The sequence below is a fragment of the Oncorhynchus gorbuscha genome, linkage group LG08 (assembly GCF_021184085.1).
Source record: "Oncorhynchus gorbuscha isolate QuinsamMale2020 ecotype Even-year linkage group LG08, OgorEven_v1.0, whole genome shotgun sequence".
Classification (NCBI taxonomy): Eukaryota; Metazoa; Chordata; class Actinopteri; order Salmoniformes; family Salmonidae; genus Oncorhynchus; species Oncorhynchus gorbuscha.
In genome coordinates this window covers 73,500,827-73,627,714 of record NC_060180.1, presented here as the reverse complement: position 1 = coordinate 73,627,714, position 126,888 = coordinate 73,500,827, and the positions used below count along the sequence as shown (strand labels likewise).

Below are 126,888 nucleotides of genomic sequence, written 5' to 3'. Positions count from 1 at the left end.
ACAGCGCTATGACTAACCATGTATTTTACAGATATCCTTAGTGGCTGTGATCTGGATAATGAGCTTAATCCGTAGGACTTGCTCCTTGCTGGTTCTTCAGGTGCTCAGAGTATATGTTGATGTCACATGTTTACAAATCCCAAATCCCCTTACTTGTATTCCAACAGCCTGCAATGGCGAGTTCTGGAGGCGTTGGACACAGATTTCAATGGGGTCCCCACTTACATGTTCTTGCCTTGCTCTAAGCACTATGGCCCAATGCTAGCTTTCCTCCTCATCACTTTCCCTTGGATTCCCAGCCCAGCTTGAAAGAAATGGGCTCTTCAATAACGATAATGTAGTCTCATTTTACAGAGGTAAAATGGATCAGAGCAAGATGTGGACCTGGTTAAGGCATCTTAGAGTATGAGGAAGCTGTGATGGCAGAGGTTAAAGGCGTTGATTCGAAATCCAATGTGGTCCTCCCTCACAGCAGGTTGAGACCCTGCTCACAGGCGCTTTGACAAGCCAGTCTTTATTTGCAACATGTCATATGCGGAGGTTGATATCGATAGTCTCCTTAATCTAGTGGACTTGTCCTTTGAGTCAGGTCTCGAGTCCATATCTACGACCAAAGGGGTCAACAGGCTCTTCAGAACAGATCCATTCTGGTTGTGGAGATAGATCGAGCTGTTAAGGACTGCAGAGATAGCAGAGAGAGTTTTATGATGGCAGAGTGGTTGGAAGGCTTTGGAACTTGGAGATCAATGTTGTCTTCTTGGGAGTTGAAATCATTGTGCAGTTCTCATGGCAAACAGTATTTTTAACATATCCTTAGTGAACCTGATGTGGATAATCTCTTCAAAACATCAGGGCTGTCAGTGATTCAGTGCTCAAAATACTTTGTCTTTGTGTGAGCTAATTGAAAGTTATGATGGCGAGAGTGGATTATCATGATTGACGTAATAAGATCAATGTCTAAGACATCAAGTTTCGCATTACAATGATGTCTGTTTCAAATCACAAACCCCTTTATTACATTAACAGCTGCAATGGCCGATTCTTTAGACGTTGGACCCTGAATTTCAATGGGGATCTCGCCGCCCATGTCTTAACATTGCTCGAAGCGAATAGCCCACTTCTCTGAGCTCTTCTTCCTCATCCGACTTTGGCATGATTCACTTCACTGCATCGCGAGGGCCAAGTGGTTTAAGCTTGCAAATGAGACTCAGTGTTGACCTCCCCATACTATGGTTTTACAACCGCTTGCACTACAAAGCTGACAAACCAGTCTTTATTTGTGGGAATGGCACATTACTGGTGACTTGACACGATGAAGCGCTTAATGCATAGACTCTGTCCTTTAGATCCAGTGCTCAGTAGCGTGTATTCCTTGAAAAGCAGTTCAAATAGGCTCTTCGTAGACAGTCTCCATCTTTACAGAGTAAAGTCGACAGAATGAGATAACCGACTGGTTAAGGCCTGGTAGTTAATATAGCAAGCTGTGATGGCCGAAAGTGGTTAAGGCGTTGGACTTGAAATCAATGGGGTCTCCCCTGTGTAGGTTCGAACCCTGGTCACAGTGCTATAACAACAAGCCATTTTATCTTTTACATATCCTTAGTGACTTGATATGGATAATGTGCTTAATCCGTGGACTTGTCCTTTGATTCAGGTGCTCAGAATATATGTTGATGTCATTTCAAGTCAAAATCCACTTGTATTCCAACAGCTGCAATGGCGAGTTCTTTAGACGTTGGACCTGAATTTCAATAGAGTCTCCCCACCCATGTTCTTACCTTGCTCAACCTCTGCTTCCACTTCTGCTTTCTCCTCATCACTTTCCTTAGATTCCTACTGCTTGAAAAAGCCAAACTCCTTCAATCAGCGATAATATGGTAGCCTTAGAGGTAAAACGGACAAACGAAGGATAGCGGGGACTCGGTTAATGAGCACCTTAGGTAACAGGAGAAGCTGCGATGGCCTGAAGGTTATAAGCGTTGCTGATTCGTGAACCACGTCAATGGGGTCAACTTGAGTTTTGAACCCAACAGCGCGCTTACAAACAAACCATGCTTGAGCTGGCAACATGTCACTGGGAGCGCTGATTGCGATAACACCTGTATAAATCCGTGGACTTGTCTTTACGTTCAGTGCACCAGAGTAGATCCTCCAAGATAAAAGGAGTTAAACAAGGCCTTGAGACGGAGTCCTCTTCTGGTTGTGAGATAGTCGAGCTGTTAAGGAGCTGCAAGACAACAGATGGAAACTTTAGATGGTAGCAGAGTGGTTAAGGCCTTTGGACTTTGAAATCCAATGTTGTCTTCTTGCGAGGTTGAAATCTGTTCAGCTCTGCATGACAAACCAGTATTTTTTTGTCATCCTCGGTGACTTGAGATGGATAATCTCTTTAAGACATGGACTTGCTCAATGAATTCTGATGCTCAAAATACTTGTCTTTGTGTGAGCTAATTGAGATTATGATGGCCGAGTGGATTGTCGTGATTTAGCGTAAAAAATAAGATCAATATGTGGGCCATCAAGTTTGCCATTTTACACCAATGATGTCTGTTTTCCAATCCAAACCCTTATTTGCATTACTTAGCTACAATAGCATGATTCTTTGAGCGTTGGACCTGAATTTTAACAGGTCTCATACCCATATTTAACATTGCTTTCGGCCGAATAGCCCACTTGTTCTTTCTCCTCATCCACTTTGCTTAGATTCATACTGCTAGATAGCCAAGTGGTTTAGCTTTGCTGGAAATGAACTCCAGTGTTGTCTCCCCATACAGTTTTTCGCCTGCTTGCATCGCATTGACAAACCAGTCTTTATTTTTAAAATAGCATTGGTGACTTAGTATTGGTAAATTACTTAATACACAAACTGGCTCCTTCAGTGGTTAAGTGCTCAGAATATGTATTCAGCCAGAAAACAGTTCAAATAGGCTCTTCAAGTAGACAGTCTTAGATCTTTACAGGAGTAAAATTGACAGAATGAGATAACCACAATGGTTGGGCCTAGTGATTAACATAGCAAGCTGTGAAGTGGCGAGTAAGTTAAAGGCGTTGGACTTGAAATCAATACGGGTCTCCCGGGTTCGAACCTGGTCACAGCGCTATGACTAACCATGTTTTTTACATATCCTTGGTGACTTATTATGGATATTAGCCAATCACGTGGACTTGCTCCTTTGATTCAGGTGCTCCAGAATATATATTGATGTCTGTTTCCAAATCCAAATCCTGCTTATATTATAACTGCAATGGCCGAGTTCTTCAGACGTTGGACCTGAATTTCAATAGGTCTCCCCACCCCATGTTCTTATGAAAGCATATGGCCCACTTCTGCTTTCTCTCCATCACTTTCTTAGATTCCTGCATGGCAGAAAATGGCTCTTCAATAGCGATAATATGGTAATTTTAGAGTAAAATGGACAGAACGAGATAGCTTGGACTGGTTAAGGCATCTTAGGTAACAGAAGCTGGCAGTGTCCAGAGGATTAAGGCGGTGGATTTGAAATCCAATGGGGTCTCCCGGCACTTGAGTTTAGACCCTGCTCTGACGCTGACAAACCATTCTTTATTTGCAGCATGTCACTGGGAGTTGATATGGATAATGTCATAATCAGTGGACTTGTCCTTTGGTTATATAGAGTGCTCAGAGTATATCTTCAAGACAAGAGTTAAACAGGCTCTTCAAGAACAGATCCTTCTGGTTTGTGGCAGAGATAGTCAAAGCTGTTAAGGACTGCAAAGATAACAGAGAGAATTTGATGGCAGAGTGGTTAAGGCTTTGGACTTGAAATCCAATATTTGTTATCTTCTGCGAGGTTGAAATCTGTTATGAAAGTTCTACAACTAGAAGCCAGTATTTTTTAACATATCCTTGGTGACTTGATATGGATAATCTCTTTAAGACATGGACTTGTCCAGTGATTCAAGTGCTCAGAATACTTTTGTCTGTTGTGAGCTAATTGAGAAAGTTGTGATGGCCGAGTGGTTAACTATCGTGATTTGTAATAATAGATCATGTAATAGGGCCATCAAGTTTACCAGGCCTTTTTACACAGTGATGTCTTTAATCCCAAGCCTGTATTGCATTCCAACAGCTGCAATGGCGATTCTTTAGACGTTGGACCCTGAATTTCAATGGGTCTCGCCACCCATGTTTTAACATTGCTGGCAGAATAAAGCCCGCCCATTTCTTTCTCCTCATCACTTTGTAGATTCACTTTCTGCTGCGATGGCCAAGTGAGTTTAAGCTTTTGCAAAATGAACTCCAGTGTTGTCCCTCCCCATACAGTTTTACAACTGCTTGCATCGCGATGACAAACCAGTCTTTATTTTTAAAAATAGCATTGGTGACTTGATATTGATGAAGTGTAGTAGACTTATCCTTTGATTCAAGTGCTCAGAATATGTATTCCTTGAAAAACAGTTCAAATAGGCTCTTCAGTGAGCAGTCTCGTCTTTACAGGAGTAGGTAATAGAATAGAGATAGCTTGACTGAATTCAGACCTGGTAGTTAACATAGCAAGCTGTGATGGCCAGTGGATAGGCGTTGGACTTGAGAAATCCAATAGGGTCTCCCCTTTTGGGTTTCGAACCTGGTCCACAGCCTTCTATTCTTATGTGTTTTTTACATGTCCTTGAAAGTGACTTGATATGATGTGTACTTAATCACTGGACTTGTCCTTTGATTCAGGTCTCTAGAAATATATTGATGTCTGTTTCCAAATCCAAATCCCCTTGCTTGTATTAACTTAGCTACATGTGTGATTCTGGCATTGGACCTGAATTTCAATGGTCTCCCACCCATGTTCTTACCTTACTGAAGCCCTTAGCCCCTTCATACTTTCTCCACTCATCAACTTCTTAGATTCCTGCTGTGAGAAAGTAGGCTCTTCAATAAACGATAATACTGGTAATTTAGAGGTAAAATGGTTAGAACGAGATAGCGGACTGGTTAAGCTATCTTAGGTATGGAAGCTGTGATGGCCGGAGAGGTTAAGGCGTTGGTTGAAATCCAATGGGGTCTCCCCCGCGCAGGTTTGAACCCTGCTCTGGCAGCACAACAAGCCATTCTTTATTTATATATCCTGGGGAGTTGATATGGATAATGTCCTTAATCAGGACTTGTCCCTTCTGATTCAGATTACTCGTGTCTTCAAGATAAAGGTTAAAACAGGCTCTCAGAACAGATCCTTCTGGTTGTGGATATTCGAGCTGTTGGGACTGCCAAATGTGAGACAATTTCAGTGGCAGAGTGTTAAGGCTTTGGACTTAGGAAATCAATGTTATCTTCCTCTTGCTGAGATTTAAATCCTTCTTGATTCTATAATAAACCAATGCCTTTTTAACATATCATACAAACATTATTCTGGATAATCTCTTTAAGACATGGACTTGTCCAGTGATTCAAGTGCTCCAGAATCTTTGTCTTTGTGTGAGCTAATTAAGGAAAGTTGTGATGGCCGAGTGGTTAATCGCGGTTGACGTAATAAGATCAATGTCTTGAGGCCATGAAGTTTGCCATTTACACAATGATGTCTATTTCAATCCCAAACCCTTTACTTGCATTCCAACAGCTGCAATAGCAGGTCTTACAAGCGTTGGACCTGAATTTCAATGGGGTCTACTTACCCATGTTTTAACATTGCTCTGGCAGTCTGTACTTGTTCTTTCTCCTCATCACTTTGTGGAATTCATACCTGCGATGGCTAAATGGTTTAAGCTTTACAAATAAGAACTCAAATGTTGTCTCCCCATGCAGTTTTGGCTGCTTCATAGCATTGATAAATGATCTTGCTTGCAAAATAGCAGCTGATTATGATATTGATGAAGAGATGCTTAATGCATAGACTTGTCCTTTGATTCAAGTGCTCCCAGAATATGTATTCCTTGAAAAACAGTTCAAATAGGCTCTTCAGTAGACAGTCTCGTCTTTACAAAGTAAAATTGACAGAATGAGATAAAATGGAGCTGGTTAAGCCCTGGTAGTCTCACCTATATATAGCCTGATGTGAGAGTGGTTAAGCCGTTGGACTTGAAATCCAATAAGGGTCTCCCGCGCAGTTCGAACCCTTCTCCACAGCCTTCTATTAACCATTTATTTTTTACATATCCTTGGTAAACAATCTGGATAATGCCACTTCAATCAATGACTTATCATGATTCAGTGCTCAGAATACTCATGATGCTCTGTTTCAAATCCAAATCCCTTGCTTGTATTCCAGCAGCTGCAATGGCCCGAGGGTTCTTTAGACGTTGGACCTGGAATTCAAGCTAAGGTCTCCACATATCATTCACCTTGCTGAAGCATATGGCCCAATGCTGCTTTCTCTCCATCACTAACCAATTTACTGGCAGAAAAGTAGGCTCTTCAATAGCGATAATATAACTCAGTGTTTAGTGAAATGAATGAAAGCAGGAATGTGGACTAGTTAAAACATCTTAGTAGGAGAAGCTGTGATGGCGAGAGGTTAAAGCGGTGGTTGAAATCAATGGGGTCTCCCCGTGCAGGTTCGAACCATAACTCACAGCGCTTTGACAAACCAGTCTTTATTTGCAACATGTCATTGGGGAGTTGATATGGATAAATGTCGCTTAATCCGTGGACTTGTCCTTTGGTTATAATTCTCAAAGTATATCTTTAAGACAAAGAGTTAAACAGGCTCTTCCAAAACCGATCTAATTATTTGAGATAATCAGTTATTAAGGACTCACAGATAACAGAAAGGTAGTGGCAGGGAAGTGGTTAAGGCTTTGACTTGAAATCCCAATGTTTTTCTTCCTCTTTTTAGAGGTTGAAATCGTTGAGTTCTAAATAAATAGTATTTGAACCTCATCCTTAGTGGCGCAAAGTATGAATGTCTTGAGAGAACGGACTTGTCCAATGATTCAAGGTCACTCAAAATCTTTGTCTTTGTGTGAGCTAATTGAGAAAGTTGTGATGGCGAAAGAGTGTTATCGTAGTTGGTAGTAATAAGATCAATATGTCGGGCCATCAATTCCTTCGCAATGATGTCTGTTCCAATCAAACCCTTTATGCATTCCAACAGCTGCAATGGCCGATTCTTTCGGCGTTGGACCTGAATTTCAGTAAGGTCTACTTCATATTTAACATTGCTCAAGCGAATAACCCGCCATTTCTTCCTCATCACTTTGCCAGATTCATGTACTAGGTAAGCCAGTGGTTTAGCTTTGCAAATGAACTCCAGTATTGTCTCCCATACAGTTTTACAACTGCTTGCTGCATTGACAAACCAGTCTTTATTTGTAAAATAGCATTGGTGACTTGATATTGATGAAGTGCTTAATGCATAGACTTATCCTTTGATTCAAATACTCAGAATATCATGAAAAACAGTTCAAATAGGCTCTTCAGTAGACAGTCTAGATCTTTACCAAGTAAAATTGACAGAATGAGATACGTCATTGGTTAAGCCCTAGTAAATCCAACTTTACTTAAGCTGCGATGTTGATGGTTAAGGCGTGGACTTGAAATCCAATGGGGTCTCCCCGAAGTTTAGAACCTGCTCACAGCGCTTCATGACTAACCCGCCTTTTTTATATCTTGGTGACAGTATGGATAATGTGCCAATCCAAGTGGACTTGTCCTTTAGTTAGGTGCTCAGAATATCTTGATGTCTGACCAGAAATCAAATCCCCTTGCTTATATCATAGCCATGCTTGATTCTTTAAGACGTTGGACCTGAATTTCAGCAGGTCTCCATATATTCTTACCTTGCTCGAAGCATATAGCCCAATGCTGCTTTCTCCTCATCACTTTCCTTGGATTCCCACTGCTTGAAAGAAGTGGCTCTTCAATAACCAATATGCAGAAGTAATTTCAGAGGTAAATAGGACCAGAAGCAGAATGCGGACTGGTTAGGCATCTTGGGTAACAGGAGAAGCTGTGATGGCCGAGAGGTTAGGCGTTGGATTAGGAAATCAATGGGTTCCTCCATGGTCCAGACCCTGCTCACAGCGCTTTGACAAACCAGTCTTTATTTGCAACACTGTCATTGGGGAGTTGATATGGATAATGTCACTTAAATCCCCTGGACTTGTCCTTTGGTTCAGGTGCTCAGAGTATATCTTCCAAGACAAAGAGTTAAGCAAATCTCTTAAAACAGATCCTTCTGGTTGCTGCAGGAATAGTAAACCTATTAGGACTACAAGATAACAGAGAAAATTTTGATGGCAGAGTGGTTAAGGCCTGGATAAAATCTGTCTTGCTCTTCTGAGGTTGATATGCAGTTCTAATAAGCCATTATTTTTTAACATATCCTTGGTGACTTCAGTACTGGATAATCTCTTTAAGACATGGACTTGTCCAAGTGATTCAAGTGCTCAGACTACTTTGTCTTTGTGTAGAGCTATTGAAAAGAAGTTGATGTGAAGTCGTTAATACAGCGGATTTGTGTAAGCAAGATCATCTCTCCAGGGCCCATCAAGTTTACCCATTACACAATAAATGTCTGTTTCAAATCACAAACCCTTTACTTGCATTCAACAACTGTGGCAGTTCTTTAAAGCGTTGGACCCTGAATTTCATGGGGTCCATACATGTTTATACTGACTAACAAGGCAGACAGCCCACTTGTTCTTTCTCCTCTTAACTGCTTGGTCATACTGCTCTGATGTGCCAATGGTTTACTTCCTAAATGAACTCCAGTGTTGTCTCCCCTTCAGTTTTTACAACTGCTTGCATGTACATTATTAATAGTCTATTATAAAATAGCATTGAGTGACTTGATATTGATGAAGTGCTTAATGCATAGACTTATCCTTTGATTCAAATGCTCAGAATATGTATTCCTTGAAAAAACAGGTTCAAATAAAGCTCACTAGTAGACAATCTCGTCTTTGCAGAAGTAAATTAATGTGAAATGAGATAACCGACTGTGATTAAGCTAAGTGGATACCTAACATGAGCTGTGATATCTGAGTAGTTAGTGATTACTTGAAATCCAATGGGGTCTCCCGGCGCGGATTCGAACCCTGCTCACCTTTATAGCTATATTTATTATTTTTTACATATCATGGTGACTTGATGGATATATGTACTTAATCATGGACTTGTCCTTTAGTTCGTGCTCGAAATATATTGATATCTATTTCAAATCAATCCTGCCCTTATTCTGCTACAATGGCGAGTTCTAAACGTTGAACCCTATGAATTTCATTGGGTCTACCCATGTTCTTACCTTGCTCAGAAGCATGGCCCGCTATACTTTCTCCTCTCACCTCTTAGATTCCTGCTTGAAAAGTAGGCTCTTCAATGGCAGTAATATGAATTTTAAAGTAATCAGACAGAGCAGAGATAACAGACTGGTTAGAGCATCTTAGGTAACAGGAGAAACTGTGATGGCCGAGAGGTAAGGTGTTGGTTTGAATCAGTGAGGTCTCCCCACGCAGGTTCGAACCCTGCTCAGAAGCTTTAATAATGATCTTTTTACAGCATGTCATTGGGAGTTGATATATGGATAATATTAATCAATGGACTTATCATATTGATTCAAGTGCTCATTATATCTTCCAAAATAAAGGTTTAACAGACTCTCAGAACAGATCCTTCTGGTTGTGGGAATAGTCAGAAGCTATTAAGGACTACAGAATATAAGAAAGAAAGAATACGATGTGCAGAGTGGTTAAGGGCTTTGGACTTAGGAAGTCAAAATGTTGTGGCTATTGCGCTTGAAGGTTGTGAAATGCCAGTTCTACAGCCAAACCATGGAAACTTTTATATCCTTGGTGACTTGATATGGATAATCTGGTATGGACTTGTCAGTGATTAAGTGCTCAGAAATGCTTTGTCTTTGGCTGAAGCTAATTGAAAGTTGTAGTATGTTGATGGTTATCATTGATTGAAATGCTCAAATCAATATTATGGACATCAAGTTTATTACTACAATGATGTGTTTCAAATCCCAAACCCTTTACTTCCCATTCCAACAGCACGCACTACAGCTGTGATTACTTTGAACATTGGACCTGAATTTAATAAGAGTCTCATACCCATGTTTTAACATTGCTCAGAAACGAATAGCCCACTTGTTCTTTCTCCTCATCTTTACTTAGATTCATACTGCTGCGATGGCCAAGTGGTTTTAAGCTTGCAAATGAACTTCAGTGTATCTCCCCACTTAGTTTTTACAACTGCTTGCATATGATGACAAACCAGTCTTTGTTGCAAATAGCATTGGTGACTTGATATTAGTAAGTGCTTAATACCAAACTTGTGCTTTGAGTTCAAGTACTCAGAATATGTGTCATGAAAAACAGTTGCTCAAATAAGCTCTTAGTAGGCAATCCAAGTCTTTACAGAAGTAAATTGACAGGGAGCGAGATAACCCGACTGGTTAAGGCCTGGTAGTTAACATAGCAACCCTGTGATGGCTGAGTGGTTAAGCGTTGGACTTGAAATCCAATGGGGGTCTCCCGCATGAGTTGAACCCTGCTCACAGCGATATGACTAACCATGTATTTTTTATCCTTGGTAGCTTGATATGGATATGTACTTAATCATGTGGAACTTGTCCTTTGTTCAGAGTGCTCAGAATATATTGATGTCTGTTCCAAATCCCAAATACCCCCTTACCACCCATATTCAACAGCTGTGTATGCTAGAGTGGATACAATTTCAATGAGGTCCCCACCCATGTTCTTACCTTGCTCAGAAACATATAGCCACTTCTTTCTCCTCATCACTTTCCTTAGATTCACTGCTTGAAAAGTAGGCTCTGTCAGTGATAATATGGTCATTTTAGAGGTAAAATGGACAAACGAGATATGAACTGGTTAAAGCATCTTTAAGTATAGGAAAGCTATGATAGCAAAGAAGAGGTTAAGGTGTTGGTTTGAAATCAATGTAGGTCTCCCACGCAAGGTTCGAACCCTGCTCTCAGCGCTGACAAACCAGTCTTTTTTTTTGCAACATGTCATTGAGGTTGATATGGATAATGATCATATCCATTGGACTTGTCGCTGATTCAAAATTTTTCAGGTATATCTTCCAAGACAAGAGTTAAACAGGCTCTTCAAACAAGATCTATTAGTTTGCGAGATAGTCAAACTCATTAGAGGACTGAATGTAGAGGAAAGTTTATTGGCAAGTGGTGGAGCTTTGGACTTGAAATCAATGTTGGCTTCTTGCGCGGGGTTGAAATCTGTTAAGCAGTTCTATGACAAACGGTATTTTCTACTATATCTTGACTTGATATGGATAATCTCTTTAAAACAGTTGCTCAGTAGTTCAGAATGTCAGAATACTTTTGTCTTTGTGAGCTAATTGAAAGTTGTGATGGCAGAGTGGATTATCGGCAGTTGGCATTAATAAAGTCAATATAATGGATATCAGTTATTCCACACAATGATGTCTGTTTCAAATCCCAAACCACTTTACTTACATTCCAACACTGCAATAGCCGATTCTTTAGACGTTGGACCTGAATTTCAGTAAGTCATAGCCACCCATGTTTTAACATTATGGAAAGCGAATAGCCACTTGTTCTTTCTCCTCATCAACTGTAGATTCATACTGCTCAGATGGCCAAGTGGTTTAAGCACAAATGAACTCCAGTGTTGTCTCCACTAGTTTAACTGTACGTAGCATTAATAAACCAGTCTTTATTTGTAAAATAACGTAAGTGACTTAATCTTGATAAGAGAGTGCAATACATAGAGCTTTCCTTCAGATTCAAGTGCTCAGAATATTCATGAAAAACAGTTAAATAAATCTTAGTAGACAGTCGTCTTTACAAGTAAAATTGACAGAATGAGATAAATCGACTGGTTAAGCCTGGTAGATCAACATACTTAAGCTGTGATGGCCTTAGTGGTTGGCGTAGGACTTGAAATCCAATGGGGGTCTCCCAACAGTTGAACCCTGCTCACAGTGCTATGACTAACCATTTATTTTTTACTATCTTGACTTGATATGGATATGTGCTTAATCCGTGGACTTGTCCTTTGATTCAGGTATAAGAATATATATTGATGTCTGTTTCCAAATCCAAATCGCCTTGTATTCATAGCTACAGCCAACGTGAGTTCTTTAAGCCGTTGGACCTGAACAATGAGATGCTCCCCACCCATGTCTTACAACATGAAGCATATAGCCCAATGCTGCTTTCTCCTCATCACTTTCCTTAGATTCCACTGCTTGAAAGTAGGCTCTTCAATAGCGATAATATGGTCTGCTGGAGGCAAAATGGACAGAGCAGGATAGCGGACTGGTTAGGCATCTTGGGTAACGGGAGAAGCTGCAGTAAGCGTACCGAAGTTAAAGCGTTGGATTAGAAATCAATGGGGTCTCAGCGCGTTTAGACCCTGCTCACAGCAACCAGCGAGGCTTCCACCAACATGTCCATAAGGAGTTGATGGATAATATGCCATCCGTGGACTTGTCTTTGAAGTTCGGAGTGCTCAGAGTATATCTTCGAATAAAAGAAGAGTTAAACGGGCTCTTCAGAACAGATCCTTCTGGTTGTGAGATAGTCGAGCTGCCAAGGACTGCAAGATAACAGAGAAAATTATGATGGCAGAGTGGTTAAGGCTTTGGACTTGAATCCAATGTTGTCTTCTTTTGCCAGGGTTAAATCTATTATGATTCTACAGCAAACCAGTATTTTAACATATCTGTGGTGACTTGATATGGATAATCTCTTCAGGAACATGGACTTGGCTCCAGTATGATTCAAGTGCTCAGAATACTTATGTCTTTGTGAGCTAATTGAGTTGTGATGGCAGTGGTTAATACGTGATTTGGCAATAATAGATCAATATCTTCGGGCCATCAAGTTTGCCATTTACACCAATGATGTCTGTTTCCAAATCCAAACCTTCTTTGTACCAGCTGCAATGGCCGATTCTTTAGGCGTTGGACCTGAATATTGGGGTCCTAGCCACCCATGTTTTAACATTCTTTCGAAGCTGAATAACCCGCTTGTTCTTTCTCCTCATCACTTTGCTTAGATTCATACTGCACGTGTGCAGTGGTTTCTAGCTTTATAAATGCACTCAGTGTTGTCTCCCCATACCAGTTTTTACAACTGCTTGCATAGTGTCATGTAGTCTTCTTGTAAAATAGCATTATAGATTCATATTCTTGATAGAAGTACTTAATATGACCTGCTTTGATTCAGTACTCAGAATATATTCAGCAAAAAGCAGTTCAAATGCGCTCTTCAGTAAAATGATCTCGTCTTTACATGATAAAATTGATGAATGAGATAAATCGACTGGTTAAGCCTGGTAGTCAACATAGCAAGCTGTGATGGCAGAGTGGTTAAGGCGTTGGACTTGAAATCAATAGGTCTCCCATAGTTTAGGCCCTATCAGTGCTATGACTAACCATTTTTTACATATATTAGTGACCAATGGAATGCATGTGTAATCACATGGACTTGTCCTTTGGTTATAGGTATAGAATATATATTGATGTCTGTTTCCAAATCCAAATCCCTTGCTTATTATAGCTGCAATGGCAGGTTCTTTAGACGTTGGACCTGAATTTCAATGGGAGTCTCCCCACCCATGTTCTTACCTTGCTCCCGAGAGAAGCATATAGCCCAATGCTGCTTTCTCCTCATCCCTTTCCCTTAGATTTATGGCAGAAAAGTGAAGCTCTTCATCATGATAATGGTTATTTTCAGTAAATGGAGCAGGCAGATAAGCGGACTGGATTCAGCCCATCTGGAGTAACAGGAAGCTGTGATAGAGAGAGTTGGCGTTGGATTCGAAATCCAATGGGAATGCTCCAGCATAGGATTCCAAACCCTACTCACAGCGACAAAACCAGTCTTTATTTGCAACATGTCACTGGGGAGTTGATGTGGGATATGTCTAATCAATGGATTTGTCTGGCACGATTCAGGTGCTCAGAGTATATCTTCAAAGACAAAGTTAAACAGGCTCTTCAAGACTAGTCTTAGTTGTGAGATAGTCGAGCTGTTAAGGACGCAAGATAACAGAGAAAATTATACAGTGGCAGAGTGGTTAAGGCTTTGGACTTGGAAATCAATCTTCTTATATTCTTTAGCAGGAGTTGAAATCTGTTCGCAGTTCTATGACAAACCAGTATTTTTTAACCTATCTTAGGTGACAAATGTATGGTGTCTCTTTAAGGCATCAGACCTCAAGTGGTTAAATTATGAATATTTGTCTTTGTGACTATTCAGAAAAGTTGTGATGGCAGTAGTTAATCGTGAATTTGGTGTCAGCAAAGATATTACAATACTGAATATCAAATTTGCTGACTTCACTGACAGTATATGTTTCGTCTGACCTTTACTTTGCATTAACAGCTCCAATAATGCCAGTTCTTTAAACAATGGACTGAATTTCAGTAGTCTCTTCCCATGTTTTAACATTACTCAAGCAGACTATTACTGATGTTTCTCTATCACTTGCTTGATTCATACTGCTGCGATGGCCAAGTGGTTTAGCTTTTAAATGAACTCCAGTGTTGTCTCCCCATACAGTTTTTACAACTGCTTCTGCATATAACATTGACAAACCAGTCTTTATTTGTAAAATAGCATTGGTGACAAAGTATTGATGAAGTGCTTAATGCATAGGCACCTCCTTCTAGTTCAAAGTGCTCAGAATATGTATTCACTTGAAAAACAGTTCAAATAAAATCCCTTAGGTAGACAGTCTCGTCTTTACAGAAGTAAAATTGACAGAATGAGATAACCGACTGGTTAAGGCCTGGTAGTTAACATAGCAACCTGTGATGGCGAGTGGTTAGAGCGCATTGGACTTGAAATCAATGGGAATGCTCCCCGCGCAGGTTCGAACCCTGCTCACAGCAATATAAACTATATGTATTTTTACATATCACTTGAAGTACAGAGCTTGATATGGATAATGTGCTTAATCCGTGGACTTGTCCTTTGTTTCAGGTGCTCAGAATATATATTGATGTCTGTTTCCAAATCCCAATCCCTTACTTGTATTCCAACAGCTGCAATGGCAGAGGTTCTTCAGAGCGTTGAGGACCTGAATTTCAATGTCTCCCCACCCATCTATTACCTTGCTCGAAGCATATAGCCCAATGCTGCTTTCTCCTCCATCACTTTTCCTTAGATTCCCACTGGCAGAAAGTAGGCTCTTCCATGTGTCCTTAGTCATTTTAGAGGTAATGGACAGGAGCAGATAACGGACTGGTTAAGAAACATCTCGTATAGGAGAAGCTGTGATGGCAGAAAGTTAAGGCGTTGGTTCGAAAATCCAATGGGGTCTCCCGCGCAGGTTCGAACCCTGCTCACAGCGCTTTTGACAAAACGGTCTTTATTTGCAACATGTCACTGGGGAGGATGATAATGTCCTAATCCGTGGACTTGTCCTTTTGATTCAGGTGCTCAGAGTATATCTTCCAAGACAAAGAGTTAAACAGGCTCTTAAATGATCTTCTTCTGGTTGTGAGATAGTCGAGCTATTGGAAGGACTGCAAGAGATAACAGAAAAGTATGATGGCATGAAGTGGTTCAGCTTTGAACATGAAATCAATATTGTCTTCTTGCGCAGGGTTGAAATCTGTTAGCAGTTCTATGACAAACCAGTATTTTTTAACATATCCTTGGTGACTTGTCTGGATAATCTCTTTTAAGACATGGACTTGTCAGTGATTCAAGTACTCAGAATACTTTTGTCTTTGTAGGCTAATTGAGAAAGTTGTGATGGCAGTGGTTAATACGTGATTTGACGTAATAAGATCAATATGTCGGGCCATCAAGTTTGCCATTTTCAAACCAATGATGTCTGTTTCCAAATCCAAACCTTCTTGCATTCCAACAGCTGCAATGGCCGATTCTCTTTAGACGATTGGACCCTGAATTCCTAATGGGGTCTATACCCATCTTTTAACATTACTGAGGCAGATAACCCATGTTTTCTCCTCATCACTTTGGCAGACTCATCTGCTGCTGCGTGAAAAGTGGTTTAAGCTTTAAATGAACTCCAGTGTTGTCTCCCCATACAGTTTTACAACTGCTTGCATCGCATTGACAAACCAGTCTTTATTTATACATCAGCATGTTGGCACCAAATATTGATGAAGTGCTTAATGCATGAACTTGCTCCTTTGATTCAGTGCTCAGAATATGTATTCCTTAAGAGCAGTTCAAATAAATCTTAAGTGTGAACCAGTCTCGTCTTTACAGAAGTAAAATTGACAGAATGGCTGGAATGTCAATCGACTGTGATTCATTACAGTGATCACTTACAACAAAGCTGTGATGGCAAGGTGGTTAAGGCGTTGGACTTGAAATCCAATGGGGTCTCCAGCACAGGATTTCGAACCCTGCTCACAGTCTATTCACCATTTATTTTTTACATATCTTAGTGACTTGATGTGGATAATGCAGCAATCAATGGACTTATCCTTTGATTCAGGTGCTCAGAATATCTATATTGATGTCTGTTTCCAAATCCCAATCCCCCACCACCCATATTATGTTCTGTGGCCCGAGTTCACTGGCGTTGTGGACCCTGAATTTCTAATGGGTCTCCCACCCATGTATTCTTACTTTGCTCGAGCATATAAGCCCAATGCTGCTTTCTCCTCCTCACTTTCTTGGATTCCACTGCTTGAAAGTAGGCTCTTCAATAGTGATAATATGGTCATTTAGAGGTAAAATGGACAAGAACGAGATAACGGACTGGTTAAGGCATCTTAGGTAAAGGCTGTGATGGCCGAGGGGTTAAAGGCGTTGGATTAAATCCAGCCGAGGTCCTCCCAGCATGAGTTCGAACCCATCTCCCCAACTTTGACAAACCAGTCACTGTTGCAACATGTCATGGGAGGTTAGTGGATAATCAGCAATCAATGGACTTGTCTTTAGTTCAGAGTCTCAAATTATATCCCAAATAAGGAACAAACAGGCTCTTCAGACAGATCCTTCTGGTTGTGAGATAGTCGAGCTGTTAAGGACTGCAAGATAACAGAAAATTATGATGGCAGAGTGGTTAAGGCTTTGGACTTGAAATCCAATGTTGTCTTCTTGCGCAGGGTTGAAATCTGTTGGCAGTTCTATGACAAACCAGTACTATATCATAGTGACTTGATGGATAATCTCTTTAAGATGAGCTGTCAGTAGTTCAGTACTCAAAATACTTTGTCTTTGTGTAGTAAATTGAAAGTTATGATGGCAGTGGTTAATATATACATGATTTGGCGTAATAAGATCAATATGTAAGACATCAATTTGCCATTTCACACAATAGTCTCTGTTTTAATCCCAGGCCATGCTTGCATTCAACTGGCTACATTATTTGGTCTTTAAGCGTTGGGCCTGAATTTAATAGGAGGTCGCCACCATGTTTATAACATTCTCAGGCGAATAGCCCACTTGTTCTTTCTCACTCATCACTTTGTAGATTCATGCTGCTTACGATGGCCAAGTGGTTTCAGCTTTACAATAGAACACTCAGTGTTGTCTCCCATGGATTTTTACAACTGCTTGCATCGCATTGACAAACCAGTCTTTATTTGTAAAATAGCATTGGTTACTTGATAGTAGAAGTAACCCAATGCATAGACTTATCCTTTGATTAAATTATAAGAATATGTATTCCTTGAAAAACAGTTCAAATAGGCTCTTCAATGAGCAGTCAATCTTTGAAGTAAAATTGACGAAATGAGATAAATCGACTGGTTAAGCCTGTAGTCAACTTTAACCAAGCTGTGATGGCGAGTAGTTAAGCGTTGGACTTGAAATCTGTGTGGGAGTCTCCAGCGCAGTTTGAACCTTGCTCACAGCGCTATGACTAACCATTTTTTTTTACATATCCTTGAGTGACTTGATATGGATAATGTGCTTAATCCATGTGGACTTGTCCTTTGATTCAAGTGCTCAGAATATGTTGTCTCTGTTTCCAAATCCCAATCCCCCTTACTTGTATTCCAACAGCTGCAATGGCAGTTCTTTGAACGTTGGATTTCGTTCAATAGGTCTCCCACCTGTCTTACCTTGCTCAACCTCATAGCCAATCACTACTTTCTCTCATCACTGCTTAGATTCCAACATAGCAAAAGTAGGCTCTTCAATAATAAATAATAGATATTTAGAGGTAAAATGGACAAACGAGATAGCCGGACTGGTTGAGCATGTAGGTAACAGGAGAAGCTGTGATGGCCGAGAGGTTAAGGCGTTGGTTGAGAATCAATGGGGTCTCCCCACGCAAGTTCGAACCTGCTCACGGCACAGCAAACTGATCTTTTGCAACCTGTCGTTTGGGCGATTAGAGTATGGATAATGTCTCACTTAATGTGTTTGGACCTATTTTGATTAAAGTACTCGAGTATATCTTCAAAATAGCAAGAGTTAAACGAATATTAAATTGGATCTTCTGGTTGTGAGATAGTCGAGCGTATTACAGGACTGCAAGATAAAGAAAATTTTGGTAGTGGCAGAGTGGTTCAAGCTGGACTTGATAATGTTGTCTTCCTGCTTGGGGTTAAATCTCATTCATGATTTCATAATAAACCAGTATTTTGAACATATCCTTAGTGACTTAATGGATAATCTCTTGAAGACATGGACTTGTCCAGTGATTCAGTACTCAAGAATACTTTTGTCTTTGTGTGAAAACTAATTAGAAAAGTTATGATGGCAGCAGTGTTTATCCACAATAGTTGGCATGTAAGATCAATATATGGGGCCATCAAGTTTACCATTTTACACCAATGATCATCTCTTCCAATCCCAAACCCACTTCTTGCATTCCAACAGCTGCAATGACCGATTCTGCAAGCGTTGGACTAAGTTCAATGGGTCCCTGCATACCCATGTTTTAACATTACTCAAAGCGAATAACCCTTGTTCACCTGTCCTCATCACTTTGCTTAGATTCATACTGCTCGATGGCAAGTGGTTAGCTTTGCAATGAACTCAAATCAATTATCCCCATACAGTTTTACTTACTTGTAATTAATAAGCCGATCTTTATTTGCTAAAAATAACAGCATTGATGACTGTATTGATGAAGTGTAATATGAGCTTATCGCTGATTCAAGTGCTCAGAATATGTATTCCTTGACAGTTCAAATAGGCTCTTCAGACAATCTCGTCTTTACAGAAATGGTAGTGAGAATAGAATCAGCAGCTAGTTGCGACCTAGTAGTGTTATAACCAACTGTTGATGGCCGATGATTAAAGCGTTGGACTTGAAATCAATGGGAGTCTCAGCAAGTTAGATACCCTCCATGATATGACTAACCATGTATTTTTACACCATCCTTGACTTGATATGGATAATGTCATACTTAGTCAATGGACCATACACGGGATTCGGAGTGCTCCAGAATATATGTTTAGTCTCTGTTTTAAATCCAAATCGCAGCATATTAAACTAGCTGCAATGGTAAAGATTCTTCAGGCGTTGGACCTGAATTTCAATGGAGTCTGTCCCCACCCATGTTCTTACGCTTGCTCTAAAGCATATATGAACCAATGCTGCTTTCTCTCCATCACTTTTCCTTAGATTCCCACTGCTTGAAAAAGTAGGCTCTTCATCAACGATAATATGGTCATTTTAGAGGTAAAATGGATAAAGAACAGAGATAAACGGACGGATTCCCAGGCATCTTGGGTAACAGGAGAAGCTGTGATGGCGAAGGTTAAGGCGTTGGTTGAAATCCAGTATGGAGTCTCCCCTTGCAGATTCAAAACCCTCTCCCATGTAACACAACATTCAAGTCTTTATTTGCAACATGTCATTGATTGATATGGATAATATCCTTAAATCAAGTGGACTTGTCTAACTGATTAAATTATCAAAGTATATCTTCAAGACAAAAGATTAAACAAGCTCTAAAAACAAGATCATGTAGTTGTGAGATAGTCGAGCTGTTAAGGACTGCAAGATAACAGAAAAATTTTGATGTAGAAGTGGTTTGAGCTTTGGACGCTTGAAATCCAATATTGTCTTCTATAGGAGTTGTAAATCATTGGGTTCATGACAAACCAGTATTTTGAACATATCCTTGGTGACTTGATATGGATAATCTCTTGAAAGCATGGACTTGTCCAGTGATTCAAGTGCTCAGAGCTACTTTTGTCTTTGTGTGGAAACTAATTAGAAAGATTGTGATGGCCAGTGTTTTATCGTGATTTGGCGTAATAAGATCAATATATGGAGCATCAAGTTTACAAGCCCCACTGTGTCATCTGTTTCCAAATCCCAAACCCTTTAACACATTAACAGCTGCAATGGCCGATTCTTGACGTTGGACCTGAATTTCAATGGTCTATACCCATGTTTAACATTGCTCGAAACGACCACTTGTTCTTTCTCTCATCCTTGCTTAAGATTCTGCCTGATGGCCAGAGTGATTTCAAGCTGATGAACTCAGTATTTGTCTCCTATGGTTTTGTGTGCTTCTGTCTGTATTAAGCAGACAGTCTTTATTTTGTTTAAATAGCATTTGATGACTCCCAAATATTGGTAAATTGTCTGTGTGCTGAACTTATCTCACTTTGTGTTCAAGTCTATGAATGTGTATTCATGAGGCAGTTCTGTAAACTACCCAGTAGGCAGTTACGTGTTTGAAGTAAAATTGACAGAATGAGATAAATCGACTGGTTAAGCCCTGGTAGTCAACAGCAAAGCTGCAGTGGCCGAGTGGTTAAGGCGTTGGACTTGAAATCAATGAGTCTACTCCCAGCGCAGTTAAGACCTTACTCAGCACTCAGGCCCAACCATTTTTTTTTACATATCCTTGAGCGACTTGATATGGATAATGTGGCAATCATTGGACTTGTCCTTTGATTCAAAGTTACTCAGAATATGTAATGATGTGTTTGATCTAATCCTTGCTTGTATTCAACACTTCCCCAATAACCGAGTTCTTTAGACGTTGGACCTGAATTTCAGTAAATTCTCCCCACCCATGTTCTTACCTTGCTCAAAACATACTTAACCCCAATGCTACTTTCTCCTCATCTTCTGTGGATTCCAACTGCTTGAAAAAATGAGCTCTTCAATATGATAATAGTGTTTTGAGGTGGAAATGGACAGAAACCGAGATAAGCCGGACTGCAGATTTAAGGCATCTTGAAGTATGAGAGAAGAAGCTGTGATGGCAGAAAGTTAAAAGGCGTTGGATTTAAATCAATAGGGTCTCCAGCGCAGAGTTGAACCTGCTCACAGCGCTTTAACAAGCCAGTCTTTATTTGCAACATGTCATTGGGCGTTGATATGAATGTCTCCCTTAATCCATTGGACTTGTCCTTTGAATTCAAATTATAAAGGTATGTCTTCCAAGAATAAAAGAGTTAAACAGGCTCTTCAAAACAGATCAACTGGTTGTGAATATAATCGAAGTATTCAGGACTGCAAGATAACGAAGAAAATTTTGATGGCAGAGTGGTTAAGGCTTTGGACTTGAAGAATCAATGTTATCGCTTCTAAAGTTGAAATCTGATTAACAGTTTCTCTGCAATAAACAAATACTTTGAACATATCATGGTGACTTGATATGGATAATCTCTTGAAGACATGGACTTGTCCAGTGATTCAAGTGACTCGAAGGCATACTTTTGTCTTTGTGTAGCTTCATTGAGAAGGATTGCTTGATGGCAAAAGAGTGTTTAATGCAGATTTGGGCGTAAATAAAGATCGTCTCTCGGAGCCATCAAGTTTACCATTTTACTGTAATGTCTGTTTGCCAAATCCAAACCCGCTACTTACATTCAACAGCTGCAATAGCCGAAGAATTCACAGACGTTAGTTTCTGATTTTAATGGAGTCTCATACCATGTTTAACATTCTCAAACACGATATTGTATTGCTCATCTCTTTGTCAGATTCATACTAACAAACGTATTGGTGGTTCAAATACCGATGAATAATCGTTGTCATCTCTGCATACGGTTTTACAACTTAGCGCCACAGTGACAGAAACCAGTCTTTATTTATGATAAGCATTGGTGACTTGATAATGATCAGAAGTCCTTCATCCCACTAGACTTGTCCCTATTGATTCAAGTGCTCAGAATATGTATTCCTTGAAAAACAGTTCAAATAGGCTCTTCAGTAGACAATCTGGGTCTTTACAGAAGTAAAATTGACAGAATGAGATATGACTGGTTAAGGCCTGGTAGTTGACATAGCAAGCTGTGATGGCAGTGGTTAAGGCGTTGGACTTGAAATCAATGGGAGTCTCCAGCATAAGTTAGACTATCCCTCCCAGCAATCACAATGCTCATATTTTGTATCTTGGTAGCTTGATGGATATGTAGCCAATCAGGACTTGTCCTTTGATTCAAATTATATGATATATATTGATGTCTGTTTTAATCAATCTTACTTATATTCACATTGGCTGCAATGGCCGAGTTCTTTAGACGTTGGACCTGAATTTCATCAGGTCTCTCCCCACCCATATTCTTACACTTGTAAAACATATGACAATGCTGCTTTCTCCTCTATCCCTTTCATGAATTCCCACTGTGAAAAGTAGACTCTTCTAATAAACGATAATGAGTCATTTTAGAAAGTCCTGGACAGAGCAGAGATATGGACTGATTAAACATCTTCGTCTTTTCTGGAAAGCTGTGATAATATGAAAGAGTTCAGCGTTGGTTCAGAAGGAAATCAATGGGGTCCTCCAGCATGATTGAACCACTCCTCACAGCGCTTTGACAAACCAGTCTTTATTTGCCATATCATTGGGGTGATACTGGATAAATAATGTCTTAATCAGTGGACTTAGCTCCTTTGATTCAAGTGCTCAAGTCTGCATCTTCCAAGACAAAGGGGTTAAACAGGCTCTTCAAGAAACAGATCCTTCTGGTGTGTGAGGAATAGTCAGCTATTAAGGACCACAAAATATGAGAAAAAATTCCCAAGTGGCAGAGTGGGTTAGGCTTTGGACTTGCAATCCAATGTTGTCTTCCTGTAGGTTGAAATCTGTTAGCAGTTCTATGACAAACCAGTATTTTAGAACATATCAACCAGTGACTTGATATGGATAATCTCTTGAGGAACATGGACTTGTCAGTGATTCAAATGCTCAGAATCTTTTAATATTTGTGTAAATATTGAAAGTTGTGATGGCAGAGTGTTGTCATTGATTTGGCGTAATAGATCAATATCTTCAGACATCAAGTTTACCATTTTACACCAATGATGTCTGTTTCCAAATCCCAAACCCTTTAACCACATTAACAACTGCAATAGCCACGTTCTTTGACATTGGACCTGAATTTCAATAGGGTCTCGCCACCCATGTTTAACATTGCTTTCAGCGAATAGCCCTTGTTCTTTCTCATCATCACTTTGCTTAGATTCATACTGCTACATTGGCCAAGTGGTTTCAAAGCTTTGCAAATGAACTCCAGTGTTGTCTCCCCATACCGGATTTCTTTGCTTCACATCTGTTAAACAAATAAATCTTCTTTCTAATAGCATTGGTAGGCTGATATTGATGAAGTGTACTTAATGCATGAACTTCATTTGATTCAAGTGCTCAGAATATGTATTCCTTGAAAAACAGTTCAAATAGGCTCTTCAATGTAGACAATCTAAATCTTTGCAAGTAAAATTGACAAGAATGAGATATGTCTGATTGAGCCATAGTGATTTAACATAAGCTCTTTGATGGCAAAGTAGTTAGTGATTGTACTTAAATCCAATGGGGTCTCCCAGCGCCCAGTTTCGAACCCTGCTCACAGCGATATATTAACCAGTAATTTTTTACATATCCTTGGTGACTTGATATGGATAATGTGGCAATCCGTGGACTTGTCCTTTGATTCAAAGTGCTCAAGTCTCTCTTCGAATAAAGGGATTAACAGCTCTGGAGAACAGATCCTTCTAGTTTGTGGAATAATCGACTATTGGGACACAAGATAACAGAGACAATTTTGACCGTAGTAGTTTAAAGGCTTTGGACTTAATCCAATGTTGTCTTCTACATAGAGTTCAAGAAATCTGTTCGCAGTTCTCATGACAAACAGTATTTTTTAACATATCCTTGGTGACTTGATATGGATAATCTCTTTAAGACATGGACTTGTCCAGTGATTCAAGTGCTCAGAATACTTTTATCTTTGTGTGAGCCTAATTAAGAAAATTCTTGATATTTGAGTGGTTAATACGTGATTTGGCATGTCAAGATCAATATGTCAGACCATCAAGTTTGCCATTTTACACCAATGATGTCTGTTTAAATCCCCAAACCATACTTGCATTCATAACTACAATAGCAAATTCTTTGACATTGGACCCCAGATTTCAATAGAGGTCTGCCACCTCTTTAACAATTACTCAAGCGAATAGCACTTGATTTTCTTTCTCTCATCCTTCATGATTCATACTGCTGCGATGGCTTGCGTGGTTTCACTTTTAATAGCCTCCAGTGTTGTCTCCCCATACAGCTTTTACAACTGTACTTCGCATTGACAAACCAGTCTTTGTTGTAAAATAGCATTAGTTGCATGATATTGATGCGGTGTAATGCATAGACTTGTCCCACTGATTCAAGTGCTTCAGAATATGTATTCCTTGAAAAACAGTTCAAATAGGCTCTTCAGTAGACAGTCTCGTCTTCGAGTAATGTGTGACAGAATGAGATAAATCGACTGGTTAAGCCCTGGTAGTCAACATAAGCTTAAGCTGTGATGGCCGAGTGGTTAAGGCGTTGGACTTGAAATCAATGAGGTCTCCCCCGCGCAGGTTCGAACCTACTCCCAGCAATCTCAATATGTCTGTCTTTATGTCCTTGGTGACTTGATATGGATAATGTGCTTAATCCGTGGACTTGTCCTTTGATTCAGGCCATCGAAATATATAGTATTGAGTGTCATTTAAATCCCAATCCCTTGCTTATGAGCCAACAGCTGCAATGGCCGAGTTCTTTAGACGTTGGACTGTTTCAGCAGATACTCCCCACCCATGTTCCTTACCTTGCTCAAAACATATAATATGTCTACTTTCTCCTCATCACTTTCCTTGAATTCCATAACCTGAAAAATGGCTCCTTTAATGTCATGATAATATAATTCATTTAGAGAGTAAATAGGACAGAAACAGGAATATGGACTAGTTTAAAGCATCTGGCGTATAGAAGCTGTTGATGGCCCGAGAAGGTTAAGGCGTTAGTTCGAAATCCAATAGAGTCTCCAGCACAGAGTTAGAACCTCACAGCGCTTGACAAATCAGTCTTTTTTGCTCATTGGGAGTTGATATGGATAATGTCCTTAATCAATGTGGACTTGTCCTTTGATTCAGTGTAAGTATATCTTCAGAATAAAGAAGTTAAACAGGCTCTTCAGAACAGATCCTTCTGGTTGTGAGATAATCAAAACTATTAAGGACTGCAAGATAACAGAGAGAAAATTTTGATAGCAAAGTGAATTAGAAGCTTTGGACTTGAAATCCATGGGGTCTTCCTCGCAGAGGTTGAAATACGTGGCAGTTCTATGACAAACCAGTATTTTTTAACATATCCTTGGTGACTTAATACTAGATAATCACTAAAACTACCTGGACTTGTCCAGTGATTCAAGTGCTCAGAATACTTTTGTCTTTGTGTGAGCCTAATTGAGAGAAGTTACCATTGGCAGAGTGTTTATCGTAGTTACATCAATAAGATCAATAATAATAAGACCTCAAGTTTACTACGTACACCAATGATGTCTGTTTCCCAAATCCCAAACCCTTGCTTGCATTCAACAGCTGCAATGGCCGATTCTTTAGACGTTGGACCCCGTTTCGTAAGGTCTCCTGCCATATTTAACATTGCTAAGGCGAATAGCCACTTGTTCTTTCTCCTCATCACTTTGTAGAATTCCCTAATAGAAAAGTAGGCTCTTCAATAGCGATAATATGGTCATTTAGGTAAAATGGACAGAGCCGAGATAGCGGACTGGTTAAGGCATCTTAGGTAACAGGAGAAGCTGTGATGGCGAGAGGTTAAAGCGTTGATTCCAGAAATCAATAGGGTCTCCATAGCGAGTTAGGAGCCCTGCTCACAGCACTTTTTGACAAACCAGTCTTTTTGCAACATGTCATTGGGGAGTTGATAGGATAATGTCCTGTCCGTGGACTTGTCCTTTGATTCAGAGTGCTCAGAGTATATCTTCCAAGACAAAAGAGTTAAACAGGCTCTTCAGAACACAGATCCTTCTGGTTGTGAGATAGTCGGACTGTTATTGGGACTGCAAGATAACAGAAAATTTTGATGGCAGAGTGGTTAAGGCTGGACTTGAAATCCAATGGGGTCTTCCTGCGCAGGGTTGAAATCTGTTGTAGTTCTACAATAAGTAGTATTTTTTAACATATCCTTGGTGACCAGTATGATAATCTCTTTAAGACATGGACTTGTCCAGTGATTCAAAGTGCTCAGAATACACATCTTTGTGGGCCTAAGTGAAAGTTGTGATGGCAGTGTTTAATACGTGATTTAGCGCTGGCAAAATCAATATATTCAGACATCATCAAGTTTACATTTACACAATGATGTGCTCTGTTTAAATCCCAAGCCCTTTACTTACATTCCAACAGCTGCAATGGCCAGTTCTTGACAGGGACCTGAATTTCAATGAGGTCCCTTACCCATGTTTTAACATTGTGCTCGAAGCGAATATTGTGTTCTACTCCTCATCACTTTACTTAGATTCATACTACTCCACGATGGCCAGAAGTGGTTTAAGCTTCCTGCAAATGAACTCCGATGTTGTCTCCCCATACAGTTTTTACAACTGCTTGCATACACTTTATTGACAAACAGTGCTATTTGCCAAAATAGCATTGGTGACTTGATATTGATAAGGAGATGCTTAATGCATAGACTTGTCCTTTGATTCAAGTGTAGAATATATGATTGTGAAAAACAGTTCAAATAGGCTCTTCAGTGAACAGTCTCCGTCTTAAGTAAAGTGTGAAATAAGATAATAAGCCTGGATAAATAAGTAGATGCTGCCATAAAGCTGTGATGGCCAAGTCAGTTGGGCGTTGGACTTGGAAATCAATGGGGTCTCCCCAGCATACAGGTTCGAACCCTGCTCACAACGATATGACTAACCATGTATTTTTACATATCCTTAGTGACTTAATGGATAATGTGTAATCAGACTTATCCTTTGATTCAGTGCTCAGAATATATATTGATGTCTGTTTCCAAATCCCAATCCCTTACTTGTATTCCAACAGCTGCAATGGCCGAGTTCTTTAGACGTTGGACCTGAATTTCAATGGGTCTCCCCACCCATGTTCTTACCTTATAAAAGCATGGCACCCAATGCTGCTTTCTCTCATCCTTTCCTTAGATTCCCACCATGAAAGAGTAGGCTCTTCTAATAGCAGTATGGTGTTCTTTAGAAGGTGTGGACAGAACAGGACCAGCGGACTGGTTAAGGCATCTGCGTACTGGGAGAAGCTGTGATGTGAAAGGTTAAGCGTTGGTTAAATCCAATGGGGTCTCCCCGCGCCGAGTTGATTCTCTCCCTCCAAGCGCTTTGACAAACCAGTCTTTTTTGCAACATGTCATTAGGAGTTGATATGGATGTCTCTTAATCCTTGGACTCTATGATTCGATTATAAAGTATATCTTCCAGACCAAAGAGTTAAACAAATACTATAGAACAGGTCTGTGCAAGTTGCAGGATGATCAATTTCATGAGACTGCAAGATAACAGAGAAAATTTTGATGGCAAGTGGTTAAGGCTGGACTTGGAAATCCAATAGGGTCTTCCACTGTGGGGTTGAAATCTGTTAGCAGTTCTATGACAAACCAGTATTTTTTTAACATATCCTTGGTGACTTGATATGGATAATCTCTTTAAAACTATAGACTTGCTCCAATGATTCAAAGTGCTCAGAATACTTTTTGTCTTTTGGCAGAGCTAATTGAAAGTTGCTGATGGCGAAGTCTTTAATACGTGATTTGAGCGTAATAAGATCAATAAGGCCATCAAGTTTACATTTACACCAATGATATGTTTCCGTCAAACCTTACCACATTAGCTGCAATGGCCGATTCTTTGAACGTTGGACCTGAATTTCAGTAGGTCTATACCATGGCTGCAATGCTCAGCAGAATAGCCCCTTGTTCTTTCTCCTCATCACTTTGCTTAGATTCATGCTATAGATGACCAGTGGTTTAAAGCTTACATAAATGAACTCTCCAGTCATCTCCCCATGCAGTTTTCAACTGCTTGCACTCATTAATAAACCAAATCTCTATTGCAAATGGCAGCCCCAGGTGACTTGATATTGATGAAGTGCTTAATACATGACTTGCTCTTGATTCAATTCTCAAATATATATTAAGCCAAAACCAGTTCAAATAGGCTCTTCAGTAGACAGTCTCGTCTTTGAAGTAAAATTGACGAATGAGATAACCCGACTGGTTAAGGCCTGTAGATTAACAGCAACTGCCAGTGGCAAAGTGGATTGGGGCGTTGGACTTGAAATCAATGGGGTCTCCCCGCGCAGGTTCGAACCCCTGCTCACAGCGAAATGCGACCCAACCATAGTATTTTTACATATCATGGTGACTTGATATGGATAATGTGCTTAATCCGTGGACTTGTTCCCTTTGATTCAGGTGCTCAGAATATATATTGATGTCTATTTAATCCAATCCACCACCTGTTCAACAGCTGCAATGGCGAGTTCTTTAGGCGGTGGACCTAGAATTTCAATGGGGTCCCCACCCCATGTTCTTACCTTGCTCAAATATAGCCCAATGCCACTTTATCCTCATCACTTTCCTTAGATTCCCTGCTTAAAAAGTAGAAACATTCCAATAGCGATAATATGAAGTCATTTAGAGTAAATGGACCAGAGCAGATGTGAGACTGGTTAAGGCATCTTAGGTAACAGGAGAAGCTGTGATGGCGAGAGGTTAAGGCGTTGGATTTTGAAATCCAGTAGGTCTCCAGCGCAGATTCAGCATTCTCTCAGCACTGACAAACCAGTCTTTTTTTGCAACATGTCATTGGGGAGTTGATATGGATAATGTCCTTAATCCGTGGACTTGTCCTGTGATTCAGGGTGCTCAGAGTATATCTTCCAAGACAAAGAGAGTTAAACAGCTCTTCAAACAGATCCTTCTGGTTGTGAGATAGTCAGCTGTTAAGGACACAAGATAACAGAGAAAATTTTGATGGCAGAGTGGTTAAGGCTTTGGACTTGAAATCAATATTGTCTTATGCGCAGGGTTGAAATCTGTTCGCAGTTCTATGACAAACCAGTATTTTTTAACATATCCTTGGTGACTTGATATGGATAATCTTTAAGACATGGACTTGTCCAGTGATTCAAGTGCTCAGAATACTTTTGTCTTTGTGTGAGCTAATTGAGAAAGTTGTGATGGCCGAGAGTCTTAATACGTGATTTGGGCGTAATAAGATCAATATAAAGGGCCATCAAGTTTACCATTTTACACCAATGATGTCTGTTTCAAATCCCAAACCCTTTACTTGCATTCCAACAGCTGCAATGGCCATTCTTTAGACGTTGGACCTGAATTTCAATGGGGTCTCGCCACCCATGTTTTAACATTGCCTTCGAAGCGAATAGCCCACTTGTTCTTTTCTCCTCATCCTTTGTCTTAGATTCATACTGCCGATGGCCAAGTGGTTTAAGCCGGCAAATGAACTCCAGTGTTGTCTCCCCATACAGTTTTTAAGCAACTGCTTGCATCGCATTGACAAAACTGAGCTTATTTGTAAAATAGCATTGGTGACTTGATATTGATGAAGTGCTTAATGCATAGACTGTCCTTTGATTCAAGTGCTCAAATATGTATTCCTTGAAAAACAGTTCAAATAGGCTCTTCAGTAGACAGTCTCGTCTTTAGAAGTAAAATTGACAGAATGAGATAATCGACTGGTTAAGCCCTGGTAGTCAACATATAGCTATGAGAATATGAGTAGTTAGCGTTAGACGAAATCCAATGGGTCTCCGTGCAGGTTGAACCCTGCTCACAGCGATATGACTAACCATGTATTTTTTTACATATCCTTGGTGACTGACATGGATAATGCTTGCCAATCCGTGGACTTGTCCTTTGATTCATGTTCTCAGAATATATATTGATGTCTGTTTCCAAATCCCAATCCCCTTACTTGTATTCCAACAGCTGCAATGGCCGAGTTCTTTAGACGTTGGACCTGAATTTCAATGGGGTCTCCCCACCCATGTTCTTGCTCTGTAAAGCACATAGCCCATGTGCTGCTTCTCTCATCACTTTCCTTAGATTCCCAATGCTTGAAAAGTAGGCTCTTTAATAGCGATAATATGGTCATTTTAGAGGCAAAATGGACAGAACGAGATAGCGGACTGTTGTTATCTTAGGTAACAGGAGAAGCTGTGATGGCCGAGAGGTTGGGTTATTTGAAATCCAATGGGGTCTCCCGCGCAGGTTCGAACCCTGCTCATAGCTCTTTGACAAACCAGTCTTTTTTGCAACATGTCATTGGGAGTTGATATGGATAATGTCCTTAATCCGTGGACTTGTCCTTTGATTCAGGTGCTCAGAGTATATCTTCCAAGACAAAGAGTTAAACAGGCTCTTCAGAACAGATCCTTCTGGTTGTGAGATAGTTGAGCTGTTAAGGACTGCAAGATAACAGAGAAAATTTTGATGGCAGAGTGGTTAAGGCTTTGACTTGAAATCCAATGGGGTCTTCCTGCGCAGGGTTGAAATCTGTTAGCAGTTCTATGACAAACCAGTATTTTTAACATATCCTTGGTGACTTGATGGATAATCTCTTTAAGACATGGACTTGTCCAGTGATTCAAGTGCTCAGAATACTTTGTCTTTGTGTGAGCTAATTATAAAGCTGTGATGGCAGTGTTTTTAATACGTGATTTTGGCGTAATAAGATCAATATGTCGGGCCATCAAGTTTACCATTTACACCAATGATGTCTGTTTCCAAATCCCAAACCTTTACTTGCATTCCAAACAGCTGCAATGGCCGATCTCTCTTTAGACTTGACCTGAATTTCAATGGGGTTCTCCGCCACCCATGTTTTAACATTGCTCTCAGCCAATAGCCCACTTGTTCTCTCCTCATCACTTTGCTTAGATTCATACTGTTGCTATGGCCAAGTGGTTTAAGCTTTGCAAATGAACTCCAGTGTTGTCTCCCCCATACAGTTTTTACAACTGCTTGCATCGCATTGACAAACCAGTCTTTATTTGTAAAATAGCATTGGTGACTTGGATATTGATGAAGTGCTTAATGCATAGACTTGTCCTTTGATTCAAGTGCTCAGAATATGTATTCCTTGAAAAACAGTTCAAATAGGCTCTTCAGTAGACAGTCTAGCCTTTACAGAAGTAAAATTGACAGAATGAGATAATCGACTGGTTAAGCCTGGTAGTCAACATAGCTGTGGGGGATGACGAGTAGTTAAGGCGTTGGACTTGAAATCAATGGGTCTCCCAGTTTTCGAACCCTGCTCACAGCAATATGACTAACCATTTATTTTTTTTACATATCCTTGGTGACTTGATATGGATAATGCTTAACTGTGGACTTGTCCTTTGATTCAGGTGCTCAGAATATATATTGATGTCCGTTTCAAATCCTAATCCCCTTACTTGTATTCCAACAGCTGCAAATACGAGTTCTTTAGACGTTGGACCTGAATTTCAATGGGGTCTCCCACCCATGTTCTTACCTTGCTCGAAGCATATAGCCCAATGCTGCTTTCTCCTCATCACTTTCCTTAGATTCCCACTGCTTGAAAAGTAGGCTCTTTCACAAATAATATGGTCATTTTAGAGGTAAAATGGACAGAACGAGATAGTTAGACTGGTTAAGGCACTAGGTAACAGGAGAAGCTGTGGGATGGCCGAGAGGTTAAGGCGTTGGATTTGAAATCAATGGGGTCTCCCAGCGCAGGTTCGAACCCTGCTCATGAGCTCTTTGACAAACCAGTCTTTTTTGCAACATGTCATTGGGGAGTTGATATGGATAATGTCCTTAATCCGGTGGACTTGTCCTTTGATTCAGGTGCTCAGAGTATATCTTCCAAGACAAAGAGTTAAACAGGCTCTTCAGAACAGATCCTTCTGGTTGTGATAGTTGAGCTGTTAAGGACTGCAAGATAACAGAGAAAATTTTTTGGCAGAGTGGTTAAGGCTTTGGACTTGAAATCAATGGGGTCTTCCTGCGCAGGTTGGAAATCTGTTCGCAGTTCTATGACAAACCAGTATTTTTTAACATATCCTTGGTGACTTGATATGGATAATCTCTTTAAGACATGGACTTGTCCAGTGATTCATGTCTTTTCAGAATACTTTTGTCTTTGTGAGCTAATTGAAAGTTGTGATGGCCGAGTGTTTATCGTGATTTGGGCGTAATAAGATCAATATGTCGGGCCATCAAGTTTGCATTTTTACACCAATGATGTCTGTTTCCAAATATCTAACCCTTTACTTGCATTCCAACAGCTGCAATGGCCGATTCTTTAGACGTTGGACCTGAATTTCAATGGTCCCTGCCACCCATGTTTTAACATTGCTCGAAGCGAATAGCCCACTTTGTTCTTTCTCCTCATCACTTTGCTTAGATTCACTGCTGCGATGGCCAAAGTGGTTTAAGCTTCAAAAATGAACTCCAGTGTTGTCTCCCCATACAGTTTTTACAACTGCTTGCATCGCATTGACAAACCAGTCTTTATTTGTAAAATAGCATTGGTGACTTGATATTGATGAAGTGCTTAATGCATAGACTTGTCCTTTGATTCAAGTGCTCAGAATATTCCTTGAAAAACAGTTCAAATAGGCTCTTCAGTAGACAGTCTCGTCTTTACAGAAGTAAAATTGATAGAATGAGATAATCACTGGTTAGGCCTGGTAGTTAACATAGCAAGCTGTGATGGCCGAGTAGTTAAGGCGTTGGACTTGAAATCCAATGGGGTCTCCCCAGCGCAGTTTAGAACCTGCTCACAGCGCTATGACTAACCATTTATTTTACATATCCTTGGTGACTTGATATGATAATGTGCTAATCAAAAGTGGACTTGTCCTTGATTCAGGTGCTCAGAATATATATTGATGTCTGTTTCCAAAATCCCAACCCCTTACTTGTATTCCAACAGCTGCAATGGCCGAGTTCTTTGAGACGTTGGACCTGAATTTCAATGGGGTCTCCCCACCCATGTTCTACCTTGCTCAAGCATATAGCCCCAATGCTGCTTTCTCCTCATCACTTAGATTCCCACTGCTTGAAAAGTAGTTTGAAGGAGCACATGGTCATTTTAGAGGTAAAATGACAGAACGAGATAGCGGACTGGTTAAGGCATCTTGGGTAACAGGAGAAGCTGTGATGGCCGAAAGGTTAAGGCGTTGGATTTGAAACCAATGGGTCTCCCGCGCAGGTTCGAACCCTGCTCACAGCGCTTTGACAAACCAGTCTTTTTGCACATGTCATTGGGGAGTTGATATGGATAATGTCCTAATCCGTGGACTTGTCCTTTTGATTCAGGTGCTCAGGTATATCTTCCAAGACAAAGAGTTAAACAGGCTCTTAGAACAGATCCTTCTGGTTGTGAGATAGTCGAGCTGTTAAAGACTGCAAGATAACAGAGAAATTTGATGGCAGAGTGGTTAAGGCTTTGGACTTGAAATCCAATGGGGTCTTCCTGCGCAGGGTTGAAATCTGTTTCAGGTTCTATGAAAACCAGTATTTTTTAACATATCCTTGGTGACTTGATATGGATAATCTCTTTAAGACATGGGACTTGTCCAGTGATTCAAGTGCTCAGAATACTTTGTCTTTGTGTGAGCTAATTGAGAAAGTTGTGATGGCCGAGTGTTTAATACGTGATTTGGCGTAATAAGATCAATATAAATGGGCCATCAAGTTTACCATTTTACACCAATGATGTCTGTTTCCAAATCCCAAACCCTTTACTTGCATTCCAACAGCTGCAATGGCCGATTCTTTAGACGTTGGACCAATTTCACTGGGGTCTCTGCCAAATTCATGTTTTAACATTGCTCAAGTTTAATAGCCCACTTGTTCTTTCTCCTCATCACTTTGCTTAGGATTCCATACTGCTGTGATGGCCAAGTGGTTAAGTCATAAATGAACTCCAGTGTTGTCTCCCCATACAGTTTTTACAACTGTCATAACATTGACAAACCAGTCTTTATTTGTAAAATAGCATTGGTGACTTGATATTGATGAAGTGCTTAATGCATAGACTTGTCCTTTGATTCTCAGTAACAGAATATGTATTCCTTGAAAAACAGTTCAAATAGGCTCTTCAGTAGACAGCCCTGTCTTTACAGAAGTAAAATTGACAGAATGAGATAACCGACTGGTTAAGGCCTGGTAGTTAACATAGCAAGCTGTGATGGCCGAGTGGTTAAGGCGTTGGACTGAAATCCAATGGGTCTCCCCACGAGGTTCGAACCCTGCTCCACAGCGATATGACTAACCATGTATTTTTTTACATATCCTTGGTGACTTGATATGAATAATGTGCTTAATCCGTGGACTTGTCCTTTGATTCAGGTGCTCAGAATATATATTGATGTCTGTTTCCAAATCCCAATCCCCTACTTGTATTCCAACAGCTGCAATGGCCGAGTTCTTTAGACGTTGGACCTGAATTTCAATGGGTCTCCCCACCCATGTTCTTACCTTTGCTCGAAGCATATAGCCCAATGCTGCTTTTCCTCCTCACTTTCCTTAGATTCCCACTGCTTGAAAAAGTAGGCTCTTCAATAGCGATAATATGGTCATTTTAGAGGTAAAATGGACAGAACGAGATAGCGGACTGGTTAAGGCATCTTAGGTAACAGGAGAACCTGTGATGGCCGAGAGGTTAAGCGTTGGATTTGAAATCCAATGGAATCTCCCGCAGGTTCGAACCCGCCCAGCGCTTTGACAAACCAAGTCTTTTTTGCAACATGTCATGGGGAGTTGATATGGATAATGTCCTAATCCGTGGACTTGTCCCCCTTTGATTCAGGTGCTCAGAGTATATCTTCCAAAACCAAGAGTTCAGAACAGGCTCTTCAGAACAGATCCTTCTGGTTGTGAGATAGTCGAGCTGTTAAGGACTGCAAGATAACAGAGAAAATTTTGATGTGGCAGAGTGGTTAAGGCTTTGGACTTGAAATCAATGGGGTTTCCCTATAGGTTGAAATCTGGCTCCAGTTCTATGACAAACCAGTATTTTTTAACATATCCTCGGTGACTTGACATGGGATAATCTCTTTAAGACATGGACTTGTCCAGTGATTCAAGTGCTCAGAATATTTCTTTTGTCTTTGTGTGAGCTAATTGGAGAAAGTTGTGATGGCCGAGTGTTTTTGTCATTGATTTGGCTTAATAAGATCAATATGTCGGGCCATCAAGTTTACCATTTTACACCAATGATGTCTGTTTCCAAATCCTCCAAACCCTTTACTTGCATTCCAACAGCTGCAATGGCGATTCTTTAGATTTGACCTGAATCTCAATGGGGTCTCAACACCATGTTTTAACATTGCTCGGCGAATAGCCCACTTGTTCTTTCTCCTCATCACTTTGTTTAGATTCATACTACCGGATGGCCAAGTGGTTGCTTTGCAAATGAACTCCAGTGTTGTCTCCCATGTTGTGCTTTACAACTGCTGCATCGCATTGACAAACCAGTCTTTATTTGTAAAATAGCATTGGTGACTTGATATTGATGAAGTGCTTAATGTATAGACTTGTCCTTTGATTCAAGTGCCTAGAAATATGTATTCCTTGAAAACAGTTCAAATAGGCTCTTCAGTAGACAGTCTCGTCTTTTACAGAAGTAAAATTGACAGAATGAGATAATCGACTGGTTAAATGCCTGGTAGTTAACATAGCAAGCTGTGATGGCCGAGTGGTTAAGGCGTTGGACTTGAATCAATGGTGTCTCCCCGCATGATTGAACTCTGCTCACAGCGAGTATGACTAACCATGTATTTTTTTATATCCTTGGTGACTTGGCGGACTATGGATAATGTGCTTAATCCGTGGACTTGTCCTTTGATTCAGGTGCTCAGAATATATATTGATGTCTGTTTCCAAATCCAATCCCTTACTTGTATTCCAAACAGCTGCAATGGCCGAGTTCTTTGGACGCTTGGACCTGAATTTCAATGGGTCTCCCACCCATGTTCTTACCTTGCTCGGAAGCATATAGCCCAATGCTGCTTTCTCCTCATCACTTTCCTTAGATTCCCACTGCTTGAAAAGTAGGCTCTTCAATAGCGATAATATGTCATTTTAGAGGTAAAAATGGACAGAACGAGATAGCGGACTGGTTAAGGCATCTTAGGTAACAGGAGAAGCTGTGATGGCGAGAGGTTGGCGTTGATTTGAAATCCAATGGGGTCTCCAACTTCGAGGTTGAACCTACTGCTCACAGCGCTTTGACAAACCAGTCTTTTTTGCAACATGTCATTGGGGAGTTGATATGGGATATCCTTAATCCGTGGACTTGTCCTTTGATTCAGGGTGCTCAGAGTATATCTTTCCAAGATAAAGAGTTAAACAGGCTCTTCAGAATAGATCCTTCTGGTTGTGAGATAGTCAAGCTGTTAAGGACTGCAAGATAACAGAGAAATTTTGATGGCAGAGTGGTTAAGGCTTTGGACTTGAAATCAATGGGGTCTTCCTGGTGCAGGGTTGAAATCTGTTCGCAGTTCTATGACAAACCAGTATTTTTTAACATATCCTTGGTGACTTGATATGGATAATCTTCTTTAAGACATGGACTTGTCCAGTGATTCAAGTGCTCAGAATACTTTTGTCTTTGTGTGAGCTAATTGAGAAAGTTGTGATGGCCGAGTGTTTAATACGTGATTTGGCGCAATAAGATCATATATCTAGTCGGGCCCTCAGGTTTGCCATTTTGCCACTCAATGATGCTCTGTTTCCCAATCCCAGACCCTTTACTTGCATTCCAACATTTGCTGCAATGGCCGATTCTTTAGGCGTTGGACTAATGCTGGATTTCAATGGGGTCTCCTTACCCATGTTTCTTAACATTGCTCTGGCTAACAGCCCACTGTGTTCTCTTCTCTCCTCATCACTTTGCTTAGATTCACCACTGCTGTGATGGCCAAGTGGTTTAAGCTTTGCCAATGGAACTCCAGTGTTGTCTCCCCCATACCAGTTTTCTAGCAACTGCTTGCATCGCATTGACCAAACCAAGTCTTTATTTGTAAATAGTGCTTGTGGTGACTTGATATTGATGCAGTGTGATGCATGGACTTGTCCTTTTGATTCGAGTTGTCTTCAGAAACGTGTGTTCCGCTTGAAAGCCAGTTCAAATAGGCTACTGCAGTGAGACGAGTCTCAGTCATTTACAGAAGCAGAGGGGTCTGACAGATATGAGATCAACCGACTGGTTAAGGGCCTAGGTGAGTTAACATAGCAAGCTGTGATGGCCGAGTGGTTAAGTGCGTTGGACTTGAGAATCCAATGGAATCCTGCCCCACAAACTAGGTTCGAGACCCCTGCTCACAGCAGATGAGACTAACCATGTATTTTTTTACATATCCTTGGTGACTTGATATGGATAATGGCTAATCCGTGGGACTGTCGCTTTGATTCAGGTGCTCAGAAGAATATATTGATGTCTGCTTCCAAATCCCGATCCTTAAACTTGCGGCCCCAACAGCGCTGTATTGGCAAGTTCTTTGGACGTTGGACCTAGCATGAATTTCAATGGGTCTCCCCACCCATGCAGCCCCACCTTGCTCGAAGCATATAGCCCAATGCTGCTTTTCTTCCTCATCACTTTCCTTAGATTCCCACCGCTTGAAAGTAGGCTCTCTCAATAGACGGGACATGGTGGTCATTTTAGAGGTAAAATGGACAGAACGAGATAGCGGACTGGTTAAGGCATCTTGGGTAACAGGAGAACCTGTGATGGCCGAGAGGTTAAGGCGTTGGATTTGAAATCCAATGGGGTCTCCCGGCGCAGGTTCGAACCCTGCTCTCAGCGCTTTGACAAACCAGTCTTTTTTTTTGCAACATGTGTCATTGGGAGTTGATATGGATAATGTCCTTAATCCGTGGACTTGTCCTTTGATTCAGGTGCTCAGAGTATATCTTCCAAGACAAAGAGTTAAACAGGCTCTTCAGAACAGATCCTTCTGCTTGTGAGATAGTCGAGCTGTTAAGGACTGCAAGATAACAGAGAAAATTTTGATGGCGCAAGTGGTTAAGGCTTTGGACTTGAAATCCAATGGGGTCTTCTCATAGGGTTGAAATCTGTTAGCAGTTCTAAGTGACAAACCAGTATTTTTTAACATATCCTCGGTGACTTGATATGGATAATCTCTTTAAGACATGGACTTGTCCAGTGATTCAAGTGCTCAGAATACTCTTGTCTTTGTGTGAGCTAATTGAGAAAGTTGTGATGGCCAGAGTCTTTAATACGTGATTTGGCAAGATCAATCTATGTCAGGCCATCAAGTTTTTACCATTTTACACCAATGATGTCTGTTTCCAAATCCCAAACCCTTTACTTGCATTCCAACAGCTGCAATGGTCTTTAGACCGTTGGACCTAGATTTCAATGGGGTCTCGCCACCCATGTTTTAACATTGCTCGTTTAATAGCCCACTTGTTCTTTCTCCTCATCACTTTGCTTAGATTCATACTGCTGTGATGGCCAAGTGGCTTTAACTTTGCAAATGAACTCCAGTGTTGTCTCCCATACAGTTTTTACAACTGCTTTGCACGCATTGACAAACCAGTCTTTATTTAAAATAGCATTGGGTGACTTGATATTGATGATGCTTAATGGCGATTCTGGTCCTTTGATTCAAGTGCTCCCAGAATATGTATTCTGAAAAACAGTTTCAAATAGGCTTTCACTTCAGTAGACAGTCTCGTCTTTACAGAAGTAAAATTGACAGAATGAGATAGTTTGTTTGTTAAGGCCTGGTAGTTAACATAGCAAGCCAGATGGCTGAGTGGTTACAAAGTTGGACTTGAAATCCAATGGTGTCTCCTTTGGAGTTCGAACTCTGCTCACAGCGATATGACTAACCATGTATTTTTTTACATATCCTTAGTGACTTGATATGGATAATGTGCTTAATCCGTGGACTTGTCCTTTGATTCAGGTGCTCAGAATATATTGATGTCTGTTTCCAAATCCCAATCCCTTTACTTGTATTCCAACAGCTGCAATGGCCGAGTTCTTTGACGTTGGACCTGAATTTCAATGGGGTCTCCCCACCCATGTTCTTACCTTGCTCGAAGCATATAGCCTGCCCATCACTTTCTCCTCATCACTTTCTCCTTAGATTCCCACTGCTTGGAAAAGTAGGCTCTTCAATAAGGATAATATGGTCATTTTAGAGGTAAAATGGACAGAACGAGATAGTTGACTGGTTAAGGCATCTTAGGTAACAGGAGAAGCTGTGGATGGCCTAGGAGGCTAAGGCGTTGGACGTGAAATCCATGGGTCTCTCGCAGGTTCAACCTGCTCATGCAGCCTTTGACAAAACCAGTCTTTGCAACATGTCATTGGGGAGTTGATATGGATAATGTCCTTAACTCATGGACTTGCCTTTTGATTCAGGTGCTCAGAGTATATCTTCCAAGACAAGAGTAAACAGGCTCTTCAGAACAGATCCTTCTGGTTGTGAGGATAGTCGAGCTGTTAAGGACTGCAAGATAACAGAGAAAATTTTGATGGCAGAGTGGTTAAGGCTTTGGACTTGAAATCAATAGGGTCTTCCACATGCAGGGTTGAAATCTGTTCTAGTTCTGTCAAACTAGTATTTTTTAACATATCCTGTGACTTGATATGGATAATCTTTAAGACATGGACTTGTCCAGTGATTCAAGTGCCTCGTAATACTCTTTGTCTTTTGTGTGAGCTAATTGAGAAAGTGAGATGTTTAGTGTTTAATACGTGATTTGGCGTAATAAGATCAATATGTCGGGCCATCAAGTTTACCATTTTACACCAATGATGTCTGTTTCCCAAATCCCAAACCCTTTACTTTGCATTCCAACAGCTGTGTGGCCTTCTTTTAGACGTTGGACCTGGGAATTTCAATGGGGTCTCGCCACCCATGTTTTAACATTGCTCCAAGCAGAATAGCCCACTTGTTCTTTCTCCCATCACTTTGCTTAGATTCATACTACTGCGATGGCCATGGTTTAAGCTTGCAAATGAACTCCAGTGTTGTCTCCCCATACAGTTTTTTACAACTGCTTGCATCGCATTGACAAACTAGTGCTTTGTTTAAAATAGCATTAAGTGACTCTGATATTGATGAAGTGCTTAATGCATAGACTTGTCCTTTGATTCAATGCTCAGAATATGTATTCCTTGAAAAACAGTTCAAATAGGCTCTTCAGTAGTCTGCCTTAACAGAAGTAAAATTGACAGAATGAGATAACCGACTGGTTAAGGCCTGGTAGTTAACATAGCAAGCTGTGATGGCCGAGTGGTTAAGGCGTTGACTTGAAATCAATGGGGTCTCCCGCGCAGGTTCGAACTCTGCTCACAGCGATATGACTAACCATGGCTTTTTTTACATATCCTTGGTGACTTGATATGATAATGTGCTTAACCGTGGACTTGTCCTTTGATTCAGGTGCTCAGAATATATTTTGATGTCTGCTTTCCAAATCCAATCCTTACTTGTATTCCAACAGCTGCAATGGCCGAGTTCTTTAGACGTTGGACCTGAATTTCAATGGGTCTCCCACCCATGTCTTACCCTTGCTCAAGCATATAGCCCAATGCTGCTTTCTCTCATCACTTTTCCTTAGATTCCCTGCTTGAAAAGTAGGCTCTTCAATAGCGATAATATGGTCATTTTTAGAGGTAAAATGGACAGAACGAGATAACCGGACTGGTTAAGGCATCTTGGGTAACAGGAGAAGCTGTGATGGCCAGAGGTTAAGGCGTTGGATTTGAAATCCATTGTCTCAAGGCAGGTTCGAACCCTGCTCTCAGCGCTTTGACAAGCCAGTCTTTTTTTTTGCAACATGTCATTGGGGAGTTGATAGGATAATGTCCTTAATCCGTGGACTTGTCCTTTGATTCAGGTGCTCAGTATATCTTCCAAGACAAAGAGTTAAACAGGCTCTTCAGAACAGATCCTTCTGGTTGAGGGTGATAGTCGAGCTGTTAAGGACTGCAAGATAACAGAGAAAATTTTGATGGCAGAGTGGTTAAGGCTTTGACTTGAAATCCAATGTTGTCTTCTTAGCAGGGTTGAAATCTGTTTCGGTAGTTCTATGACAAACCAGTATTTTAACATATCCTTGGTGACTCTATGGATAATCTCTTTAAGACATGGACTTGTCCAGTGATTCAAGTGCTCAGAATACTTTTGTCTTTGTGTGAGCTAATTGGAGAAAGTTGTGATGGCCGAGTGTTTGGTCACGTGATTTTAAGCGTAATAAGATCAATATGTCGGCCATCAAGTTTATCATTTTACACCAATGATGTCTGTTTCAAATCCCAAACCCTTTACTTGCATTCCAACAGCTGCAATGGCCGATTCTTTAGACGTTGGACCTGAATTTCAATGGGGTCTCGCCACCCATGTTTTAACATTGCTCGAGCGAATAGCCCACTTGTTCTTTCTCCTCATCACTTTGCTTAGATTCATACTGTCATGATGGCCAAGTGTTTAAGCTTTGCAAATGAACTCCAGTAATGCTCTCCATACAGTTTTTACAACTGCTTGCATCGCATTGACAAACCAGTCTTTATTTGTAAAAATAGCATTGGTGACTTGATATTGATGAAGTGCTTAATGCATGACTTGTCCTTTGATTCAAGTGCTCGAATATGTATTCCTTGAAAAACAGTTCAAATAGGCTCTTCAGTAGACAGTCTAAATGCTTTACAGAAGTAAAATTGACAGAATGAGATAATCGACTGGTTAAGCCCCTGGTAGTCAACATAGCAAGCTATGACTTGGTAGTTAAGGTGTTGGACTTGGAAATCCAATGGGGTCTCCCGCGCAGTTTTGAACCCTGCTCACAGCGCCCTGACTAACCATTTGTTTTTTACATATCCTTGGTGACTTGATATGGATAATGTGCTTAATCCTGTGGACTTGTCCTTTGATTCAGGTGCTCAGAATATATATTGATGTCTGTTTCCAAATCCCAATCCCCTTACTTGTATTCCAACAGGCTGCAATGGCCGAGTCTCTTTAGACGTTGGACCTGAATTTCAATGGGGTCTCCCCACCCATGTTCTTACCTTGCTCGAAGCATATAGCCCAATGCTAGCTTTCTCCTCATCACTTTCCTTAGATTCCCACTGTAAGAAAAGTAGGCTCTTCAATAAGCGATAAATATGGTCATTTTAGAGGTAAAATGGACAGGAACAGATAGCTGACTGGTTAAGGCATCTTTATAACAGGAGAAGCTGTGATGGCCGAGAGGTTAAGGCGTTGGTTAAAAATCCACTGGTCTCCACACAGGTTCTAACCCTTGCCTACAGCGCTTTGACAAATCAAAGTCACACAATATCATTGGGGAGGTTGACATGGATAATGTCCATAATCCCAGGACTTGTCCTTCGATTCAGGTGCTCAGAGTATATCTTCCAAGAGTCAAAGAGTTAAACAGGCTCTTCAGAAACAGATCCTCTCTGGTTGTGAGAGTGAAATCGAGCTGTTAGGACTGCCGATACAACAGAGAAAATTTTGATGGCAGAGTGGTTAAGGCTTTGACTTGAAATCAATGTTGTCTTCCTGCGCAGGTTGAAATCTGTTCATGCATTTCTATGACAAACCAGTATTTTTGAACATATCCTTGGTGGTCTGATATGGATAATCTCTTGAAGACATGGACTTGTCCAGTGATTCAAGTGCTCAGAATACTTTTGTCTTTGTGTGAGCTAATTGAGACAGTTGTGATGCCCCAGTGTTTAATACGTGATTTGGCGTAATAAGATCAATATGTTTCAGGCCTATAAGTTTACCATTTTACACTCAATGATGTCTGTTTCCAAATCCCAAAACCCTTTACTTGCATTCCAACAGCTGCAATGGCCGATTTCTTTAGACGTTGGACCTGAATTTCAAATGGGTCTCCCAAGCACCATGTTTTAACATTGCTCAGCGAATAGCCCACTTGTTCTTCTTTCTCCCTCATCACTTTGCTTAGATTCATACTGCGGATGTCAAGTGGTTTAAGCTTTGCAAATGAACTCCAGTGTTGTCTCCCCATACAGTTTTTACAACTGCTTGCATCGCATTGACAAACCAGTCTTTATTTGTAAAATAGCATTGGTGACTTGATATTAGATGAAGTAATAATGCATAGGACTTGTCCTTTGATTCAAGTGCTCAGAATATGTATTCCTTTGAAAAACAGTTCACAGGCTCTTCAGTAGACAATCTCGTCTTTACAGAAGTAAAATTGACAGAATGAGATAACTGACTGGTTTAAGGCCTGTAGTTAACATAGCAAGCTGTGATGGCCTTTAGTGAGTTTAAGAAGCAGTACTTAAAATCAATGGTCTCCCGCTGCAGTTTAACCCTGCTCACAGCGATATGACTAACCATGTATTTTTTTTACATATCCCTTGGTGACTTGATATGGATAATGTGCTTTGTCCAATCGTGGACTTGTCTTGATTCAGGTGCTCAGAATATATATTGATGTCTGTTTCCAAATCCAAATCCCCTTGCTTGTATTCCAACAGCTGCAATGGTCGAAGTTCTTTAGGACGTTGGACCTGAATTTCAATGGGGTCTCCCCCACCCATGTTCTTACCTTGCTCGAAGCCATATAGCCCACTTTGCTTTCCTCATCACTTTCCTTAGATTCCTACTGCTTAAAAAGTAGGCTCTTCAATAGCGATAATATGGTAATTTTAGAGGCAAATGGACAGAACGAGATAGCGGACTGGTTCAGGCATCTTAGGTAACAGGAGAAGCTGTGATGGCCCGAGAGGTTCCAGGCGTTGGATTTAAATCCAGCTGGGGTCTCCACCTGCGCAGGTTCGAACCCTGCTCACAGCAGCTTTGACAAACCAGTCTTTTTTTGCAACATGTCATTGGGGAGTTGATATGGATAATGTCCTATAATCAACGTGGACTTGTCCTTTGATTCAGGTGCTCAGAGTATGTCATCTTCCAAGACAGAAGAGTTAAACAGGCTCTTCAGAACAGATCACCACTGGTTCTGAGATAGTCGAGCTCGTTCAGGACTACAAGATATACAGAGACCAATTTTGATGGCTAGAGTGGTTAAGGCTTTGGGCTGAAATCCAATGTTGTCATCACTGTCGCTGGGGTTGAAATCTGGTTCGCAGTTCTATGACAAACCAGTATTTTTAACACCCATATACCGTGGTGACTTAGATCTGGATAATCTCTTCAAGACTTGTGGACTTGTCCAGTGATTCAAGAATGCTCAGAATACTTTTTGTCTTTTGTGTGAGCTAATTGGAGAAAGTTGTGATGGCCGAGAGTGATTCATACGTGATTTGACGTAATATCACATCAAAGTCATGTCGGGCCATCAAGTTTGCCAATTTCTACACCAGTGATGTCTGCTTCCAAATCCCAAACCCTTTTACTTGCATTCCATACAGCTGCAGTGGCCGACTCTTTAGAACGTTGGACCTAGAATTCTTCAGTGGGGTCTCTACACCGTGTTTTAACATTGCTCGGTTTTCGAATAGCCCACTTGTTCTTTCTCCTCATCACTTTGCTTAGATTCAACACTGCTTCGCGATAGGCCAAGTGGTTTCAGCTTTGTAAATGAACTCAGTGTTAGCTCTCCATGCAGTTTTTACAGACTGCCCGCACTCGCAGTAATGACAAACCAGTCTTGCTTGTGAAATAGCATTTCGGTGAAGCTCGATATTGATGAAGTGCTTAATGGCGAGCTTGTCCCTTTGATTCAAGTGCTCAGAATATGTATTCCTTGAAAAACAGTTCAAATAGGCCTTCAGCAGGACAGTCTCGTCTTTACAGAAGTAATATTGACAGAATGAGATAAATCGACTGGTTAAGCCCTGTAATCAACATAGCAAGCTGTGATGGCCGAGTAGTTAAGGCGTTGGACTTGAACCAATGGTCTCCCCGCGCAGGTTCCTCGAACCTGCTCACAGCGATATGACAAACCAGTCTTTTTTTGCAACATGTCATTGGGGAGTTGATATGGATAATGTCCTTAATCCGTGGACTTGTCCTTTGATTCAGGTGCTCAGAGTATCTTCCAAGACAAAAAGTTAAACAGGCTCTTCAGAACAGATCCTCAACTGGTTGTGAGATAGTCAAGCTGTTAAGGACTGCAAGATAACAGAGACAATTTTGATGGCAGAGTGGTTAAGGCTTTGGACTTGAACTCCAATATTGTCTTCCTCTGCAGGGTTGAAATCTGTTCAGTTCTATGACAAAACCAGTATTTTTTAACATATCCTTGGTGACTTGATATGGATAATCTCTTTAAGACATTTCTCCTCATCACTTTCTCCTTAGATTCCTACTGCTTGAGAAGTAGAAATTTTCAATAGCGGAGGACATATAATTAGGAGGTAAAATGGACAGAACGAGATACGGACTGGTTGGGCATCTTAGGTAACAGGAGAAGCTGTGATGGCCGAGAGGTTAAGGCGTTAGGATTTGAAATCCAATGGGTCTCCGCCAGGTTCGAACCCTGTTCCACAGCGATATGACTAACCATGTATTTTTTTACATATCCTTGGTGACTTGATATGGATAATGTGCTTGTCCTGTGGACTTGTCCTTGATTCAGGTGCTCAGAATATATATTGATGTCTGTTTCAAATCCCAATCCCCACTTCTGTATTCAACAGCTGCAATGGCCGAGGTTCTTTAGACGTTGACCTGAATTTCAATGGGGGTCTCCCCACCCATGTTCTTGCTCGGCTATTATAGCCCAATGCCGCTTCTCTCTCTCTCCTCATCACTTTCCCAGATTCCCACTGCTTGAAAAGTAGGCTCTTCAATAAGCGATAATATGGTCATTTTAGAGGTAAAATGGACAGAACGAGATAGAGGACTGGTTAAGGCATCTTTAGGAGTAGGAGAAGCTGTGATGGCCGAGAGGTTAAGGCGTTAGATTCGAAATCCAATGGGGTCTCCCCGCGCAGGTTCGAACCCTGCTCAAAAGCGCTTTGACAAACCAGCCTTTTTTGCAACATGTCATTGGGGAGTTGATATGGATAATGTCCTTAATCCGTGGACTTGTCCTTTTGATTCAGGTGCCCAGAGTATATCTTCCAAGACAAAGAGTTCAATAGGCTCTTCAGAACAGATCCTTCTGGTTGTGAGATAATAGTCGAGCTGTTAAGGACTGCAAGATAACAGAGAAAATTTTGATGGCAGAGTGGTTAAGGCTTTGGACTTGAAATCCAATGGGGTCTTCCTGCGCAGGTTGAAATCTGTTCGCAGTTCTATGACAAACCAGTATTTTTAACATATCCTTGCGACTTGATATGGATAATCTCTTTTAAGACGGGACTTGTCCAGTGATTCAAGTGCTCAGAATACTTTTGTCTTGTGTGAGCTAATTGAGAAAGTTGTGATGGCTGAGTGCTTCAATCAAGGTGATTTTGGTGTAATAAGATCAATATGGGGCCATCAAGTTTACCATTTTACACCAATGATGTCTGTTTCCAAATCCCAAACCTTTACTTGCATTCCAACAGCTGCAATGGGCCGATTCTTTAGACGTTTGACCTGAATTTCAATGGGGTCTTGCCACTCCATGTTTTAACATTGCTCGAAGCGAATAGCCCACTTGTTCTTTCTCCTCATCACTTTGCTTAGATTCATACTGCTGCGATGGCCAAGTGGCTTGGGCTTGCAAATGAACTCCAGTGTTGTCTCCCCATACAGTTTTTACAACTGCTTGCATCGCATTGACAAACCAGTCTTTATTTGTAAAATAGCATTGGTGACTTGATATTGATGAAGTGCTTAATGCATAGGCTTGTCCTTTGATTCCAAGTGCTCAGAATATGTATTCTTTGAAAAACAGTTCAAATAGGCTCTTCAGTAGACAGTCCTTGTCTTACAGAAGTAATATTGACAGAATGAGATAAATCGACTGGTTAAGCCCTGCTAATCAACATATGCAAGCTGTGATGTACGAGTAGTTAAGGCGTTGACTCTGAAATCCAATGGGGTCTCCCCGCGCAGGTTCGAACCCTGCTCTACAGCGATATGACTAACCATGTATTTTTTACATATCCTTGGTGACTTGATATGGATAATGTGCTTAATCCGTGGACTTGTCCTTTTGATTCAGGTGCTCAAGAATATATAGGCTGATGTCTGTTTCCAAATCCCAACCCCTTACTTGTATTCCAACAGCTGTGGCCGAGTTCTTTAGACGTTGGACCTGAATTTCAATGGGGTCTCCCCACCCATGTTCTTACCTTGCCTCGAAGCATATAGCCCAATGCTGCTTTCTCCTCATCCACTTTCCCTTAGATTCCCACTGCTTGAAAAGTAGGCTCTTCAATAGCGATAATATGGTCATTTTTAGAGGTAAAATGGACAGAACGAGATAGAGGACTGGTTAAGGCATCTTAGGTAACAGGAGAAGCTGTGATGGCCGAGAGGTTAAGGCGTTATTTGAAATCCAATAGGGTCTCCCGCGCAGGTTCGAACCCTGCTCACAGCGCTTGACAAACCAGTCTTTTTTTGCAACATGTCATTGGGGAGTTGATATGGATAATGTCCTTAATCCGTGGACTTGTCCTTTGATTCAGGTGCTCAGAGTATATCTTCCAAGACAAAGAGTTAAACAGGCTCTTCAGAACAGATCCTTCTGGTTGTGAGATAGTCGAGCTGTTAAGGACTGCAAGATAACAGAGAAAATTTTGATGGCAGAGTGGTTAAGGCTTTGGACTTGAAATCCAATGGGGTCTTCCTACGCAGGGTTGAAATCTGTTCGCAGTTCTATGACAAACCAGTATTTTTTAACATATCCTTGGTGACTTGATATGGATAATCTCTTTAAGACATGGATTTGTCCAGTGATTCAAGTGCTCAGAATACTTTTGTCTTTTGTGTGAGCTAATTGAGAAAGTTGTGATGGCATGAGTGTTTAATACGTGATTTGGCGTAATAAGATCAATATGTCGGGCTATCAAGTTTACCATTTTACACCAATGATGTCTGTTTTCAAATCCCAAACCCTTTACTTGGGCATTCCAACAGCTGCATGGCCGATTCTTTAGACGTTGACCTGAATTTCAATGGGGTCTCGCCACCCATGTTTTAACATTGCTCGGGTTAATAGCCCACTTGTTCTTTCTCTCTTCATCACTTTGCTTAGATTCATACCTGCGATGGCCAAGTGGTTTAAGCTTTTGCAAATGAACTCCAGTGTTGTCTCCCCATACAGTTTTGCACTGCTTGCACGCATTGACAAACCAGTCTTTATTTGTAAAATAGCATTGGTGACTTGATATTGATGAAGTGCTTAATGCATAGACTTGTCCTTTGGTTCAAGTGCTCAGAATATGGGACTTGAAAAACAGTTCAAATAGGCTCTTCAGTAGACAGTCTCGTCTTTACAGAAGTAAAGTTGACAGAATGAGATAATCGACTGGTTAAGGCCTGGTAGTTAACGTCAGGCTGTGATGGCCGAGTGGTTAAGGCGTTGGACTTGAAATCCAATGGGGTCTCCAGCCGAGGTTCCTCAAACTCCTGCTCACAGCTATGACTAACCATGTATTTTTTTACATATCCTTGGTGACTTGATATGGATAATGTGCTTAATCCGTGGACTTGTCCTTTGATTCAGGTGCTCAGAATATATATTGATGTCTGTTTCAAATCCCAATCCCCATACTTGTATTCCAACAGCTGCAATGGCCGAGTTCTTTAGACGTTGGACCTGAATTTCAATGGGGTCTCCCACCCATGTGTTCTTACCTTGCTCGAACATAGCCCAATGCTGCTTTCTCCTCATCACTTTCCTTGGATTCCCACTGCTTGAAAAGTAGGCTCTTCAATAGTGATAATATGGTCATTTTAGAGGTAAAATGGACAGAACGAGATAGCGGACTGGTTAAGGCATCTTAGGTAACAGGAGAAGCTGTGATGGCCGAGAGGTTAAGGCGTTGATTTGAAATCCAATGGGGTCTCCCCGCGCAGGTTCGAACCCTGCTCACAGCGCTTGACAAAACCAGTCTTTATTTGCAACATGTCACTGGGGAGTTGATATGATAATGTCCTTAATCCGTGGATTTGTCCTTAGATTCAGGTGCTCAGAGTATATCTTCCAAGACAAAGAGTTAAACAGGCTCTTCAGAACAGATCCTTCTGGTTGTGAGATAGTCGAGCTGTTAATGACCGCAAGATAACAGAGAAAATTATGATGGCAGAGTGGTTAAGGCTTGGACTTGAAATCCAATGTTGTCTTCTTAAGAGGGTTGAAATCTGTTCGTAAGTTCTATGACAAACCAGGATTTTTTAACATATCCTCGGTGACTTGATATGGATAATCTCTTTTAAGACATGGACTTGTCCAGTGATTCAAGTGCTCAGAATACTTTTGTTCTTTAGTGAGGCTAATTGAGAAAGTTGTGATGGCCGAGTGGTTAATACGTGATTTGACGTAATAAGATCAATATGTCGGGCCATCAAGTTTGCCATTTCACACCAATGATGTCTGTTTCCAAATCCCAAACCCTTTACTTGCATTCCAACAGCTGCAATGGCCGATTCTTTAGACGTTGACCTGAATTTCACGTGGGGGGTCTCACACCCATGTTTTAACATTGCTCGGCGAATAGCCCACTTGTTCTTTCTCCTCATGACTTTGCTTAGATTCATACTGCTGCGATGGCCAAGTGGTTTAAGCTTTGCAAATGAACTCCAGTGTTGTCTCCCATACAAGTTTTTACAACTGCTTGCATCGCATTGACAAACCAGTCTTTATTTGTAAAATAGCATTGGTTACTTGATATTGATGAAGTGCTTAATGCTTAGACTTGTCCTTTGATTCAAGTGCTCAGAATATGTATTCCTTTGAAAAACAGTTTAAATAGGCTCTTCAGTAGACAGTCTCTTTACAGAAGTAATATTGACAGAATGAGAGATAAATCGACTTGGTTAAGCCTGGTAGTCAACATAAGTGTGAGGTCCGAGTAGTTAAGGCGTTGGACTTGAAATCCAATGGGGTCTCCCCGCGCAGGTTCGAACCCTCTCACAGCGCTATGACTAACCATGTATTTTTACATATCCTTGGTGACTTGATATGGATAATGTGCTTTAATCCGTGGACTTGTCCTTTTGATTCAGGTGCTCAGAATATATATTTGATGGTCTGTTTCCAAATCCCAATCCCCATACTTGTATTCCAACAGCTGCAATGGCCGAGTTCTTTAGACGTTGGACCTGAATTTCAATGGGGTCTCCCACCCATGTTCTTACCTTTGCTCGAAGCATATAGCCCAATGCTGCTTTCTCCTCATCACTTTCCTTGATTCCCCACTGCTTGAAAAGTAGGCTCTTCAATAGTGATAATATGGTCATTTTAGAGGTAAAATGGACAGAACGAGATAGCGGACTGGTTAAGGCATCTTAGGTAACAGGAGAAGCTGTGATGGCCGAGGAGGTTAAGGCGTTGGTTTGAAACTAATGGGGTCTCCCACGCAGGGCACGAACCCTGCTCACAGCGCTTGACAAACCAGTCTTTATTTGCAACATGTCACTGGGGAGTTGATATGGATAATGTCCTTAATCCGTGGATTTGTCCTTAGATCAGGTGCTCAGAGTATATCTTCCAAGACAAAGAGTTAAACAGGCTCTTCAGAACAGATCCTTCTGGTTGTGAGATAGTCGAGCTGTTAAGGACTGCAAGATAACAGAGAAAATTATGATGGCAGAGTGGTTAAGGCTTTGGACTTGAAATCCAATGTTGTCTTCTTGCGCAGGGTTGAAATCTGTTCGCAGTTCTATGACAAACCAGGATTTTTTAACATATCCTTGGTGACTTGATATGGATAATCTCTTTAAGACATGGACTTGTCCAGTGATTCAAGTGCTCAGAATACTTTGTCTTTGTGTGAGCTTAATTGAGAAAGTTGTGATGGCCGAGTAGGTTAATACGTGATTTTGACGAATAAGATCAATATGTCGGCCATCAAGTTTGCCATTTTACACCAATGATGTCTGTTTCCAAATCCCAAACCCTTTACTTGCATTCCAACAGCTGCAATGGCCGATTCTTTAGACGTTGGACCTGAATTTCAATGGGGTCTCGCCACCCATGTTTTAACATTGCTCGGAAGCGAATAGCCCACTTGTTCTTTCTCCTCATGACTTTGCTTAGATTCATACTGCTGCGATGGCCAAGTGGTTTAAGCTTTGCAAATGAACTCCAGTGTTGTCTCCCCCATACAGTTTTTACAACTGCTTGCATCGCATTGACAAAACCAGTCTTTATTTGTAAAATAGCATTGGTGACTTGATATTGATGAAGTGCTTAATGCATAGACTTGTCCTTTGATTCAAGTGCTCAGAATATGTATTCCTTGAAAAACAGTTCAAATAGGGTTTCAGTAGACAGTCTCTGTCTTTACAGAAGTAAAATTGACAGAATGGGAGATAACCGACTGGTTGAGGCCTGGTAGTTAACATAGCAAGCTTGTGATGGCTTAGGGTTGGCGTTTGGACTTGAAATCCAATGGGGTCTCCAGGTTCGAACCCTGTCACACAGATATGACTAACCATGTATTTTTTTGCTATCCTTGGTGACTTGATATGGATAATGTGCTTAATCCGTGACTTGTCCTTTGATTCAGGTGCTCAGAATATATATTGATGTCTGTTTCAAATCCCAATCCCTTTACTTGTATTCCAACAGCTGCAATGGCCGAGTTCTTTAGACGTTGGACCTGAATTTCAATGGGGTCTCCCCACCCATGTTCTTACCTTGCTCGAAGCATATAGCCCAATGCTGCTTTCTCCCATCACTTTCCTTAGATTCCCACTGCTTGAAAAGTAGGCTCTTCAATAGCGATAATATGGTCATTTTAGAGGTAAAATGGACAGGAACGAGATAGCGGACTGGTTAAGGCATCTTAGGTAACAGAGAAGCTGTGATGGCCGAGAGGTTAAGGCGTTGATTTGAAATCCAATGGGTCTCCCCCGCGCAGGTTCGACCTCCTGCTCTCAGCGCTTTGACAAACCAGTCTTTTTGCAACATGTCATTGGGGAGTTGATATGGATAATGTCCTTAATCCGTGGACTTGTCCTTTGATTCAGGTGCTCAGAGTATATCTTCCAAGACAAAAGAGTTAAACAGGCTCTTCAGAACAGATCCTTCTGGTTGTGAGATAGTCGAGCTGTTAAGGACTGCAAGATAACAGAGAAATTTTGATGGCAGAGTGGTTAAGGCTTTGGACTTGAAATCCAATGTTGTCTTCTTTAGGGTTGAAATCTGCTCTAGCAGTTCTATGACAAACCAGTATTTTTTAACATATCCTTGGTGACTTGATATGGATAATCTTAAGACATGGGACTTGTCCAGTGATTCAAGTGCTCAGAATACTTTTGTCTTTGTGTGAGCTAATTGAGAAAGTTGTGATGGCCGAGTGTTTAATACTTGATTTGGCGTAATAAGATCAATATGTCGGGCCATCAAGTTTACATTTACCAATGATGTCTGTTTCCAAATCCCAAACCCTTTACTTGCATTCCAACAGCTGCAATGGCCGATTCTTTAGACGTTGACCTGAATTTCAATGGGTCTCGCCACCCATGTTTTAACATTGTCTGGGGAGCGAATAGCCCACTTGTTCTTTCTCCTCATCACTTGCTTAGATTCATACTGCTGCGATGGCCAAGTGGTTTGCTTTGCAAATGAACCCAGTGTTGTCTCCCCATACAGTTTTTACAACTGCTTGCATCGCATTGACAAACCAGTCTTTATTTGTAAAATAGCATTGGTGACTTGATATTGATGAAGTGCTTAATGCATAGACTTGTCCTTTGATTCAAGTGCTCAGAATATGTATTCCTTGAAAAACAGTTCAAATAGGCTCTTCAGTAGACAGTCTCGTCTTTACAGAAGTAAAATTGACAGAATGAGATAACCGACTGGTTAAGGCCTGGTAGTTAACATAGCAAGCTGTGATGGCCGAGTGGTTAAGGCGTTGGACTTGAAATCCAATGGGGTCTCCCCGCGCAGGTTCGAACCCTGCTCACAGCGATATGACTAACCATGTATTTTTACATATCCTTGGTGACTTGATATGGATAATGTGCTTAATCCGTGGACTTGTCCTTTGATTCAGGTGCTCCTAGAATATATTGATGTCTGTTTCCAAATCCCAATCCCTTACTTGTATTCCAACAGCTGCAATGGCCGAGTTCTTTAGACGTTGGACCTGAATTTCAATGGGGTCTCCCCACCCATGTTCTTACCTTGCTCGAAGCATATAGCCCAATGCTGCTTTCTCTCATCACTTTCCTTAGATTCCCACTGCTTGAAAAGTAGGCTCTTCAATAACGATAATATGGTCATTTTAGAGGTAAAATGGACAGAACGAGATAGCGGACTGGTTAAGGCATCTTAGGTAACAGGAGAAGCTGTGATGGCCGAGAGGTTAAGGCGTTGGATTTGAAATCCAATGGGGTCTCCCCGCGCAGGTTCGAACCCTGCTCTGCAGCGCTGACAAGCCAGTCTTTTTTGCAACATGTCATTGGGGAGTTGATATGGATAATGTCCTTAATCCGTGGACTTGTCCTTTGATTCAGGTGCTCAGAGTATATCTTCCAAGACAAAGAGTTAAACAGGCTCTTCAGAACAGATCCTTCTGGTTGTGAGATAGTCGAGCTGTTAAGGACTGCAAGATAACAGAGAAAATTTTGATGGCAGAGTGGTTAAGGCTTTGGACTTGAAATCCAATGTTGTCTTCTTGCGCAGGGTTGAAATCTGTTCGCAGTTCTATGACAAAAACCAGTATTTTTTAACATATCCTTGGTGACTTGATATGGATAATCTCTTTAAGACATGGACTTGTCCAGTGATTCAAGTGCTCAGAATACTTTTGTCTTTGTGTGAGCTAATTGAGAAAGTTGTGATGGCCGAGTGTTTAATACGTGATTTGACGTAATAAGATCAATATGTCGGGCCATCAAGTTTACCATTTTACACCAATGATGTCTGTTTCCAAATCCCAAACCCTTTACTTGCATTCCAACAGCTGCAATGGCCGATTCTTTAGACGTTGGACCTGAATTTCAATGGGGTCTCGCCACCCATGTTTTAACATTGCTCGGCGAATAGCCCACTTGTTCTTTCTCCTCATCACTTTGCTTAGATTCATACTGCTGCGATGGCCAAGTGGCTTAAGCTTTGCAAATGAACTCCAGTGTTGTCTCCCATACAGTTTTTACAACTGCTTGCATCGCATTGACAAACCAGTCTTTATTTGTAAAATAGCATTGGTTACTTGATATTGATGAAGTGCTTAATGCATAGACTTGTCCTTTGATTCAAGTGCTCAGAATATGTATTCCTTGAAAAACAGTTCAAATAGGCTCTTCAGTAGACAGTCTCGTCTTTACAGAAGTAAAATTGACAGAATGAGATAACCGACTGGTTAAGGCCTGGTAGTTAACATAGCAAGCTGTGATGGCCGAGTGGTTAAGGCGTTGGACTTGAAATCCAATGGGGTCTCCCGCGCAGGTTCGAATTCTGCTCACAGCGATATGACTAACCATGTATTTTTACATATCCTTGGTGACTTGATATGGATAATGTGCTTAATCCGTGGACTTGTCCTTTGATTCAGGTGCTCAGAATATATATTGATGTCTGTTTCCAAATCCCAATCCCCTTACTTGTATTCCAACAGCTGCAATGGCCGAGTTCTTTAGACGTTGGACCTGAATTTCAATGGGGTCTCCCCACCCATGTTCTTACCTTGCTCGAAGCATATAGCCCACTTCTGCTTTCTCCTCATCACTTTCCTTAGATTCCCACTGCTTGAAAAGTAGGCTCTTCAATAGCGATAATATGGTCATTTTAGAGGTAAAATGGACAGAACGAGATAGAGGACTGGTTAAGGCATCTTAGGTAACAGGAGAAGCTGTGATGGCCGAGAGGTTAAGGCGTTGGATTTGAAATCAATGGGGTCTCCCCACGCAGGTTCGAACCCTGCTCACAGGGCTTTGACAAACCAGTCTTTTTTTTGCAACATGTCATTGGGGAGTTGATATGGATAATGTCCTTAATCCGTGGACTTGTCCTTTGATTCAGGTGCTCAGAGTATATCTTCCAAGACAAAGAGTTAAACAGGCTCTTCAGAACAGATCCTTCTGGTTGTGAGATAGTCGAGCTGTTAAGGACTGCAAGATAACAGAGAAAATTTTGATGGCAGAGTGGTTAAGGCTTTGGACTTGAAATCCAATGGGGTCTTCCTGCGCAGGGTTGAAATCTGTTCGCAGTTCTATGACAAACCAGTATTTTGAACATATCCTTGGTGACTTGATATGGATAATCTCTTGAAGACATGGACTTGTCCAGTGATTCAAGTGCTCAGAATACTTTTGTCTTTGTGTGAGCTAATTGAGAAAGTTGTGATGGCCGAGTGTTTAATACGTGATTTGGCGTAATAAGATCAATATGTCGGGCCATCAAGTTTACCATTTTACACCAATGATGTCTGTTTCCAAATCCCAAACCCTTTACTTGCATTCCAACAGCTGCAATGGCCGATTCTTTAGACGTTGGACCTGAATATCAATGGGGTCTCGCCACCCATGTTTTAACATTGCTCGAAGCGAATAGCCCACTTGTTCTTTCTCCTCATCACTTTGCTTAGATTCATACTGCTGCGATGGCCAAGTGGTTTAAGCTTTGCAAATGAACTCCAGTGTTGTCTCCCCATACAGTTTTTACAACTGCTTGCATCGCATTGACAAACCAGTCTTTATTTGTAAAATAGCATTGGTGACTTGATATTGATGAAGTGCTTAATGCATAGACTTGTCCTTTGATTCAAGTGCTCAGAATATGTATTCCTTGAAAAACAGTTCAAATAGGCTCTTCAGTAGACAGTCTCGTCTTTACAGAAGTAATATTGACAGAATGAGATAAATCGACTGGTTAAGCCCTGGTAGTCAACATAGCAAGCTGTGATGGCCGAGTAGTTAAGGCGTTGGACTTGAAATCCAATGGGGTCTCCCCGCGCAGTTTCGAACCCTGCTCAGCAGCTATGACTAACCATTTATTTTTTTTTACATATCCTTGGTGACTTGATATGGATAATGTGCTTAATCCGTGGACTTGTCCTTTGATTCAGGTGCTCAGAATATATATTGATGTCTGTTTCCAAATCCCAATCCCCTTACTTGTATTCCAACAGCTGCAATGGCCGAGTTCTTTAGACGTTGGACCTGAATTTCAATGGGGTCTCCCACCCATGTTCTTACCTTGCTCGAAGCATATAGCCCAATGCTGCTTTCTCCTCATCACTTTCCTTGGATTCCCACTGCTTGAAAAGTAGGCTCTTCAATAGTGATAATATGGTCATTTTAGAGGTAAAATGGACAGAACGAGATAGCGGACTGGTTAAGGCATCTTAGGTAACAGGAGAAGCTGTGATGGCCGAGAGGTTAAGGCGTTGGATTTGAAATCCAATGGGGTCTCCCCGCGCAGGTTCGAACCCTGCTCACAGCGCTTTGACAAACCAGTCTTTATTTGCAACATGTCACTGGGGAGTTGATATGGATAATGTCCTTAATCCGTGGATTTGTCCTTAGATTCAGGTGCTCAGAGTATATCTTCCAAGACAAAGAGTTAAACAGGCTCTTCAGAACAGATCCTTCTGGTTGTGAGATAGTCGAGCTGTTAAGGACTGCAAGATAACAGAGAAAATTATGATGGCAGAGTGGTTAAGGCTTTGGACTTGAAATCCAATGTTGTCTTCTTGCGCAGGGTTGAAATCTGTTCGCAGTTCTATGACAAACCAGGATTTTTTAACATATCCTTGGTGACTTGATATGGATAATCTCTTTAAGACATGGACTTGTCCAGTGATTCAAGTGCTCAGAATACTTTTGTCTTTGTGTGAGCTAATTGAGAAAGTTGTGATGGCCGAGTGGTTAATACGTGATTTGACGTAATAAGATCAATATGTCGGGCCATCAAGTTTGCCATTTTACACCAATGATGTCTGTTTCCAAATCCCAAACCCTTTACTTGCATTCCAACAGCTGCAATGGCCGATTCTTTAGACGTTGGACCTGAATTTCAATGGGGGTCTCGCCACCCATGTTTTAACATTGCTCGAAGCGAATAGCCCACTTGTTCTTTCTCCTCATGACTTTGCTTAGATTCATACTGCTGCGATGGCCAAGTGGTTTAAGCTTTGCAAATGAACTCCAGTGTTGTCTCCCCATACAGTTTTTACAACTGCTTGCATCGCATTGACAAACCAGTCTTTATTTGTAAAATAGCATTGGTGACTTGATATTGATGAAGTGCTTAATGCATAGACTTGTCCTTTGATTCAAGTGCTCAGAATATGTATTCCTTGAAAAACAGTTCAAATAGGCTCTTCAGTAGACAGTCTCGTCTTTACAGAAGTAAAATTGACAGAATGAGATAACCGACTGGTTAAGGCCTGGTAGTTAACATAGCAAGCTGTGATGGCCGAGTGGTTAAGGCGTTGGACTTGAAATCAATGGGGTCTCCCGCGCAGGTTCGAACCCTGCTCACAGCGATATGACTAACCATGTATTTTTACATATCCTTGGTGACTTGATATGGATAATGTGCTTAATCCGTGGACTTGTCCTTTGATTCAGGTGCTCAGAATATATATTGATGTCTGTTTCCAAATCCCAATCCCCTTACTTGTATTCCAACAGCTGCAATGGCCGAGTTCTTTAGACGTTGGACCTGAATTTCAATGGGGTCTCCCCACCCATGTTCTTACCTTGCTCGAAGCATATAGCCCAATGCTGCTTTCTCCTCATCACTTTCCTTAGATTCCCACTGCTTGAAAAGTAGGCTCTTCAATAGCGATAATATGGTCATTTTAGAGGTAAAATGGACAGAACGAGATAGCGGACTGGTTAAGGCATCTTAGGTAACAGGAGAAGCTGTGATGGCCGAGAGGTTAAGGCGTTGGTTGAAATCAATGGGTCTCCCCGCGCAGGTTCGAACCCTGCTCTCAGCGCTTTGACAAACCAGTCTTTTTTGCAACATGTCATTGTGGAGTTTATATGGATAATGTCCTTAATCTGTGGACTTGTCCTTTGATTCAGGTGCTCAGAGTATATCTTCCAAGACAAAGAGTTAAACAGGCTCTTCAGAACAGATCCTTCTGGTTGTGAGATAGTCGAGCTGTTAAGGACTGCAAGATAACAGAGAAAATGTTGATGGCAGAGTGGTTAAGGCTTTGGACTTGAAATCCAATGTTGTCTTCTTGCGCAGGGTTGAAATCTGTTCGCAGTTCTATGACAAACCAGTATTTTGAACATATCCTTGGTGACTTGATATGGATAATCTCTTGAAGACATGGACTTGTCCAGTGATTCAAGTGCTCAGAATACTTTTGTCTTTGTGTGAGCTAATTGAGAAAGTTGTGATGGCCGAGTGTTTAATACGTGATTTGGCGTAATAAGATCAATATGTCGGGCCATCAAGTTTACCATTTACACCAATGATGTCTGTTTCCAAATCCCAAACCCTTTACTTGCATTCCAACAGCTGCAATGGCCGATTCTTTAGACGTTGACCTGAATTTCAATGGGGTCTCGCCACCCATGTTTTAACATTGCTCGAAGCGAATAGCCCACTTGTTCTTTCTCCTCATCACTTTGCTTAGATTCATACTGCTGCGATGGCCAAGTGGCTTAAGCTTTGCAAATGAACTCCAGTGTTGTCTCCCCATACAGTTTTTACAACTGCTTGCATCGCATTGACAAACCAGTCTTTATTTGTAAAATAGCATTGGTTACTTGATATTGATGAAGTGCTTAATGCATAGACTTGTCCTTTGATTCAAGTGCTCAGAATATGTATTCCTTGAAAAACAGTTCAAATAGGCTCTTCAGTAGACAGTCTCGTCTTTACAGAAGTAAAATTGACAGAATGAGATAACCGACTGGTTAAGGCCTGGTAGTTAACATAGCAAGCTGTGATGGCCGAGTGGTTAAGGCGTTGGACTTGAAATCCAATGGGGTCTCCCCGCGCAGGTTCGAATTCTGCTCACAGCGATATGACTAACCATGTATTTTTTTACATATCCTTGGTGACTTGATATGGATAATGTGCTTAATCCGTGGACTTGTCCTTTGATTCAGGTGCTCAGAATATATATTGATGTCTGTTTCCAAATCCCAATCCCCTTACTTGTATTCCAACAGCTGCAATGGCCGAGTTCTTTAGACGTTGGACCTGAATTTCAATGGGGTCTCCCCACCCATGTTCTTACCTTGCTCGAAGCATATAGCCCAATGCTGCTTTCTCCTCATCACTTTCCTTAGATTCCCACTGCTTGAAAAGTAGGCTCTTCAATAGCGATAATATGGTCATTTTAGAGGTAAAATGGACAGAACGAGATAGAGGACTGGTTAAGGCATCTTAGGTAACAGGAGAAGCTGTGATGGCCGAGAGGTTAAGGCGTTGGATTCGAAATCCAATGGGGTCTCCCCGCGCAGGTTCGAACCCTGCTCACAGCGCTTTGACAAACCAGTCTTTTTTTGCAACATGTCATTGGGGAGTTGATATGGATAATGTCCTTAATCCGTGGACTTGTCCTTTGATTCAGGTGCTCAGAGTATATCTTCCAAGACAAAGAGTTAAACAGGCTCTTCAGAACAGATCCTTCTGGTTGTGAGATAGTCGAGCTGTTAAGGACTGCAAGATAACAGAGAAAATTTTGATGGCAGAGTGGTTAAGGCTTTGGACTTGAAATCCAATGGGGTCTTCCTGCGCAGGGTTGAAATCTGTTCGCAGTTCTATGACAAACCAGTATTTTTTAACATATCCTTGGTGACTTGATATGGATAATCTCTTTAAGACATGGACTTGTCCAGTGATTCAAGTGCTCAGAATACTTTTGTCTTTGTGTGAGCTAATTGAGAAAGTTGTGATGGCCGAGTGTTTAATACGTGATTTGGCGTAATAAGATCAATATGTCGGGCCATCAAGTTTACCATTTTACACCAATGATGTCTGTTTCCAAATCCCAAACCCTTTACTTGCATTCCAACAGCTGCAATGGCCGATTCTTTAGACGTTGGACCTGAATATCAATGGGGTCTCGCCACCCATGTTTTAACATTGCTCGAAGCGAATAGCCCACTTGTTCTTTCTCCTCATCACTTTGCTTAGATTCATACTGCTGCGATGGCCAAGTGGTTTAAGCTTTGCAAATGAACTCCAGTGTTGTCTCCCCATACAGTTTTTACAACTGCTTGCATCGCATTGACAAACCAGTCTTTATTTGTAAAATAGCATTGGTGACTTGATATTGATGAAGTGCTTAATGCATAGACTTGTCCTTTGATTCAAGTGCTCAGAATATGTATTCCTTGAAAAACAGTTCAGATAGGCTCTTCAGTAGACAGTCTCGTCTTTACAGAAGTAATATTGACAGAATGAGATAAATCGACTGGTTAAGCCCTGGTAGTCAACATAGCAAGCTGTGATGGCCGAGTGGTTAAGGCGTTGGACTTGAAATCCAATGGGGTCTCCCAGCAGTTTCGAACCCTGCTCACAGCGCTATGACTAACCATTTATTTTTTTACATATCCTTGGTGACTTGATATGGATAATGTGCTTAATCCGTGGACTTGTCCTTTGATTCAGGTGCTCAGAATATATATTGATGTCTGTTTCCAAATCCCAATCCCCTTACTTGTATTCCAACAGCTGCAATGGCCGAGTTCTTTAGACGTTGGACCTGAATTTCAATGGGGTCTCCCCACCCATGTTCTTACCTTGCTCGAAGCATATAGCCCAATGCTGCTTTCTCCTCATCACTTTCCTTAGATTCCCACTGCTTGAAAAGTAGGCTCTTCAATAGCGATAATATGGTCATTTTAGAGGTAAAATGGACAGAACGAGATAGAGGACTGGTTAAGGCATCTTAGGTAACAGGAGAAGCTGTGATGGCCGAGAGGTTAAGGCGTTGGATTCGAAATCCAATGGGGTCTCCCCGCGCAGGTTCGAACCCTGCTCACAGCGCTTTGACAAACCAGTCTTTTTTTGCAACATGTCATTGGGGAGTTGATATGGATAATGTCCTTAATCCGTGGACTTGTCCTTTGATTCAGGTGCTCAGAGTATATCTTCCAAGACAAAGAGTTAAACAGGCTCTTCAGAACAGATCCTTCTGGTTGTGAGATAGTCGAGCTGTTAAGGACTGCAAGATAACAGAGAAAATTTTGATGGCAGAGTGGTTAAGGCTTTGGACTTGAAATCCAATGGGGTCTTCCTGCGCAGGGTTGAAATCTGTTCGCAGTTCTATGACAAACCAGTATTTTTTAACATATCCTTGGTGACTTGATATGGATAATCTCTTTAAGACATGGACTTGTCCAGTGATTCAAGTGCTCAGAATACTTTTGTCTTTGTGTGAGCTAATTGAGAAAGTTGTGATGGCCGAGTGTTTAATACGTGATTTGGCGTAATAAGATCAATATGTCGGGCCATCAAGTTTACCATTTTACACCAATGATGTCTGTTTCCAAATCCCAAACCCTTTACTTGCATTCCAACAGCTGCAATGGCCGATTCTTTAGACGTTGGACCTGAATTTCAATGGGGTCTCGCCACCCATGTTTTAACATTGCTCGAAGCGAATAGCCCACTTGTTCTTTCTCCTCATCACTTTGCTTAGATTCATACTGCTGCGATGGCCAAGTGGTTTAAGCTTGCAAATGAACTCCAGTGTTGTCTCCCCATACAGTTTTTACAACTGCTTGCATCGCATTGACAAACCAGTCTTTATTTGTAAAATAGCATTGGTGACTTGATATTGATGAAGTGCTTAATGCATAGACTTGTCCTTTGATTCAAGTGCTCAGAATATGTATTCCTTGAAAAACAGTTCAAATAGGCTCTTCAGTAGACAGTCTCGTCTTTACAGAAGTAATATTGACAGAATGAGATAAATCGACTGGTTAAGCCCTGGTAGTCAACATAGCAAGCTGTGATGGCCGAGTGGTTAAGGCGTTGGACTTGAAATCCAATGGGGTCTCCCCGCGCAGTTTCGAACCCTGCTCACAGCGCTATGACTAACCATTTATTTTTTTACATATCCTTGGTGACTTGATATGGATAATGTGCTTAATCCGTGGACTTGTCCTTTGATTCAGGTGCTCAGAATATATATTGATGTCTGTTTCCAAATCCCAATCCCTTACTTGTATTCCAACAGCTGCAATGGCCGAGTTCTTTAGACGTTGGACCTGAATTTCAATGGGGTCTCCCACCCATGTTCTTACCTTGCTCGAAGCATATAGCCCAATGCTGCTTTCTCCTCATCACTTTCCTTAGATTCCCACTGCTTGAAAAGTAGGCTCTTCAATAGTGATAATATGGTCATTTTAGAGGTAAAATGGACAGAACGAGATAGCGGACTGGTTAAGGCATTTTAGGTAACAGGAGAAGCTGTGATGGCCGAGAGGTTAAGGCGTTGGATTTGAAATCCAATGGGGTCTCCCGCGCAGGTTCGAACCCTGCTCTCAGCGCTTTGACAAACCAGTCTTTTTTGCAACATGTCATTGGGGAGTTGATATGGATAATGTCCTTAATCCGTGGACTTGTCCTTTGATTCAGGTGCTCAGAGTATATCTTCCAAGACAAAGAGTTAAACAGGCTCTTCAGAACAGATCCTTCTGGTTGTGAGATAGTCGAGCTGTTAAGGACTGCAAGATAACAGAGAAAATTTTGATGGCAGAGTGGTTAAGGCTTTGGACTTGAAATCCAATGTTGTCTTCTTGCGCAGGGTTGAAATCTGTTCGCAGTTCTATGACAAACCAGGATTTTTTAACATATCCTTGGTGACTTGATATGGATAATCTCTTTAAGACATGGACTTGTCCAGTGATTCAAGTGCTCAGAATACTTTTGTCTTTGTGTGAGCTAATTGAGAAAGTTGTGATGGCCGAGTGGTTAATACGTGATTTGACGTAATAAGATCAATATGTCGGGCCATCAAGTTTGCCATTTTACACCAATGATGTCTGTTTCCAAATCCCAAACCCTTTACTTGCATTCCAACAGCTGCAATGGCCGATTCTTTAGACGTTGGACCTGAATTTCAATGGGGTCTCGCCACCCATGTTTTAACATTGCTCGAAGCGGATAGCCCACTTGTTCTTTCTCCTCATGACTTTGCTTAGATTCATACTGCTGCGATGGCCAAGTGGTTTAAGCTTTGCAAATGAACTCCAGTGTTGTCTCCCCATACAGTTTTTACAACTGCTTGCATCGCATTGACAAACCAGTCTTTATTTGTAAAATAGCATTGGTGACTTGATATTGATGAAGTGCTTAATGCATAGACTTGTCCTTTGATTCAAGTGCTCAGAATATGTATTCCTTGAAAAACAGTTCAAATAGGCTCTTCAGTAGACAGTCTCGTCTTTACAGAAGTAAAATTGACAGAATGAGATAACCGACTGGTTAAGGCCTGGTAGTTAACATAGCAAGCTGTGATGGCCGAGTGGTTAAGGCGTTGGACTTGAAATCCAATGGGGTCTCCCCGCGCAGGTTCGAACCCTGCTCACAGCGATATGACTAACCATTTATTTTTTTTTACATATCCTTGGTGACTTGATATGGATAATGTGCTTAATCCGTGGACTTGTCCTTTGATTCAGGTGCTCAGAATATATATTGATGTCTGTTTCCAAATCCCAATCCCCTTACTTGTATTCCAACAGCTGCAATGGCCGAGTTCTTTAGACGTTGGACCTGAATTTCAATGGGGTCTCCCCACCCATGTTCTTACCTTGCTCGAAGCATATAGCCCAATGCTGCTTTCTCCTCATCACTTTCCTTAGATTCCCACTGCTTGAAAAGTAGGCTCTTCAATAGTGATAATATGGTCATTTTAGAGGTAAAATGGACAGAACGAGATAGCGGACTGGTTAAGGCATCTTAGGTAACAGGAGAAGCTGTGATGGCCGAGAGGTTAAGGCGTTGGATTTGAAATCCAATGGGGTCTCCCCGCGCAGGTTCGAACCCTGCTCTCAGCGCTTTGACAAACCAGTCTTTTTTTGCAACATGTCATTGGGGAGTTGATATGGATAATGTCCTTAATCCGTGGACTTGTCCTTTGATTCAGGTGCTCAGAGTATATCTTCCAAGACAAAGACATAAACAGGCTCTTCAGAACAGATCCTTCTGGTTGTGAGATAGTCGAGCTGTTAAGGACTGCAAGATAACAGAGAAAATTATGATGGCAGAGTGGTTAAGGCTTTGGACTTGAAATCCAATGTTGTCTTCTTGCGCAGGGTTGAAATCTGTTCGCAGTTCTATGACAAACCAGTATTTTTTAACATATCCTTGGTGACTTGATATGGATAATCTCTTTAAGACATGGACTTGTCCAGTGATTCAAGTGCTCAGAATACTTTTGTCTTTGTGTGAGCTAATTGAGAAAGTTGTGATGGCCGAGTGTTTAATATGTGATTTGGCGTAATAAGATCAATATGTCGGGCCATCAAGTTTACCATTTTACACCAATGATGTCTGTTTCCAAATCCCAAACCCTTTACTTGCATTCCAACAGCTGCAATGGCCGATTCTTTAGACGTTGGACCTGAATTTCAATGGGGTCTCGCCACCCATGTTTTAACATTGCTCGAAGCGAATAGCCCACTTGTTCTTTCTCCTCATCACTTTGCTTAGATTCATACTGCTGCGATGGCCAAGTGGTTTAAGCTTTGCAAATGAACTCCAGTGTTGTCTCCCCATACAGTTTTTACAACTGCTTGCATCGCATTGACAAACCAGTCTTTATTTGTAAAATAGCATTGGTGACTTGATATTGATGAAGTGCTTAATGCATAGACTTGTCCTTTGATTCAAGTGCTCAGAATATGTATTCCTTGAAAAACAGTTCAAATAGGCTCTTCAGTAGACAGTCTCGTCTTTACAGAAGTAAAATTGACAGAATGAGATAACCGACTGGTTAAGCCCTGGTAGTTAACATAGCAAGCTGTGATGGCCGAGTGGTTAAGGCGTTGGACTTGAAATCCAATGGGGTCTCCCCGCGCAGTTTCGAACCCTGCTCACAGCGATATGACTAACCATGTATTTTTTTTACATATCCTTGGTGACTTGATATGGATAATGTGCTTAATCCGTGGACTTGTCCTTTGATTCAGGTGCTCAGAATATATATTGATGTCTGTTTCCAAATCCCAATCCCCTTACTTGTATTCCAACAGCTGCAATGGCCGAGTTCTTTAGACGTTGGACCTGAATTTCAATGGGGTCTCCCCACCCATGTTCTTACCTTGCTCGAAGCATATAGCCCAATGCTGCTTTCTCCTCATCACTTTCCTTGGATTCCCACTGCTTGAAAAGTAGGCTCTTCAATAGTGATAATATGGTCATTTTAGAGGTAAAATGGACAGAACGAGATAGCGGACTGGTTAAGGCATCTTAGGTAACAGGAGAAGCTGTGATGGCCGAGAGGTTAAGGCGTTGGATTCGAAATCCAATGGGGTCTCCCCCGCGCAGGTTCGAACCCTGCTCTCAGCCCTTTGACAAGCCAGTCTTTTTTGCAACATGTCATTGGGAGTTGATATGGATAATGTCCTTAATCCGTGGACTTGTCCTTTGATTCAGGTGCTCAGAGTATATCTTCCAAGACAAAGAGTTAAACAGGCTCTTCAGAACAGATCCTTCTGGTTGTGAGATAGTCGAGCTGTTAAGGACTGCAAGATAACAGAGAAAATTTTGATGGCAGAGTGGTTAAGGCTTTGGACTTGAAATCCAATGTTGTCTTCTTGCGCAGGGTTGAAATCTGTTCGCAGTTCTATGACAAACCAGTATTTTTTAACATATCCTTGGTGACTTGATATGGATAATCTCTTTAAGACATGGACTTGTCCAGTGATTCAAGTGCTCAGAATACTTTTGTCTTTGTGTGAGCTAATTGAGAAAGTTGTGATGGCCGAGTGTTTAATACGTGATTTGGCGTAATAAGATCAATATGTCGGGCCATCAAGTTTACCATTTTACACCAATGATGTCTGTTTCCAAATCCCAAACCCTTTACTTGCATTCCAACAGCTGCAATGGCCGATTCTTTAGACGTTGGACCTGAATTTCAATGGGGTCTCGCCACCCATGTTTTAACATTGCTCGAAGCGAATAGCCCACTTGTTCTTTCTCCTCATCACTTTGCTTAGATTCATACTGCTGCGATGGCCAAGTGGTTTAAGCTTTGCAAATGAACTCCAGTGTTGTCTCCCCATACAGTTTTTACAACTGCTTGCATCGCATTGACAAACCAGTCTTTATTTGTAAAATAGCATTGGTGACTTGATATTGATGAAGTGCTTAATGCATAGACTTGTCCTTTGATTCAAGTGCTCAGAATATGTATTCCTTGAAAAACAGTTCAAATAGGCTCTTCAGTAGACAATCTCGTCTTTACAGAAGTAAAATTGACAGAATGAGATAACCGACTGGTTAAGGCCTGGTAGTTAACATAGCAAGCTGTGATGGCCGAGTGGTTAAGGCGTTGGACTTGAAATCCAATGGGGTCTCCCCGCGCAGGTTCGAACCCTGCTCACAGCGATATGACTAACCATGTATTTTTTTACATATCCTTGGTGACTTGATATGGATAATGTGCTTAATCCGTGGACTTGTCCTTTGATTCAGGTGCTCAGAATATATATTGATGTCTGTTTCCAAATCCCAATCCCTTACTTGTATTCCAACAGCTGCAATGGCCGAGTTCTTTAGACGTTGGACCTGAATTTCAATGGGGTCTCCCCACCCATGTTCTTACCTTGCTCGAAGCATATAGCCCAATGCTGCTTTCTCCTCATCACTTTCCTTAGATTCCCACTGCTTGAAAAGTAGGCTCTTCAATAGTGATAATATGGTCATTTTAGAGGTAAAATGGACAGAACGAGATAGCGGACTGGTTAAGGCATCTTAGGTAACAGGAGAAGCTGTGATGGCCGAGAGGTTAAGGCGTTGGATTTGAAATCCAATGGGGTCTCCCGCGCAGGTTCGAACCCTGCTCTCAGCGCTTTGACAAACCAGTCTTTTTTGCAACATGTCATTGGGGAGTTGATATGGATAATGTCCTTAATCCGTGGACTTGTCCTTTGATTCAGGTGCTCAGAGTATATCTTCCAAGACAAAGAGTTAAACAGGCTCTTCAGAACAGATCCTTCTGGTTGTGAGATAGTCGAGCTGTTAAGGACTGCAAGATAACAGAGAAAATTTTGATGGCAGAGTGGTTAAGGCTTTGGACTTGAAATCCAATGTTGTCTTCTTGCGCAGGGTTGAAATCTGTTCGCAGTTCTATGACAAACCAGTATTTTTTAACATATCCTTGGTGACTTGATATGGATAATCTCTTTAAGACATGGACTTGTCCAGTGATTCAAGTGCTCAGAATACTTTTGTCTTTGTGTGAGCTAATTGAGAAAGTTGTGATGGCCGAGTGTTTAATACGTGATTTGGCGTAATAAGATCAATATGTCGGGCCATCAAGTTTACCATTTTACACCAATGATGTCTGTTTCCAAATCCCAAACCCTTTACTTGCATTCCAACAGCTGCAATGGCCGATTCTTTAGACGTTGGACCTGAATTTCAATGGGGTCTCGCCACCCATGTTTTAACATTGCTCGAGCGAATAGCCCACTTGTTCTTTCTCCTCATCACTTTGCTTAGATTCATACTGCTGCGATGGCCAAGTGGTTTAAGCTTTGCAAATGAACTCCAGTGTTGTCTCCCCATACAGTTTTTACAACTGCTTGCATCGCATTGACAAACCAGTCTTTATTTGTAAAATAGCATTGGTTACTTGATATTGATGAAGTGCTTAATGCATAGACTTGTCCTTTGATTCAAGTGCTCAGAATATGTATTCCTTGAAAAACAGTTCAAATAGGCTCTTCAGTAGACAGTCTCGTCTTTACAGAAGTAAAGTTGACAGAATGAGATAACCGACTGGTTAAGGCCTGGTAGTTAACATAGCAAGCTGTGATGGCCGAGTGGTTAAGGCGTTGGACTTGAAATCCAATGGGGTCTCCCCGCGCAGGTTCGAACCCTGCTCACAGCGCTATGACTAACCATGTATTTTTTTACATATCCTTGGTGACTTGATATGGATAATGTGCTTAATCCGTGGACTTGTCCTTTGATTCAGGTGCTCAGAATATATATTGATGTCTGTTTCCAAATCCCAATCCCCTTACTTGTATTCCAACAGCTGCAATGGCCGAGTTCTTTAGACGTTGGACCTGAATTTCAATGGGGTCTCCCCACCCATGTTCTTACCTTGCTCGAAGCATATAGCCCAATGCTGCTTTCTCCTCATCACTTTCCTTAGATTCCCACTGCTTGAAAAGTAGGCTCTTCAATAGCGATAATATGGTCATTTTAGAGGTAAAATGGACAGAACGAGATAGCGGACTGGTTAAGGCATCTTAGGTAACAGGAGAAGCTGTGATGGCCGAGAGGTTAAGGCGTTGGATTTGAAATCCAATGGGGTCTCCCCGCGCAGGTTCGAACCCTGCTCTCAGCGCTTTGACAAGCCAGTCTTTTTTTGCAACATGTCATTGGGGAGTTGATATGGATAATGTCCTTAATCCGTGGACTTGTCCTTTGATTCAGGTGCTCAGAGTATATCTTCCAAGACAAAGAGTTAAACAGGCTCTTCAGAACAGATCCTTCTGGTTGTGAGATAGTCGAGCTGTTAAGGACTGCAAGATAACAGAGAAAATTTTGATGGCAGAGTGGTTAAGGCTTTGGACTTGAAATCCAATGTTGTCTTCTTGCGCAGGGTTGAAATCTGTTCGCAGTTCTATGACAAACCAGTATTTTTTAACATATCCTTGGTGACTTGATATGGATAATCTCTTTAAGACATGGACTTGTCCAGTGATTCAAGTGCTCAGAATACTTTTGTCTTTGTGTGAGCTAATTGAGAAAGTTGTGATGGCCGAGTGTTTAATACGTGATTTGGCGTAATAAGATCAATATGTCGGGCCATCAAGTTTGCCATTTTACACCAATGATGTCTGTTTCCAAATCCCAAACCCTTTACTTGCATTCCAACAGCTGCAATGGCCGATTCTTTAGACGTTGGACCTGAATTTCAATGGGGTCTCGCCACCCATGTTTTAACATTGCTCGAAGCGAATAGCCCACTTGTTCTTTCTCCTCATCACTTTGCTTAGATTCATACTGCTGCGATGGCCAAGTGGTTTAAGCTTTGCAAATGAACTCCAGTGTTGTCTCCCCATACAGTTTTTACAACTGCTTGCATCGCATTGACAAACCAGTCTTTATTTGTAAAATAGCATTGGTTACTTGATATTGATGAAGTGCTTAATGCATAGACTTGTCCTTTGATTCAAGTGCTCAGAATATGTATTCCTTGAAAAACAGTTCAAATAGGCTCTTCAGTAGACAGTCTCGTCTTTACAGAAGTAAAATTGACAGAATGAGATAACCGACTGGTTAAGGCCTGGTAGTTAACGTAGCAAGCTGTGATGGCCGAGTGGTTAAGGCGTTGGACTTGAAATCCAATGGGGTCTCCCCGCGCAGGTTCGAACCCTGCTCACAGCCCTATGACTAACCATGTATTTTTTTACATATCCTTGGTGACTTGATATGGATAATGTGCTTAATCCGTGGACTTGTCCTTTGATTCAGGTGCTCAGAATATATATTGATGTCTGTTTCCAAATCCCAATCCCCTTACTTGTATTCCAACAGCTGCAATGGCCGAGTTCTTTAGACGTTGGACCTGAATTTCAATGGGGTCTCCCCACCCATGTTCTTACCTTGCTCGAAGCATATAGCCCAATGCTGCTTTCTCCTCATCACTTTCCTTGGATTCCCACTGCTTGAAAAGTAGGCTCTTCAATAGTGATAATATGGTCATTTTAGAGGTAAAATGGACAGAACGAGATAGCGGACTGGTTAAGGCATCTTAGGTAACAGGAGAAGCTGTGATGGCCGAGAGGTTAAGGCGTTGGATTTGAAATCCAATGGGGTCTCCCCGCGCAGGTTCGAACCCTGCTCACAGCGCTTTGACAAACCAGTCTTTATTTGCAACATGTCACTGGGGAGTTGATATGGATAATGTCCTTAATCCGTGGATTTGTCCTTAGATTCAGGTGCTCAGAGTATATCTTCCAAGACAAAGAGTTAAACAGGCTCTTCAGAACAGATCCTTCTGGTTGTGAGATAGTCGAGCTGTTAAGGACTGCAAGATAACAGAGAAAATTATGATGGCAGAGTGGTTAAGGCTTTGGACTTGAAATCCAATGTTGTCTTCTTGCGCAGGGTTGAAATCTGTTCGCAGTTCTATGACAAACCAGTATTTTTTAACATATCCTTGGTGACTTGATATGGATAATCTCTTTAAGACATGGACTTGTCCAGTGATTCAAGTGCTCAGAATACTTTTGTCTTTGTGTGAGCTAATTGAGAAAGTTGTGATGGCCGAGTGGTTAATATGTGATTTGACGTAATAAGATCAATATGTCGGGCCATCAAGTTTGCCATTTTACACCAATGATGTCTGTTTCCAAATCCCAAACCCTTTACTTGCATTCCAACAGCTGCAATGGCCGATTCTTTAGACGTTGGACCTGAATTTCAATGGGGTCTCGCCACCCATGTTTTAACATTGCTCGAAGCGAATAGCCCACTTGTTCTTTCTCCTCATCACTTTGCTTAGATTCATACTGCTGCGATGGCCAAGTGGTTTAAGCTTTGCAAATGAACTCCAGTGTTGTCTCCCCATACAGTTTTTACAACTGCTTGCATCGCATTGACAAACCAGTCTTTATTTGTAAAATAGCATTGGTGACTTGATATTGATGAAGTGCTTAATGCATAGACTTGTCCTTTGATTCAAGTGCTCAGAATATGTATTCCTTGAAAAACAGTTCAAATAGGCTCTTCAGTAGACAGTCTCGTCTTTACAGAAGTAATATTGACAGAATGAGATAAATCGACTGGTTAAGCCCTGGTAGTCAACATAGCAAGCTGTGATGGCCGAGTAGTTAAGGCGTTGGACTTGAAATCCAATGGGGTCTCCCCGCGCAGTTTTGAACCCTGCTCACAGCGCTATGACTAACCATTTATTTTTTTTACATATCCTTGGTGACTTGATATGGATAATGTGCTTAATCCGTGGACTTGTCCTTTGATTCAGGTGCTCAGAATATATATTGATGTCTGTTTCCAAATCCCAATCCCCTTACTTGTATTCCAACAGCTGCAATGGCCGAGTTCTTTAGACGTTGGACCTGAATTTCAATGGGGTCTCCCCACCCATGTTCTTACCTTGCTCGAAGCATATAGCCCAATGCTGCTTTCTCCTCATCACTTTCCTTGGATTCCCACTGCTTGAAAAGTAGGCTCTTCAATAGTGATAATATGGTCATTTTAGAGGTAAAATGGACAGAACGAGATAGCGGACTGGTTAAGGCATCTTAGGTAACAGGAGAAGCTGTGATGGCCGAGAGGTTAAGGCGTTGGATTTGAAATCCAATGGGGTCTCCCCGCGCAGGTTCGAACCCTGCTCACAGCGCTTTGACAAACCAGTCTTTTTTTGCAACATGTCATTGGGGAGTTGATATGGATAATGTCCATAATCCGTGGACTTGTCCTTTGATTCAGGTGCTCAGAGTATATCTTCCAAGACAAAGAGTTAAACAGGCTCTTCAGAACAGATCCTTCTGGTTGTGAGATAGTCGAGCTGTTAAGGACTGCAAGATAACAGAGAAAATTATGATGGCAGAGTGGTTAAGGCTTTGGACTTGAAATCCAATGTTGTCTTCTTGCGCAGGGTTGAAATCTGTTCGCAGTTCTATGACAAACCAGTATTTTTTAACATATCCTTGGTGACTTGATATGGATAATCTCTTTAAGACATGGACTTGTCCAGTGATTCAAGTGCTCAGAATACTTTTGTCTTTGTGTGAGCTAATTGAGAAAGTTGTGATGGCCGAGTGGTTAATACGTGATTTGACGTAATAAGATCAATATGTCGGGCCATCAAGTTTGCCATTTTACACCAATGATGTCTGTTTCCAAATCCCAAACCCTTTACTTGCATTCCAACAGCTGCAATGGCCGATTCTTTAGACGTTGGACCTGAATTTCAATGGGGGTCTCGCCACCCATGTTTTAACATTGCTCGAAGCGAATAGCCCACTTGTTCTTTCTCCTCATGACTTTGCTTAGATTCATACTGCTGCGATGGCCAAGTGGTTTAAGCTTTGCAAATGAACTCCAGTGTTGTCTCCCCATACAGTTTTTACAACTGCTTGCATCGCATTGACAAACCAGTCTTTATTTGTAAAATAGCATTGGTGACTTGATATTGATGAAGTGCTTAATGCATAGACTTGTCCTTTGATTCAAGTGCTCAGACTACTTTTGTCTTTGTGTGAGCTAATTGAGAAAGTTGTGATGGCCGAGTGTTTAATACGCGTTTGACTTGAAATAAGATCAATATGTCGGGCCATCAAGTTTACCATTTTACACCAATGATGTCTGTTTCCAAATCCCAAACCCTTTACTTGCATTCCAACAGCTGCAATGGCCGATTCTTTAGACGTTGGACCTGAATTTCAATGGGGTCTCCCCACCCATGTTCTTACCTTGCTCGAAGCATATAGCCCAATGCTGCTTTCTCCTCATCACTTTCCTTGGATTCCCACTGCTTGAAAAGTAGGCTCTTCAATAGTGATAATATGGTCATTTTAGAGGTAAAATGGACAGAACGAGATAGCGGACTGGTTAAGGCATCTTAGGTAACAGGAGAAGCTGTGATGGCCGAGAGGTTAAGGCGTTGGATTCGAAATCCAATGGGGTCTCCCCGCGCAGGTTCGAACCCTGCTCACAGCGCTTTGACAAACCAGTCTTTATTTGCAACATGTCACTGGGGAGTTGATATGGATAATGTCCTTAATCTGTGGACTTGTCCTTAGATTCAGGTGCTCAGAGTATATCTTCCAAGACAAAGAGTTAAACAGGCTCTTCAGAACAGATCCTTCTGGTTGTGAGATAGTCGAGCTGTTAAGGACTGCAAGATAACAGAGAAAATTATGATGGCAGAGTGGTTAAGGCTTTGGACTTGAAATCCAATGTTGTCTTCTTGCGCAGGGTTGAAATCTGTTCGCAGTTCTATGACAAACCAGTATTTTTTAACATATCCTTGGTGACTTGATATGGATAATCTCTTTAAGACATGGACTTGTCCAGTGATTCAAGTGCTCAGAATACTTTTGTCTTTGTGTGAGCTAATTGAGAAAGTTGTGATGGCCGAGTGGTTAATACGTGATTTGACGTAATAAGATCAATATGATTTTGCCATTTTACACCAATGATGTCTGTTTCCAAATAAGATTCAACAGCTGCAATGGCCGATTCTTTAGACGTTGGACCTGATCAAGTTTGTTTTAACCATAGCCCACTTGTTCATTGAGATTCAAATGGCCAGTGGTTTAAGCTTTAAATGAACTTGTTGTCTCCCCAAAGTTTTTACAACTGCTTGCAGCATTGACAAACCGGTCTTTTGTAAAATAGCATTGGTGACTATATTGATGAAGTGCTTAATGCATAGACTTGTCCTTTGATTCAAGTGCTCAGAATATGTATTCCTTGAAAAACAGTTCAAATAGGCTCTTCAGTAGACAGTCTCGTCTTTACAGAAGTAAAATTGACAGAATGAGATAACCGACTGGTTAAGGCCTGGTAGTTAACATAGCAAGCTGTGATGGCCGAGTAGTTAAGGCGTTGGACTTGAAATCCAATGGGGTCTCCCCGCGCAGTTTCGAACCCTGCTCACAGCGCTATGACTAACCATTTATTTTTTTACATATCCTTGGTGACTTGATATGGATAATGTGCTTAATCCGTGGACTTGTCCTTTGATTCAGGTGCTCAGAATATATATTGATGTCTGTTTCCAAATCCCAATCCCTTACTTGTATTCCAACAGCTGCAATGGCCGAGTTCTTTAGACGTTGGACCTGAATTTCAATGGGGTCTCCCCACCCATGTTCTTACCTTGCTCGAAGCATATAGCCCAATGCTGCTTTCTCCTCATCACTTTCCTTGGATTCCCACTGCTTGAAAAGTAGGCTCTTCAATAGTGATAATATGGTCATTTTAGAGGTAAAATGGACAGAACGAGATAGCGGACTGGTTAAGGCATTTTAGGTAACAGGAGAAGCTGTGATGGCCGAGAGGTTAAGGCGTTGGATTCGAAATCCAATGGGGTCTCCCCGCGCAGGTTCGAACCCTGCTCACAGCGCTTTGACAAACCAGTCTTTTTTTGCAACATGTCATTGGGGAGTTGATATGGATAATGTCCATAATCCGTGGACTTGTCCTTTGATTCAGGTGCTCAGAGTATATCTTCCAAGACAAAGAGTTAAACAGGCTCTTCAGAACAGATCCTTCTGGTTGTGAGATAGTCGAGCTGTTAAGGACTGCAAGATAACAGAGAAAATTTTGATGGCAGAGTGGTTAAGGCTTTGGACTTGAAATCCAATGTTGTCTTCCTGCGCAGGGTTGAAATCTGTTCGCAGTTCTATGACAAACCAGTATTTTTTAACATATCCTTGGTGACTTGATATGGATAATCTCTTTAAGACATGGACTTGTCCAGTGATTCAAGTGCTCAGAATACTTTTGTCTTTGTGTGAGCTAATTGAGAAAGTTGTGATGGCCGAGTGGTTAATACGTGATTTGACGTAATAAGATCAATATGTCGGGCCATCAAGTTTGCCATTTTACACCAATGATGTCTGTTTCCAAATCCCAAACCCTTTACTTGCATTCCAACAGCTGCAATGGCCGATTCTTTAGACGTTGGACCTGAATTTCAATGGGGTCTCGCCACCCATGTTTTAACATTGCTCGAAGCGAATAGCCCACTTGTTCTTTCTCCTCATCACTTTGCTTAGATTCATACTGCTGCGATGGCCAAGTGGTTTAAGCTTTGCAAATGAACTCCAGTGTTGTCTCCCCATACAGTTTTTACAACTGCTTGCATCGCATTGACAAACCAGTCTTTATTTGTAAAATAGCATTGGTTACTTGATATTGATGAAGTGCTTAATGCCTAGACTTGTCCTTTGATTCAAGTGCTCAGAATATGTATTCCTTGAAAAACAGTTCAAATAGGCTCTTCAGTAGACAGTCTCGTCTTTACAGGAGTAAAATTGACAGAATGAGATAAACGACTGGTTAAGGCCTGGTAGTTAACATAGCAACCTGTGATGGCCGAGTGGTTAAGGCGTTGGACTTGAAATCCAATGGGGTCTCCCAGCGCAGGTTCGAGCCCTGCTCACAGCGCTATGACTAACCATTTATTTTTTTACATATCCTTGGTGACTTGATATGGATAATGTGCTTAATCCGTGGACTTGTCCTTTGATTCAGGTGCTCAGAATATATAAATGTCTGTTTCCAAATCCCAATCCCCTTACTTGTATTCCAACAGCTGCAATGGCCGAGTTCTTTAGACGTTGGACCTGAATTTCAATGGGGTCTCCCCACCCATGTTCTTACCTTGCTCGAAGCATATAGCCCAATGCTGCTTTCTCCTCATCACTTTCCTTAGATTCCCACTGCTTGAAAAGTAGGCTCTTCAATAGCGATAATATGGTCATTTTAGAGGTAAAATGGACAGAACGAGATAGCGGACTGTTTAAGGCATCTTAGGTAACAGGAGAAGCTGTGATGGCCGAGAGGTTAAGGCGTTGGATTCGAAATCCAATGGTGTCTCCACGCGCAGGTTCGAACCCTGCTCACAGCGCTTTGACAAACCAGTCTTTATTTGCAACATGTCACTGGGGAGTTGATATGGATAATGTCCTTAATCCGTGGACTTGTCCTTTGATTCAGGTGCTCAGAGTATATCTTCCAAGACAAAGAGTTAAACAGGCTCTTCAGAACAGATCCTTCTGGTTGTGAGATAGTCGAGCTGTTAAGGACTGCAAGATAACAGAGAAAATTATGATGGCAGAGTGGTTAAGGCTTTGGACTTGAAATCCAATGGGGTCTTCCTGCGCAAGGTTGAAATCTGTTCGCAGTTGTATGACAAACCAGTATTTTTTTAACATATCCTTGGTGACTTGATATGGATAATCTCTTTAAGACATGGACTTGTCCAGTGATTCAAGTGCTCAGAATACTTTTGTCTTTGTGTGAGCTAATTGAGAAAGTTGTGATGGCCGAGTGGTTAATATGTGATTTGACGTAATAAGATCAATATGTCGGGCCATCAAGTTTGCCATTTTACACCAATGATGTCTGTTTCCAAATCCCAAACCCTTTACTTGCATTCCAACAGCTGCAATGGCCGATTCTTTAGACGTTGGACCTGAATTTCAATGGGGTCTCGCCACCCATGTTTTAACATTGCTCGGCGAATAGCCCACTTGTTCTTTCTCCTCATCACTTTGCTTAGATTCATACTGCTGCGATGGCCAAGTGGTTTAAGCTTTGCAAATGAACTCCAGTGTTGTCTCCCCATACAGTTTTTACAACTGCTTGCATCGCATTGACAAACCAGTCTTTATTTGTAAAATAGCATTGGTGACTTGATATTGATGAAGTGCTTAATGCATAGACTTGTCCTTTGATTCAAGTGCTCAGAATATGTATTCCTTGAAAAACAGTTCAAATAGGCTCTTCAGTAGACAGTCTCGTCTTTACAGAAGTAAAATTGACAGAATGAGATAAATCGACTGGTTAAGCCCTGGTAGTCACCATAGCAAGCTGTGATGGCCGAGTGGTTAAGGTGTTGGACTTGAAATCCAATGGGGTCTCCCCGCGCAGTTTCGAACCCTGCTCACAGCGCTATGACTAACCATTTATTTTTTTTACATATCCTTGGTGACTTGATATGGATAATGTGCTTAATCCGTGGACTTGTCCTTTGATTCAGGTGCTCAGAATATATAAATGTCTGTTTCCAAATCCCAATCCCCTTGCTTGTATTCCAACAGCTGCAATGGCCGAGTTCTTTAGACGTTGGACCTGAATTTCAATGGGGTCTCCCCACCCATGTTCTTACCTTGCTCGAAGCATATAGCCCAATGCTGCTTTCTCCTCATCACTTTCCTTAGATTCCCACTGCTTGAAAAGTAGGCTCTTCAATAGTGATAATATGGTCATTTTAGAGGTAAAATGGACAGAACGAGATAGCGGACTGGTTAAGGCATCTTAGGTAACAGGAGAAGGCATCTTAGGCCGAGAGGTTAAGGCGTTGGATTCGAAATCCAATGGGGTCTCCCCGCGCAGGTTCGAACCCTGCTCACAGCGCTTTGACAAACCAGTCTTTTTTTGCAACATGTCATTGGGGAGTTGATATGGATAATGTCCTTAATCCGTGGACTTGTCCTTTGATTCAGGTGCTCAGAGTATATCTTTCAAGACAAAGAGTTAAACAGGCTCTTCAGAACAGATCCTTCTGGTTGTGAGATAGTCGAGCTGTTAAGGACTGCAAGATAACAGAGAAAATTTGGATGGCAGAGTGGTTAAGGCTTTGGACTTGAAATCCAATGTTGTCTTCTTGCGCAGGGTTGAAATCTGTTCGCAGTTCTATGACAAACCAGTATTTTTTAACATATCCTTGGTGACTTGATATGGATAATCTCTTTAAGACATGGACTTGTCCAGTGATTCAAGTGCTCAGAATACTTTTGTCTTTGTGTGAGCTAATTGAGAAAGTTGTGATGGCCGAGTGTTTAATACGTGATTTGGCGTAATAAGATCAATATGTCGGGCCATGAAGTTTGCCATTTTACACCAATGATGTCTGTTTCCAAATCCCAAACCCTTTACTTGCATTCCAACAGCTGCAATGGCCGATTCTTTAGACGTTGGACCTGAATTTCAATGGGGTCTCGCCACCCATGTTTTAACATTGCTCGAAGCGAATAGCCCACTTGTTCTTTCTCCTCATCACTTTGCTTAGATTCATACTGCTGCGATGGCCAAGTGGTTTAAGCTTTGCAAATGAACTCCAGTGTTGTCTCCCCATACAGTTTTTACAACTGCTTGCATCGCATTGACAAACCAGTCTTTATTTGTAAAATAGCATTGGTGACTTGATATTGATGAAGTGCTTAATGCATAGACTTGTCCTTTGATTCAAGTGCTCAGAATATGTATTCCTTGAAAAACAGTTCAAATAGGCTCTTCAGTAGACAATCTCGTCTTTACAGAAGTAAAATTGACAGAATGAGATAACCGACTGGTTAAGGCCTGGTAGTTAACATAGCAACCTGTGATGGCCGAGTGGTTAAGGCGTTGGACTTGAAATCCAATGGGGTCTCCCCGCGCAGGTTTGAACCCTGCTCACAGCGATATGACTAACCATGTATTTTTTTACATATCCTTGGTGACTTGATATGGATAATGTGCTTAATCCGTGGACTTGTCCTTTGATTCAGGTGCTCAGAATATATATTGATGTCTGTTTCCAAATCCCAATCCCCTTACTTGTATTCCAACAGCTGCAATGGCCGAGTTCTTTAGACGTTGGACCTGAATTTCAATGGGGTCTCCCCACCCATGTTCTTACCTTGCTCGAAGCATATAGCCCAATGCTGCTTTCTCCTCATCACTTTCCTTAGATTCCCACTGCTTGAAAAGTAGGCTCTTCAATAGCGATAATATGGTCATTTTAGAGGTAAAATGGACAGAACGAGATAGCGGACTGGTTAAGGCATCTTAGGTAACAGGAGAAGCAGTGATGGCCGAGAGGTTAAGGCGTTGGATTTGAAATCCAATGGTGTCTCCCCGCGCAGGTTCGAACCCTGCTCACAGCGCTTTGACAAAACAGTCTTTATTTGCAACATGTCATTGGGGAGTTGATATGGATAATGTCCTTAATCCGTGGACTTGTCCTTTGATTCAGGTGCTCAGAGTATATCTTCCAAGACAAAGAGTTAAACAGGCTCTTCAGAACAGATCCTTCTGGTTGTGAGATAGTCGAGCTGTTAAGGACTGCAAGATAACAGAGAAAATTTTGATGGCAGAGTGGTTAAGGCTTTGGACTTGAAATCCAATGTTGTCTTCTTGCGCAGGGTTGAAATCTGTTCGCAGTTCTATGACAAACCAGTATTTTTTAACATATCCTTGGTGACTTGATATGGATAATCTCTTTAAGACATGGACTTGTCCAGTGATTCAAGTGCTCAGAATACTTTTGTCTTTGTGTGAGCTAATTGAGAAAGTTGTGATGGCCGAGTGGTTAATATGTGATTTGACGTAATAAGATCAATATGTCGGGCCATCAAGTTTGCCATTTTACACCAATGATGTCTGTTTCCAAATCCCAAACCCTTTACTTGCATTCCAACAGCTGCAATGGCCGATTCTTTAGACGTTGGACCTGAATTTCAATGGGGTCTCGCCACCCATGTTTTAACATTGCTCGAAGCGAATAGCCCACTTGTTCTTTCTCCTCATGACTTTGCTTAGATTCATACTGCTGCGATGGCCAAGTGGTTTAAGCTTTGCAAATGAACTCCAGTGTTGTCTCCCCATACAGTTTTTACAACTGCTTGCATCGCATTGACAAACCAGTCTTTATTTGTAAAATAGCATTGGTTACTTGATATTGATGAAGTGCTTAATGCATAGACTTGTCCTTTGATTCAAGTGCTCAGAATATGTATTCCTTGAAAAACAGTTCAAATAGGCTCTTCAGTAGACAGTCTCGTCTTTACAGAAGTAATATTGACAGAATGAGATAAATCGACTGGTTAAGCCCTGGTAGTCAACATAGCAAGCTGTGATGGCCGAGTGGTTAAGGCGTTGGACTTGAAATCCAATGGGGTCTCCCCGGGCAGGTTCGAACCCTGCTCACAGCGATATGACTAACCATATTTTTTTTTACATCCTTCTGTAGCTCAACCATGGCGCTTTTAACGCCAGGGTATTTCGATCCCGGGATATCCTGACTGGTGACTTGATATGGATAATGTGCTTAATCCGTGGACTTGTCCTTTGATTCAGGTGCTCAGAATATATATTGATGTCTGTTTCCAAATCCCAATCCACTTACTTGTATTCCAACAGCTGCAATGGCCGAGTTCTTTAGACGTTGGACCTGAATTTCAATGGGGTCTCCCCACCCATGTTCTTACCTTGCTCGAAGCATATAGCCCAATGCTGCTTTCTCCTCATCACTTTCCTTGGATTCCCACTGCTTGAAAAGTAGGCTCTTCAATAGTGATAATATGGTCATTTTAGAGGTAAAATGGACAGAACGAGATAGCGGACTGGTTAAGGCATCTTAGGTAACAGGAGAAGCTGTGATGGCCGAGAGGTTAAGGCGTTGGATTCGAAATCCAATGGGTGGCCGAGTGGTTAAGGCGTTGGACCCAATGGGGTCTCCCGCGCAGGTTCGAACCCTGCTCACAGCGATTGACAAACCAGTATTTTTTTGCAACATGTCACTTGGGAGTTGATATGGATAATGTCCTTAATCTGTGGATTTGTCCTTAGATTCAGGTGCTCAGAATATATCTTCCAAGACAAAGAGTTAAACAGGCTCTTCAGAACAGATCCTTCTGGTTGTGAGATGGTCGAGCTGTTAAGGACTGCAAGATAACAGAGAAAATTATGATGGCAGAGTGGTTAAGGCTTTGGACTTGAAATCAATTTGTCTTCTTCCCACTGTTGAAATCTGTTCTTCAATAGTTCTATGACAAACCAGTATTTTTTAACATATCCTTGGACAGTGACTTGATATGGATAATCTTAAGACAGGGACTTGTCCAGTGATTCAAGTGCTGGATTCAGAATAATTTTGTCTTTGTGTGAGCTCAAGCGCTTGAGAAACCAGTCTTTATTTGCAACATGGTTAATGGGGAGTTGATTTGGATAATGATCAATATGTGGATTTGTCCTTTGATTCAGGTGCTCATTTACACCAATGATGTCTGTTTCCAAATCCCAAACCCTTTACTTGCATTCCAACAGCTGCAATGGCCGATTCTTTAGACGTTGGACCTGAATTTCAATGGCGTCTCCCCACCCATGTTTTAACATTGCTCGAAGCGAATAGCCCACTTGTTCTTTTTCCTCATCACTTTGCTTAGATTCATACTGCTGCGATGGCCAAGTGGTTTAAGCTTTGCAAATGAACTCCAGTGTTGTCTCCCCATACAGTTTTAATAACTGCTTGCATATCGAATTGACAAACCAGTCTTTATTTGTAAAATAGCATTGGTGACTTGATATTGATGAAGTGCTTAATGCATAGACTTGTCCATTGATTCAAGTGAGCAGAATATGTATTCCTTGAAAAACAGTTCAAATAGGCTCTTCAGTAGACAATCTCGTCTTTACAGAAGTAAAATTGACAGAATGAGATAACTGACTGGTTAAGCCCTGGTAGTTAACATAGCAATCTGTGATGGCCGAGTGGTTAAGGCGTTGGACTTGAAATCCAATGGGGTCTCCCCGCGTAGTTTCGAACCCTGCTCACAGCGATATGACAAACCATGTATTTTTTTACATATCCTTGGTGACTTGATATGGATAATGTGCTTAATCCGTGGACTTGTCCTTTGATTCAGGTGCTCAGAATATATATTGATGTCTGTTTCCAAATCCCAATCCCCTTACTTGTATTCCAACAGCTGCAATGGCCGAGTTCTTTAGACGTTGGACCTGAATTTCAATGGGGTCTCCCCACCCATGTTCTTACCTTGCTCGAAGCGTATAGCCCACTTCTGCTTTCTCCTCATCACTTTCCTTAGATTCCTACTGCTGCGATGGCCAAGTGGTTTAAGCATTGGAATCAAAATCCAATATGTTCTCCCTGTACAGTTTTTACAGGGTGATGATAAAGTAGACCTTTAGTAATTGGATCTGTCTCCTCTGAATTTAAATTGTCCTTACTTTATGGGCTCGTCTAACAATTGAAGTGCTCACAAAATAGCTTATTTTACTTGAAAAATATTTCAACAAGGCAGTTGAATTTGGATACTTTTGTCCTTGTGTGAGCTAACTCAGCAAGCTGCGATTGCAGAGTGGTTAAAGCGTTGACGTTGACCTCGAAATGCATTGAGTTCGCCCAGTGCAGTTTTGAACCCTGCGCACAGCACTTTGACAATCCAGTCTTTATTTTTTACATATCATTGGGGACTTGATATGGATAATGTGCTTAATGCATGGACTTGTCCTTTGATTCAAGTGCTCAGAATATACACTGCTCAAAAAAATAAAGGGAACACTAAAATAACACATCCTAGATTTGAATGAATGAGATATTCTTATTAAATACTTTTGTCTTTACATAGTTGAATGTGCTGACAACAAAATCACACGAAAATTATCAATGGAAATCAAATTTATCAACCCATGGAGGTCTGGATTTGGAGTCACACTCAAAATTAAAGTGGAAAACCACACTACAGGCTGATCCAAATTTGATGTAATATCCTTAAAACAAGTCCAAATGAGGCTCAGTAGTGTGTGTGCCCTCCACGTGCCTGTATGACCTCCCTACAACGCCTGGGCATGCTCCTGATGAGGTGGCGGATGGTCTCCCTAAAGTACAGACAGGGAATAATCAAAAGGTGTCATTCGTTATGCAAAAAAAAAAAATCATACACAGCAGTACATCACGGGGAACCTCAGCACTCCGAAAGACACAAAACAAACAATACATCACAGTGATGGGGTGCAAAGAATTTAACTTAGTAGTGTGTGATAATGAAAGACAGGTGTGTGAACAGGTGATTAGAATTCAGGCAATTGGGATCTGGAGAGTGAGCTGGGTTCAGGAGATCTAGGTGTTTTGAGATTGTGAGCTGGGAAAGGGAGCTGCGTTCAGGAGATCTATGTGTTTTGAGAGTGTGAGCTGGGAAAGGGAGCTGCGTTCAGGGGATCTATGTGTTTTGAGAGAGTGAGATGGGAAAGGGAGCTGCGTTCAGGAGATCTATGTGTTTTGAGAGTGTGAGCTAGAAGCAGATGTTACAAGAAGAGGTAAACTACAGCAAAGCCATAGAGGCACAAAAAAAGTGCATACTAAAAAAAGTGCGTACTAAAAGAAGTGCATACTAATAGAAGTGCATATACCAATAGAAGTGCATACTAATAGAAGTGCATACAAATAGAAGTGCATACTAATAGAAGTGCATACCAATAGAAGTGCATACTAAAAGAAGTGCATACTAATAGAAGTGCATACCAATAGAAGTGCATACGAATAGAAGTGCATACTAATAGAAGTGCATACTAAAACAAGCACATACTAAAAGAAGCACATGAGCATTCTACCAATTTGGCTCAAATATGTGAAGAGCAAATCTAATCATCGATATAATTAGGCAGCATCTCCTTGCTGATTGGACAATTCCAATCTAATAGAGAAGTCAGGGATATAATTGTGACTTTGCACAATGACAATAAAATAAGTTAAACTGATAAAATCAAGATTAGTAGATATACTCAGCGTAATCTCACTAACTAACTATTTGTTAAGTCATTTCAGTATGTACAGTAGATACAAATTCTAATTCTAAATTTAAACAACTAAACAACTAATTGTGACATATTTTTGGTTGCGTTATCCTTATGAACCGCATAGCATATCATTGCATCGAACTTGATAATATATTAACTATATGCAATCCAACGTTCATATCGACTTGACTATTCACGTCATTCTTAGCTTAGCTAAATGGTATAGTTGTTGTGCGACATTGTTAAATGGGGTGCTTTGTAAATTTGCTCTGGCTATTTTTTCGAATTTCAGAGTACTCGTCTGAATGTACCAGAGTGCAGAATAACTGATGAATTTACCAATGCTCAACCCATTGAATATGGTCGGTGTCAGTACACGTTAGGGAAAATAATATAATATAAACTATACAAATATTACTCCCCTGTAAAACTACAAAGAGCATCCTGCAACACTAACGAGCTTAGAAGTGCCAAGCTATCTCGCTGACATTGAACCCTGCATGCACTCCTGCAAAGACAGGAAACACCTGAGCCTAAAGCAGACATTACCAATATCCACGTTTCCTTGACACACATACATTTCATGAGCACTGTACACACACACTCCACCCCCCCCCTACTGGTCGGGTGCCAAGAGCAAAGGACTTTGCTGTGCACCAATGGGGCCCGCTCTGGCTAGAGCAAGGCCCGCCTCCAACTCTTCAGGACCAGTCAGAAGATCAACGCAACGAGACTCCACCTACATTATTCTGTGTATACATTCTGCTGTAAACTCTGCTGGGCAGCCTAACTATTCTGACTCCTCACAAGAGTCACATTCCTTAGGTCCGTGCACGATAAACGGCAGGACAAGATTACTTTGACTTTGATACACCTGATTCCACTCTGTCCAGCGTCGTTGTTTTGCATTCCCTCTCCAGTATGAAACACCAACACTAGCCAACTTTAGCCAGTTCGCTAGCCAACTTTAGCCAGTTAGCTTGAATGCTTGACTGCCTGTGTGAGTGATAGAGGAATTCTAAATCCCTTTATGTTTTGTTGCCAAAACCAATTCAATTCACACTCATTTCTAATTCATAATAAGTTGTAAGTTTATCATTTGCATGAATTAGCAAGAGACCAGTCTTAAAAACAAGTTCAGCATTTATTCTTGATGAGTACTGCCCCAAAATACAAAGAACATTACATTTTAAAGAAAGAGAACATAAAATGACGTCCTCAGTTTCACACCCTCTCCCAGCCTTACAATGGCGTAGTATTCAGTCCTAGAGATTTTATACTCCCCTCATAAACTACATTCCAACCTGTCTAAAAAATATACTTCTCTCCACTAATGGAATCCAACCAAAACATTCTTATCTGTTTGAAAAGCTATCTTATCCCTCCTCCTTAAACTACCCAGGAGGCACAGACAATTAATTCATTCTGCTTACATTTTCAGTAACAGCTCAACCAAAAACCCATACTTTTCAAATCATAACATAATAGTATTAGAATAAATGGTTCTAATCAATTATGTATACATAATTAATAATCTAAACTATAATTTCCTCTAACAATCCTCCCTCTGATCAAATATTATACATTCAATTCTACATCTAGTTTTATTTAATCATAAAAAATGAAGTATAAATGAACTTAACTAACCTTTTTATAGAGGTTTATCAGATTATCATATGAATAGACACATAATCAACAAATCAATTATAAATGTTTATCCAACTCTTCACATTTCATTAATCAATTCTAACCTTAACTCCAACTGTTTTTAAACCTACATCAGAATCATAACTCTTCCTTCCGGATTTTCGTCAAGACCTTCATTAAAAAAACAGTTTAATCATGGAAAACAATTACAATCTAATTCCCCTTCATCTCAACACTAGCCCCATCAAACATAAATTCCCCACAAATGACAGATCCGGATTCGTCCACTTCCTCTGTAGACATGCCTTCAGTCCTCCACAGGTCAGAACCTGGAATCGGCCCATAACGCACCATCTGTAGTGTCATTGATCTCTCCAGAGTCCTGGAAACAAGGCCTCGCACACAGGGAATTAGACAACAGCCGCATAAAATTAAAACAGTCATGCAGGTTGATACAGCCCAAAACACCGTGATTATAACACTTTTCCATTTTCCAAATGTACTATCAAACCAATTAGTCAGGGAAGTATCCACCCCAGAGTTCTGCCAACTCGTGAGCCAGGGTGGTCAAACCAGCTAAAGCTTTGGTCACAGATCCGTCCGGAGCTGTGTTATTCGGGATGAAAGTACAACACATGTTCCCGAAGATCACACATACTCCTCCCTTTTCAGCCAATAACATATCCAATGCAATTCTATTCTGCCAAGCCATCAGGCTGGTTGCTTCAGTCTGTTCTGCCAACCCTTTAATCACATCTCTGGAATAATTGATAAAGCGCTGTTGATTATAATAAATATAATTAATCCAGTCTACATTCTTATTGAGAGTAGACCACCAGAAAATGCTTGACTCTAATCCTACTAGTATCTGATTTCTTGCCTTGAACTCACCCGGCCACCCTCGTGGAACCCCAATGTTATCAATATATACTCTGTCGTCAAAAGACCCAGATGGAGCATCTCTTCTCTCTCGTTTGGCTAACTTCATGTCTTGGTGTTGTATGAGTGTAAAAGGCATTCCTAAATGTACTAAAGCACATAGTCCAGTCCAATCAGTCGGCAATACTGGCCACAAACTCATTCCCCCGCACAACCACCAGATGTCAGTCCTGGCCCACTTCAACATTTTGAAATCCCCAGAGTTCAACCAGCCTGTCAAATCAGACATGGTCTCGTCAGTGGTAATATTCTCTGTCCTATTGCAAGTACTAACTTCCCCTACATATTTCCCGTGTGTACTGTATCTGGCCAAACAGTAATATTCTCCTCTCATCACGGTAAAGGGGGGAAGTCTTGATTTAAGTGGAACCTGGGGATATAAATAGTGCAAATCAATACAACTGTCATTATTTGGCATTCCTGCTTTCATGAACAGCTTTACCATACATGCCATTCCCTTAGGGGAATTAATTCCGTTCAGTGGAAAAGGGATAGTTGTTAACTGGGGTTTAGCGTTCGCACAGGCATAACATTCTTCTTTAGCCACTGATCTGGCCGTATATTGAATCCATTCCAACCATAAGTTGGACTCCCCAAACCCAGTCTCCACCTCTATTTGAGGTCTTTGGTCTGAACTATTCGTACTGGTCTTTTACCCTGGATGATTACACTAGGAATAGCCGTTGTGTTAGAGGGATTGGTTGAACTTCGGCCAATCATATTCTCCTTATCGACTCTAACTTCTGCCACCTAGAACGGTACCATAGTATCAGTTGAAAACTGGTCGAAGCCCACATACCATAACCCGAGATCCTGAGTATTGACCGCCTTAATGTTAATTCGCACCTTTATACAATACTTCCTCTGTTCGGGAACACAGTCCAAAACGCCAACCCTTACTATCCTCCACCTGGTCCCAAATTGAGTGTATGGGTTTACGTAGCCATCCCTTTCAGTGTGAGCTATGACCTGGCTCCACGACTTACATGGTGATTTACACAAATACTTCCCATAGAGTCCCATGGTTCTAGACTGCCAAGGGGTGAATGACCCCAATTGTTCTACACAAAATTCTACTGAGAGATCCTTGCCCAATTCCACCCCCACTTCCTTACTATTTTGTTTCAGTGACCTTTTGAGAATCTTAGGTAACATCCCATTTCCCTCATCTAGCACATGAGTCAAATTATCCTCTTTGGCACTCTCCGGGGGATCATGGTGAATCAGGAATATGGCCCCCACAATAAAACAGCTCAGGACGGTCAGTGCGCACGTGAAGCCCCACCCTCTCCCCGAGAACATATCAACAGCCAGAGGCCAAGCCATCACTTCACTTCTATGAACGCTCACAGCTGGGGAAAGGTCGGGTATAGGGAATCTTCAGAAGGAGTTTGACCCCCGTTCCATATGGGTCACGGTTCCTCTCCTACTCCTGTGATTGCCCGACAGTGCTAGTGTGACTTACCCTCTTACAATGTGTGATATGTACCCAGGTAGCTCTTTCGGCTAATCTCACAGCGAAGGCAGTCACCAGTAGTACTTGGAATGGTCCCTCCCACCGAGGCTGCTTCCAGGTTTTTTTCTTTAGTGATTGGACCCAGATCCAGTCTCCTGGTTGAATCTCGTGTGCCACCTCCCTCTGTAGTTCTCCTGCTGGCATAAAACTTTTGACATACAGGTTTGATTAATGAACAACCTCCTCATGTGTTCCACCATACTGCTTTCTATTTCTACATTTGCTTCCTCCAATCGCCCTAATTGGGGCATTCTATAGGGTCTACCAAAAACCTTCTCAAATGGAGATAGCCCCTCCCTATCAGGGGTTATTCTAATAGTCATTAACACTATGGGCAGGCATTTTACCCAGTTCATTCCAGTACTTAGGTGTGTTTTCCTTAATCAACCTTTTACCGATCGATTCATGTTCTCGATAAGGCCAGCGCTTTGGGGGTGATAAGAACAATGCTTCTTCATATTTATATCCAATTTCTGACCTATATGATCAATTACTTGATTAGAAAAATGGGAACCATTGTCGCTATAAATAGTTTCTGGTAATCCGAATCGCGGAATTATCTCCTGACATAATACTCTAGCCACTGTTTCTGCGTCTGCTGAGGATGTAGGAAACGCTTCTAGCCATTTGGTATATTTATCAATTATTGTTAAACACCACTTCTTGTTTTCACTCTTAGTTAATACAATAAAGTCCATTTCCAACTGTTGGAATGGGTACTTAGCTGCTGGGTAAACCCCTTGTGGTACCCTTACTGCACCTTGGTTGTTACTTTGTGCACATATAGTACACCGTGAGCAAAAGTTTTTAAAATAGTTAGTTATTCCATATGCTACAAAGTGCTGTTTAACCATTCCTACCATCCCCCCTGTTGATACATGGCTTTGCCCATGTATCAATACAGCAGCATATTTAAACAGTGACTTAGGTAAAACAGGTAGATTCCCTTTATGCCAAATACCTCCTCTATCTACAGCTCCCATTCTGACCCATCTAGTAACTTCCTTAACGGGGGCTCTAAGCTGACTTTCCCTAAGTATTTTGGTGTCGATATGAACTTATGTGTGAGTGTGGTTTCCCCCCCACTCTCTTCGCTTCCTCATCTGCCCGTCTATTCCCAATAATGACGCTGTCCATGCCCTTAGTATGTGCCTCGCATTTACAAATGGCTCATTTTTTTGGTAGTAGAATTGCCTCTAGTAAATTCAAGATTAGTTGCACGTGAGTGATGGGTTTACCTGCTGTGGTTATCATGCCCCTGTTTCTCCACTGTGCTGCGAATACATGAACAGTGTTAAATGCATAAGCGCTATCAGTATGTATCGTTATGTATTTACCCTTTCCTAATATACAAGCCCTGGTAAGGGCCACAATTTCATCTTGTTGAGCAGAGTAATTCTTTGGTAAAGCTTCAGCTTCCAGCACCTTAGTGAGGGTCACTACCGCATATCCAGTAGCATTTGAGCCATCTGGATTCTTTCTAGAAGATCCATCAACAAACATAGTTACTTCTGCATCTGTCAAAGGCATATCGGTCAGATCTGCCCTGGGGAGAACCATTTTCTCCGTCTCCGCTACACAATCGTGAGGACTCCCATCTGTGCCTATAGGAATTAGAGTGGCGGGGTTCAAGGTAGTACAACGCTCAATTGTTAGATTTGGCATATTTAACAGAATGATCATACAAGACAAATGTCTAGCTGGTGACATGTATGCCATTTTATGTTCCAATAACAAAATTGAGACGGCATGTGGGACCCTCAGTGTCAAATCATGGTATAGTACTACAGAGGCTGAGTCCTCCACAGCTCGTGCTGCAGCCACCACAGACTGTAAACACAGGGGCATTGCCTGTGCCACCTCATCGAGACGGGAGGAATAGTAAGCCACCGGTTTATTCTTCCCTCCGTGTCTCTGAGTCAACACTGATGTCATGAACCCCTCCCTGCAATCCACAGTCTGTGTGAATTCACGGTCATACCTAGGGAAAGCCAGAACAGTGTCAGACAACAATAGCTGTTTAATCGCCACAAACTGTTCTTCCGCCTCTTTTGTCCATATTATCTTATCTTTCGCTGTCATAGCCTTACCATAGATCAAATTACTAAGTAACCCTGTGTGTAATGCAAAATGCGGGACCCATGTTCTGCAATAGTTAATCATTCCCAAAAAACTCATCATGTGTTTTTTGTTAAATGGTTTGGGCGCTTCTAGTATGGCTGTTTTCCTGGTCAAATTAAGTGTTCTTCCTTCCTGTGTTAAGGTGTGTCCTAAATAGATAACTTGCTTCTGCCAGAGCTGCAGCTTCTTCTTATTAACCTTGTGACCTTGGTCAGCCAAGAAGAGGAACAGTGCCAGTGTGTCCTCTTTACAGGCCTCCTCTGAGGGGCTGGACAACAGAATATCATCCACATATGTCAAAATTTTACTTCCCCGTGGAGGATCGAATTTTCCGAGATTTCTAGTGATAGCCTGACAATAAATCGTGGGGCTTTCGAGATAGCCTTGGACTAGGCGGCTATACGCCCATTTCTGACCCATAAAAGTAAATCCAAACCGTCCCTGACTGTCTGGATGTAGTGGAATACTACAAAATGCATTGGCCAGGTCTATCACAGTAAAGTAAGCATTCCCGTGCTTCAACTGGTTTAACAGCGTGTGTGGATCTGGCACACAAGGTGCTCTTGGGATCACACTGCTATTGACTCCTTGTAGATCCATCACCATTCTCCAATCAGTGCTAGGGAACGCCTTCTTCACTGGGAAGAGAGGCGAGTTACAGAATGCTTCATCCCCTGGTATGATAACCCCGCCCTCCCTCAACTGCTCAAACGAGGGTGTTATTCCTTTTATTGCTTCTGGCTTCAAAGGGTATTGTTTTTGGTAAGGTCTATAATCTGATTTAGGAACCACTTGTACCGGCGTTACTCCCTTAATTAATCCCACATCTCCGGGACCTTGAGACTACAGATGTTCGGGTATCTCTTTTAAATCATCTTCCTGTTCTACTGTCAACAGGTATTTTGCTTCTCAAAAACCTCCTCCACCCTTTTTGTTTCATATAACGGTAATCTTCCGTCTCTTCAGAAAGCAGTTTAGAAGGGTTACTGCCCATTATAATAAATTCCTGCCCCTCCCAATAATTCCAATCTTCAACCCTTTATGTTAATTTCTCTTTATTGGAATCCTTATCTACTTACGCCTAGTAATTCCAATATTTAACACCTTATGGTTAATATCTCTTTTATTGGAATCCTCATCTACTAAAGTCTGACATTAAGTCTCACCCGTATACAATACATTACTGTTCCTTTAGGACTTTTGCTAAGATTGTCGCTCCAAATCAGCCTACTTGTAGGGTTGACCGAAGACAAATAGACTGAGTCTCAAGAGTCTCCGTCCACTCGTCGTTCAATTTGATACTAGTTTTCACCCATATACAGCGATCACTGTTCTTATAGGACTTTGAACTAAAATATCGCCCAATATATAGCTTAATCTGTAGAGTTGATTGAAAATGACCAACGGAAAAGCAACTCAATTGTTCCCCATAATCTAAATAAGGACCACCAACCTGCAGTGTCTATTACCAAGATCTATATATCTATGGGGTCACTTGTTCTGTCTCTCTGCTGGATACATTGTTCAATCTGACATTTAACTCACCCGTATACAGTAATCACCGTTCCTATAGGACTTTTAACTTAAACTATGTCGCTCCAAACATAACCTACTTGTAAAGTTGACCGAAAACAAATGGACCGAGGCCAGTCCCAAAACCAATCCTGCAGTGCCTATTCTTGAAAGCTGATGGCATAAAATCACCTGTTCCGTTTCTTCCCACGGAACCTCAACCACACGATCACTTTTCACTATCAAGAACACTGACTACTAAAAACCGGGAAAGACCCCCCCTCCATACATCGCTCAATCTGACCCGTATACAGTGATCACTGTAGGACTATACAGTAATCCCTGTTCCCTATAGGACTTTGAACTACAATGTCGCTCCAAGCATAGCCTAGTTGTAGAGTTGACTTTCAAACTGAGAACAACTTAAATCCACTCTATGATAATTTAAATCATTCCCCCTTAATCAAGAATAAAAATTACTGACCTTATCGCCGACTGGGAAAGCAATGTTCGTTGTATCTAGTCACTCTCTCTGTCCTCTGTGATAATACGCAGGCCTGTTTCAATTTTAACCTCAATTCAGAGGTCAGGTCTTTAGTAAAACGAGTCAAAAACTCGTCCGTGCACGATTTTCCAACGTACTACCTCCAGGCACAGAGAGGGATATTTAGATCCGGCTCGAAGGACCAAATTGATAGAGGAATTCTAAATCCCTTTATGTTTTGTTGCCAAAACCAATTCAATTCACACTCATTTCTAATTCATAATAAGTTGTAAGTTTATCATTTGCATGAATTAGCAAGAGACCAGTCTTAAAAACAAGTTCAGCATTTATTCTTGATGAGTACTGCCCCAAAATACAAAGAACATTACATTTTAAAGAAAGAGAACATAAAATGAAGTCATCAGTTTCACACCCTCTCCCAGCCTTACAATGGCGTAGTATTCAGTCCTAGAGATTTTTTACTCCCCTCATAAACTACATTCCAACCTGTCTAAAAGATATACTTCTCTCCACTAATGGAATCCAACCAAAACATTCTTATCTGTTTGAAAAACTATCTTATCCCTCCTCCTTAAACTTCCCAGGAGGCACAGACAATTAATTCATTCTGCTTACATTTTCAGTAACAGCTCAACCAAAAACTCATACTTTTCAAATCATAACATAATAGTATTAGAATAAATGGTTCTAATCAATAATGTATACATAATTAATCATCTAAACTATAATTTCCTCTAACAGTGAGCCAAGAAAAGTATTATGCGTTATGAATCAGAAAGCTTGGATCAACGATGCCCCTTGGCAGATTTTGGGGTTGAATAATCTTTGTCAGAATCAAGGACAGTGGATATTAGGTAATATATTAAAATTGGCAGTATATATGGGCGAGAGCACAAATTATGTTTTGCAAATAGTCAAACTTTGTATCACGCCACATTTAAACAATCGCTAAAGATGTACATTTGAGGGTTCTGTGTTGATACAAGATGGAGTGAATTTTTGGGGGGTGTAAAAAGACAAATTCACTCATATGCCAAACATCACCACATTAGTAACCTATTTGGTAGTGCAGGGTCACAAGGCGTCATATGGGAAAGAGAGAACATAGTAATTAAAGTGGCCTTCCTGTGAACAGAAGTTGTTTGTTTTGACTATAATGAAGAAGAAAAATTACCTGGTATAGTAATGTTAGACGGAAAGACAGAGGTAGAGTATAGTAGAGATGTAAAGGGATTTCTGAGTTTAAGGAAACAGAGATGTAGACGAGTGAGGTATTTTCAAGGGGCACATACATGGAATTTTCAGAGGTCTTTATTTTATTTGGAATTATTTTGATAAGAAATGTACTGAAGAAACTTAATGTAAGTGTATTAATGTATGAAATGTTTGACTATATTAAAATAATTTGTCTAATAAAGAAAGTCCTGCAACCTTTACCAAACGTTCTTTTGTATTTTTTTACCATCATCTTTGAAATGCAAGAAAAAGTCCATAATATATTATTCCAGCCCAGGTGCCATTTAGATTTTGTCAAGTAGATGGTAGCAGTGTATTTGCAAAGTTTCAGACTGATCCAATGAACCATTTAATTTCTGTTCAAAATGTTGTATCAAGACTGCCCAAATGTGCCTACTTTGTTTATTAATAACTTTTCCTGTCAAAATTGTGCACTCTCCTCAAACAATAGCATGGTATTCTTTCTCTTTAATAGCTAATGTAAATTGGACAGTGCAGTTAGATAAAAAAACTAATTTTGGCATTCTGCCAATATCAGATATGTCTATGTACTGGGAAATGTTCTTGTTACTTACAACCTCATGCTAATCACATTAGCCTACGTTAGCTCAACTGTCCAGTGGAAGGGACACCGATCCCAAAGAAGTTAAATGCTCTGCAACAAAGCTTTCTTAGTGTCCAACAAGCTTTCTCTACCCTTAATCTTGTTCTGAACACCTCCAAAACAAAGTTCATGTGGTTTGGTAAGAAGAATACCCCTCCTCCCACAGGTGTTATTACTACCTCTGAAGGTTTAGAGCTTGAGGTTGTCACCTCATACAAGTACTTGGGATTATGGCTAGATGGTTCACTGTCCTTCTCTCAGCACATATCAAACCTGCAGGCTAAATTATATCTAGACTTGGTTTCCTCTATCACTCCTCTTTCACCCCAGCTGCCAAACTAACCCTGATTCAGATGACCATCCGACCCATGCTAGATTACGGATACATACTTTATAGATCGGCAGGTAAGGGTGCTCTTGAGCGGCTAGATGTTCTTTACCATTTGGCCATCAGAATTGCCACCAATGTTCCTTATAGGACACATCACTGCACTCTATACCCACTGGTTGATGCTTATTTATAAAATGCTCTTAGGCCTCACCCCCCTATCTGAGATATCTACTGCAGCACTCATCCTCTACATACAACATCCTTTCTGCCAGTCACATTCTGTTTAAGGTCCCCAAAGCAAACGCATCACTGGGTCGCTCCTCTTTTCAGTTCGCTGCAGCTATCAACTGGAACGAGCTGCTACAAACACTCAAACTGGACAGTTTTATCTCAATATCTTCATTCAAAGACTCAATCATGGACACTCTTGCTGACAGTTGTGGCTGCTTTGTGTGATGTATTGTTGTCTTTACCTTCTTGCCCTTTGTGCTGTTGTCTGTGCCCAATAATGTTTGCACCATGTATTGTGCTGTTGTCTGTGCTCAATAATGTTTGCACCATGTATTGTGCTGATACCATGTTGTGTTACTACTATAATTTGTGTGGTCATGTGTTGCTGCCTTGCTATGTTGTTGTCTTAGGTCTATATTTATGTAGTGTAGTGTTATGTAGTGTTGTGTGTTTTGTCCTATATTTATATTGTCTTTATTTAAAATTTTTAATCCCAGGCCCCCGTCCCCGCAGGAGGCCTTTTGTCTTTTGGTAGGCCGTCATTGTAAATTAGATTTTGTTCTTAACTGACTTGCCTTGTTAATTAAAGGTAAAATAAATATATTAAAAAAAACATTCATTTGAAAGGTTTGAATGACCTCTGTCCTGAATTTCTAGTGTGGTTTGAAATCCCTCACTGGAAAGCTGAGAGATGGTTGGATGATGATTTGAAGGTAATTTGTAATACTGATAATTACGGAGAAGTGTATAATTAATAGGACCACGAGAAGGATAGAAATGTCTATTTTTATTTATTTATTGAATCAACTTATGGGTACAATTTTTATGGAGTTAAGGGTAGTAATTTGAATTTGATTTGCAGTGTTGTTTTTACACATTACTCACATGGCCTGCATCACTTCTATCGAGAGAGTCTAAGCCAGCAACAGGTGTAGAGCATCTAGTTGAAGCTATCAACTGCCTATTCTCTCGTGCCTTTTCTTTCAGGAGTACAAAAGAAGTTCACGTGGAGAGAGATCCGTTCCAAAGCTTCTCACGTTGATGGTATACTGGTTGATAAATGGACAAGACATAATACGAGTTGTGGTGGGGCTCAGGTGAGACATTGCAATTGGGACAAGTGTGCCAAATCATTTCGATCCTTTCCAAAGCTGTGAAGGTTGGCCAGTTTACTGTTCAAGTCCCCCAAAAATGTGTAGAGAAAGTAAAAGTGGGCTATGTCCTGAGAGTAAGATTCAAATATGCACAGGCGGAGCAAATTGGATTTCAAGTCCAAGGTATTATTAACCAGTCGGTTATCTCAGCTTGACAAAAATAAGAGTATCTGTACTGTTTGTAAAGGAAGATGCAAACAGGGTTCAAACCGGCGCAGGGAGACACCACTAGACTTAACCACTCAGCCATCACAGCTTGCTGAATTAGCTCACACAAAAACTAAAGTATCCAAATTCAATAGCATAATTGAAAATAATTTTCAATCGAACTAAAATAAACCTTTTTCTAAGCACCTTTTTCAATCATTGGACGAGCCCATAAAATAAGGACAATTTAAATTCGGAGGAAATAGTTCTAATATTTAAAGGACTATTTTATCATTGCGCTGTAAGCAGTGTTAAAAACTGCACGGGAAGACTACATTGGATTTCAATTTCAACGCTTAAACCACTTGACCATCATAGCCAGTTAGCTAGCCAACTTTAGCCAGTTAGCTAGCCAACTTTAGCCAGTTAGCTAGCCAACTTTAGCAGGTTAGCTAGCCAACTTTAGCCAGTTAGCTAGCCAACTTTAGCCAGTTAGCTAGCCAACTTTAGCCAGTTAGCCGTGGGAATACAAGGAAAGTAATCGGGGGAAAGCACAAGTGGGCTTTTTACAGTGTGTGCAAATGGAGTAGGGAGGTAAGGCAATAAATAGGCCATAGTAGCGAAGTAATTACAATTTAGTAAATGAACACTGGAGTGAAAGATGTGCAGATGATGATGTGCAAGTAGAGCTACTGGTGTGCAAAAGAGCAAAAAAGTAAATAAAAACAATATGGGGATGAGGTAGGTAGTTGGATGGGCTGTGTACAGTTGCAGTGATCGGTAAGCTGCTCTGACAGCTGGTGCTTAAAGTTAATGAGGGAGATATAAGCCTCCAACAACACATTTGCAATTTGTTCCAGTCATTGGCAGCGGAGCTTTACCTAGCAAAGACTTATAGATGACCTGGAGCTAGTGGGTCTGGTGACGAATATGAAGCGAGGGCCAGCCGAACGAGAGCATACAAGTCGCAGTGGTGGGTGGTATATGGGGCTTTGGTGACAAAACGGATGGCACTGTGATAGACTGCATCCAGTTTGCTGAGTAGAGTGTTGGAGGCTATTTTGTAAATTACATCGCTGAAGTCGAGGATCGGTAGGATAGTCAGTTTGACGAGAGTATGTTTGGCCGAGTGAGTGAAGGAGGCTTTGTTGCAAAATATGAAGCCGATTCTAGATTTAATTTTGGTTTAGAGATGCTTAATATGAGTCTGTAAGGAGAGTATACAGTTTAGCCAGACACCTAGATATTTGTAATTGTCCAAATATTCTAAGTCAGAACTGTCCACAGTAGTGATGCTAGTCGGGCGGGCGGGTGCGGACAGCGATCGGTTGAAGAACATCAAATCAAATCAAATCAAATCAAATTTATTTATATAGCCCTTCGTACATCAGCTGATATCTCAAAGTGCTGTACAGAAACCCAGCCTAAAACCCCAAACAGCAAACAATGCAGGTGTAAAAGCACGGTGGCTAGGAAAAACTCCCTAGAAAGGCCAAAACCTAGGAAGAAACCTAGAGAGGAACCGGGCTATGTGGGGTGGCCAGTCCTCTTCTGGCTGTGCCGGGTAGAGATTATAACAGAACATGACCAAGATGTTCAAATGTTCATAAATGACCAGCATGGTCAAATAATAATAAGGCAGAACAGTTGAAACTGGAGCAGCAGCACAGTCAGATGGACTGGGGACAGCAAGGAGCCATCATGTCAGGTAGTCCTGGGGCACGGTCCTAGGGCTCAGGTCCTCCGAGAGAGAGAAAGAAAGAGAGAATTAGAGAGAGCATATGTGGGGTGGCCAGACCTCTTCTGGCTGTGCTAGGTGGAGATTATAACAGAACGTGGCCAAGATGTTCAAATGTTCATAAATGACCAGCATGGTTGAATAATAGTAAGGCAGAACATGCATTTAGTTTTACTAAAGAGCAGTGGAGGCCACGGAAGGAGTGTTGTATGGCATTGAAGCTCGTTTGGAGGTTTGTTAACACAGTGTCCAAAGAAGGGACAGATTTATACCGAATGGTGTTGTCTGCCTAGAGGTGAATCAAGGAATCACCCGCAACAAGAGCGAAATTGTTGATTTATACAGAAAAAAAGAGTCGGCCCGAGAATTGAACCCTGTGATACACCCATACAGCCTGCCAGAGGTCAGGAAAACAGGCCCTCCGATTTGTCACACGGAATTCTATCTGAGAAGTAGTTGGTGAACCAGGCGAGGCACCAGTAGCAGTAAATGGTGGAAGTACTGCCTGTGTAAAATGTAAACAGGGGAATCTATAGAACAGCAGGAAGTGTCAGAACTATGTGGCTTTCAAATATTTTTATAAAATAATTGATCATGGAGGTCTTGTCACATTAATCGTGGTTTTTATGGCAAGCATCCTTTTGTTTACGCACTCGATTTCTCTTCCAAGGTAGAAGGACTCGAGGTGATATTTGGACTCAAAACACAGTGTAGTCATTTGCCAAGTAAGATGCCATGCATTTAATCAAAAGCAAACCCTGCAATCATGTTGAAAACAGTAACAAACAAGAATGGAGATGGGTGGATTCTACCACGTGGTCAACCTCCCTGGTCGATTATTGTTACAATGTCCGTTGGTGGCGTGAGTACCTGTGCTGTGTGGTTTGGGCTTTCGTGCCCTAGTGGATTGTGCAGATGATTACGGGTCTCGTTCCATGTGTTAATCATTATGCGCTTGTGTACTTATTCGAGGTACTCCTCAGTATTTTGTTTGTGTTTCAACCCTGTGTTTTGTGTACGTGTTTGTTTGGTCTTTACATGGCACGCCGTAATTTGGGTGTAATAAAAAAAATTATATTATGCATACCTGCGCCTGTCTCCCGAATCATTCATACCAACGTGACAGATATTCTGTCCTCTTCCAGCAAGCTGAGGAATCCCAAATAAATAGTAAACTGTACACAAAACATACATTTGTGGGTGTTCCTCTCAACTGGCATGTCAAGCCTTCACCCTCAAGCGTAACACAATCATCCACAAAGGATATCATTCATTTCTTGGGCTCTTTAGCCCCACAGGAATGATGGTGCTTCACTCTTAGGTTCGGGGGAAGTTCATTATCTGTGACTTGTAAGGGAGAGGACTTGAATATTGGAACTTGAACATTACATGAGAGTTAAAGGTTAATTAAATCAGTGCCATTAAGGCCATCTGTTGACATTAATAGTGCACCATCATAGTATAGTATAGTATAGTGCACCATCATAGTATAGTGCACCATCATAGTATAGTGCACCATCATAGTATAGTGCACCATCATAGTATAGTGCACCATCATAGTATAGTGCACCATCATAAATGTATAGTATAGTGCACCATCATAGTATAGTGAACCATCATAAATGTATAGTATAGTGCACCATCATAAATGTATAGTATAGTGCACCATCATAGTATAGTGCACCATCATAGTATAGTGCACCATCATAAATGTATAGTATAGTGCACCATCATAAATGTATAGTATAGTGCACCATCATAGTATAGTGCACCATCATAGTATAGTGCACCATCATAAATGTATAGTATAGTGGACCATCATAGTGTAGTGGACCATCATAGTGTAGTGGACCATCATAGTGTAGTGCACCATCATAGTATAGTGCACCATCATAAATGTATAGTATAGTGCACCATCATAAATGTATAGTATAGTGCACCATCATAGTATAGTGCACCATCATAGTATAGTGCACCATCATAGTGTAGTGCACCATCATAGTATAGTGCACCATCATAAATGTATAGTATAGTGCACCATCATAAATGTATAGTATAGTGCACCATCATAGTATAGTGCACCATCACAAATGTATAGTATAGTGCACCATCATAGTATAGTGCACCACCATAGTATAGTGCACCATCATAGTATAGTGCACCATCATAAATGTATAGTATAGTGCACCATCATAGTATAGTGCACCATCATAAATGTATAGTATAGTGCACCATCATAGTATAGTGCACCATCATAAATGTATAGTATAGTGCACCATCATTGTATAGTGCACCATCATAAATGTATAGTATAGTGCACCATCATAGTATAGTGCACCATCATAAATGTATAGTATAGTGCACCATCATAGTATAGTGCACCATCATAGTATAGTGCACCATCATAGTATAGTGCACCATCATAGTATAGTGCACCATCATAGTATAGTGCACCATCATAAATGTATAGTGTAGTGCACCATCATAGTATAGTGCACCATCATAGTTTAGTGCACCATCATAAATGTATAGTATAATGCACCATCATAGTATAGTATAGTGCACCATCATAGTATAGTGCACCATCATAAATGTATAGTATAGTGCACCATCATAGTATAGTGCACCATCATAAATTTATAGTATAGTGCACCATCATAAATGTATAGTATAGTGCACCATCATAGTATAGTGCACCATCATAAATGTATAGTATAGTGCACCATCATAGTATAGTGCACCATCATCAATGTATAGTATTGTGCACCATCATAGTATACTGCACCATCATAGTGTATTGCACCATCATAGTGTAGTGCACCATCATAGTATACTGCACCATCATAGTGTAGTGCACCATCATAGTATACTGCACCATCATAGTGTAGTGCACCATCACAGTATACTGCACCATCATAGTGTAGTGCACCATCATAGTATACTGCACCATCATAGTATACTGCACCATCATAGTGTAGTGCACCATCATAGTATACTGCACCATCATAGTATACTGCACCATCATAGTATACTGCACCATCATAGGGTAGTGCTCCATCATAGTATACTGCACCATCATACATGTATAGTATAGTGCACCATCATAATATAGTATTGTGCACCATCATAGTATAGTGCACCATCATAGTATAGTATAGTGCTCCATCATAAATGTATAGTATAGTGCACCATCATAAATGTATAGTATAGTGCACCATCATAAATGTATAGTATAGTGCTCCATCATAAATGTATAGTATAGTGCACCATCATACATGTATAGTATAGTGCACCATCATAGTATAGTGCACCATCATAGTATAGTGCACCATCATAGTATAGTGCACCATCATAGTATAGTGCACCATCATAGTATAGTATAGTGCACCACCATAAATGTATAGTATAGTGCACCATCATAGTATAGTGCACCATCATAAATGTATAGTATAGTGCACCATCATAAATGTATAGTATAGTGCACCATCATAGTATAGTGCACCATCATAGTATAGTGCACGATCGTAAATGTATAGTATAGTGCACCATCATAGTATAGTGCACCACCATAAATTTATAGTATAGTGCACCATCATAAATGTATAGTATAGTGCACCATCATAGTGTATTGCACCATCATAAATGTATAGTATAGTGCACCATCATAGTGTATTGCACCATCATAGTATAGTATAGTGCACCATCATAGTGTAGTGCACCATCATAGTGTAGTGCACCACCATAAATGTATAGTGTAGTGCACCACCATAAATGTATAGTGCACCATCATAGTATAGTGCACCATCATAGTATAGTATAGTGCACCATCATAGTATAGTGCACCATCATAGTATAGTGCACCATCATAGTATAGTATAGTGCACCATCATAGTATAGTGCACCATCATAATATAGTGCACCATCATAAATGTATAGTGCACCATCATAGTATAGTATAGTGCACCATCATAGTATAGTGCACCATCATAGTATAGTGCACCATCATAAATGTATAGTGCACCATCATAGTATAGTGCACCATCATAGTATAGTATAGTGCACCATCATAAATGTATAGTATATTGCACCATCATAGTATAGTGCACCATCATAGTATAGTATAGTGCACCATCATAAATGTATAGTATAGTGCACCATCATAGTGTAGTGCACCATCATAGTATAATGCACCATCATAGTATAGTGTAGTGCACCATCATAGTATAGTGCACCACCATAAATGTATAGTATAGTGCACCATCATAGTATAGTGCACCATCATAGTATAGTGCACCACCATAAATGTATAGTATAGTGCACCATCATAGTATAGTGCACCACCATAAATGTATAGTATAGTGCACCATCATAGTATAGAATAGTGCACCATCATAAATGTATAGTATAGTGCACCATCATAGTATAGTGCACCATCATAAATGTATAGTATAGTGCACCATCATAGTATAGTGCACCATCATAAATGTTCCTTGTACTATCTGGGCTGCTCTTGGACCTAGATGACTTACGTTCTAATGCTTCACGGAATTTGGGGTCTGATAACTTTTCCTTTAGTTTTGACTGATAATTTAATGAACACTGATCCACTCTTGACAAGAGATGGCATGTCCCCAGGGAGGCAACCACACGATGTGCAATGATCACACGATGGCACTTCACTGCCAAAGAAATACTGGCATGTTGGACAAAAGTACTGCATTTTAAAAATATCATTACAGTTGGGAACATCTTTTGTCCCCTCTGGACAATGGAGATGTGTCCTCTGGACAATGTCCAAAGAATCACTTAAAGCTATTTTGGCTGTGTGTCTAAGAGCATTGAGACTCATTTTCATTGCATTTGGATAGATTTAGCTTTTTTTCTCCCACCCTCCTTGTCCACTGACTTGATTTCTGCATTGTCCACTGACGTGCTTCCTGCGTTGTTTCCCAGGAAGCACAACAGATTCCCAGGTCAGAAGGAGGCTTATAGCCCTATTTTCAATGACAGCCTGGGAACAGTGGGTTAACGGCCGTAGCAGATCAGAACGACAGATTTGTACCTTGTCAGCTCGGGGGTTTGAACTCGCAACCTTCCGGTTACTAGTCCAACGCTCTAACCACTAGGCTACGCTGCCGCCCCATAAGTTGGGTGAATTTTGGCCCATTCCTCCTGACAGAGATGGTGAAACTGAGTCAGGTTTGTAGGCCTTGCTCACACACGCTTCTTCAGTTCTGCCAACATATTTTCTATAGGATTGAGGTCAGGGGCATTGTGATGGCCACTCCAATACCTTGACTTTGTTGTCCTTAAGCCATTTTGCTACAACTTTGGAAGTATGCTTAGGGTCATTGTCCATTTGGAAGACCCATTTATGGCCAAGCTTTAAGTTCCTGACTGATGTCTTGAAATGTTGCTTCATCATATCCACATAATTTTCCTACCTCATGATACCATCTATTTTGTGAAGTGCACCAGTCCCTCCTGCAGCAAAGCACCCCCACAACATGATGCTGCCACCCCCGTGCTTCACGGTCGGGATGGTTTTCTTCAGCTTGCAAGCCTCCCCCTTTTTCCTCCAAACATAACGATGGTCATTATGGCCAAAAAGTAAGATCTTTGTCCCCATGTGCAGTTGCAAACCGTAGTCTGGCTTTTCTATGGCAGTTTTGGAGCAGTGGCTTCTTCCTTGCTGAGCGGCCTTTCAGGTTATGTGGATATAGGACTCATTTGACTGTGAATATAGATACTTTTGTACCTGTTTCCACCAGAATATTCAGAAGGTCCTTTGCTGTTGTTTCTGGGATTGATTTGCACTTTTCGCACCAAAGTACGTTCATCTCTAGGAGACAGAATGCATCTCCCTCCTGAGCGTTATGATGGCTGTGTGGTCCCATGTTGTTTATACTTGTGTACTATTGTTTGTACAGATGAACGTGGTACCTTCAGGCGTTTGGAAATTGCTCCCAAGGATGAACCAGACTTGTGGAGGTCTACAATTTATTTTCTGAGATCTTGGCTGATTTCTTTTGATTTTCCCATGATGTCAAGCGAAGAGGCACTGAGTTTGAAGGTAGGCCTTGAAATACATACACAGGTACACCTCCAATTGACTAAAATGATGTAAATTACCCTATCAGAAGCTTCTAAAGCCATGACATAATTTTTTGGAATTTCCCAAGCTGTTTAAAGGCACAGTCAACTTACTGTATGTTAACTTCTGACCCACTGGAATTGTGATACAGTGAATTATTAGTGAAGTAATCTGTCTGTAAACAATTGTTGGAAAAATGACTTGTGTCATGCACAAAGTAGATGTTCTAACCGACTTGCCAAAACTATAGTTTGTTAACAAGAAATTTGTGGAGTGGTTGAAAAACGAGTTTTAATGACTCCGACCTAAGTGTATGTAAACTTCAGACTTCAACTTTAGGCACGTACAGTACATACCATTTGTTATGAATGTCTGTAAATCATATAGTTGATACGTTTCTTGTTGTTGACCCGTGGCTATCTCATTTTCGTCCGTCTTGGGACTGACCTTCAATTCCATGAGTAGGCCTATAGGCTAGATTAAATTAATGGGGAAAAATAGGTAATTGAAAATTAGATTAAAATAGCTAACCAAGATACCCAGAACAGTGCTTCAAATAGGATGGTAGTAGACGTGGCCAATGGCACAGTTTTGGAGGCCCTCTTGGCTGAAGAGACATTTTGCTGTTTTAAAGCAAATTTCCTGCAATTCTACACATTTTGTCATGGAGCTGAGACACGAAATTGAGCTCAGGTGCATCCTGTTTCCATTGATCATCCTTGAGATGTTTCTACAACTTGATTGGAGTCCACCTGTGGTAAATTCAATTGATTGGACATGATTTGAAAAGGCACACACCTGCCTATATAAGGTCCCACAGTTGACAGTGCATGTCAGAGCAGAAATAAAGCCATGAGGTCGAAGGAATTGTCCATAGAGCTCCAAGACAGGATTGTGTCGAAGCACAGATCTGGGGAAGGGTAACCAAAACTTGGCCTGAATGCCAAGCGTCACGTCTGGAGGAAACCTGGCACCATCCCTATGGTGAAGCATGGTGGTGGCAGCATCAGAGAGGTGACCCCGTCCTCCTTTTGGAAAATCTGACCACGACTCCATTTTGTTGCTCCCGGCCTATAGACAGAAACTTAAACAGGAAGCCCCCGTGCTCAGTTCTGTTCAACGCTGGTCCGACCAATCGGATTCCACGCTTCAAGATTCCCTTATCGCAGTCTGCTGTTCCCACATGCTTCAAGAGGACCACCACTGTTCCTGTTCCCAAGAAAGCAAAGGTAACTGAGCTAAATGACTATCACTTCCGTCATCGTGAAGTGCTTTGAGAGACACCTTAGACCAACTCCAATTTGCTTACCGCCCCAATAGGTCCACAGACTATGCAATCGCAATCACATTGCACACTGCCCTAACCCATCTGGACAAGAGGAATACCTATGTAAGAATATGGTTCATCGACTACAGCTCAGAATTTAACACCATGGTACCCTCCAAACTCGTCATTAAGTTCGAAACCCTGGGTCTTGACCCTACCCTGTGCAACTGGGTCCTGGACTTCCTGACGGGTTGCCCCCAGGTGGTGAGGGTAGGAAACAACATCTCCACCCGCTGATCCTCAACACTGGGGCCCCACAAGGGTGCGTTCTCAGCCCTCTCCTGTACTCCCTGTTCACCCATGACTGCGTGGCCATGCACGTCTCCAACTCAATCATCAAGTTTGCAGACGACACTACAGTGGTAGGCTTGATTACCAACAATGACGAGACGGCCTACAGGGAGGGTGAGGGTCCTCGAAGTGTGGTGTCAGGAAAATAAACACACTCTGTTATGCAGGTGAGTGAGGACCCAAAAGCGGTTTAACAGAAACAGAGTCTTTTAATGTTCAAACACAGGGAAAACATAAATCCTCTTCAGATGTATCGGTTGACTAGTCCCCTTCTAGCAGCAGAGGAGAATAGCAGGGCTAGCGGCAACAGACTGCAGGTCCCTCCGGGTAGGCGCGGGCCGTAGAGGACAGAGGCACCTGATCAAACGCAGTATCTAATGAAGAGGCAGATAACGACAAGACAGAACAAGGGCGAAGCAAACGAGAATCCGACAAAGACAGAAGCAGAAACAGAGAGAAAAATAGAGACCTAATCAGAGGGAAAAGAGGGAACAGGTGTGAGAGAGTAAATGAGGTCGTTAGAGGAGAATGAGGGACAGCTGGGAGAAGGAAATGGACCATAGAGAGAGAGAGATAGAGGGAGAGAAGGTAACCTAATACGACCAGCAGGGGGAAACGAAGAGAAGAGAAAGAACAGGAACAAGACATAACATGACAATACATGACACACTCAATGTCAACATAACAAAGGAGATGATTGTGGAATTCAGGAAACAGCAGAGGGAGCAGCCCCTATCAACATCGACGGGACAGTAGTGGAGAAGGTGGAAAGTTTTAAGTTCCTCGGCGTACACATCATGGACAAACTGAAATGGTCCACCCACACAGACAGCATGGTGAAGAAGGCGCAGCAGCGCCTCTTCAACCTCAGGAGGCTGAAGAAATTTTGCTTGTCACCAAAAGCACTCACAAACTTTTACAGATGCACAATCGAGAGCATCCTGTCGGGCTGTATCACCGCCTGGTACGACAACTGCTCCGCTCACAACCGTAAGGCTCTCCAGAGGGTAGTGAGGTCTGCACTACGCATCACCGGGGGCAAACTACCTGCCCTCTAGGACACCTACACCACCCGATTTCACAGGAAGGCCAAAATATCATCAAGGATAACAACCACCCGAGCCACTGCCTGTTCACCCCGCTATCATCCAGAAGGCGAGGCCAGTACAGGTGCATCAAAGCGGGGACCGAGAGACTGAAAAACAGCTTCTTTCTCAAGGCCATCACTGTTAAACAGCCACCACTTACTTTGAGTGTCTGCTGCCAACATACTGACTCATCTCTAGCCCCTTTAATAATGAAAAATTGATGTAATAAATTTATCACTAGCCACTTTAAACATACCCTACATTACTCATCTCATAGGTATATACTGTACTCTATACCATCTACTGCATTTTGCCTATGCCGTTCGGCCATCGCTCATTCATATATCTTTATGTACATATTCTTATTAATTCCTTTACACTTGTGTGTATAAGGCAGTTGTTGTGAAATTGTTAGATTACTTGTCAGATATTACTGCATTGTCAGAACTAGAAGCACAAGCATTTCGCTACACTCGCATTAACATCTGCTAACCATGTGTATGTGACATTTGATTTTTAATGGTGATTTTTAATGGTCACTCTGACAGAGTTTGAGAGTTCCTCTGTGGACAACCATGGACAACCATCTCTGCAGCACTCCACCAATCAGGCCTTTATGGTAGAGTGGCCAGACGGATGTAACATCGTTCTTCGTTTGTAGAAAGAGAGTCGGACCGAAATGCAGCGTGGTGGTTACTCATGACTTTAGCCTCTTAGGCCGCCCCATCCCGGATCCGGGATCGTGACTACAGCCTCAAGCTCATTACCATAACGCAAAATTAGCGATTTCTGAAAATTGCAAATGAAATGAAATAAATATGCCTGTCCTCAAGCTTATCCTTTTCTTAACAATCCTGTCGTCTCAGATTTTCAAAATATGCTTTAGAACCAGAGAAAATCAATAATTTGTGTAAGAGTGGTGATAGCTAGCTTAGCATTTAGCGTTAGCATTTAGCACGCAACATTCACAAAAACCAGCAAAGGGATCAAATAAAATAATTTACCTTTGAAGAACTTCAGATGTTTCAATGAGGAGACTCTCAGTTACATAGCAGATGTCCAGTTTTTCCTGAAAGATGCTTGTGTAGGACACAACGTTCCGTTTTGTTACTATCCATTTGGCTACCGAAACTAACCGAAAATTCAGTCACCTAAACGTCAAACTTTTTTCCGAATTAACTCCATAATATCGACTGAAACATGGAAAACGTTGTTTGAATCAATCCTCAAGGTGTTTTGTCATATATCTCTTCATTGAAATGCCTTCCCTGGAAGCGTGCATTCTTCTCTGATTCGGATGGAAAAATACTGGTACCTGACTTTTGCGCACCAATTTCCACACAGACACCGTGCGGGACACTTGGTAATTGTAGGCTCTTATGGTCAATCTTCCAATGATATGCCTACAAATACGTCACAATGCTGCAAGACACCTGGGGGAAACGATAGGAAGTGTCCGTTCATTCCTGTCGCATTCACAGCCATATAAGGAGATCATGGAAAACGTGCCTCCAGAAATCCTGTTGATTTCCTGGTCACTCAAACATCTTGGTTTTGCCTGTAGATTTTGTTCTATGGCACTCACAGTGAAAATCTTTGCAGTTCTGGAAACGTCAGAGTGTCTTCTTTCCAAAACTATCAATTCCAAGCATAGTCGAGCATCTTTTCGTGACAATATATTGCGCTTAAAACGGGCATGTCTTTTTATCCAAAAATGAAATACTGCCCCTAGAGTCTTAACAGGTTAATGAAAAAAGTGACACATGAAATAACTATACAAATACAAAAACAACAAACGGAACGTGAAACCTAATTACAGCCTATCTGGTGAAACTACACAGAGACAGGAACAATCACCCACGAAATACACAATGAAACCCCGGCTACCTAAATACGGTTCCCAATCAGAGACAATGAGAATCACCTGACTCTGATTGAGAACCGCCTCAGGCAGCCAAGCCTGTACAACAGCCCTACTCAACCGCAATCCCAATAATTACAAAAACCCCAATAAGACAATACAATAACCCCATGTCACACCCTGGCCTGAACAAATAATTAAAGAAAACACAAAATACTAAGACCAAGGCGTGACAACGGAAGCCACTCCTCTGTAAAAGGCACATGACAGCCCGCTTGGAGTTTGTCAAAAGGCACCTGAAGGACTCTCAGACCATGAGAAACAAGATTCTCTGGTCTGATGAAACCAAGATTGAACTCTTTGGCCCGAATGTCTGAAGGAATCCTGGCACCATCCCTATGGTGTAGCATGGTGTTGGCAGCATCATGCTGTTGGGATTTTTGTCAGAGGTAGGGACTGGGAGACTAGTAAGGATCAAAGGAAAGATGGACGGAGCAAAGTACAGAGAGATCCTTGATGAAAACCTGCTCCAGAGCACTCAGGACCTCTGACTGGGGCGAAGGTTCACTTTTCAATAGGACAACGACCCTAAGCACACAGCCAAGATCATGCAGGATGGGCTTCGGGATAATTATCTGAATGTGCTTGAATGGCCCAGCCAGAGCCTGGACACATTGGAAGGGATCTTACGACCATTCATTCATACATAAACTTCCAGATCCTTGGTATCCTTCGGTCTGCTCTCATGAACTGCCCTCTTCTCTTCAATCAAACCACAGGTTTTCAATGGGGTTCAAGTCCGGAGACTGAGATGACCATTGAAAAATATTGATTGTTTTCAATTAACCATTTCTTTGTAGATTTTGAAATGCGCATGAGGTCCACTTGCAGCCAAGTTCAGCATCCTGGAAGAGAAAACCAGGTTTTCCAGACTAAAATGTCTTGGTACTTGATAGAGTTCATGATGCCGTTGACCTTAACAATCTCCCGAGTGGCACAGTGGTCTAAGGCACTGCTTCCCAGTGCTAGAGGTGTCACTACAGACCCTGTTTGATTCCATACTGTATCACAACCGGCTGTGATTGGGAGTCCCATAGGGCGGTGCACAATTGGCCCAGTGTCGTCTGGGTTTATGGTTTGGCTGCTGTGGGCCGTCATTGTAATTAAGAATTTGTTCTCAAACTGACTTGCCAAGTTAAATAAAATAATAAGGGCTCATGGACCAGTGGATGCAAAACAGCCCCATAACATCAACGATTCACCACCAGATTTCAGTGTAGGTATGGGGTTATTTTCTGCGAATGCATCATTCTTTCGAGGCCAAGCCCACCGCTGGTTTGCATTGCCAAAGAGCACTATTTTTCATCTCATCTGACCATAGCACCTAGTTCCAATTCAAGTGCCAATGCCATTTAACAAACTCCAGGCATTAACTTGTTTGGGTTTCTCTCAATAAAGTTATTTTTTATGGCAACCCTTCCAGATGGCATGTTGCCATAGGTGGTGTCTAATTGTAGATTTGGAAACTTTGTGACCCCAAGAAGTTACCAAGTTCTGGAATTCTCCAACTGTGTTCCTTAGACTTTTCTTTACCTCCAGCAAAATCTTCCTCACTGTGGGAACAAGATACACATGGGTCCTCTACCAGCCACTTGCCCTAATAGTAGTATATATATATATATTCATATATTTTGTGGTTTGAATGTTGTTTTTGGTTTTTACCTATTGCCGATAGTCAACAACTATGTATCTCTTTTCATTTGTGAGTTCTTTGCCTTTTGTCACGCCTTGGTCATTGTATTTTGTGTTTTTGTTATATGTTTGGGTAGGCCAGGGTGTGACATGAGTTTATATGTGTCACGCCTTGGTCATTATATTTTGTGTTTTTGGTATATGTTTGGGTAGCCAGGGTGTGACATGGGTTTATATGTTGTGTTTCGTATTGGGGTTTGTAGTAATTGGGATTGTGTATGATTAGGGGTGTGTCTAGTTAGGCTTGGCTGCCTGGGGCGATTCTCAATCAGAGTCAGGTGCTTGTCGTTGTCTCTGATTGAGAACCGTATTTAGACAGCCTGACTTTCGCGTTGTACTTTGTGGGTGTTTGTTCCTGTCTTAGTGTTGTAGTCACCAGATAGGCTGTAATAGGTTTCACGTTTCGTTTGTTGTTTTCATATACAGTTATTTCATGTACCGCGATTATTTTCATTAAAGTCATGAGTAACCTACACGCTGCATTTCGGTCTGACTCTCTTCATACAACAGACGAACGTCGTTACAATATGTTGTTTTTCGTATTCGGGTTTGTAGTATTCGGGATCGCGGCTGATTAGGGGTGTTGTATAGGCTTGGCTGCCTGAGGCGATTCTCAATCAGTCAGGTGATTCTCGTTGTCTCTGATTGGGAACCGTATTTAGGGAGCCATAGTTTCGCTTTGTATTTCGTGGGTGTTTGTTCCTGTCTCTGTGTTGTAGTCACCAGATAGGCTGTAATTAGTTTCACGTTCCGTTCTGTTGTTTTTGTATTTAGTTTCAGTTATTTCATGTACCGCGATTCTTTCATTAAAGTCATGAGTAACCTACACGCTGCATTTCGGTCCGACTCTCTTCTTTCAACAGCCAAACGCCGTTACACCTTTCCCTATGGTGATGGATGACAAATGGATATTACATGCCTGTTGCCTCATTTTTATACCACAGTGAAACAGGAAGCCATGAAAGGCCACAGTACAGTTCCTTTGGAAGATATTAACTTTAAAAAGTAGAATGTTAATGCAGCATAAAAGTACATTTTTCAGAGAAATTGTATTAGTATAAAATAATATAATTGTTCACATTATTTTGCATATAGCTCAGTATTTGTATTATTTATTTTGTTGTATTTCTTTATCAATTATTTTGGATGTGAATGTATACCATTTCCTGGTTGTCGTGGCAGCCAATTGAATGGATTATATCTAAGACTACTAATGCAAAATGGGTGAGGAGAATGAGGATAGGGAATTTTATTTTAAGAAATAGGTTCAGGTCCCATCTGGCTTTAGTCAGAAATATCAGACCTACTATAGTATAGAGTAGGCCATCAAGCCGTTTGTTGGTCTCTGAGGATGCGTAGTTAACTGACTGCAGGTGAAATGGGATCCAAAACCTCTCAATCTCTCTCAATGATAGTGCTAGACATTGCTGGGCAGTGAAAAAGACCTTCAACGGCAAGGACCTGGAATTGAATCTTTGGCTGTATCCCTTTCACTTATTGTAATCCAATTAATCTTATTTCACGGTCAACTGTCCTATCGCTCCAGCTACATCCACCTTTCGTAATACAAACATACGGAAAGCCGGGGAAGGGATTACAGGATGTAATGATTTTCAGGGGAGGTTATTTTCTCCTGGCCAATTCCGAAGAGGAATTAAAACTCATTGTGAATTGAGAAATATACCGGTGCAGAAAGAGAAAGATGACCGAGAAGGGATTTGGGAATGTGAATGAATTCCCCTGAGAGAGAACTTAACGGAGCATATTTTCCGACTGAATGATCCTATAAATCCAGCCAGAATTCCTGGAATAAAAAACACACCTGAGAGAAGACTGATGAAGGGATTGGACACTAATCCTGTCATAATAAAGATCTTGGTCTTGTAAAACAACAGTACCTTGTTCGATTCCTTTGTCTGTTCACCGTAATAAATGATGATATATCTTCCATTAAACATTCCAGCAAGGACTCAATCTGAACCCTGTCTCACATTGCAGTTTCAGTTGTCCCCCTCAAGAATAATAATCTAGACAAGGTGTCTGGAAACAAAATCTTAGTATCAATAGCACATGGTGGCAATGGTGGGACAGGTGCCTCAGTACCCAACGGGAGTACCCACGGTTTTTAAGCAACTTTGTTGTAACAGTGTGACCTATTTGTTACAGGCTAAGAGTATTATATGTCACATGCGCCAAATACAACAGGTACAACAACCTTACCGTAAAATTCTTAATTACAAGTCCTTAACCAACAATGCAGGATTTTTTTTTAAAGTAAGTAGGACAATATTTGCTATATTTGCGTTGAGGTAATATGTTATTGTACGTAGGGGTAAAGTGACTATGCATAGATAATAAACAGTGAGTAGTGTTGAGGTAATATGTTATTGTACGTAGGGGTAAAGTGACTATGCATAGATAATAAACAGTGAGTAGTGTTGAGGTAATATGTTATTGTACGTAGGGGTAAAGTGACTATGCATAGATAATAAACAGTGAGTAGTGTTGAGGTAATATGTTATTGTACGTAGGGGTAAAGTGACTATGCATAGATAATAAACAGTGAGTAGTGTTGAGGTAATATGTTATTGTACGTAGGTGTAAAGTGACTGTGCATAGATAATAAACAGTGAGTAGTGTTGAGGTAATATGTTATTGTACGTAGGGGTAAAGTGACTATGCATAGATAATAAACAGTGAGTAGTGTTGAGGTAATATGTTATTGTACGTAGGGGTAAAGTGACTGTGCATAGATAATAAACAGTGAGTAGTGTTGAGGTAATATGTTATTGTACGTAGGGGTAAAGTGACTATGCATAGATAATAAACAGTGAGTAGTGTTGAGGTAATATGTTATTGTACGTAGGGGTAAAGTGACTATGCATAGATAATAAACAGTGAGTAGCAGCAGTGGAAAAAGGGGAGCAAATCAGTCTTTTTTTTTCTTATTTCCAATGACGGCCTACCTCTGTCATGCAGGTGAAAGAGGACCCAAACGCGACTTAACAGAAACAGAGTTTATTAAAGTCCAAAACGGAATAACAGAAATCCTCTAGATTTGTTGGAGAAGCGGCCACAGACTGCAGGTCGCCGGGTAGGCGCAGGCCGTTCGACTGAGACACCTGCTCACACGCAGCATCTGATGAAGGCACAAAACACGACAGGACAGGGTGATACACAATCACGGCAAAAACACGACAGGACAGGGCGAAACGCAATCACAGCATAATAAATACAAGGAACCGACGAACAGGAACGGATCACAAAGGAATAAATAGGGACTCTAATCAGGGGAAAGGATCGGGAACAGGTGTGGGAAGACTAAATGATGATTAGGGGAATAGGAACAGCTGGGAGCAGGAACGGAACGACAGAGAGAAGAGAGAGCGAGAGAGTGAGAGAGGGAGGGGAGAGAGGGGATAGAACCAAACAAGACCAGCAGAGGGAAACGAATAGCATGGGGAGCACAGGGACAAGACATGACAATAAATGACAAACATGACAGTACCCCCCACTCACCGAGCGCCTCCTGGCGCACTCAAGGAGGAATCCTGGCGGCAACGGAGGAAATCATCGATGAGCGAACGGTCCAGCACGTCCCGAGACGGAACCCAACTCCTCTCCTCAGGACCGTAACCCTCCCAATCCACTAGGTATTGAGTGACCCCGTCCCCGAGAACGCATATAATCTTATGTACCTTGTAAATAGGTGCGCTCTCGACAAGGACGGGAGGGGGAGGGAAGACGAACGGGGGTGCGAAGAAAGGGCTTAAACAGGAGACATGGAAGACAGGATGGACGCGACGAAGATGTCGCGGAAGAAGCAGTCGCACAGCGACAGGATTGACGACCTGGGAGACACGGAACGGACCAATGAACCGCGGAGTCAACTTACGAGAAGCTGTCGTAATAAACGGAAGGTTGCGAGTGGAAAGCCACACTCTCTGGCCGCAACAATACCTTGGACTCTTAATCCTGCGTTTATTGGCGGCTCTCACCGTCTGTGCCCTGTAACGGCAAAGTGCAGACCTCACCCTCCTCCAGGTGCGCTCACAACGTTGGACAAACGCTTGAGCGGAGGGAACGCTGGACTCGGCAAGCTGGGATGAGAACAGAGGAGGCTGGTAACCCAGACTACTCTGAAACGGAGATAACCCGGTAGCAGACGAAGGAAGCGAATTGTGAGCGTATTCTGCCCAGGGGAGCTGTTCTGCCCAAGACGCAGGGTTTCTGAAAGAAAGGCTGCAGTATGCAAATAATCGTCTGATTGGCCCTCTCTGCTTGACCGTTAGACTGGGGATGAAACCCGGAAGAGAGACTGACGGACGCACCAATCAAACGACAGAACTCCCTCCAAAACTGTGACGTGAATTGCGGGCCTCTGTCTGAAACGGCGTCTAACGGGAGGCCATGAATTCTGAATACATTCTCAATAATGATTTGTGCCGTCTCCTTAGCGGAAGGAAGTTTAGCGAGGGGAATGAAATGTGCCGCCTTAGAGAACCTATCGACAACCGTCAGAATCACAGTCTTCCCCGCAGACAAAGGCAGACCGGTAATGAAGTCTAAGGCAATGTGAGACCATGGTCGAGAAGGAATGGGGAGCGGTCTTTACCCGACTTAGTCTGCGCGCAGTCCGAACAAGCAGCCACGAAACGGCGCGTGTCACGCTCCTGAGTCGGCCACCAAAAGCGCTGGCGAATAGACGCAAGAGTGCCTCGAACACCGGGATGACCAGCTAACTGAGCCCACTGAAGAACAGCCAGACGAGTGGAAACAGGAACGAAAAGGAGGTTACTAGGACAAGCGCGCGGCGACGCAGTGTGCGTGAGTGCTTGCTTAACCTGTCTTTCAATTCCCCAGACTGTTAACCCGACAACACGCCCATAAGGAAGAATCCCTCGGGATCAGTAGAAGCCACAGAAGAACTAAACAGACGGGATAAGGCATCAGGCTTGGTGTTCTTGCTACCCGGACGGTAAGAAATCACAAACTCAAACGAGCGAAAAACAACGCCCAACGAGCTTGACGGGCATTAAGTCGTTTGGCAGAACGGATGTACTCAAGGTTCTTATGGTCTGTCCAAACGACAAAAGGAACGGTCGCCCCCTCCAACCACTGTCGCCATTCGCCTAGGGCTAAGCGGATGGCGAGCAGTTCACGGTTACCCACATCATAGTTGCGCTCAGATGGCGACAGGCGATGAGAAAAATAAGCGCAAGGATGAACCTTATCGTCAGACTGGAAGCGCTGGGATAGGATGGCTCCCACGCCTACCTCTGATCGACAATGAATTGTCTAGTGACGTCAGGAGTAACGAGGATAGGAGCGGACGTAAAACGTTCTTTTAGAAGATCAAAAGCTCCCTGGGCGGAACCGGACCACTTAAAACACGTCTTAACAGAAGTAAGAGCTGTGAGAGGGGCAGCAACTTGACCGAAATTACATGAAACGCCGATAGAAATTAGCGAAACCTAAAAGCGCTGCAACTCGACACGTGACCTTGGAACGGGCCAATCACTGACAGCTTGGACCTTAGCGGAATCCATCTGAATGCCTTCAGCGGAAATAACGGAACCGAGAAAAGTAACGGAGGAGACATGAAAAGAGCACTTCTCAGCCTTTACGTAGAGACAATTCTCTAAAAGGCGCTGTAGAACACGTGCTGAACATGAATCTCGAGTGACGGAGAAAAAATCAGGATATCGTCAAGATAGACAAAAACAAAAATGTTCAGCATGTCTCTCAGAACATCATTAACTAATGCCTGAAAAACAGCTGGCGCATTGGCGAGACCGAACGGCAGAACCCGGTACTCAAAATGCCCTAACGGAGTGTTAAACGCCGTTTTGTCCACTCGTCCCCCTCTCTGATGCGCACGAGATGGTAAGCGTTACGAAGGTCCAACTTAGTAAAGCACCTGGCTCCCTGCAGAATCTCGAAGGCTGATGACATAAGGGGAAGCGGATAACGATTCTTAACCGTTATGTCATTCAGCCCTCGATTACCGTCCTTCTTTTAACAAAAAGAACCCCGCCCCGGCCGGAGAAGAAGAAGGCACTATGGTACCGGCGTCAAGAGACACAGACAAATAATCCTCGAGAGCCTTACGTTCGGGAGCCGACAGAGAGTATAGTCTACCTCGAGGAGGAGTGGTCCCCGGAAGGAGATCAATACTACAATCATACGACCGGTGAGGAGGAAGGGAGTTGGCTCTCCGACTGAAGACCGTGCGCAGATCATGATATTCCTCCGGCACTCCTGTCAAATCGCCAGGTTCCTCCTGAGAAGTAGGAACAGAAGAAACGGGAGGGATGGCAGACATTAAACACTTCACATGACAAGAAACGTTCCAGGATAGGATAGAATTACTAGACCAATTAATAGAAGGATTATGACATACTAGCCAGGGATGACCCAAAACAACAGGTGTAAACGGTGAACGGAAAATCAAAAAGAAATAGTCTCACTGTGGTTACCAGATACTGTGAGAGTTAAAGGTAGTGTCTCAAATTTGATACTGGGAAGATGACTACCATCTAAGGCAAACATGGGCGTAGGCCTGTCTAACGGTCTGAAAGGAATGTTATGTTTCCGAACCCATGCTTCGTCCATGAAACAACCCTCAGCCCCAGAGTCAATCAAAGCACTGCATGTAGCACCCGAACCGGTCCAGCGTAGATGGACCGACATAGTAGTACAAGATCTAGATGAAGGGACCTGAGTAGTAGCGCTCACCAGTAGCCCTCCGCTTACTGATGGACTCTGGCCTCTTACTGGACATGAATTAACAAAATGTCCAGCAACTCCGCAATAGAGGCACAGGCGGTTGGTGATCCTCCGTTCCCTCTCCTTATTCGAGATGCGAATCCCTCCCAGCTGCATGGGCTCAGTCTCAAAGCCAGAGGAGGGAGATGGTTGCGATGCGGAGCAGGGAAACACCGTTGATGCGAGCTCTCTTCCACGAGCCCGGTGACGAAGATCTACCCGTCGTTCTATGCGGATGGCGAGAGCAATCAAAGAATCCACATCTGATGGAACCTCCCGGGAGAGAATCTCATCCTTAACCACTGCGTGGAGTCCCTCCAGAAAACGAGCGAGCAGCGCCGGCTCGTTCCACTCACTAGAGGCAGCAAGAGTGCGAAACTCAATGGAATAATCCGTTATGGACCGTTCACCTTGGCATAAGGAAGCCAGGGCCCTAGAAGCCTCCCCACCAAAAACTGAACGGTCAAAAACCCGAATCATCTCCTCTTTAAAGTTCTGGAATCTGTTAGAGCAATCAGCCCTTGCCTCCCAGATAGCTGTGCCCCATTCTCGAGCCCGGCCAGTAAGGAGTGAAATGACGTAAGCAACCCGAGCTCTCTCTCTAGAGTATGTGTGGGGTTGGAGAGAGAACACAATCTCACACTGCGTGAGAAAGGAGCGGCACTCAGTGGGCTGCCCGGAGTAGCAAGGTGGGTTATTAACCCTGGGTTCTGGAGGCTCGGCAGGCCAGGGAGTAACAGGTGGCACGAGACGTGACTCTGGAACTGTCCAGAGAGGTCGGAAACCTGAGCGGCCAGGTTCTCCACGGCATGGCGAGCAGCAGACAATTCCTGCTCGTGTCTGCCGAGCATGGCTCCTTGGATCTCGACGGCAGTGTAACGAGCGTCTGAAGTCGCTGGGTCCATTCCTTGGTCGGTTCCTTCTGTCATGCAGGTGAAAGAGGACCCAAACGCGACTTAACAGAAACAGAGTTTATTAAAGTCCAAAACGGAATAACAGAAATCCTCTAGATTTGTAGAGGGGAAAACAACTGGAGAAGCGGCCACAGACTGCAGGTCGCTCAGAGCCTGGGTAGGCGCAGGCCGTAGTCGACTGAGACACCTGCTCACACGCAGCATCTGATGAAGGCACAAAACACGACAGGACAGGGTGATACACAATCACGGCAAAAACACGACAGGACAGGGCGAAACGCAATCACAGCATGGTGAATACAATACAAGGAACCGACGGAACAGGAACGGATCACAAAGGAATAAATAGGGACTCTAATCAGGGGAAAGGATCGGGAACAGGTGTGGGAAGACTAAATGATGATTAGGGGAATAGGAACAGCTGGGAGCAGGAACGGAACGACAGAGAGAAGAGAGAGCGAGAGAGTGAGAGAGGGAGGGGGAGAGAGAGGGATAGAACCAAACAAGACCAGCAGAGGGAAACGAATAGCATGGGGAGCACAGGGACAAGACATGACAATAAATGACAAACATGACAACCTCGGCCAAGCCCTAACCCGGACGACGTGGGTCAATTGTGCGCCGCAGTATGGGACTCACAATCACGTCCATTTGGGATACAGCCTGGAATCAATCCAGCATCTGTAGTGACACCTCTAGCACTGAGAAACAGTGCCAAGATGTCTTGGGGTTAGAAGCTGTTAAAACCTCTACGGGAACGGTGTCCCTATACCGGGACGGTTGGTGCTGACGTGCGCTAATGTGACTAATGTAACTTTCCAGGACATAGACATGTCTTAAAATGGGCAGAAAGCTTAAATTCTTGTTAATCTAACTGCACAGTCCAATTTACAGTAGCTATTACAGTGAACAAATACCATGCTATTGTTTGAGGAGAGTGCACAACAACAACAAAAACTATATCATGGCAACTGGTATGATACATTCACCTATGAAGGTAGATAATGAACTTACTTACGTTCAGTAATCTTGCTCTGATTTGTCATCCTGAGGGTCCCAGAGATAAAATGTTGCATAGTTTGATCAAATTCATTTTTATATTCAAATGTAGGAACTAGGTTCTTCAGTTTGAACCCCTGCTGTCTCTGTCTCCACACCAACATTTACATTTACATTTACATTTAAGTCATTTAGCAGACGCTCTTATCCAGAGCGACTTACAAATTGGTGCATTCACCTTATGACATCCAGTGGAACAACCACTTTACAATAGTGCATCTAAATATTTTAAGGGGGGGTGAGAAGGATTACTTTATCCTATCCTAGGTATTCCTTAAAGAGGTGGGGTTTCAGGTGTCTCCGGAAGGTGGTGATTGACTCCGCTGTCCTGGCGTCGTGAGGGAGTTTGTTCCACCATTGGGGAGCCAGAGCAGCAAACAGTTTTGACTGAGCTGAGCGGGAACTGTACTTCCTCAGTGGTAGGGAGGCGAGCAGGCCAGAGGTGGATGAACGCAGTGCCCTTATTTGGGTGTAGGGCCTGATCAGAGCCTGGAGGTACTGAGGTGCCGTTCCCCTCACAGCTCCGTAGGCAAGCACCATGGTCTTGTAGCGGATGCGAGCTTCAACTGGAAGCCAGTGGAGAGAGCGGAGGAGCGGGGTGACGTGAGAGAACTTGGGAAGGTTGAACACTAGACGGGCTGCGGCGTTCTGGATGAGTTGTAGGGGTTTAATGGCACAGGCAGGGAGCCCAGCCAACAGCGAGTTGCAGTAATCCAGACGGGAGATGACAAGTGCCTGGATTAGGACCTGCGCCGCTTCCTGTGTGAGGCAGGGTCGTACTCTGCGGATGTTGTAGAGCATGAACCTACAGGAACGGGCCACCGCCTTGATGTTAGTTGAGAACGACAGTTTGTTGTCCAGGATCACGCCAAGGTTCTTAGCGCTCTGGGAGGAGGACACAATGGAGTTGTCAACCGTGATGGCGAGATCATGGAACGGGCAGTCCTTCCCCGGGAGGAAGAGCAGCTCCGTCTTGCCAAAGTTCAGCTTGAGGTGGTGATCCGTCATCCACACTGATATGTCTGCCAGACATGCAGAGATGCGATTCGCCACCTGGTCATCAGAAGGGGGAAAGGAGAAGATTAATTGTGTGTCGTCTGCATAGCAATGATAGGAGAGACCATGTGAGGTTATGACAGAGCCAAGTGACTTGGTGTATAGCGAGAATAGGAGAGGGCCTAGAACAGAGCCCTGGGGGACACCTTTAGATGTGTGAATGCTAATGATCCATCATGTATGACATTCCTGGGAGTGTGTTAACATACATTTTGTTTTACCATATCATAGTTATGTACTTGAAAATGTATCAATTGACCAATTCGGCACATTTGGGCAGACTGGATCAATCTGAAACTTTGCACACACATTGCTGCCATCTAGTGGCCAAAATCCACATGGGGCCTAAACTGCAATATTATATTATGGCCTTTCTTTTGCATTTCAAAGATGGAACTAAAAAATATATAGAGAATATATATAGAAAACGCATGGCTTTTTGTTTGTCTTGTCTTTTACCAGATCTAACGTGTTATTTTCTCCTACATTAATTTCACATTTCCACAATCTTCAAAGTGTTTCCTTTCAAATGGTATCAAGAATATGCATATCCTTGCTTCAGGTCCTGATCTACAGGCAGTTAGATTTGGGTATGTCATTTTAGGCGAAAATAGAAAAATCCAATCCAATCCATAAATTAAGGAGCCTCTTGGACCTAGACTTGGCTCTCCTGTATCATGTGCAGTGCAATAGCAGAGAGAACAGTTTATGACTAGGGTGGCTGGATTCTTTGTCAATTGTTAGGGGCCTTCCTCAGACACTTCCTGGTATAGAGGTCCTGGATGGCAGAAAGCTTGGCCCCAGTGATGTACTGGGCCGTACGCACTACCCTCTGTAGCGCCTTGGAGTCGGATGCCGAACAGTTGCCATAACAAGTGGATGCACTAATTGTTGAAGCCGGTGACTGATGTGGAAGTTTCCTCAATTCCAGTCTGTGCTAGCGAAACAGTCCTGTAGCTTAGCATTCACGTCATCAGACCACTTCCGTATTGAGCGAGTCACTGGTACTTAATGCTTGAGATTTTGCTTGTAAGCAGGAATCAGGAGGATAGAATTACGATCAGATTTGACACATGGACGGCGAGGGAGAGCTTTGTACATGTCTCTATCTGTGGAGTAAAGGTGGTCTAGAGTTTTCGCTCCTCTGGTTGCACATGTGACATGCTAGTAGAAATGATGAATAACGAATGTAAGTTTACCTGCATTAAAGTCCTTGGCCACTAGCAGCGCAGGCTTCTGGGTGAGCATTCTCTTGTTTGCTTATGGCCTTATGCAGCTTGTTGATTGCGGTGCTAGGGCCTGCATCAGTTTGTGGTGGTAAATAGACAGCTACGAAAAATATAGATGAAAACTCTCATGGTAAATAGTTTGACCTACAGCTTATCATAAGGTACTCTACCTCAGGTGAGCAAAACCTAGAGACTTACTTAATATTAAAGGTTGCGCACAGCTGTTGTTTACAAATAGACACAGACCACCACCCCTTGTCTTTCCAGAGGTTGCTGTTCTGTCTTGCCAATGCACAGAAAACCCAGCCAACTGTATATTGCCCATGTCCTCGTTCATCCACGACCCGGTGAAACATAAGATATTTTAGTTTTTAATGTCCCATTGGTAAGACAGTCTCGAACAGAGCTCACCCAGTTTATTCTCCAGCGAATGCACGTTCGCAAGTAGGACGGATGGTAAGAGCCAGATTATCGACTCGCCGACAAATTCTCACCGTCCCCCTGTATCGGCGTATCCTCTTCATGCCAATGACGGGGGATGTGGGCCCGGTCCGGGAGGAGACATAAATCTTTGTTCAGTCCGAGGTAAGTCATCGCTGTTCTGATTTCCAGAAACAGTACAAAAAAAAGTTACAAACAACCTGACAAAACGCACGGATTAGCATGATTTGTTGGTGGCCCTTAAAACGACAGCCATCTGCCATCATCATGCCATAGTTGAGATCTCATCCCACCAGGGGCGGCAGCGTAGCCTAGTGGTTAGAGCGTTGGACTAGTAACCGCAAGGTTGCGAGTTCAAACCCCCGAGCTGACAAGGTACAAATCTGTCGTTCTGTCCCTGAACAGGCAGTTAACCCACTGTTCCCAGGCCGTCATTGAAAATAAGAATATGTTCTTAACTAACTTGCCAGGTTAAATTTTTTTTTTTTTTTTTTTTACCTGAACCAGTTAAGTGTCTAGTTATTGAGTGTTTGTGTCTGAATTGGTATTGGCCAAAGAGGCAGTTGTAGGCCCCTCCCACTAAATTAGATAATGAGCTACAGCTGTTTAAATGTTTGTGGGAGAGTGCTCGTGTGGAAGAGAGGCATGGCAATACATTTGACAGGAGTATCAAGTCACTGTCTCTTTCCTTTGTCATATTTGTTACAGTACAGGGGTCAAATCCAGAAAATGCAGACATTAGAGGTCAAACCCAGACAATGCAGACAGTAGGGGTCAAACCCAGACAATGCAGACAGTACTTTTCCCAAGCAAGCATATAGGTGAGCCACTCAACTAAAGGGTCAGCATGAGGAGGTTGGAGTTTAAGAGCATTAAGCTGTTGCCCAGCTGTGTTGTCTTTAGCCGCTGGCTGCTGGACTTGTTGTACTCTGTGCTGAGTGTACAGCCCACTTAATTACACACTACCCTGAACATGTGTTAATTACACACTACCTTGAACATGTGTTAATAACACATTACCCTGAACATGTGTTAATTACACACTACCCTGAACATGTGTTAATTACACATTACCCTGAACATGTGTTAATTACACACTACCCTGAACATGTGCTAATTACACACTACCCTGAACATGTGTTAATTACACACTACCCTGAACATATCTTAAGTACACACTACCCTGAACATGTGTTAATTACACACTACCCTGAACATGTGTTAATTACACACTACCTTGAACATATGTTAATAACACATTACCCTGAACATGTGTTAATTACACACTACCCTGAACATGTGCTAATTACACATTACCCTGAACATGTGTTAATTACACAATACCCTGAACATGTGTTAATTACACACTACCCTGAACATGTGTTAATTACACACTACCCTGAACATGTGTTAATTACACACTACCCTGAACATGTGTTAATTACACATTACCCTGAACATGTGCTAATTACACACTACCCTGAACATGTGTTAATTACACACTACCCTGAACATGTGTTAATTACACACTACCCTGAACATGTGTTAATTACACACTACCCTGAACATGTGTTAATTACACACTACCCTGAACATGTGTTAATTACACAATACCCTGAACATGTGTTAATTACACACTACCCTGAACATATCTTAAGTACACAATACCCTGAACATGTGTTAATTACACATTACCCTGAACATGTGCTAATTACACATTACCCTGAACATGTGTTAATTACACACTACCCTGAACATGTGCTAATTACGCACTACCCTGAACATGTGTTAATTACACACTACCCTGAACATGTGTTAATTACACACTACCCTGAACATGTGTTAATTACACACTACCCTGAACATGTGCTAATTACACACTACCCTGAACATGCCATTCCCATTGATACTGCTTGGACCATCGCCATGACAAATGACTCTTATGATATGTGACCAAGCAAAACCGAGCCACAACAGAACAACCTCTTATTAGTCAAGGATGGAACTACCAGGTTGAAGAAAAAAAAACAATAATTAGAAAACCATTTAAGGCTCTATCGAGTCCTGTTTCGTGCGCTCCCTGAGGAGGAAAGTAGCAACTGGCATTTCCCTCAATCAATTCAATCAAAACCAGTCATAGCAAACTACATTTTTTTTGTCAGGTGAAAGACTTCTCTGTGTTACGTTTATTAGAAGTGAATGTGACAGAGGGTGAGACTTAGCTATCATTACATAGGTAATCCTGTGACATGGGTAAATAATCATGTCTGTGTGACATGTCGATTCGACTGATGGATCTGCTTTGCTCAGGCTTTAGTGATGAATCTTTTCAGTGCTCCGTTCACCTACAAGAGTTAAAGCTCAAAATAGTTCTTCCTTCAATTGCATTTCTGTATTTAAAAAAATATATATTTGTTTTATCAGCCCACACTGAGTGACAAAACTCATTTACAAAGAGGCTTATGATTTGAAGTAATCGCTTTCATCAGAGCCTTGAGTAGGAAAAAGGTGTCATCTACAGTATATAGCCTCACAGGGGAGTGTCCATCAAGCATGGCATGAAAGAGACATTTATTTTGGCTCCCTGATTTGTGTCCTGTTCCTATTGCCTTTTGAGCTCCAGACACTGATTAAAACATTCTCTGAAGAGGGTGAAATCTCAGTGCAGGAACAATAAATAGTGGGGAAAGTGTCTCAGATCTGTTCCACAAATAGTGCATCTAATACTTTGGCCAGGTAAAAATGTATATGAACTCACGTTTAACCATCTGACATATTGGTGTAGCGGTAGGCTACTTTTTTAGGCCTTACATTAGAGATGAGCTTTTTTTTCTTCATGTTTCTAAAGTCTATTTTTAAGCACCTCTGAACGAAGAGCCAATCAGTAGCCAAATGAACAGCTCTTTTAGGTAACCGGAGCAACATGATCTATTTCACCGAAAATACTTAAAAATGGCCATCACTAGCGAAAACGTGCAGACACTTGGCCCTCCATAGACTAAGTTTGACACCTGTGCATTGGGGGAGTCAGGGAAATTGTAAAGTTATTTTCAGACTATAATTTCCTCCTCATATTGTACAATCTGTGTGTCTCCTCTCTTTTCGTTGGCCTAGGCTATTGCTTGCATTCAAGATGAGGTCATTTTTATTGACCTCAGTTTGTCAAGAGTAGCCCATCATTACGGTTATTTGTGTGGTATTAAAAAAAGATTCTGCTAAAATTACGTAGAATTGCATGAAATGTGTTTATAAAAGGCCAAACACTTTCACCAGACCGCCTCTTACATGTCTTTCACCATATGTGCAAATCCTAGAAACGCCTCTGCTCAACTCTATACCGCTACGTAAATGCGACGATAGATGCATCCCCCACACACAACTTGTAACTTCTTCCATTGCAATGACTGATCTTTTTTTATTTCTTTAATTTACTTGCACCAACAAAAACAGATAAAATATCTTTAAAAAATGTGTGCAGGTGTGGTTGGAAGCCCAGGGGTTGATATGAAAACCACACTACAAAAAAACGATATAAAGTAAAACAATAAAACGTTTTTTTTTTTTAAACAGATAACAAAATCCACTAATTATAAATGTATAGATCGGTTGTCATGGTCATCATAAACCGGAGACCAAGGCAGCGGTAAGCGTACATAACTCTTTAATGAAAGAGAGAACACTGAACAAAATCGTAACGCAAAATGGCTAGTGCAGAACAGGAAACTAAACATAGAATAACAACCCACAAAATAACCAAAGGAATATGGCTACCTAAATATGGTCCCCAATCAGAGACCACGATAAACAGCTGCCTCTGATTGGGAACCAATCTAGGCAAACATAGACATATAAATCCCTAGACATACAAAAACCCCTAGATATACAAAAAACCCTAGACAATACAAAAACTAAACAAACCACCCTCGTCACACCCTGACCTAACAAAAATAATAAAGACAACAAAGATAACTAAGGTCAGGGCGTGACATCGGTAATCACAAAAAATGTATATTAGTTTTGTTTAAATATGTGTATGCATGTGAGTGTGTGAGAGTTAGGCTATATGGAGGAGATTACTGAGTAGTTTGGTTCATCAGGCTGATTCCCAGTCTTCATGGAGGAGATTACTGAGTAGTTTGGTTCATCAGGCTGATCCCCAGTCTTCATGGAGGAGATTACTGAGTAGTTTGGTTCATCAGGCTGATCCCCAGTCTTGGAGGAGATTACTGAGTAATTTGGTTCATCAGGCTGATCCCCAGTCTTCATGGAGGAGATTACTGAGTAGTTTGGTTCATCAGGCTGATCCCCAGTCTTGGAGGAGATTACTGAGTAATTTGGTTCATCAGGCTGACCCCCAGATCTATGACGGTGACCAGACGTGTAGCCATCAAATCGATCAGTATGGAGTGTTATAATTATAGTTATTTCCCCCTTTAATTGCATTACAATTTGTCATCCACGTGCAACTAAAATAAATTAACAATCCGGTTGCTCGGTAAAATGAGAGAGAGGCCTTTCTTACCACATTATGTGGGACACATATTTCAGAATTGTCAAAAGGACATGTATTTTATTCTGTTAAAATTTTGAAAGCAGGGTGCTCCCACTCAAAATGTTTTTTTTAAGCATTATACAACACATCCAATATCTATTTTATTTAATGTTCACCTAACCCTAACCTTCTCACCTTCCTAACCCTAACCCTGCTCTGACTTACTTAACCCTAACCCTGCTTTGAGCTACCTAACCCTAACCCTAACCCTGCTCTGACTTACTTAACCCTAACCCTGCTTTGAGCTACCTAACCCTAACCCTAACCCTGCTCTGACTTACTTAACCCTAACCCTGCTTTGAACTACCCAACCCTAACCCTGCTCTGACTTACTTAACCCTAACCCTGCTTTGAACTACCCAACCCTAACCCTGCTCTGACTTACTTAACCCTAACCCTGCTTTGAGCTACCTAACCCTGCTCTGACTTACTTAACCCTAACCCTGCTTTGAGCTACCTAACCCTGCTCTGACTTACTTAACCCTAACCCTGCTTTGACCTACCCAACCCTAACCCTGCTCTGACCTACCTAACACTAACCCTGTTTTGACCTACCCAACCCTAACCCTGCTCTGACTGACTTAACCCTAACCCTGCTTTGAGCTACCTAACCCTAACCCTGCTCTGACTTACTTAACCCTAACCCTGTTTTGACCTACCCAACCCTAACCCTGCTCTGACTGACTTAACCCTAACCCTGCTTTGAGCTACCTAACCCTAACCCTGCTCTGACTTACTTAACCCTAACCCTGCTTTGAGCTACCTAACCCTAAACTCCCAGTTAGGTTCTGCTTGGTGCAGGGACTCTACTGAGTTAACTGTATTACAATCAAATATGACAGAAATTGCATCATAATTGAAAGCTTGCATCAAGCCTACATAAAGCTTCATGACTCAAATGAAAAAACAAGCAGAGACATCTAATGTCCACAACTGACCTCTTCATATCATGTTGCTCAGTGCACTACAGGATGTTGAGAAAGGCCATCCAGAACATTCAGCGTATGTTATGGTAGACAATGCTTCTCGTCGTAACGAATATAGGTCAAACGGGTATGAAAACGTATCTCAATCCAGGCATGGAATGTGTCTCTGTACTCCTAATTCTCCCACAATGCCAAACATCCTAGGCTAGATCATGTTAAC

The 126,888-nt window shown here is 41.8% G+C and overlaps 44 non-coding genes across 44 annotated transcripts; all 44 read left to right on the top strand.

The window, feature by feature from the left end:
- Positions 1-15,184: 15,184 nt before the first annotated feature.
- Positions 15,185-15,264, top strand: trnaf-gaa. Its single transcript has one exon. It is a non-coding gene; the product is annotated as a tRNA-Phe (tRNA).
- Positions 15,265-32,830: 17,566 nt separating this feature from the next.
- Positions 32,831-32,912, top strand: trnas-uga. Its single transcript has one exon. It is a non-coding gene; the product is annotated as a tRNA-Ser (tRNA).
- Positions 32,913-37,858: 4,946 nt separating this feature from the next.
- On the top strand, positions 37,859-37,940 carry trnas-uga. Its single transcript has one exon. It is a non-coding gene; the product is annotated as a tRNA-Ser (tRNA).
- Positions 37,941-40,393: 2,453 nt separating this feature from the next.
- On the top strand, positions 40,394-40,472 carry trnas-uga. Its single transcript has one exon. It is a non-coding gene; the product is annotated as a tRNA-Ser (tRNA).
- Positions 40,473-45,997: 5,525 nt separating this feature from the next.
- Positions 45,998-46,080, top strand: trnas-cga. The gene has a single exon. It is a non-coding gene; the product is annotated as a tRNA-Ser (tRNA).
- A 2,474-nt stretch (positions 46,081-48,554) lies between these two features.
- trnas-uga lies at positions 48,555-48,639 on the top strand. The gene has a single exon. It is a non-coding gene; the product is annotated as a tRNA-Ser (tRNA).
- Positions 48,640-49,017: 378 nt separating this feature from the next.
- On the top strand, positions 49,018-49,098 carry trnas-uga. Its single transcript has one exon. It is a non-coding gene; the product is annotated as a tRNA-Ser (tRNA).
- Positions 49,099-53,058: 3,960 nt separating this feature from the next.
- trnas-uga lies at positions 53,059-53,140 on the top strand. Its single transcript has one exon. It is a non-coding gene; the product is annotated as a tRNA-Ser (tRNA).
- A 379-nt stretch (positions 53,141-53,519) lies between these two features.
- On the top strand, positions 53,520-53,602 carry trnas-uga. Its single transcript has one exon. It is a non-coding gene; the product is annotated as a tRNA-Ser (tRNA).
- Positions 53,603-54,562: 960 nt separating this feature from the next.
- trnas-uga lies at positions 54,563-54,643 on the top strand. The gene has a single exon. It is a non-coding gene; the product is annotated as a tRNA-Ser (tRNA).
- Positions 54,644-55,024: 381 nt separating this feature from the next.
- Positions 55,025-55,107, top strand: trnas-uga. Its single transcript has one exon. It is a non-coding gene; the product is annotated as a tRNA-Ser (tRNA).
- Positions 55,108-56,070: 963 nt separating this feature from the next.
- On the top strand, positions 56,071-56,153 carry trnas-uga. The gene has a single exon. It is a non-coding gene; the product is annotated as a tRNA-Ser (tRNA).
- A 382-nt stretch (positions 56,154-56,535) lies between these two features.
- trnas-uga lies at positions 56,536-56,617 on the top strand. Its single transcript has one exon. It is a non-coding gene; the product is annotated as a tRNA-Ser (tRNA).
- A 965-nt stretch (positions 56,618-57,582) lies between these two features.
- trnas-uga lies at positions 57,583-57,662 on the top strand. The gene has a single exon. It is a non-coding gene; the product is annotated as a tRNA-Ser (tRNA).
- A 1,419-nt stretch (positions 57,663-59,081) lies between these two features.
- trnas-uga lies at positions 59,082-59,163 on the top strand. Its single transcript has one exon. It is a non-coding gene; the product is annotated as a tRNA-Ser (tRNA).
- A 383-nt stretch (positions 59,164-59,546) lies between these two features.
- trnas-cga lies at positions 59,547-59,628 on the top strand. Its single transcript has one exon. It is a non-coding gene; the product is annotated as a tRNA-Ser (tRNA).
- A 965-nt stretch (positions 59,629-60,593) lies between these two features.
- trnas-uga lies at positions 60,594-60,673 on the top strand. The gene has a single exon. It is a non-coding gene; the product is annotated as a tRNA-Ser (tRNA).
- Positions 60,674-61,056: 383 nt separating this feature from the next.
- trnas-cga lies at positions 61,057-61,138 on the top strand. The gene has a single exon. It is a non-coding gene; the product is annotated as a tRNA-Ser (tRNA).
- A 964-nt stretch (positions 61,139-62,102) lies between these two features.
- trnas-uga lies at positions 62,103-62,184 on the top strand. Its single transcript has one exon. It is a non-coding gene; the product is annotated as a tRNA-Ser (tRNA).
- A 381-nt stretch (positions 62,185-62,565) lies between these two features.
- On the top strand, positions 62,566-62,646 carry trnas-uga. Its single transcript has one exon. It is a non-coding gene; the product is annotated as a tRNA-Ser (tRNA).
- A 963-nt stretch (positions 62,647-63,609) lies between these two features.
- Positions 63,610-63,691, top strand: trnas-uga. The gene has a single exon. It is a non-coding gene; the product is annotated as a tRNA-Ser (tRNA).
- Positions 63,692-64,076: 385 nt separating this feature from the next.
- trnas-uga lies at positions 64,077-64,158 on the top strand. Its single transcript has one exon. It is a non-coding gene; the product is annotated as a tRNA-Ser (tRNA).
- A 964-nt stretch (positions 64,159-65,122) lies between these two features.
- Positions 65,123-65,204, top strand: trnas-uga. The gene has a single exon. It is a non-coding gene; the product is annotated as a tRNA-Ser (tRNA).
- A 384-nt stretch (positions 65,205-65,588) lies between these two features.
- trnas-cga lies at positions 65,589-65,671 on the top strand. Its single transcript has one exon. It is a non-coding gene; the product is annotated as a tRNA-Ser (tRNA).
- Positions 65,672-66,633: 962 nt separating this feature from the next.
- Positions 66,634-66,715, top strand: trnas-uga. Its single transcript has one exon. It is a non-coding gene; the product is annotated as a tRNA-Ser (tRNA).
- Positions 66,716-67,097: 382 nt separating this feature from the next.
- trnas-uga lies at positions 67,098-67,178 on the top strand. The gene has a single exon. It is a non-coding gene; the product is annotated as a tRNA-Ser (tRNA).
- A 962-nt stretch (positions 67,179-68,140) lies between these two features.
- On the top strand, positions 68,141-68,222 carry trnas-uga. Its single transcript has one exon. It is a non-coding gene; the product is annotated as a tRNA-Ser (tRNA).
- Positions 68,223-68,605: 383 nt separating this feature from the next.
- trnas-uga lies at positions 68,606-68,687 on the top strand. Its single transcript has one exon. It is a non-coding gene; the product is annotated as a tRNA-Ser (tRNA).
- A 964-nt stretch (positions 68,688-69,651) lies between these two features.
- Positions 69,652-69,733, top strand: trnas-uga. The gene has a single exon. It is a non-coding gene; the product is annotated as a tRNA-Ser (tRNA).
- Positions 69,734-70,116: 383 nt separating this feature from the next.
- On the top strand, positions 70,117-70,198 carry trnas-uga. Its single transcript has one exon. It is a non-coding gene; the product is annotated as a tRNA-Ser (tRNA).
- A 965-nt stretch (positions 70,199-71,163) lies between these two features.
- Positions 71,164-71,245, top strand: trnas-uga. Its single transcript has one exon. It is a non-coding gene; the product is annotated as a tRNA-Ser (tRNA).
- Positions 71,246-71,629: 384 nt separating this feature from the next.
- On the top strand, positions 71,630-71,711 carry trnas-uga. The gene has a single exon. It is a non-coding gene; the product is annotated as a tRNA-Ser (tRNA).
- Positions 71,712-72,951: 1,240 nt separating this feature from the next.
- trnas-cga lies at positions 72,952-73,033 on the top strand. Its single transcript has one exon. It is a non-coding gene; the product is annotated as a tRNA-Ser (tRNA).
- An 865-nt stretch (positions 73,034-73,898) lies between these two features.
- trnas-uga lies at positions 73,899-73,980 on the top strand. Its single transcript has one exon. It is a non-coding gene; the product is annotated as a tRNA-Ser (tRNA).
- Positions 73,981-74,362: 382 nt separating this feature from the next.
- On the top strand, positions 74,363-74,444 carry trnas-cga. The gene has a single exon. It is a non-coding gene; the product is annotated as a tRNA-Ser (tRNA).
- A 964-nt stretch (positions 74,445-75,408) lies between these two features.
- On the top strand, positions 75,409-75,490 carry trnas-uga. The gene has a single exon. It is a non-coding gene; the product is annotated as a tRNA-Ser (tRNA).
- A 381-nt stretch (positions 75,491-75,871) lies between these two features.
- trnas-cga lies at positions 75,872-75,953 on the top strand. The gene has a single exon. It is a non-coding gene; the product is annotated as a tRNA-Ser (tRNA).
- A 964-nt stretch (positions 75,954-76,917) lies between these two features.
- trnas-uga lies at positions 76,918-76,999 on the top strand. The gene has a single exon. It is a non-coding gene; the product is annotated as a tRNA-Ser (tRNA).
- A 382-nt stretch (positions 77,000-77,381) lies between these two features.
- trnas-cga lies at positions 77,382-77,467 on the top strand. Its single transcript has one exon. It is a non-coding gene; the product is annotated as a tRNA-Ser (tRNA).
- A 961-nt stretch (positions 77,468-78,428) lies between these two features.
- On the top strand, positions 78,429-78,510 carry trnas-uga. Its single transcript has one exon. It is a non-coding gene; the product is annotated as a tRNA-Ser (tRNA).
- A 383-nt stretch (positions 78,511-78,893) lies between these two features.
- On the top strand, positions 78,894-78,975 carry trnas-uga. The gene has a single exon. It is a non-coding gene; the product is annotated as a tRNA-Ser (tRNA).
- Positions 78,976-79,940: 965 nt separating this feature from the next.
- On the top strand, positions 79,941-80,022 carry trnas-uga. The gene has a single exon. It is a non-coding gene; the product is annotated as a tRNA-Ser (tRNA).
- A 441-nt stretch (positions 80,023-80,463) lies between these two features.
- Positions 80,464-80,577, top strand: trnas-cga. Its single transcript has 2 exons — positions 80,464-80,500; positions 80,534-80,577. It is a non-coding gene; the product is annotated as a tRNA-Ser (tRNA).
- A 989-nt stretch (positions 80,578-81,566) lies between these two features.
- trnas-uga lies at positions 81,567-81,648 on the top strand. Its single transcript has one exon. It is a non-coding gene; the product is annotated as a tRNA-Ser (tRNA).
- The last annotated feature ends 45,240 nt before the right edge of the window (positions 81,649-126,888 follow it).